The 144179-nt window shown below is 39.5% G+C and overlaps 5 protein-coding genes across 6 annotated transcripts; 2 read left to right on the top strand and 3 right to left on the bottom strand.

Annotated features, from left to right (window-relative positions):
- Positions 1-62774: 62774 nt before the first annotated feature.
- Positions 62775-68297, bottom strand: mrpl22 (mitochondrial ribosomal protein L22). The gene is made up of 7 exons (XM_003453955.2): positions 68062-68297; positions 67917-67959; positions 64632-64767; positions 64486-64551; positions 63943-64020; positions 63658-63727; positions 62775-63081 (listed from the first exon to the last, which is right to left on the bottom strand). The coding sequence occupies exons 1-7, from the start codon at positions 68084-68086 to the stop codon at positions 62873-62875; spliced, it is 627 nt and encodes a 208-aa protein (XP_003454003.1). The 5' UTR covers positions 68087-68297; the 3' UTR covers positions 62775-62872.
- A 36-nt stretch (positions 68298-68333) lies between these two features.
- On the top strand, positions 68334-88581 carry gemin5 (gem (nuclear organelle) associated protein 5). The gene is made up of 28 exons (XM_005472307.3): positions 68334-68610; positions 70406-70560; positions 71258-71439; positions 71770-71921; positions 72121-72213; positions 72588-72720; positions 73290-73455; positions 73900-74112; positions 74560-74645; positions 75982-76064; positions 77019-77155; positions 78510-78583; positions 79413-79594; positions 79761-79900; positions 80054-80225; positions 80302-80520; positions 80605-80661; positions 80736-80861; positions 81044-81139; positions 81286-81423; positions 82958-83105; positions 83247-83366; positions 83469-83679; positions 83772-84026; positions 84238-84400; positions 85263-85767; positions 86006-86093; positions 87589-88581. Exons 1-28 carry the CDS (start codon positions 68469-68471, stop codon positions 87751-87753), a joined length of 4401 nt encoding a protein of 1466 aa, XP_005472364.1. The 5' UTR covers positions 68334-68468; the 3' UTR covers positions 87754-88581.
- Positions 88582-88997: 416 nt separating this feature from the next.
- Positions 88998-95409, bottom strand: cnot8 (CCR4-NOT transcription complex, subunit 8). The gene is made up of 7 exons (XM_003453956.5): positions 95306-95409; positions 92567-92795; positions 91973-92166; positions 91196-91357; positions 90439-90583; positions 90180-90290; positions 88998-89818 (listed from the first exon to the last, which is right to left on the bottom strand). Exons 2-7 carry the CDS (start codon positions 92681-92683, stop codon positions 89690-89692), a joined length of 858 nt encoding a protein of 285 aa, XP_003454004.1. The 5' UTR covers positions 92684-92795; positions 95306-95409; the 3' UTR covers positions 88998-89689.
- A 543-nt stretch (positions 95410-95952) lies between these two features.
- Positions 95953-104924, bottom strand: fam114a2 (family with sequence similarity 114 member A2). Of its 2 annotated transcripts, none has more exons than XM_005472305.4 (14): positions 104651-104924; positions 102567-102809; positions 101813-101912; positions 101541-101642; positions 100903-101018; positions 100645-100779; positions 100305-100469; positions 100040-100163; positions 99872-99957; positions 99532-99627; positions 99275-99399; positions 99104-99176; positions 98611-98664; positions 95953-97650 (listed from the first exon to the last, which is right to left on the bottom strand). In XM_005472305.4, the coding sequence occupies exons 2-14, from the start codon at positions 102783-102785 to the stop codon at positions 97549-97551; spliced, it is 1497 nt and encodes a 498-aa protein (XP_005472362.1). In that variant the 5' UTR covers positions 102786-102809; positions 104651-104924; the 3' UTR covers positions 95953-97548. The 2 variants fall into 2 exon arrangements, with proteins under 2 accessions (XP_005472362.1, XP_019219266.1); XM_019363721.2 differs by having other exon boundaries at positions 100903-101003.
- A 574-nt stretch (positions 104925-105498) lies between these two features.
- On the top strand, positions 105499-110016 carry LOC100693639 (microfibril associated protein 3). Its single transcript, XM_005472306.3, has 3 exons — positions 105499-105598; positions 106439-106724; positions 108250-110016. The coding sequence occupies exons 2-3, from the start codon at positions 106484-106486 to the stop codon at positions 108969-108971; spliced, it is 963 nt and encodes a 320-aa protein (XP_005472363.1). The 5' UTR covers positions 105499-105598; positions 106439-106483; the 3' UTR covers positions 108972-110016.
- Positions 110017-144179: the final 34163 nt, after the last annotated feature.

Genomic DNA, 144179 nt, shown 5'->3' with positions numbered 1-144179 from the left:
CAGCAATGATCAAATGTAACTACTTAAAAAATAAAGACAACATCAAAACAATTTGTTCCCCCACGCCAGTTAATATTGAATCAGTGTTACCTGTAAAAAAAAAACAGATGGCCTCGTGTGCAAAAAGAAAATATATAGCTCCATTCAAAATGCATCTTTTGTTTCAATAAAAAAAAATCCACTTTTAACCAGATGAAGTACAAAACAGCAGTATCAGTCATCATTTTCCTGGAAATCAATTGCTGGTATTTTCTTCACAGTAAACTACATAAAAGCCATCATACATGACCAATCAGGGACCAGCAAGTAGGCAATTATACAGTCTGGCATCAACAAAAACTATTAGGTTAAGGTTAGAGATGAATCAGTTCATGCATGGCTAACTCTTGTTTTAGCCTCTTTCTTTTTTGAAAATGTGTTGACCAAGAGGGCAAGCAGAAAAACACGAATGAGTCAAGTCACCACAGACCAAAGACCTGCCATGAACCTGTGGCCACCACAGCCACAAACACACTCACTTAATGGAAGAAGTTAGAGGGAAAAGCCAAAGAGAAGAGAAGGCTTTGGATAACTGAAGGGAAATAATTGTGCTCGGTTCCAGTATAATTATTCTTGAACTTTATTAGAATGACTTTGCATTACACTGTATTTAAAAACATCCTTAATAATTTTGTACTGGGCAACCAGTATAAAAAATCATTTACCTTCTTTCACTTTGCCTTCAAGCCAAAGTATGCATATATATATTCATATAAAATTCGTAGGACTGCGCTCTTCTGGACAGAGATCTCCGATGTTGTTCCCGGCTCTGCTGGAGCCACTTGCCTAGCTTAAGGGTCACCGAGTGCTCTGATTACCACTGGTACCACTGTTACCTTCACCCTCCATCTTCTCGAGCTGTTCTCTGAGCCCTTGGTACTTCTGCAGCTTCCCGTGTTTCTTCTTCCTGATGTTGGTGTCATTCGGTATAGCAACATTTATCACTACAGCCGTCTTCCTTCTGCTTGTCCATCACTACTCTGGTTGGTTAGCCATCACCAGTTTGTCTGTTTGTATCTGGAAGTCCCACAGGATCTTTGCACAGCCTGCACCTGGGGTCTTGCCTGGTCCAGTATAAGGCACTTCTTCTACCTGCTGGTGGTACATGTCATGCCTGTCCTTCCATGATGGTTCCTCTTCTTGTTCCTCTTCTTTCTTGGGTTTCTGCTGCATGAGGTAGTCACTAAGTACATGATCGGTTTTGTGATGTACTCATGAATGTTTGTTGTGTCATCCTGGACAGTGGTTCTGACACAGAACAGCCTCGGGGTTCTAGATTTGGGGTGAAACCCAGCATGCATGGTAAGAAGTTTTCTTGTCTTGATGTCAGTGGCTTCTGTCTGCGCCCTTGCCTAGCTTATTATCCCAGCAGAGTATCTGATGAGAAAAAACAACAATAGCCTCTTTTAAGGACTGTACTCAAATAAATGGTCTCTGAGTTTTTCTTCTCCTGGGACACTCCTGGGATCATTTTGAATTTCAGTGTTCTGTGAAAATGTCACTGCAAATAATTTAAGTACAGCTCCTCACCAAGGTAAAAACATCCAAGTACAAGGCATTTAACTCCTAACTCTTTAAGTCAAGCTCCTTAGCAGCTGCACGCTGGCATCTGGGGATTTACTCATCTGAAATAGTGGAAACACGGATGTGAAGCAGGAAGAGGAGCTGACATTCCCTGGATAAACAAAAGTTGATAAAAAGTGTGTGTGCATCCTTGACATTGTGTGATACATTGTGTTTGCAGTGCTGGTGATGGGTGGAATACAGAAGGCATGTGAGCAGGCTGTCTGCGCTGCCTCTCAGACTGCCAGGTCTGTCAGGACGAATGAGGGGTCTGTCTGCGAGAAGCCCCAGTGTTAGTTTCTGCTGAGCTCTCTGGTGCCTGATCCACCTTCATCTGTTCTGCACTTACAGACAGAAAGGAAGAGAGTGGCAAGGACCAGTGAGACCATGATTTACAGCCGAGTTTGGAATGAGATAAAGGAAGGAAATATTTCAGTGTTTATCTCTCTCTCTCTCTCTCTCTCTCTCTCTCTCTCTCTCTCTACATAGATATATATATATATATATATATATATATAAATATGTATGGGATTTTTGTTTTGTTTCTTTGTTTTGGAGTTACAGAGAAGTATGTCATTATCTTTTTATTTTCTTTCTCCTTTAGCTTGTTACAGTGACCGGCAACATCGACCTGCCAATTATTTTATTGTTTCTCAATGATCATCTGCTCTGGTCTCATTTGGTCGGTCATCGTTAGTCTGGTTCAGCCAGAATGTTTCTATTTGCACTGTCACCAAGTGGGACGTATATAACCCTCTCTATTGGAAACCCTGTTATCTTTACATTTAATGCCCTCAGGATAGAACATCAACACTTCTAATAAATGAGCTGTAACTGTATTCTTCTTTCAAACCATATGAGGCATGTATGATATCTAGGCTAAAAAGTCTCTGGGTGTCTGTCATCAACTACACACATTTCACATCCTGATGGTTGGATAACAGACATGAAATGAGACAGCAGTATTATATTGTCTTACATCATAAGCCAGTGATGTGAGAATGTAATCAAACTATTTATAAGAGAAAAAGTGTGACGTGTAGAACACTCGAGCGTAACATTAGCTGCTATAATGTTAGCTTATAATCAGCTGCTGTAGTTGTTTAGTCAGCTCTTGTGAGCTGTCTAGAGGTGGGAGGGTTGCATGTCTAATCTGCTAACAATAAGTACATGCAACAATATTGGTAATAGATAAACATTTTTATGCATGTTTTTCTGTATTAGAGGCCAGACTTCAGTTTAATGATGCTGCTAAGGTGAAGAGAGAGTATCACATTTTATTTTGATGCCGGTCGTGTTGTTTTCACTTCTCTGTTGAGCTGACCCCTTCTCAGATGATAAAACAGAAGTATGATCCTTCATATCTTGAGTCTGAAGATGCAGACACAAATTGAGATTTACCTCCACGACATGTGAATGAGCTCGTGTTCTTTGTCCTCCGACTTTGGCTACTACATACGTGGTCGCTCTGTAGCTACATACATGAAATGCAATTAGGAGCAATGGTGATGTCCATCTCGGCCACTGTATACAAGATGGCGGGGCAATATGGCAGCTTCCACAAACCAGCTCCCATGTATTTTTACTGGATTAATTCTAAGTTAATGAGAATGCATCAAGTTATTGGAAGACGTAATTACACACTTATTAATGTATATTTATGAGCACAACACAGCACAATTTAGTTTTTCTATTAAATACACTTAAAAAATGACTTTACCTTTTAAATCGAGAAGCAGCTTCTCTGAACTTTTTTCCACAAGTGGAGCATAAAGTTTATCCTGTGGGTCACGCTGAGGTGAAAGCTGTGCTGCCTTCTGTGTCACAGTTCATATATAAATGCACAGCTGAGGTTGAAAAACACTCAGTCATTAGTTCTAGATGTGTCGTGTTTTGAGGAAGGATTGTGGGCATTAATAGATTTAACATGCATAATCTTAAAGATATATTTCAGGATGTTAAAACTCGATGGTGGAAGGAAAATGCAGTTTCTTTGAGAGATGCTGCCAGGGTTGGTGTGATCTGTGCTTAAGGTCAAATGGAAGAGACAAGGAATCAGCAGGGGCAGCAGTCAGAGCAAACACTGAGAAGCTGTGAGTCCTGCACTTTGTGTGGAGCAATAGGTAGGACCCACCACAACTGGCAGCAAATACACACACACACACTTACAAGCAACATAAGGGTTGCTTTGTGTATGCAACTCGTCACAAACAAGCTGAATTGTTAGGATTGATCCAGATACTCTGAGTAAAAAGTGCTGGAGGCAAACCTAATCCTTAGTGGGTGGGTTAAAAGAGTCAGTATAATTTCCTGGTGAAAACTCCACACAGGAAGCAGATTGATTAAGAATCCTGCATGTTAAAGCTACTTAACAAAACCCTTCTATATTAAAACACACTGATCAAAATGCAGATATGCTTATTCAATACACAAGTAATGAACTCTACTAAATGGCTCACGGTTTTCCTTCAATTAATAATGAAGCAACTTGATGTGTATAATGGGTAATTAATTAGCACATTCATCACTACATGAATGCAGAGCAGATTGACACAGCTGTGATAAACAGAACATTATTGAAGCTCAGACACATTTTTACATTTTCATGATTTCAAATCAATCGTCCTTCCTGAGTTCTTCTAAAATGACACTTATCAATCAGAAAACTAAACATGTCATGTCATATGTTGCGGCCGAGGCGGTCTGGTGGATAAGGCAGGAGAAATGCAGCTCTATTTTTCTAGAGAGAGCGATGGAGATCTATTTAGGTCAGCTAATTAACAGATGGGTTTGAAGTAAAGATGTACTTGAAGTGGACGAGCAAGCCAATGAGGAATAACAAAGGGAGAACAAAAAGGCTGAAGGGAAGACAGACGGAGTAGAAGAACCGCCGGGGCTGAAGAAGAGAATAATAGGCTGAGATCCGAGGAAAAATAAGAAAACCTTACTTAACCTTAACTGACCTTCAACCTTATTAAGGTTCAACGTTGCATTTTATCAAAACCATTAGCGCAGTAATTAATCTCACTCAAATGTTTGTGGTCACAATTAAAGGCTTCCGTTACCCTGGGAAATCATATTGCCAGACAAGATTTATTTTTTCTTATCCCCACTGGACAATTTTGCAATTTCCTGTACAGGTCTTCTCGCTACTGAGCTATTATTCAACACATCATCATCTATTATCATCACTGTACAGTGCGTACTTTGCACACAGCAGAGCTGTGGTTTATTTGTTATTATTTAATTGTTATGTCCTTTATTCTGATTTATGTGGGTTTAATTCTTTTTTTTATTTCTTATTGTTTTGTGTGGAAAGACTTTTATTCCTGACATTTCACCAAAGCATATAGTTGTAAAAGATATAACATTTTGTTGCATTGCTGTCTGATATACTGAAGGGAAACATTCTCTATATGACATAAACTTTCTTTTAGAAAATATAACACAAACTAAGAAAAACATTCAGATAATATGATGAAAAAAATAAAATATAGAGTGAGTGAGTGACAGGGTGTCGGAACAACCCAGATGGCCATGCAAGACCATCCATGGTGAATGAGGGAGAGTGATGAAGATCAGACAGACATCCAAAGTAATTTCTTAAGTCATTCTGAAAATCACAGAAAAACACTTGAAGGTTGGCTGAGGTGGATTTCTTTTGTTCCTGTTTGAAATATCTGTCCTTTTTTGTCTTTTCTTCCTTTAGAGTCTATAAACTTTAAATATCAGTCCAACGGGCATCAATTGTTTCAAGTTTGAAGTACAAGCAATCATCTAAAATTTATGTAAAAGAATTTTAGGTATAGATTGGGATCAAATAACCTAGGGAACAGCTGAAAGAAGGACTTTGGGTCTATGGTTACGAATAAATGACTGTTTCTAAATATTTTTTTGTGATATGTTTAAATCCTTCAAGAGCAGATCATTTGTTAAAGTACAAACATAAAACAATGAATGGTAAAACAGCATCATTAAGTTTAAACAATGCTTGTCTTGTTTAAATGTGGCCTTGTTTCCATGGCAATGCTAGGTTTCTAATGCCATACAGCAAAGTATCCTGATGTAGAAAACAGTAGATGCTTCTGCTTAGTCTTTTCTGAGACATGTTGACTGGATCAGTTACTGTAGTCCAGCTCAGCACTGTCAAAAAAATGCATTTTTTCTACACTAGTAAACAAATCTTGGGTTTATAATCTACACACCAGCTTCGTCAGGATGTTTGGGTTGGTTGGAAGGTGGACAAAGCTAAAGATCTTCCAAGGTCAAGATCTGGACAAAGACCTCAGGTTGAGGTATCAGAATAATCCTGGTTTTAGTGAAATAGTTGAAAAAAAATCCATCTTGATCATCCAATAAATTTTGAGTCTGTTCTTAACAAATAAAGGCTTCTATCTTTCTGTATTCCCAGACGTGCACTGTAATAAATATTTATCCAAGCTGATATAGAATTGCAACAACAGAAGAAAGGCTTCTCTGCTTTCATTATATTAGCCCCTCTGACTAATGAATAAAGCCCTCAAGATTACTGCTTTGACTCACATCTGGAGTATGTGGTAAATTGGTGCATTGGAGATGTACAACGCTTAACAAAAGTCTTTTTTCCAGAGTGGCTGAAGCTCAGGAGGTCGACTGCATCACTCATCCTGTGGAAGGTCGGTGGTTCAGCCAAGTCATGTCATTTGACAGCCATTGTTGCAAAACCTCTCAGCAGTAATTTAGGTACATTTAAGTTTCCTGTCTAAGGGGAAGGAGAGAGATCTGTGTCTAGATTTCAGTATTCACTGGGACTGCATGCATAGGATCACCAGTCAAAAACACTCAAAAAGACTGGATTCAACAGTTCATACCAGAGTGGCTCATTCCACCAGCACAATGAACAAATGGCATGCTCACCTGTACAAAATGAGGATGCCTGAAACCAAAGTCAGAATTTTTGTGAACCTCATCTGTCCTCAAGCATCTGTACAACTACACGACTGACTCCTGTGTTTCTCTGTTTGGCTGTCGGTTTGGCTCTTTGACAGCAGGGTCAAAATGATGTTAGTGGTACACAATGTAACCACGGATTTCTAGTGCTCACTGCGTGCTGTGTTTTGTCCTTGTAGCATCAGAGGTTTGAGGCCCAACCTCCCAGTATCTTTCCATCCCAGTGGTGCTTTGAGTGATAACGTTAAAAAGAACATTCTATGATTGATTGAACAACAGCACTTGGTTTTATAATATCAGGCTGCAAATTGGTATCTATGCTCCTAGATGTATGATGCAGCCCAGAAAACAATTTCAATACTTATTAGATTTTTTTGTGTTAACTAATTAAAATTGTGTGATCTCTGAACTGCTCTTCTTATCAGACAGTTGTTGCATTTTGTTGTTCATTTAACTCAAGTAAGTTTTGTGGTAATATGATTTTATCCTGAAGGAAAAGTATTTTAAGAAGCAAACTAACTTCATCATGGCTTCTTTTTTTTTTGGCTCTTTTTTCTGCCACTGCAAAATATGAGTTTTTTTCCCAAGATAATAGCTGAATATCACTTTAAAGTAATTTTTTTTACAAAGGATAACCTTGGCTGCTCTTCAGTTTTAGGGGAATGACACCAAAAACTGGCACGGTTGTTTGTGTTTTAGGTTGATGAAAAGGTGTTCTTGGGCACTGGCTGCGCCATTGTGGATTTCTCTGTGATATTCCAGCTCACAACCAACCGAGACAATGAGTCATGAGTCATCAGAGGTGAGCAAGCAATTCAAAGTGGACCTTGACAACGCTTTTCTGTACAGGCAGTCTTTGATGTCTTTCAGTGTTTGCCTCGTTCGGTGCTCTGCAGAGAGGCTGCCTGGAAACCAACAGTCTTTGTGCCATTATTTTGTTCTCTGGGTCAAAGAGCCAATAATGGAGCCATGTAGCCACCTGCTGCTTGCCGGTGCTTTCCGTCCATCACGTTGTACAATAACAGCAGGACAGTGAAAGGACGGAGCCATTTATCTTAAAAAGTGTCTGTAAACAGGCTGAGAGGTGACAGACACAACACACAGCATTAACGTGACAAAGAGCAACTAAGTTAATTACATTACAACACATTAACAATTAGTGCAGCTGATTCTTATTTTCATGACTGATTGATGCCATTATTGTTTTCCCATTATACTAATTAAATGCAATGTCAGGAAAGTTTTTAGTATCAATTTAAAACCTTGAAGTTTATAATATCAGCTGCTTGAAATGGAGCTGATAGATTAGTGTCTGTTACAGTGTGGTTTTGTGATACTACCATAATAGGGATTTAGGGTCTGGTCTCAGTATTATATATGTCAGTAACATTGCAAATGGTATCTGTAAATAAATTCAGTTTCTCACCACAACTACCTACATTTAACCTTTATTAGAGCACAATTTAATGCATCTAAAAATGAGAAAAATTAAAAATCAGGCTTAGCAATGTTTATTTTGAACTTTTGTCACAGCTGTCATGTGTGTTTTTAACTTAATGATGATTTTTTTCATGCAAATTGTTTTCATTAAATGTATACTGTTAACCATCTTCCAATACTTTTGAATTTCTTTATTGGAACCATAAAGATCCACAAAGCCATAAAACCTGATATTAATTTGACCAATTTGTCATGATGTGTGCTGTGTGGCAGGCAGGATGAGGGACCCAAACGCAGGACTCAAGAAGGAGGAATAAACTCAAAACGGCAGCTTTTATTGCTGGAAAAAATAAATACAAAACTAAACTAAAAACAGGAAACAAGGAACTTCAACTAGAAAACAAACCAGAACCTGTAAAATTGGCTCTGGCTGGAAACACGGAGGGAAACATACAGCATAATGAGAGTATGAGACACAGGAGGAGAGCACAGCTGGGAGTAATCAAACATGACGAGATGAAGAGGAAGGAAAACTGAAAAAATTAACATACGACAAGGACTACCAAAGTAAAACAGGAAACACGAGACAGTTCACAAAGACGCAGACTAGACACTAAGACGTGGAAACAGAGGAAACATTATGCACAGAGACAGGAGTAACAAACTGCAACATGAGACATGACTGACTGCGGAGCAAGAAAATGAACATGACAGAACTGACCCTACACTAAACATGAGGGCGACAGGAAACCCAAACCTACGAACTAGAAATCACAAAACAAAGAAGGGCTAAAGAGCTAGAAATATAAAACAGAAACCAAAACACTGGCAGTCATAAACCATGATAAAATCAAAGATCAATAATAGTACAAACTCAAAACACTGTGTCGCAGTCCGAGGACCATGACACAATTTCCCCTTCAAGGTTATCTTCCTATGCATCACCAGACGATGCAGCTGTTCTTTTCAGAGTCATCTGTGGCGTGTACTGCGTCTCCTCCAGTCTGTCAGAACAGTCACCCTTTAACCTGAATTTAGTTCCAGGGAAGCAGAACAATAAATAATAAATGTTCTGGCGAAGGGCAGCACGGTGGCACGGTGGTTAGCACTGTTGCCGCACAGCAAGAAGGTCCTGAGTTCAATTCCACCATCAGGCCGGGGTCTTTCTGTTCAGTTTGCATGTTCTCCCCGTGTTTGCGTGGGTTCCCTCCGGGTACTCCGGCTTCCTCCCACCGTCCAAAGACATGCAACTTGTGGGGATAGGTTAATTGGATAATTCAAATTGCCACTAGGTGTGAATGTGCGAGTGAATGTGAGTGCGAATGGTTGTCTGTCCCTGTGTGTTGGCCCTGTGACAGACTGGCAACCTGTCCAGGGTGTACCCCGCCTCTCGCCCCAACACAGCTAGGATAGGCTCCAGCGCCCCCCGCGACCCTGGTAAGCGGAAGCGAATGGATGGATGTTCTGGCGAACACTCTAAGTGAGAATCAATAAATCTGTTGTGTTCAGCTCTTCGTTTTCCTTGATTGTTCTCACATTTGCTTGACATTTGAACTCAGTGTTGACACCTGTCCATTTAGCACTGAGGACGACTTCATCATGCACAACAGAACCAAAATAAAATCAAAATAAAATAGTAAGTGTGGTCACAGTCATCGCTACAGTTGTGCTTGAACAGTTTAGACGCTTTCACCGTCTGTGTTGTAGCTGAAAACTCAGCTTTCATAACCAGCGATGCTCCGTAAATATCAGGTCAGTTTGACACAAAAGTTAATATCTGCACTCTGTACAACTTTGCAGTCTGTTATGAAATCTCAAATTTACAAGTGTGTGGGATCATAATGAGAAACAAAAATGTAGGCAGTGGAGAGCTGCACAAAAAACACAATTTTGAAGTGGAAATGAGCCAATTTTAAATCAGGCATGCACCTAATACTGTGATAGAATATTTGAAAATACAGCAGGATGGGTAAAAGTCACAGTGTTGTTAAAATTTAATTCCCCAAGTGTAATATTTTCTGTTAATGACACATTTGGTCATGGCTTTTGCTTCAAACTTATTGCTTTTACTTATAAGGATATTGTTTTCCAAACTCAAAGCCAGTATTTGCATTTTAATGACAATTATTTGTGCTTTCTGAAGCATGCTAAAGTTGTATTATATATTTGTTATTTGTACTCAGTACTTTAATAAGTTTTTCGTGCTTTTTTTAAAATCAGATCTCTCTTAGTGAGACTTTTATATAAGGAAGTTAAATAAAGGAACTAAGACCAAGATTAAAAGACAACCATAGCAAGAAAAATAAACAATTAAAAGTAATAGCAAGTAGCAAAAGTTAATAGAGGGAAAGCATTGATATTTAGTTGAGAATATTCCATAATAAGTTTTTTTTCCTGTCAGTCAGACAGTTACCTGATGCACTGTAATGTTTTACTGATGCTACGCTGCTTTACTACAGTTTCCCTCGTATTTTCTTAAACATACAACATTTAAAAATATACTAAAATATGCTAATACTTTACTGTGCACACAGAAAAGCGTGTTATTAACTTTGTTATTAATTTTTAACTTGTTCATGCAATCTTTGCTGCCAAACAGACATGCGAAGACAAACTCCACAGGCCTTTTGTCTTCATGTTTATTAATCCAGCTGTTGTGACAAGCCTTGCATGTAATTTCTGCCTCACTATGTTCCCGCTCTTCATCGTCAAATGCAATTAGCCGCGACCTACTTTATGAGAAGGAGAAATACTGTTCTTTAATTGCCTCGCATCCTGGAGAGCAGCGAGTGGGGTACGTTTCATATAATACTGCCAGTCAAACTGCGGGAAAAGAACTGGGAGAAATGTTAATGACGCACGTTCGGGAACACTTATCAGGAGGTTAATGAGTAATTACTAACTTTCATTTGAAAAAAAATGAGAAAAGATCCCATTTCACTCACATTATGGTTAATCACGGGAAAATTTATGGGAGAAACATTAATTGAGCAGATATATGGTAGTTGCAAATAGAAACACAGCTCCCCAGTACGTCAGCTATTTATGGCTGTCCAGAGTTTCTCTTCTTTACGCCAAACTCTGTGATATTTCTATGATTACTGAAAAAATTATTCTGCATTTCTACAAACTTTGTTATGGTTTAAATGTGCCAAAACAAGGATATCTACAGATTATTATATTCTACATGACATCTTTACATTTTATATTAAAAGGAAACAACGGTGATCCGTAACAGAAAAGCTACTGAAATATCTGGATCAAGAATGCAATCTATGCAATAGCTGGACTCTCATTTTAAATGATGTATCAGCTGATGATGGCACCTCTAAAGCCAATCTCTGTGAGTCAAAGCTTAGCACTCTGTGAGTGAGAAGGCATATTTTTAACATGACTCAGGCACAAAACTCTGGCTGTGAGCACAGAAGCCCCACTCATCTGCTGAGGGGCAGCCAATCAGAAGAAGGTTGGTTAAAGGGACGGAACTGGAAGCTAAAAGATGAAAAATGCAAACGTTTGCTTTAGACAACATGAACTGAGTGGCTTAATGAAAGCCCAGCACTGAGGTTTTGCAGACATGTGACCACTAACTTGACGCTAATTTGTCCACCATTCTGGACATTAATAAGGTTTCAGCACAAAAACTGGAAGAAGGTTTAAAGTGAAATATGCTGTGTGTGGCTTTTACTTTGAGTAAAAGTTGTATTTGCATCACACTTTTCCAAGTCATAGTACCGCTGAGCTAGCAGAACATCAGATAAGGGACAGCAATAAAATAAATATGGATTATTTTGTGACTTGTGACGCAAAGCTACTCAGCTCTAAGAATAAAAATACTGAGGTGGAAATGACCAAACAGATCCCCTTTCATTGATAATCAAAGAGTAAGTCAACTCCTTACGTCCAAGAAGGAACTCTTGATGAATCTGTAGGTGGAAGCTACTGCAGGGCCTATCAGGATAGATTGATATCTCTAAAGACAAAAATACTGTATTTACTTTGGAAACTGCAGTAGCCTGAGTCATTAGGGCAAAAGCAGTTATGATGAGGAGGTCGGTAAATAGTATTATTAGATGTTGTGTGTGCATGTGAACACCAGATAATTAATCATAATTGCTGCTCCCTTTTTCTGCCCATTACTTTCACTTTTCTGCTCACTAATTGCTCAAAGTAAGAGCAAGTCAGGAGGAAATATAAACCTACACTCTTAACTTCACTTTTCAGTCATTACTTTGGAAAACTGCAGAAGGGAAATTTTTGGCAACCAAAATAACAGGCCGTACAAACCAACTGTGTTACATGTAAAGAAGGTGAAGTGAAGAATGGGGCTGAAATTAAAACTAAAACTGCAGAGATTTTTTTATGAGCACCTCTACATCCACCCCAGAGGTGTTTGACAATATCAAGTAAATAATGTCTCAAAATGGACAAAGGTGAGCTGCACCTTTCACTGCAAGGTGGATTAGAGCCAAATGAATCAATCAGAAGTTAATACCTTCCTGGCTAGTCCTAACCCTGTTTCTGACACACACACACAGAGACACACACAAACACACACTATTGCCTACACTACTGCCAGATAACCCTGGAGTGGAGACTGATTCATGAGGCGAGTGTCAAGTACAAACCAAGGACACCTGAGCACCTGCTTACAGCCAGTACAGTTGAAGAGGGTGACACACACACACACACACACACACACACACACACACACACACACACACACACAGAAACCTAAGGTTATAATATAAACTTATATAAAACACACCTGGCCAGATATGTGCCTTTGGGCTCTGGAGTAACAAACTAACAGGCACTCACACAAACGCACACATACAAACATTTAATGAGAAGTAATGAGCAGGTCCTGAGGCACTGATCTCGTACAACAGAGGCAACCTTGTGTGAAAAGCTCTGCCTTGATAATCTTAATCTGTTGATTGGAAGCAGACAACACAACACATTGATTAAAAGGTTGATCGTGTTATTGAAAAGTGGTGATATTGACGTACTACTAACATATTTCTGTTTTACAGCTACAGACAAAAATATATTAAAAATCCACTTTTGTATACAGGTTACACAAATTTACCCCCAGGACTAATTATTAGATGTTTTTATATATTTTAAGTGCAGTAAAAGGAGAAAGTCTGTGTTCAGGAATTATATCAAATGTTAACTTCATACTAACAAATTAGCATTTATTTAACTGTGACAAGGTTAGCAGAGGTTGCAGAGGTTCGCAATGCCACTTAACAATAAGAAGGTTCTGGATTTAAACCTTTCGTGTGTTTTGGTCGTTGTCTTGTAATTAAGATTTGAGATAAATAAATCTTTGAGTCCTGAGTAAGTGTTGTAAATGAATAATAAAAGAAAGAGTCTAACACATTTGTGTCATTATACTGAGGAACAAATTTGTCAGAAGAGCTGTAAGAGCTGTGTCCATGAGGTACAAACCACAACGGTCCAAACAAGTCCCCTTTCACGGGTATGCAGTACTTCAGAGAGTGCCACTGCTGTACTCTTACAGGTACAACATGGCATTGTTTTAAAATATGAAGTATAAACAATAGTATATTTCTAAAACTGTCTGGTTCGTTCACAAGTTGGTAGAAACCAAAGAGAGCTAAAAGGAAACACAAAACCTGACGACGTAATTGAACAATGACTCACAATTAACACCATAGTTACGCTGTAGCTTCTGAATTTTAGGAAACTGCTCGAGCTTATACACAGTGCATTAGGAACCTGATATAACTGATCCCAAATAACAAAGCACAGCATAGCATAGCATATACAACCTCAGCCTGAGAATGGCCAATAGAGAGTCAAATGAATAAGAATGCAACTTCCACATGTGGAGCAGCTTTGACAAGCACACACAAACACACACATACGCACACACACGCACACAGATTATCAGGGCAGCTGCCAGCTGACACTGGTGGATGAAATCCAGAACTGGCCCAGAATTGATTGCTTTCTGGGGTCCAAGTAACCAGATTTGCCACTGAGTTTTTTTTTTTTCCATAAAAATATTTACTAATAAATAATAATAATAATAATGTTAAAACTAGTTGAAATCTGTAGTGAGTTGCAGTAACTCCTTTATTTTGTTAATATCAGAAGACCAAATCCCTTTATTTCAGCAATGGCTGGGTCACAATAAAATCTTCAGAATCATCCGTTTTTAATTTTTTCAGGTGCCTGGTACCTGCTTACCCACTTTATCTGGGTGCCTGCATCTGTTTACTTGGTAACACTGTACAGAAACTGTAGAGAACTCTTGCTGGTGAGATTCTTAGTGTGCATTCAGAGTCTAAACATGATTTACAGTCAGTGGATTGACTCGTGATCCAGACACAGTCACAACCAATATCACTCACACATGCACAATGCTTATCACACTGTTATCACTAACACATGCACACACAAAAGTAAGTAAAAGTGAGAGTGTGAAACAGGTTCTCTGCTGTCTCCCTGGTAGGATACGAGAGGTCAGAAGTTGGCACTGCATCAAATTCATGACTGTCTCCTTCCTCACTGGAAACAGAGAGAGCGTCCGATGGCTTCACGGTGAGGAGATGATGCCTATATAGCAGCTTAGTACTGTCATCCGGATTAGCGTGTCATCAAATAGCATTAAGGTCGTTGATCGTCGTGTGACAGTCGGGAAGGGCAAGCCAATTATGTGAGGTTGGAGACTGGAGCACTGAGAACAGCACATTCACCAGGTTCTGTACTGCAGGACAACTTCAATATCTCCACCAGCACTGTCACAGCTGTTCTCTTCAGTTGTCCTTAAATAATGTTGGATTTGTTTCTGTTCATTCATCATCAACACATGCAAGGTTCTGCAGAAATCTCCTTTTTGTGCTCTCGGACAGGTTAGTACGGTCCAAGACTGAGAGCGTACTGTAACGCCCCTGTCATTCAATGGAATTTTAATGTAAGTAAAAATAAATAAAATAGAATAAATAAAGATGTAAAATGTGCAGTGTATCTTAATTAAGGAAATTACAAGAAAATTACTCAATTCTTTATATTACTTATAGTATTATTAGTCTCCTTTAATGTAAAATAGCTATAGCTTTCTTCTTTGTTTCGTGTAAAACCCAGACTTGTTCTAGTGTACTCTACTTTAAGTATGTGTAGATAGATATAATTACAAAGTAATTTAACATGAAATTACACTTCATTACATGGGAATAATGCCCTTATTTGTGGGCTGTATTATAAAGCGTTGCCAACCTCTGTCTCCATTTTTCAACAGAGCCCAACACAGTTTGTCTATTTCAAAAAAGACAATCTTCATCACTGCACACACAGACAAACAAACACAGTATTTAGAGGACATGCAAATAACAAACATTAAAGAAGCAAAGTGATAGTTTAGATAAATAAATAAATAACACAGCTATAACATTAGTTAGCGAGGCAGCAGTTCGTCTTCGTGGGGTCTCTTTTTTTTTTCTACTCCCAAAATATAAACAGGAATTATGGTTTCATAACACCATAAATCTTTTGTGGTAGACTTATGAGACCTTAAAATGATCCCGCTGCACAAGCACACACACACACACACACACACAGTGTTGTGTTCTCAGGTCAGCAGCATCACAGCATCTCCTCCTTACCTGCAGGCAGGGAGGCTGTGGACAAGCCAGGAGGGAAACAAAGGATGCTTTGTTTTTTTCTCAAAAACTAAATTGTAAGACACTTCCTAAAACTCCATTTGGGTCCAGACTCCCAGAGGTTTGGACCCAAATGAAGGATGCCAGGACCTATCTATCTGGACTTACAAAGAGTACTGACACTGTTGAGCATGGCAGGATGGAGAAAACTGAAAAAGCCATCACTAGGAAATCTAATGTAGGCACTTTTCTAGTCATAAAAGCACTTTAGACCTATAACTATAGTGTATATTCACCTAGCAGTTTATTCTCTAGATTTCATCTACCTCACATCCACGGTCAATTTGCAATGTATGTATTTAGACTGTGTCAGGAGGCCCATACAGGCACATGGAGAACTCTACATAGAAACACTCGAGCCAGGATTCAACCCAGGAACTTTTTTCCAGTGACAGTGCAGCGCTACCCACTGCAGCAACATGCTGACACATGCAGAAACTTAAAAGAATTTAAAATTGGAGAAAAAGACCTGAATCGAGGACATTAACTGAATTAGTATGTGTTCTCACATTGAACTTCACAGCCAGGAGTTTACAAGACAACAGTCTGCTCCTAAAATGGAGCAAACAAAGCATAAAGGGAAAAGAAACACAAAGAGAAAAGATGGAAAGACAGACGTGCCGAACAAAGAAAGGGCATGGGCTTGGAATCTGAGGAGAAACATTGAATGAGTCAAGGAGTATCCACAGGACAAGAAGTTCAGACTGAAAAAAAGAGTCAAAATCTTCATCACTGCAAACAAACAAACAAAAAATCACGACAAAAACAATATTGTGCTGCACTGGATCACATTTCACATGCTGGAATCATTGTTGCCACAGGCAAGCCAAGTTTCTAGCTGAGGTGGAAGTGAGTGGCTGCCTTGGGCCATGAGTAGATATTTTCCTGACTATTAATGAAGAGTGGACTCTCAGAGGCCCAGAGGTCACAGTTCCTCACTGCCAGTCTCCACTGGGATTAAACCAGTTCATCTGACTCATTGGTTTTCATGTGAAATCCTTGAGGATGTCATTAGAGGATTCCCTGAACTTTCCTTAAACCTGAAGAAAGAGAGAATGTAGCTTTGTTCAGTTTCATCGTAGTACATTAAATATGTGTGGATATACAAAATATTGAATATTAAGTATTTTCATGCTGGTGTAACCACAACCTCCACATTACTGGTCTAATCTGTGTTACATAAGAGGACCTGTAACATTAAGAATGATCTGAATGACCTCTCAGGATACTTGCAGCACACCTGCAGTAATACTGTGGTAGTGATGTTATTCAGTACCACCTGTTGGGCAAATTTCAAAGTAAAATGAATTGCTGAGATCAGGTTCAGTTCTAATGCACACCTGCTTTCACCCTGAGGGCTCCAACGATGACATGGACACAGACTGTGCCGTTCAACATTTTGTTTTGCTTGAATATAGGATTTGGTTTCTGCAACACAGGCAAATATGGAACAGGAAGGAAATATAGTCAATAAGGTGATAGTGCATGTAAAGTGTGCTGTGGACAAACATTACTGTCAACCTACGGTCACTGTAGTATGTGCAAAGGAATCCTGTGCTCACTACTACAAATACTTGAAATTAATCTATGGGTAATATATACAGACAAAAACGGTACACTGAAAAAAAGCATCTGACATCACTAAGATGGTGCACAATTTAGCTAAACATATAATCTAGTTTTCTGCTAGCTTAATTAGCACAGACTATCTTAATGTCTTCAACCATCATGCAAAAATTATTTGCAATAAAATTGCACAATATGAAGTCTTCGCTCTAAGACTGCAGAGCCTTCAGCCTTCAGGATCCTCTTCTGTGGAACCAGCTCCCAGTTTGGATTTGGGAGACAGAGACCCTCTCTGTGCTTAAGATTAGGGTTAAAGGGCTGGATCCAGTGATCCTGAATCCTTCCTTAGTTACGCTATAATAGGTCTTAGCTGCTGAGGGCTTCCCATGATGCACTGTGTTTCTCCTTCAGTCATCTTTTTCACTCACTATCTGTTTATACAGCTCTCTGCATTTAATCATTGGTTGTTATTCATCCCTGCTTCTCTTCCACAGCAGTCTTTGTCCTGTCTTCCTCCCCTGCTGATCGTGGCAGATGGCCACCCCTCCCTGAACCGGGTGCTTCTACCTTCTTCCTGTTAAAAGAGAGTTTTTCCTTCCCACTGTCACCAAAGCCTTTACCTTACAATATAAAGTTTCCCTGGCACGTGTGATGTGTTAGAAGAATGCAAGGATCTTTTTTTTGTTTCCTTCTGACAACAGATAGACAGGAAATGATGCACAATGATCTGAATTGATGCATGCAGTGCACATCCTCTGTACACTGATTTTAGGTTTGTCACACTGCTGCTGGAATTTACAGTAAAAGCATTCATAGTTTATTCCATCCACCAGTGTCGCACTGTTGTATAACAAACACTGCAGTCTGTAAGGGTCACCGGCAGGGATTAGACTTCCAGTGTTATTTCAGTGGTCAGCCTCCAGATGAGCCCACAGTCTCCAGAGCACCAGGAGGGTGATGAGATTCAGCTGAATATATATGAGCTCATCTGAAATTCAGGTTTGAGTTCAGGGAATGGTCAGGGAAAAGGTCAGTGTTGTCAAACCTGGACTGGACACATTTTGTTCTTAGACCTTTTGTCAGTGACAGCTGAGGGAAGGAGAAGTCTGTGATTCTGGCTCAGAAGCAACGTCCATGGCTTTGTGTGAAATACAGAGGCGTCTGTAATTTTCACAATATGCTATTTTTTGACATTCGTTTCTGTTTTCCTTATATTCAGCATGTTGTGCAACATTAGGCTATTATTGGTATGTGATTCATGCCTATGTGATTCATCATTAATTCACTTTAGTAAAGATGCATGCTATTTTTTCCAAGCAGCTTCTTTTTTTTCTTTTGTTGTTGGTTTTTGCTTTTGTGAAAACAAAATTAAAATAGATTAAAATAGATACTCACTAATGTGTGAAGCATAGCTTCCACCGCCTCTGTGCTGCTGACAGATTCACACCAGCAGCTACTTTAAATTTCTTTTCATATTCTTATTATTTGCATTCACTGACAAATTAAAACTGATTCATAAACATAATTGCTGTTTCTGACCACATTTTCAGGAGAGAATTAAAGTAATAGTGATTTGATATCTGTTTCATAACGCATAAAAATTATTTTTTATTGTTTTCCTGGTCATAAACAGAAAGTGCAACATTTATGGAAGATTTTGTTTTATCTTCAGAATTTTGTATCAGCAGTGATGTGAATTTTTATTGCTAAGAGGCAGTCTCTCCCTCTCTCTCTCTCATTGGATCTCTTCATGCCTTAATTTTTCTTAAAGATGCACAGTGGGCAGCAGTTTTCAGATTTTTATTCCTCATATTTCCACCCACAGGAAGAGTTATTAATAGGACCTAAATGAAGTGCTAATTAAAAACACTTTCTTAAAATGTTTGGGCATGGGTTGGGCATCGAGTAAGCAACCCCACCCTGGAAAAACCTCAACCGCTACAGAAACGCTAAGAAGAAAAACAGGGACTAGAAATCTCTGGAGAGCTCCCTGGCGGCCCATACCCTGAGAGGGGTGACGGGCAGTAGTAGTAGTGATTTAATCAACCAGTGTCAAGTGTGCGCTGGTGCCACATTTTGATTGGCACCAGCGCTGCACCTTGGCAGGAAATGTCATGCAGCATTGACCCTTCTCACGTTTTATCTTTCTATAAAAGCCTTTGGATTTGATAATGGCTCACACAACAAATTTCTTGGCAAAGCACACACGAGGAGAACAAGACAACAAGTGAAAACAGTCAGGAAATCAAGGGAGGAAAGACAGGAAGTGAAACTAACACAGAACTCAAAAGGAAACTAACCTTCAAAGTAAAACAGGAAAAGAAAGAGACAGACATGGATGTGAGCCAGAGGGAGGTACGAACAGTTACCAAAGGCATGGCAACAACAATAATGACAGACATAAATTAAACACAAACAGTAAATATATGAATAAATAAGAGCTGTGGGCCACTGCTTGCACTGTCATCTCATGTGAGGGCCACTTTAACGTTCAAGTACAAAAAAAACCAAACAAACAAACGAGAAAACACCCACAAATATTTCTGAAAATGTTTTGTTTAGTGTGTGTGTTTTTTTTTTCAAATATTGTATAACAAGACAAAGCTGCAAACGTGAACGCAGTTTTTGTTTTTCTCACTTTTAACTAACTGAAGCCTTTCATTGAACTACCAAATAAACACATTTGTCCTCTCTTTCTGACACGTGGCAGCACTTCTGCTACAATTTTGTTCATATTTAACAAGATAATAATGCAGACATGAGTGTACACATTAGTTTTTGAGTATCTCATTGAACTAACACAGCCAATCCCTCACCATGTTTGTCCTCTCTGCTCATATTGCCTTCATATTAAATCATTTTTTGCTTTTTAAAGAACTTATTTTAACATTGCACTCAACAACAAACAAATCCTCCCTAACAAGAAAAGTATCTTCAAGGGTCAAATTGTATTATATTTCTTCACTACAACATACGTAGGGGTGACTTGGGTGGCAAGTGGCCCCCGGGCTGCGAGTTTGAGACCCCCGGTATAAATAAAGTAGACAGGGGAACCTACAACTTCACATCAATCTGACAACCAGAGGTGCTGGTGTTACACAGACTCACATCAGAACAGGAAATAACACAAAATGTAACTAAGATTCAAATATGTTAGTTAAGAATTAGAAACCGGAATCTAACATTTCAGAGACCAAAACCAGGGACTAGCACTCAAGTTCCAGTCAGTGTATTCATTTGGTTCTGACAGAGGGGTAAATGGGGTAAGCTGAGTCAGTGGTTCTGCTGACTGACCTTTATCTGTTATATGCTTTTTTAGTTTGGATGAGCTCGGAAAGAAGATGAATGCAGAAAACTGTGTTTGTCCTTCAGCTCTTTTTTGGCCAAACAGTTTAATTTTTTTAATCACATTGAACTGAATGTGTTTAAAATATGTGAGTTACTTTGAGCCCCCAAATTTGTTCTGTTTACATAACAACAACAACAAAAAAGATTCTTTTCAAAATTGTGGCCTTTAGAATAAACCACTGATTAAATTTTTGTCTTCTTTAAACTAAACCACAACCAGTGTTTGGTCACTAAATTAATTTCAAACTGATATCCTGTCTATAAATGTCAAGAAAAATTAACTTAATAATTAATAAGACTGTTCAGCTTTTAAATTTGATGAATGGGAGGAGTTGAGACTTTTTCTTTGCAAAAATATATTTTAAAAATTCCATGAGATTATTTTTTTTCTTAACACCGCCGTAACACTCCTGTCACTTAATAACCGAAGAAAAAGAGACAGTAAAATCTACTGTTTTCTTACTTCGAGCCCTGCATGCAGTTGCAGTGCAGATGTGTATGCACCATGTTTATTTCCTCACAAAGAACATGTTAGTGTTTCTTTGCCAGCTTGTTAGAAATAATTATCTCTTCCATGAATCTGACTGTGTATATATCTATCTCATTAACAATTTTGGAAGTTTTGGAAATGAAAATTATCACTTTTATGGAAAAATGCCTTGTTAGCTGATTCAAATATTAATCCAAGACTGATATAACAGAGTATTTGTGAGGCAGTCTCAACTGTCAACATGGTTTGGTTGCCATTGTAAGGAACAGAAGCACATACTATAGCAGGGGCCGAATTTAATTTCCTTTCCTCTGCGATTCTGTCTAAATAAATGATGATAAAGATCATTGTTAGCAAGAGCATGAAACTGGTAGCAAACCAGGAGCATACAGGGTGCAAATGTCACTCAGATAACACTGTATCCTGGAAGGGACCACTGCCCTTTAATGACGGATTAATGTGAGCTTTATTATGATCTGTCGTGGCTGTGAGGAAGCATTCTTTCCGTGGATTCATTTTCCTGCAGGAAGACAAATAAATGAGAATCGCATAAAGGAGGGAAAATAAGTAACACAAAAGCTGGATTAGGAAAATTGCAACCGACTCCTGCCATACTGTATAAAACGGGGTTGGAAATTTGTTAAGGGCTGGTATTGAATTAAAATTGTTATTCCTTCAAAGTGATATAAGAGCCCTTGACAGTGTGTAATTGCAATCAGTTAAATTGCTTAATTGAAATGGAGAACCGTGGGGAGCTGCAATTTCCAGGCAGAGAGAGCAGAAACGGGTAAAGGGGCGAGAGAGAGAGAGAGAGAGAGAGAGAGAGACAGAAAGTTTTATTTATTTTATCCTAACCACTTCTAACTTTTTTTGCATCCATCTATTCAATTAATTAATATTGCATATTATGTTGTTTTTCATTGTGAGCAATGTGTCAGAGTGACTTATGAAACTGCCATAAAATCAGCTGTTATAATTACAATTAATTATTTCCACCTCACCTTTAGTAATTTTAATAAGCGTTCAGTAATATGCTTCCCGAACGAACACAAAGGTACGTTTTTATGCTTAAAAAGCAATAGGTTCTTTAGGAAATAACAGTCCCACTGACCTGGGCATGCACTGTGTCGATGATGCAGTATGCAACAGTCTGAGGAACTCGGAAAGAAAAGCGTCTGGACTTCTTTCAGTTTCTTGAAGACGTTTCACCTCTCATCCAACAAGCTTCTTCAGTTCTAAGAGCAATTGGTGGAGAGTCCCAGACTTTAGACCCTATTGGGAGTGTCCCTAAGAGGGTCGTTGACTAACTATTAATCATGTGCCTCATGACATGAGCCAAGGTGTGAAAAAGTGCGTGGGTCATTATCAGCAGAGGTTTTGGGTGAACCCATTGTGAGTCCTTGTCTCAACCTATTTTGTGACCTGTTGAACTGACGCAAGATGTGAGTGAGTGTTAATGTGTCTGGGAAGAGATCTCAAAACTGGATTGTAAATGGTAGACAGCTGGTGTTGTAAGCCACCCCCTCTGTTCAAGGATGGTTGTTCACAGTGCACATAGATGGCTTCTTTCTTCTTCCTTGTCTTCTCTGTCCAGTATGTAAACACTGGCATCTTCGAAAGAGTGACCTTTGTCCTTTAGATGCAGATGTACAGCTGAGTCTTCATGGGCTTATGGAGTGGCTCTTTGGTTTCTTCAATGAAGAAGAAACTCCTCGCTGCACTGCACAGCACTATGCTGTTTAATTTGTGTTTGGGAGTTTTGTCTTTGGGATGAACCAGTGTTTGTCTGAGTGTATGGCTGGGTCTGAAGTACACTGGCATGTCGTGCTTGGAGGAGACTCTCCTGAGTTTCTCTGATATACCTGCTACATAGGGGATGACAATGTTGTTCCATTTGTCCTTCTGATTCTCCCTAGTTGATGTCTGATCTTCTTTACTGTCCATCTTTGCTGATTTGATGAAATCCCAGTAGGGATGACCACATGTTTAGCTTTCTTTACATGTGTGAAGAACTAAACAAGGTCTTAGAACTAAAGCTTCTCGGGTGAGAGGTGAAATGTCTTCAAGAAACTTAAAGAAGTCCAGTCACTTTTCTTTCCAAGCTCCTTAGAGTACCATGGCCTGGAGAAACATAGAGAAAAGACAAGGAGAACAAAACGAAATTTACTGACTTTTGAACTCCCATTGTGAAGTCTTGAATTTAGCATTTAGCACATATTGCTATTTTTGTTTGTTTTTTTAGGAATAAAAGTGACCATATTGTTGTGAGAGACTGTGTTATCACCTAATGCTAGAAGGAGATATAGGTTAACTAGCAGCATTGGGAACATCAGACCATCCTTCTGCTAAATAATTTTTCTTGCCCCTGGCAATGAACCAGCCTGCTGACTGCAACATCCTACAGAAATTACAGAGTCGCCTCCCACACTATATGGAGATTTGCAGATGTGGATTTGCAAAAAAAGGTGACCCGCTGCAAATGACACAGTAAAAACCATCCTCATCACTGTTGTCTAAGTTTGATATGAAGGCATCTTTAACATTTCATATTAAAAATCGAAGCACAGTTAGCCAAATAGCACTTGAATAGCAAATGGAAGGGGGATTTAAATCTTGTGTTAAATATTTATCATATGTGAGTTACATTAAGCTCTCAATTAGATTCTGTATAAGTACCATTTACCATTGAGATAAAAAAAATGTAGGCTACCTGGTGTGAGCAAAGTTTGCTGATTACTTCTTACAAAATGAAATAGTGTTAATGTCCATATCAAATGTTACTGATTGCACTCCATTTTCCCCTCATCTTCTACATGAGGTCAAGTGATTGTGGCAGAAAGAGCTACAGAAAACACTTATAGTTCAGGAAATCGAACACTCGCAAAAAACCAAAAACCAAAAAACAGCCATATTATTTGTTAGTATTGTAAATTCTCAGAAATGTACCACCACAAACATTGTTGAGAAGTCTACATGTATTTGCACTAATGTAATCTACTCCACTCTATAATCTACTCTCCTGACAGATGTTACAGGAACCTGGCTGTTGCATATGTTTCTTCTACTTGATTGTGAACACATATATTTTTTCTCTCAAGTTTAACTTTTTAACATACATTTTAAGGGTTGGGTTTTTTTTAGCATTATGTTGGTAATACAGCGGAGAAAAGTCAGGAATGCTGGGAGGCATAGCAGGGGAAAGCCATGCAGTACATGACCCCAGGGCAGACTCAAACCTGGGCCTCTACTTTAACCTTATGGCATTTGTCTCGCCTGCTCAACTCAGTGAACTAAACCAGGATCCCAAGTTGAACTTTTTAACACGAGGGTATGTGGGCGCTGACACGCATTTGAAGCCAGACTCAAGTAAGAAAATGTAGTTTTGGCACTTCATTGTTTTCTGAATCCTGAAGGTTGCTGCTTGGTTTACATATGATTAAATCATTTTATCGAATTTGTTTGCCGCTACGCTGATTCAGAAATAAACATGGGATTCAGTGGAAAAAAACCTTTAATGTATTTTATAGCAAAAAAGCTGCATTAAGGAGGTTGTTTTTGTTCCCCTCGACTAGATGTTTCTCTAAACTCATCAAGCATTTGAATAAAAATCTGCACTTTTACTGTATTGTTATTATTCAGGTAGCCTCACTGAAGGAGAAACAAAAAGATGTTGAAGGGGTTGAGTTTCGCTATATGCGCAATAGTATATAATCAGGCTTTAAAACAGAGTGAGTTATGACATTTCACAGGCCACAAAGAGGCCTGTGAAAGTGAGTGTTAATGTAATAAGTAGATAAAGGCAGCGAATGGAAATCTGAAATAAGAGAAAGAAGAAACGTAGGAAAAGAAAAGCAAGAGTTTCATCATAGTCTTGGGGAAACCAGTAAAAGAATAAATGGAGAAAATGAGGGAGGAGGAACAAAAAGAATAGCTCCCTTCTATTAGTTCATCCAGTTTCCAGTTAGGAGAGAGTCCTCTGATTGAAATAATACATTTGGAGTGTTAGTAATGCCACCTTAAGTGCTGCTTGAGGAGCAGGGTGAATTAATCGCCTCCCTGACTCGATCTCAGCCAATTACATTATCCCCTGATTTATGAAACAACAGGCCTGTATGCCACCATAACCTTGAGAGGAATAGACACTGAATAAAACAGTTTTTTTCCCAAAGGGATTCCAGAAGGAGAATAAAAGAAATGTTGAACATTAATTGTTAATGAAATTTTATGTTAATAATCTAGCAGTGGCTCCGTGTTGTTTTTGAAGGTCCTGTTTTAAATTCTTGTCCTTGGTTTGGTGTTATGCAGGCATGATGTGAAAGCATATGCACAGGGCCACTGTTATGTATATTGATAAACAAAAGAGCGAATGCATTTGCCAAATGTAACAGTGGTATCCTACGCAATGAAATTGATCAATTGAAATCATTCCTTTAAGGTCAAAATGGAAATGATCTAGAATATAGTGCGTTTATAGTCTTACTGACTATAAAAACTACTAAAAGTGCTTTAGGTTACAAGCTACCATTCATTCACTCATTCATACATTCTACAAACTCTATAAACTTAAAACATGTTAACTGCCTCACATCCATTGCTAACCTTGTTGTTGTGAGGTGACGGTGTTCACCACCTCACCACCATGCCACCCAAATGTGGATATACAGGGTGGGCCATTTATATGGATACACCGTAATAAAATGGGAATGGTTGGTGATATTAAAGTCCTGTTTGTGGCACATTAGTATATGTGAGGGGGAAAACTCTTCAAGATGGGTGGTGACCATGGTGGCCATTTAGAAGTCGGCCATCTTGGATAAAACTTTTGTTTTTTCAATAGGAAGTGGGCCATGTGACACATCAAACTTATTGGTAATGTCACAAGAAAAACAATGGTGTGCTTGGTTTCAACGTAACTTTATTCTTTCATGAGTTATTTACAAGTTTCTCTTTGTTCACAGCCTTTGACATGTCGAAGAGGTTAACACGTGAGGAGCGGATTGAAATTGTGTTGATATCTGGTGAACGCAGTAACCGGCTCATTGCAGCAGATTTCAATGCAAGACACCCTACGAGAGCACCCATCTCCCATGCTACAGTTAGCAAACTGCTTGCTAAGTTTCGTGAAACTGGTTCAGTGTTGGATTTGCCAAAATGTGGACGCAAGAAAACTGTCACTAATGAAGAAACATCAGTGGCTGTCCTAGCTTCATTCAGCAAGAGCCCACAGCGTAGCACTCGCCGCATGTCACTGGAGAGTGGCATTAGTCGAACATCCCTTCGGCGGATATTAGCTACTCACAAATGGCACCCTTACAAACTCCAGCTACTGCAGCATCTCAACGAGGTTGACCCAGATCAGCGCACAGAATTTGCAGAATGGGCAAAAAAAAAATTGGAACAGGACCCTCAGTTCACGCAGAAGATTTTGTTCAGTGATGAGGCAAACTTTTATGTGAATGGTGAAGTTGGTGTGGTATATGGGGTACAACGATAGTGGGTCCTTTCTTCATCAATGGAAACCTCAAGGCCACTGGATATTTGGAAATTGCTACATGATGACGTGTTTCCCTCTTTGTGCACTGAAGCTGGCACGTTCCCTGAGTTTTTCCAGCAAGATGGTGCACCACCACATTATGGGTGCCAGGTCCGAGCATTCCTAGATGAACAGTTTCCTGGAAAGTGGATTGGTCGTCGTGGGCCAGTTGAATGGCCCCCAAGGTCTCCCGATCTGACCCCCCTTAGACTTTGTCTATGGTGTGAAGATACGAGATGTGCAGCACCTGAAACTACGGATACTGGATGCCTGTGCTGGCATTTCTCCTGGGGTGTTGCTCTCAGTGTGTGAAGAGTGGGAGAGGAGGGTTGCATTGACAATCCAACACAATGGGCAGCACATTGAACACATGTTATAAGTGGTCAGAAACTTGTAAATAACTCATGAAAGAATAAAGTTACGTTGAAACCAAGCACACCATTGTTTTTCTTGTGACATTACCAATAAGTTTGATGTGTCACATGGCCCTCTTCCTATTGAAAAAACAAAAGTTTTATCCAAGATGGCCGACTTCTAAATGGCCACTATGGTCACCACCCATCTTGAGGAGTTTTCCCCCTCACATATACTAATGTTCCACAAACAGGACTTTAATATCACCGACCATTCCCATTTTATTACGGTGTATCCATATAAATGGCCCACCCTGTACTTTTACATTATGTGAGAGAGAGACAGGAATCTGGAAATAAATTAAAAGAGCGGGCATAGAAAAACAACTAGAGTGATATAACAGGTGGATATACCAGAGAAAAATATCAGAAACTAAAACCCAGTAAGCAAGTATGTCCTATGACTAAATACCTTGTTAAACCGCATTTAGCAGCAATACATCACTGTGGAGTAATATCACGATATTGTGATACTGCGTCATATCGTTCAGGTTTGCAGGTATTTGTTAATGCACAGCTGCCTTAAGGTCCCACTGAGGTCTGGATGTCGACTGCATCTTCCCAACGTCTTGATTCTTTTCTTTTTCAGCCGTTCCATCGGATATTTGTTGGTGTGCATGGGATCATTGTCCTCTTGCATTGAATTTTGGCCAAGCTTTAGCTGCTGGACAGATGGCCTCACATGGACAACTCAGTGACTGTAAGGTGCCCAAACCATCACCAGCACTGTGCTCGACAGTTGTGCTTTCTCCATATATGCCATTTTGTATAATAGCCAAACATCTCCACTTTGATCTTGTCCCATATGTACCTGAAGAACAATTTCATTGCCAAACCAACAACAACATATTGTTTACAAGCCCTTTTGTTGTCAGCTGTAACTTTATTTAAAATGAATAAAAAATGCATGCAATTTTTTATACTTTTGAAAGTAACTGGAAACATTACAAGACTAGCTATTATTAAATAAATTCATCAAAGCATGGCACAACATGGTAGTTCTGTCATGGTCTCTAGTCTGTTCTTGGGTTTTTGTTTCTATTAGACTTTTTTTCCTTGTTTGGTTTTAGCTTGGTGATTGTCTGTGTTTGATGTTCATCATAGTTCCAGTTTATGATTGTGTTAGAGTTTGTTCCCCATTGTTTCTTGTCTCCCTGCTTAGTTATTGTTTCTCACTGTCTCCTAAGAGCTGTGTCTATTTACCTCCTCCACCTGTCTTGCTGTCTCGATAGGATTCAGCTGTGTCTTGTTAGCTTTCAGTTTTTCTCTGGTTACCCTCATGTGTATAAATAGTCCTGCCTGCCCCTTAGTCTTTATCATAGTGTCTTGTTTAGCTTCCTTCATGTTTCCTTCCCTTTTTCAAGAGGCTTTTTAGACTTTTTCTTGCTTTCACCATTTGGACTTTATATTTTAGACTTTTAAAACAATTTTAATGAAAGGTTTGTTTTTTTTCTGTATATTGGCCAAATTACCCAAAAGCAGGACTTTGTGCTTTTTTATAAATTGCAAGGTTCCCAGTTTCAACTCATACCTTACAGTAGATTAAATTCAGGGTCAGGACCTTCTGTGTGGTCTTGGTGCGGGTTTTTATCTGCTAATTTTTGGGGGCCTGAAAAACAAATGAGATTCTTATTCAAGAATTGAATAAGTTAGACTCTTGAATAAGAATAAAGTTACACTCCTTCCCATGCCCGTGTTGCCCTAACGCCTAGGTCATTGCATATTTGTAGTATTTGGTAGTATTTCCTCCAGCACGTAAGTTTAGATTTAACTCAACTACACCTCAGCCCTTACGGTTTCTGGGCTATAAATCTGGGAGTGTTAGCCTCTAAGGGATACCGTATCAAGCTAATGTAAGATTACTTGCGTTTGCATTTTGATAAGGATGACAAAGTGGCACAAAAAGTAGCACATTCAAGGTTTTTTGTTTTGTTGAGGTTTGTTTGTTTTTTGTTTTGTTTTTCTCACTAAAAGCAACATAAACTGCACCATGGCTGCTGCTGCTGCTCTTCCACATGTTACAATGACCTGTGATGCACTTAATGCTCTGTATTTCATGCATCACACAAATTGTTAACACCCTGCACAGAAAAAAATGATGTTTTCTAAATGAATCCATGCATGCTGATGAAGTGTAGCTGACTTCATCAGCTCAATCTGTATATACCTCATTTTCTTGAGACAGGAAGCAAGTTCGTCTGTATATATTTTTCTCTTAATTAAAACTTTGGCTCCAACACATACTGACATTTGGCCACTCACACCTTCTCTGAAGCACATTTGAACATTTTTCCCATCAGCACTTGGCTCGTTCTCCTCCAAATGTGTTTAAAACAAAGGGTGGTAACTGCACGCACAGAATTTTGATATATTTTGATAAGCTGGTAGTTTTAAAATGCTCAGTGAAAACCAAAGAAAGGGTAAAACTGGTTTTGAGTCTTAGTATCACTTTTGAATGAGACAAGATTTTCTTGAAAATCAATAAGATGGTAAATTTTCTCTAATTTGGTTTCAAAAGTATTTCCCAATGCACAGGTTATATGTGGTTATATACAAATAAAAACACATGCCACATAATGGTTCTGCTGGGTCTATAGGCAGTTCCCTAAGGTTCCCTCTGTGCTTGTGTGGATTTCTGTTCTTGTCTGCCATCGAAAACATACTTGGTTAACTCTCATCACTGCATTTTTAAACTAGTCCTCTAGATGCTTAATTGTTTGAGTGCACAAAAACTTCTATTACATCAGCATTATGTTATGAAATGCAGCCCTGATGTTCACAATCTTGACTTCACCAAGTGGTATTTGAGGAAAAGGCTATTTTTCTTTGTGCTTTTCTTTTTTCCAGTAGCACTGTGATTTGTATAGATTTATTGCACTTTTAAACTTTTTTGGTGAAACTTTTTCTCATATCTTTAATTGTCCAATTTTTCCAACCGTTGCTTGCGTTTAATTGGTTTTGACCATGTGGTATTTAAAGCTGCTTTTTTCATTGATTTTAAGCTTTTTCTCTTGATTGCTGAACTTCTCAGTGCACTCTTCGGGTCATCCATTAAAGCCATCATGACTTTGTAACTTCTATAAAGTCAAACTGGGGCAGGGGGATCTGACTTTCAACCTCACTGTTGGAACTTCAAACATCCAACTCATACCCAACACATATGTATGTAGACAAATGTGTCAAACATTTCCTTCAGCTCCAGATTTCACTTGTAACAGCACGAGGGTTCCACATGGAGACCTTCTGTGGGGAGTTTTGACGAATTACAGAGCTCTTTTTTTTAAAAGCATTTCTATACAGAAAGTTGAAAGAGATGTATGTAAAGGGATGATGCTCTTTAAACCTTTTAGTTTTCTTCACTGTTATCATCCATTGGTTCTGCTATCATCACCACAACTTTATTTATGGTGCGTCTAAAGAAGAAAACCAGAAAAGCCCACGATGGCACCAGCACTTTGTCTTTTGATGGGCATTATGGGTGATTGGATTGTCTGTATCAGCGTGTTGGCGGCTGAGGCAATGGAGACCCTGAAGCTGATTAAAGGTTGGCGCCATCCGCCACCTCCTAAACAGCTTGTGACAGGCTGGAGTCCAGCAGGCTCCACAGAGGCTCCTGCTGCAGCGAGGCGGAGGTGCCATCACTACTTAGACTGCGTGTGACAGGAGCAGCTTCACAGAAGGATGAACAAAACCCCCAGAAATCAATGGGCGCAGGTTTGCTGCAGTCTGAGAGCTGATCTGATTACTGTTGCTTGTGGATTCATGAGAAAGAATAAAAGCTAGCTCCCCAGAACGTCCTTTTCAACCACTGAAGACGAGGCTATCTGGGTTTTTGAATGGCAGACCCACAAACAGCCACCTAAACGGCTGCACGCAACAGTAAACACACAGCATGGAGCGAACATAATGGCTCGCTACAACACAAAGTCCCTCTGAAAACAAGTTAATGGCTGCTAAAGGCATACAGAGATGGAAAGGCCAGGTGTCCTCACAGAATCGGGGAGAAAAGACCTGTTAACAATAAGTCTTTAATTGTTTGACCTTTTTGTTGGGTTCTTTAGGCTCTAATGACATTGATTATTCCTATAGATATCCAAGTGAAGCCACACAGCATTTTACATTCTTCGGCCACATTAAATGAAAGAAAAATATTAAAATAAAAAAGTTCCTTGTCTTTCCTTTCTGTTCTGTCTTCACGATGCTTGTTTTGAGCTGACAGCTTTACATGAGCCAGTTTTGTTGTTTCATAAAAAAAACGTTTTAATAATAAAACATAATAAAATATTAAATGCTTTGTCTTTTAATGACTCTTAGCATTATTTATCACATGAATGCTGGACAATGGGAGAATCTACAAAAAGCAAGGGCGTAGATTTGGCATGGATGGAAGGGACATGTCCCCACCAATATCCAGTGATTATTGAATCGCTGGATATTGAATTGTAATTTTAAATGGTTTAAAAGCATGTAGAATAGCATATGTAGGCAAGTATATGTGTCCCCTTTTATCAAGAAGCAAAGACAAAAAGGAAAAAGAAAAGAAACAGGGCAGGGTTCGGTGGTTGAATCATCCGTCCCCACCAATGCCAAAACCAAATCTACGCCCTTGACAAAAAGTATATTAAAGATGCATGCTGCCAATTTAAAAGTGAAGCAAACGTTGAAACTATGAAAGACTTCTTTACACCTCACATTAACTGCCTCAGTTTGAACCATGGTAAAAATCAGTAAAGTATGAGACACTCATGAGCTCTTCTGTCAAGTTGAAAGAACACACCGTTGCCCAAAAATCAGTGCTAACTGTCCACTTGTTTTTACAGCTTTACAGTTAACTGAACGTGCTCACAATGAAGAGCATGTAGAGTATATATGTTAGGTCTGAAGAACACGAAAAATGTGCCGATACTAAAGTGTGTACTGTATTTAGCATAGCTGTTTCATTCTGTCTGCAATGCCAAAGGGAGCACTGAGACATAACTTACAGAGATGATTTTTTGAAGTGGAAATAGGAAATGTAGGAAATGGAAATAGGAAATAGCAATTTGAAATTTATAAGGTAGAGAAAATAGGGTGGCCCTGCTATAACCCCAACCTAGCAAACATACACTAATGCTGCAAACACACATCGCCTGTGCTGACTCCTCTCACACAGTGAATCATTAGCAAAGACAAAAGCTTGCAGTCCAGACAGTATATGTCCAAATGAACTAATAGCTTCAGTGTTTCCAACTAGTACTCTGCAGATACGCAGGTGAATCAGCTCAGTGTGAGACTTTAACAATGGCTGCGCCTGTACAGGGACTCCTTGCATTCCCCCCTGCTAAGAATGGCTGAGTTGACAGTGCAGGCCACATCAGGCAAACGACCGTTTTCACATACACAGAGACTTACACTCAGGGTCAAGTGTTGGAGTCCATTATCGAGATCAGCCTGTAGAGGATCCAGGTGTCTAGACACAGAGTGCATTACATGATTAAGGGGAGTTAAGCTGCCGCGCAGGTCGAGTGTGTATGCGCAGACCTGTTTGTGTGTACTGTGCGAGTGTGGCGAAGATGAGAAGTTAAATTTTGTCCAGCTGCATAGAGCTCTCTTTGGACCAATCCCTCGTCATCCAATTTAGGTAGTTTCCAAAAAGACTGACAACAGCTACTGCAGCATATTTTACATATGCAAAATATATATATATATAAAAAAATCTTACATGGTTATTAAATCCAGAAAAAAACAGGAGTGGAAGCAAATAAGCACAAATTGACTCTAGGCTGCACAGTCTGCTGCAAAGATGCACCTGTGCAAGATGGAAATATTTCAGTTCTAGTGAAAAATTAATACTTTTCCTGAGGCTGTATGACTACACTGCAGGAATGTACAGTGACAAGACGAAATGAGAGAGAAATTTTTTGGGAAATGGCACACCAAAGTGCAATTTACTTAGGTATATGTGTTTTGTCTTAACTCTTTCTCATGCACACATAAAGCTTGCTTGCTCTTCTCCACATAAGATGAAACATTTCAATACATTAATCCATGCAAGTTCAAACAAAATGTACTTTTATATTAAAGTGAATCAAATTAATTTCAACCTGAGGCAGCTCATTTTCATGAGGCATTGGGGAGACTAAGAAATTACTCTGTACCTGTTTAGACCAGTAGAGGGCAATATCTATAAAAAGTCTTGGCTGGTAGATGGCAGAAGATAACCTTCAGCAATAAAAATATACTCCCAGTGTATCATAAGGAGTAATGCAGTACTGTGACAACAACCATTGTTTTAAAAGATATGACTTCATATTTTGGCTCTAGCAATCTGGGCCTGTTGATGCCAGAAGCTAGCATGCTAAATAATCAGCAAATGCTAGGAAATCTGATTAGCTTCAAAGTGAATGCAATAATTGATGAAACAGGTGTACTTCCAAATTCTTCAACTTCACTTCAAACAGCTTTATAGTTAAAACTAAGACAGAGCTGATGTTCCAACAGGACAGTGATCCCAAATACACATCAAAACTGGTTTTGGAATAGATAAAGCAGGCTAGCATTTAGCTTCTCATGTCTTTGTCTTTCCAACTTTCTAAGGGACATTTAACCAAATTTTAGTATTTATACATTTATACATGTATATTTAAGCCTGTCTGTGTAATTAGACCCTGCGTGCATTAGAGAATGTCCGAAATGAAGTAAATCTTGTGGATTAGTTCTTGTTTTTTAAAGTTATTATGGATCCATGTTGTACAATCATTCCACCCCCAGGAAAAAGATTAGTGCAAAGAAATCATTAAAAGCTCAAACTTAATGACATTCATGGTCATGATGGGATTATGCAAACTTCTGCACAACTGTATATTTCTTTTCATCTTCCATCCTGGACACCTGAAGCATTTTCCACTGCGAGTGCAGTGCAGATAGTTGGAGCATTTTAACATCCAAGACCCGAACTCTTTCATGCCATGCAATTTTAATTTCTCTTTGTTTTTACATTCATCAGGTCCCAATCAGCCCAAATAGCAAAGATTTACCAGATTTTTTTTAACCTGATTTTTGTTTCTGAGAAAAAAGGGGATCCACATATGAGCACATTCGTTTTAAATGTTGATAGAACAGTGCCAGTATAATGTCCTCGTAAGTGGACATCAGGCCCTTGTAGAGCAAAATGTAGTATTTTGGTCTAGACAACCCAAAATGTGATGCCCACATATGTGGACCTCAGGTCCTAGGAGGATAATCTAAACACTACATGAACCCTAGTGCTAAGGCGCTAGTTGACCCAAGTGGCCTCATAGATGCATAAAGCATAATCAAGCCTTCACAACTACCTGCACAATAGTGCAAACCTTAAGCCTCAATAAAATTTAAGCAGGCGATTTGTTAAAAATTATAATAATTTTAAAACATTACTGTTACCCTTAGGTTTTTATGAATTAAATTAGCTTTAGAGACCAACACAGGCTACAACAAATTAGGAGGGACTGACTCTCTTTTTCAAGTCAACCTCAAGTAGCCATTTGAAGAACAGCAGCTTTTGATACCATACATTTATCAGACTTGAAGGCTGAATTTCACTGCTTATGCCCAAGAACCAGTGTAGCTGCAATCTTTTTATTTGTACATTTTATTTTGCAACTAACTGGAAAAATTGAGAATGACGAATCTGCACTATTGTGCTTTGTAGTTGTGCAGATAATCATGGTTTTGTCTGCTGATTTCTGCTACTGTCCCAGGGCCAATAACAGTTAAATGGATTTGTTTATGTTCTGTTAAACACCAAAAGGTCCCTCCCACAGGCAATTACAAGATCATGCTTGACTTACTGGATGTGATACGTATCACATTAGGTTTTCGCTCAATGAATCACTTTAAGAATGTAGTCACATGCTTGTTTGGCAACTCGGATGATGGGTTAAAGAGGAGATGAGATGCAACCGTAAAGAGAGAAGTAAAACCAATGAAATTTAGAGGAAACTTGTAGGGGAGAGAAGCAGAAGGACAAAGGGAAGTAAAGGAGAACAGACAGATACCTGTAAACAGATTTGAATGACCCAACCTTCCTTGTTGAGATGCTCCACATGCCTAGACAAATAATGGAACATCAAAATTCTCCCTGGCTATGAAATCACACATAAACCTTTATCACTCTCAAGCTCTGACATTTAAAAACACCTCAGAGTAAACAGTCCCTCATATAACCAATACAGCCAAAGCTCTGTTTACGAGTATAACCAGTATAAGCAAGCCTCCATTTACGAGCCTGTCGGTTGTCGTGCATCTGACATGCTCATCGTTGTCAAGACTGTGTCTGAAAAATCAATCTCAATCTGAGCCTCCTGAAGTCACCTGAATTTACTCGAAGTCATTGGTCCATTTTACACTCACCAGCAAAAGGTCTGGACCATCGATCACGTCCATCTGTGGATTTACTGTGTGTATGACAACAAGCCTGAGTGACCATCGTCTGTCTGATGATTTTTGTTCCACTAGACTAACTGCAGGAAGGAATGGTGTGAACTCTGCCAGGTCACATTTAAGCACTGCTGCTGTTATTGCAGCAACTTGTAGTTTATCCCACCAGACAGAATGATTTCTGAAAGAGTCCCTTCAGCCGAACCACTAAAAAAATAAATTCCCCTAACAGTGTTTAGACTTTTGGGGGATATAGAAAACAAAATCGGCCTTTAATCTCATAACCCTTGGACAACACTCCTTTGGGAATGACTTTCTTCAGATTTACTAAAGAACACAGCAGGGAAAATAAAACACCAGTAAGAACACCAGTCATGTAATTACCAGTTACAACACGAAGGTGCCCTCACGTATCCTTGTGATCATTGGTTTGACTCCAGGATGTTTGCTTTAACATCAAAGATGAAATTATGCTAACAACACAGCTTAACATGATTTTTACCATAATAAGAAATGGGTAAGGGCTGTGATCCTGTTTATCCTTGTATGTACGACTCATGTAGACTTTGTGAAATTTCAGGTTTCATCACCTCACTTGCTAGTTTGTTTGACTTTGGTTTTTTTATAATGCTTCTTCTAGTCCCCACCCAACGTCCAGCCCGGTCTCACGGCTGTTTTTGAAATAGTTTCGTGATTATTTCACAAACTGCTGTGAGACAGGGAACATGGACAGAAATCGTTCTCTTTTTTTCATGTTCAAAAGCACAGGGAGTTAAAGTTTAATAAAGTTGGCAACTGTGATATTTTAACTCAAACCATGTTGGGTTTATTTTTAAAACCAAAACCATTTTTTTTTTTCAATTTCTAACCTTAAACAAGCAACATATTTGTGAATAATAACATATTTAAAATTCAGAAGAAGAACTGAGTCAACTTGGGCATGAAAGGTAAAGTAGCTCTCTACTGTAGCACTCATCCAATGTTCAAATGCTATCTTTTGCTGGCCTTTTAATGATTACATATGAGGATGGACTGATGAAAAGTACAAAATAAATGTTCTGTTCAGGAACTCAACTCAAGTCCAGCAACATGAATCAGTAGATTAAAGATCTGACCACATCAAAATCACTGTCACTGTGCTCTGAGTAATTCTGTCAGGCAAAGTCAATGGAAACTGTGCAGAAAGGGCTCAAAAAGGGCTGATTAGCAGAAGCACACCTCAGCATCTGTGAGTCTCTGAGTGTGGATGTTGGTAATGGGTCAGTGTTTGCTCTGCATTTGCTAATTTTATCTGTGTTTCTTCTAGTTGTTCTACTTTTCTCTTTTTGAATTTACCCTAATTATTGTGTGGCCTTATTTTCTTGTTTTTCTCCCTTTGTTTGTTTCACTACGAGCTCTCTTAACACCTTTAGTAACTTTAGACCTTTAGACCTTTAGACCTGTACCGACGGTACAGGTCACATAAAACCAGGACAAACAGATTCAGGGATAGCTTCTTTCCCAGAGCCATCACCATAGTAAATAAGCACAAAAACAATTGAAACTGCTTAGCTACACCATACTGTCACCGTCAATTATTATGCTGCTATTCTTACTGTCATTATATTAATGCTGCTATCCTGTATATATTGTGCTATCCTGTATATATTGTACTTACTATTGTTTGTTTTAATGTACCTTTTATATTTTACATTTATATTTATTATTGTATTTTTGCACCAAGGGAGTGGCACTCCAATTTCGTTGTACCCTGTACAATGACAATAAAGGCTATTCTATTCTATTCTAACTGAAAGACCGAAAGTGTTCAAAGGATTTTATTGCAAATTATATTCACAAGATCTTGATGAATAAAAGCTAAAAGGCTAACAGTACCAAACACAAATATGCTGAGAAGAATATTTAAATTTTCCTAATTTTGTTCAGTATCTTCAGTGTTTCGCACTATCACAGACTTGGCACTAGTGGTGGCAAGTTTCTGCACTGGAACTTTACATTTTGGCATTTGGCAAAGCAACAAGTTTCATGTTTAGCTTTTTAATGCTGATGTAATTTGAATATCAATTACTTAACAGTACAAGCATAGTTTTTTTGGGGTTTTTTTACAGAGAAGCACTGGAACAATCCCACTTCCCACCCTTGGTCATGCCTCTCTGTGCTGCTGTATAGCGTAGAGTTTCCTCAGAGCAGATCTAGGAGAGCTATTCCCATCCGTCCCACTCTACAGCCTACAGAAACTGCCTGCAATTCATCTACAGATGCACCAGTGGGCACTTGTGATGTAATCTTCTATATACAATAATAAAAAAGTTCACTAAATTTATATATTTTTGCACTATTTTGCAAATACATATGTATTTTAGGAGATCTCTGGGGTAGTTGCCATCTAGGCCTCAAACTATGGACAGACAGTAAAATGGATGTAGCTTCTTTGTGTGAATGCCAACAGGTAGGAATGCTGCAAAGGGAGTGGACTGAGACAGTTTTCACAGTTCAGTCTTTATTGTTCACAAAGGAATTACTCGCACAGAGATTTTAACAGGCGTTCACTGAAAGAGGGGGAGAGCGATTAGTCCAGGTGATACATTTGGGGGAGAGTTCAGAATATTGCTCAGGAGGTGGGAGAGCTGCCTTGTGTTCACAGACAGAGTGACTGCAGGGAGGGGCACTGGTTTGCTCACAGTGGGTGCTGGAGGTCACAGGAGGGAGGCTAGGCAGGTAGTGAAGGCAGAGAGTGTACCGTTGAAAGTTTTCGGCAGTGAATTACACCTTGGTTTTGGCAGGTGATATGATCCGTGAAAGGGGGACGCTCCTCGGCCATGCGGAGAACACTCGAATACATCAACATAAAGATGTTAAACTAGCGAACTCAAGGGGATGCAGGAAAAGCATGGAGCCTGATTATGATGCAAGGTGTGCAGACAATCTGAAAGAGACTGGATGCAGGAGCTGGGTCTTAAATACAGCTGAGGGATGAAGTGGATGGGCAACAGGTACAGGCTAAAGAGTGGGAGATCACAGCTCCAACCAGAGGTGGAACCATGCCTGCCCAACCAAGCCTTGACCTCAGTGAGAGAGCAAAACACAAGAGCAAACCAGTGAAGACCACGACATTTAAAAGGGAAACTGGAGCAGAAATGACATAAACATGCTTTCTTTGTAATGGCCAGTGGATGCCAATTCTGGATTTTTTTTTAATCCTGATTGTACAGAAATGTTCCTTCCTTTCCTGTGATCCATACTTTTTCCAAACATACTACTAAGGATATGGTCTCAGTCAGTAGTGTGAAACATTACAGAGTTAAATAGCACATTTGTTTTGTAAATTGTTGCCCTCAAAAAGGATGATAAAGCAGTCAGATCTACCCTCTTCTCAGGTTTTTAAAAAGCTAAGATGGCAAAAATATTCAAGTGCTAGAATCAAGAACAAGACTTTATACTTCAGTGGGTCATCTGACATGGCTATGTCCATTTTTACATACAGTTCATGCTCCAAACATATTACGGTAGGCTGTTCAAACAAACCATTACAATCTCATTGCAAATTTGATGGAGTAGAGCCTACATCTGGAAAACATGTTCAGGTGCTAATTGTACATTAAGTCTTATAAATCACAGGCAGTCATCTTTTGGTATGTTTACACTCAGCAAGCAAAATACCACAAGCCTTACCTGTCAGCTCTTGCTTATACTTAGTACACGCTCTTATTTCCTTTCCTTTTACTGAAGGCTGTTTCCACTGCTTCTCCAGCCACACCAACAACTTGTCGTCCTTGAGTTTCGATCCTCCTGGAATCTTCACCGCAATCTGCTGAAAGATGAGGTTCATTTATCTTAAGTAGCAGAGACACACAAATTGCTCTGTGAGGTTTCGCTGCTCACAACAAACCGCAACCTTCCCCCAAAACAAACTTGCATGCAACATTTCCAAACCAATTACGGGCATAATTAATGAAACCCAGCACCTGTAGTGCCACGACAATCACAAGAGAGGGGACAGTGAAAAATGTAGCAATCAAATTAATCAAGCAAAAGGCACAGACCAATTACTCAGAAATCAGAGAGAGTATGGTGCCTCGCTAGGAGAACAGGTGATAGTTATCATTAAATTAGAGGGAGATCAGCAGCTCGTGTTTCTTCATCATGTGGGACCTTGATGCACCACAGGGCGGGTGCCGCTTTTTTTGTGGCCTCTGTGGCAGACAAGGCAGCCCATATGTTCAATTGTTTAAGAGGAGGGGAGGTGTTGAGATAGTGATTAATGAAAATGTTAGTCACTCTGCAGCAGAGGCAACACAACAACATGTGGTCTTGTATCAAGACCTCGTGTACTTCTGGGCTCAGTGGTGGTCCCGTAAGAAGGGAGTGGGGAAAATACTCGATCATTTCTTAGAAAAAAAGGGTTTTCTGTTTAGCAAATGACTCTGCAGTTTTAGATGATCAGCACACTCAAATGCATCAGCGCTAAATGCAACACTCCGACACGGCCCTGTGTGAGAGATGATTTTATACCAGAATTAAACAAACAAAAGAGAGACAATCACTCTAAAGCTGCCTAACGCACATAATAGACAATGAATCGTATCCTCCTTCTATAAAACGGAAACTTTTTCTTGTGTCTGGGACTTTTAAGGCAGTAGAGGGGAACAGTTTGCGCACTAGTCATGCATTAGATGTAGGAGGCTTCTTTGTCTGGCCTACCCAAGAGACCCACCAAGACTGAGGCCACCAAGGAACATGCTTGCAGTAAATGTACCATTAGTGAGCCATATTCTGAGCTTTAATCATTCCAGATTGTTCTTTGGCACTAGCTACAGTAGGTCCTGGTGTTTTATATGAATGCTAAACCAAACAGTATTTCTTCCAGGCTAAATGAGTTGGTATAGCTCATTAGCTGATAGCCCGGGGCTTGATGTTTACCCCAGAGGTATGTTATACGATTTAGTAGATCAGCCAGTGCTTCATTTATACTTCAGTTTTTACTGTTGAATTTTTCTTGAATAGACTAGTAACAGAACATTTCCTCAGACACAAACCTGCAACTGCTGGGTTTGTAAAATGTATTGAGTATGAACAAGATAAAGATTTAATCATTCTAGATTATGTTATGTTTGAGTTTAATGGTTCATTGCCACTTAAGTGCCAATTACTTTCCACTTGAATTTTATTTTTTTCTAATATTGGTTGTCTATCTAATTTGTTAGGGAGATGATCTTATGTCTTAAGAAAATGTGCTAGTCCACACTCAGGACTGTGGTTTATGGTGGCACCTGGCGTTGTGGTGGTCATGGGCTGTGTTCAGTAAAGATGTGCTGTGTTAAGCACAATTATCCCTTCTTGACCAACCTTCACTGGCTCAGTTAACCATTCATCCCCCAGTTTACCTAGTCAACAGCTCCCTCTCTGTCAAATTCTCTCTCTAAGTGTTAAATTATAAACAGTTGCTCACTCAGTGATGTTGTTTTTCTAACTAGTTGCTTAGCAGAACCACTCGATCCTTTAATCCACTAACTTATTGCCATATTTTTTTTATTAATAGAAGTGCTTGTAACAGCTCTTGTTCTGGACATCTTGGCTTCCTAAATTAAGCATAGTGCTAAAAAGAGTTTGGTGTAAAGTGTTACTTTGTAACATTGCTTTTCAAAGTAATGTATTACAGAAATCATATTACATTTTTGGTAATGCTGTAATGTAACCCACTATTGTACTAAATGTAGCATTACGTTACAATTGCAATTATTACCCTTCATTTCAGGTCAGTATATTGAGAAAAAGTAATGTAATGAGTGGAGTAACAAATTACTTTCTCCATAATGTGTTTTAAAAAGAATGAATAATATTTAATGTATTTAGTATTTAGTTTTTCTGAATGTAGATATGGGTGTATTTATCTGAAAATGGGTTGTTTGCAGCAGATCGCCACTTGCAAGTAAAATCTGGTTTATAGTCCAAATTTTTCAAAGGAACAAAAAACATCATCTTTAACCCAATCTAGAAGAAAAAGCTCTAAAGAAAGTGTCCACTGTGTGAATTTGAATATTAAAATTGGGTTAATAATAACATTATGTAAGTAAATCTGCTTCTGCTGCTGTTCAGAGCTGTAGAAAATACTCACATGTTAAACTTATACTGTTCATACGAACATGTAGAAATCTTTCAAGAGAAAAAAAAAAACACAACTGAAAAAATGCTAATCCTACAGTGGAGTGATCTATATACCCTGAAATGTCATCTAATGGATTATTGGAAGTCATGTGTAAAGTTAAACATGACATTTAATATAGAAAGTTTAAATATAGTAAAAGAAAATCTTACATAAGCAGCGCAGATTTCACAATGATGATAGGATCTACAGTCGCTGACCTCAGGGTGTGTAAAGACTTCTCTTTGATACTTAAAACATGGCATTGTTGAAAACCGTCAGCAGTCCACCTGTGAATGTTTTCTGACTGCAGTGACACGCAGCATTTCTCAGGGTCAAAAACAGCAAAGAAAAAAATTTGTCTGTGTGGTACGAATCTGATTAAAGCTCATATTGCAATGGTTAATAAATGGTGGATGGCTGCTGCAGCACAGAGTGGAAACAAAGGCAGAGCTGAGAACACGGGAGTGTGAATGCGGCTGTGCATTTTAATGGTGTGAAGTGGCGGTTCAGCAGAGTAAAGTGTAAGAGGTGCTGTCCGCGCTGCTGATTAGTCTGGACGCGTGTTACAAGTCGGCTGAGTGGAAATGGCTCTGATGGACTCGGTGTAATAAACCATGATGACCTCCTGCTAATTCACACACTGCAGCACAGACCCGCTAAAGCACCAATGAAATAGATGAAATCCTGTCCAGCAGCTGCTCTCTGCCTACTTTGAACATGTGAAGTTCAAAATTTTTCTAATGGTTGAACAATGAAAATCAGTTTGTGTCAAAGTCACTCACCCAAATTATTGCAGTGCATTTGACAGTTAATCCTCTTGTCATAGGTAATGGAATGATTTAAAGTTGTAAATTTTTAAATTACACAGATCCTTATTTTTATAGAAGTCATATTTTTGGAGATAAAATTAAAATTTTGAGCTGTTTTTATTCAGAACAAAGTAGAAATTGGGTTTAAATGCAGTTTAAACGCACCTTCAGGGTATACTATGAGTCAAATTCCTCATTTTCGCTAAATCTTAACTACTGCAACAATCTTAAATGCTAAAACAACGTTAAACAGGTTTATAGCCCATATTTCTCACAAGAACAAAAAAAAAACTATCATTGTCAACCAATTCTAAGACATAATGGTACAAAGGTGTCCACTGTGTGAGTATGAATATTGACAGAGTTAATAATTATGTAAGTAAATTTGGCTGTAATTAGCCTGCAGTTCTGTATTTAATTTAATTATGCTGTACACAGCTGCAACTCTATTGTTATTAAATGGTCTTGGGAGCAAGGACACAACAGATATTTTAAAAACATTGTTTAATTCAGTCGGTGGTTCACTTGCAAATCATATGAGCTCAACAAATAAAAGGTTTTAGTACATTAATCATTCTCTGTTTTAGTAATATGTTCCTATATTATATTTAAAGATCTAGGATTGCAGTTCCCTGTAGAGGGAATATGCACACTTCATACACAATATACACACTTTATTAGTTACAGCTGGCTAATTCAGGGTTGGACTCCCTTTTACCTTCAGAGCTGCTTTAATTTCTCATGGTATTGATTCAACAAGGTGCTGGAAACATTCCTCACAGATTTCGGTCCATATTGACATGATAGTATAACACAGCTCCACAACATCCCAAAGGTGATCAACTGGATTGAGATCTGGTAACTGTGGAGGCCACTGGAGTAAAGCAGTGGCATGTCATGTCATGTTCAAGACAGGTTCTTCTAATCCAGTCTAAGATGATTTGAGCTTTGTGATATGCTGGAAGCAGCCATGAGAAGGTGGGTGCACTGTGGTCATAGAGGGATGAACATGGTTAGCAACAACACTCAAGTAGGCTGCGTCATTTAAATTATGTTCAATTAGAGCTAAGGGGTGCAAAGTGCACACCATTGCGTGGTGTTTACAGTAAATGCTTACCCTACCATCTAAATGTCACAGCAGAAATTGAGACTCTTCAGACCAGACACATTTCTCTAATCCCCCACTGTCCAGTTTTGGTGACTCCATGAGAACTGTAGCCTCAGTTTGTGTTCTTAGCTGACAGGATTGGTACCAAGTGTGATCTTCTGCTGCTGTAGCCCATCTGCTTAAAGGTTTATCATGTTATATATTCAGAGATGCTCTTCTGCATACCTTGGTTGTAATAACTGGTTATTTGAGTTATTGTTGCCTTCCTGACAGCTCAAAGCAGTCTGGTCATCTGCTGTTGTTCAATTTTCCATTTTCACTTCACCTGTCTTTCTGATTCTGATGTTTAATTTGAACCGATTTTCTTCACCATGTAAACATGTTTAAATGCACTGAGTTGCTGCCATGTCATTGATATGATTGGCTGATTAGACATATCTATTAACAAGTATTTCAACAGATGTAGCTAGCAATGTAGCCAGTGAGTGTATATCTTCATATAACATGGTCATCTAAATGACCAGAAGATATATTCATAACACAGGGGAAAAGACCCAGGGAAACTGAGTTAACGATAAAAACGATAAAAACCCTGAAAACCATAAATTTCACACCGGAGCTTCAACTCTCACTGCCCGGTACCAAACGACTCACGGACCAGTACCAGTCCATGGCCCGGGGGTTGGGGGCCGCTGGGTTAAAGTGTTAAACAGCATGAAACCTCACCCCCCACCCCCATAGTGTTTTACATACAGTATAGATGAGACCAATGCACTAATTTATCAATACAGCCATTTCCAGAGTCTGCCAGTTTGTATTTTCACTTACCTGTTTCACTTGCCTGTATGGAAGATTTCATTAAACTTAGTGAGCACGAGCTCAGTGTGAATCCATTAAAATTTGGAGGTGATCCAAATCATTTTCTTTAAAACTGTTACATACAGGAGGTCTTTGGCCTTGATGAAGCACGCACTTTCTTAGTGCCCTTTTATTCTAATATAATTCGACTGAGTTTTGCTATAAGTGAGATGAGTTTCAACTTATACCATTTAATTGCCCTACAAAAAAATTGTCCACTGAAATCTGTTCAGCCAAAAAGGTATTTTGCTCTTTAATGTTTGTAATGCAAATTTATTTGCATCAGGCAGTATTTCAAAAACCAAATAAAATAAACCCAACAGTGATTAACCCGTCTTCTTGTGACTTGGGTCACTTGTGTTGCAGTGTTTTATACTGCTGAAGTGCAGTCAAAAGCAAATATTCAGGTAAGCTCAGTAAAAAGTTCTGCTGTATTGTGGTGTACATATCAACATATTTTTTTAAGCTTTTGCAGAGAGTTTGATCACTCGGAGTAGTCGGTAGAAGCAAGCATATATTCTCAGCAGTGTACCAGGCAGGAGAGGGATAGAGTTCATCGCTGGTTCTTAAATCAATCCAGGCCACAAGGCAGTTTTAATCTACCAAATATCTGGGTGGATTAAAACATAAATACTTAATCCATGCTTGCAGGTGCTCATCAAGGTAGCTATAAGACTGCTTAGTGCCAGTTGTGCACTGTTTGTGTGATATATCACTGTTTGCTTTGCAAACATGAAGTACAGAAATGTGAAGTAAAAAACCAGTTAGGTCAGTTTAATGGTTTATCATCACCCAATTACACATTTATATATTTTTTAAGCATTTTAGTCATATAGATATTTTGTAGTTTGGTTCAATAAAATCCTTCAGTGTTTGCTTTGGGCTGTTTCTTATTCATGAACAGAACATACAGTAAATATTTTCAGCTTTTATTCATACTGGTAGTTGTTAGTTTTATCTGATACTTTGAGTGTTTGAAATTCACCAAAATTTGCTGCTCAGCACAGATACCAAAATAACCATATTTAAACACCTAGTGGATTCCATTTGGTTGGGATTAGTTTATCTGTACTGTACAGCTGGGTTCAACTGTGTAGACACATTCAATTTTGTGCCAATCTTTGATTCACGCTTCAGAACTGGCCCAGCTTTGACACCAGGGGCACACCATCTCATTATACTGAATCACTGATTGTGAACTACATTTGGAAATGTGACTAATTCTTTATGCTTTTAAAATTTCTCTTTTAACTTATTCTCAACTGGAACAGGAACAAATACATCATTAAATGAGCAGTGTACAAATGTCATCGTCATTATAAAACTCTGTTTGATGACAAGAGCTTTCATTAAAAAAACATGCAGTCATTTGTGGCCCTGCGTTCCCTTGGTACAAAAGTATGACACTAATCACAGACGCGATGCACAGTCAGCCCAGGGAAATCTGCTTTTTGCTTTAGGAGTGTTTTTAAATAATAACATACCATTAAAAAATAATAATTGATGAAATTGGCTCTGTGCAAATGCACCAAGCACTTTAAAAGCTTCTGCCTTATGATAAAACGTCCAAATTAATTTTTTATTAACGTGATAGAGAAGGACAAAAGTGGAATTCAGATGATGTTATGAATGTTAGCTAGTGAGCAGCTCAGGCTGGATGGATGGGTACGCAAAACAGTGGAAGTGATCCTGTTACTGGAGCTCAGCTTTTCCTAGCCATGTTCACTGTCTATGATAGGAAAGATTCGAAGACTTAGATAGATCCTCTTCTAACCCCTCTAGGTTAAACACATGTATTGTCTTGTTAACTGAATCTTTAGTCACATGGGTCTAGAGACTGGTCAGTGAGCCCTGAGGCAACAACCAGGTGCAAAGTCAAACTGTGTATTCCCCAACTGGTTGACAAGTGTCGCTGGGTGAAATCAATCCACCAAACAGGCTGCTGCAAAAAAATCTCCTTGTGATTACTTTGATAAATAGCAGATTGCCACAGTTCAGTTAGTAGTTTGTAGGTTGTATAGAAGCTGGTCAATGCTTGCAGGCAAACTTGCACGTTCTATGCAAAATACAGTCTGCTAGAAAACAAAACTATACAAAGGAGGTTTTCAGTGCAGCGCCTCATTCAAAGAGCAGACGTCAGTAGGTTGTGGTCAAGGTCAAGCATCCAGCTAGCACTGCTGAAGAGTGTACATTGTTAGGGTTGGCTGTGTGGCCCCAAAATGCAAAACTAGAAAGATGAGAAACAAAAATTAAAAGCAGCTTTATTGCTGAGCTCTTACAAAATATACAAAGAAAAGAAGGTTAAGAGCAAATAATCGAACAACTGAGAATCTTCTAGGAAAACATACTATGAGGATGGACACAGCCATGAGGGAGAATGCAACAATATACACACACACACACAAGACAACAAGCGAACAGGCAACAGGTGGGAGGACAGTTGAAACCAATCACAGATAATGAGACAGAGGAAGTGGAATTTAATACAAAGCGCGAGAGACAGGAGACTATCAAAATAAAACAGGAAATTACTAATACTGAGACCAGGATGAGGACATATGCACATGACACAGAGACAGAAGATAAACAAACACAGAGACAAGGTTGGGGGACAGAATAGAAATACAAAAGAGAAAAATAAAACTAGCAATTAAAAGCATCCATGCAACTAAAGGCACAGATAACAGGGACAGAACCATTACACCAGACATCGGAAAACCAAAACCAGAATAAACCTAAAGAACTTCAGAGCAGGAGCACAGAGCAGCATTAAATTACACCGGAGGGAACTTGTATAAGATAAGGAAAAAAACAAGACATGTAAACCCTAAGAAATAACACAAAGACAAATATCAAGAATACAGAATGCAGAACCATAATACAGAAGTCAAAATAAAAATTACCAAGTTAGAGAAAATGTAAACATCCCAAAACTCAAAACCATGGGTCCAGGTTCAGGAACCATGACCTTAACACAGTAATGTTTTTCTTTATTTTTATTTTATTTCTTCTGTTTTGTTTTTTTTTAAGTGGCAGGTAATTTCAAAAGAAACAAAGAAAACTGCTTAACAGATATCAGCAAACCAACTATGTGTCTGCAAGTTAAAGCTGCAGTTGCTCCCAGAGAGAGGAAATAAAGCATTAAAGAGAGGCTGGGAGCCTTAATATTGTTTTTTTTTCTTATATTAATATGGCATGCAGTTCAGTTAGCTTTGCACAAAGATAACTGGTAGTAAAAATCCTCCAAAAAGCTGCTTTTACTTTTGGTACATAGTGCACACTTCAGAGTCTGCACTTTCCCACTTAAAGAAGTTGACTCGGTATTTCTGTTTTTACCAGAATACTTTTTTATCTGTACTTCTTCTATTTAAGTGACGTGCAACCACATGCCAGCCAGTTGGGGGACTAAACATTGTTGCCTAGTGACCAGGCTGTCAGCTGCAGGCCTCTAGTCAGGCTTAAAGTGCAAAGCCTGACTGTAACAGTCAGCCAAACTAAATTTAAGTTCAGGTTTTCTCAAAAATTTATAATCAGCATATCAGAAACTGACTGTGTGCACTTATTAATTATGTTAATGTTATTTTATATGTTGTGGTCACTAACGTCACAAACATAAATACAAATGATTTGTTTTTCCCAATGTAACATTAGTATTTTTTCACTTCTTTTCAGAGATATCTGGCATATATTTCCATCTATTATATTCTGGTTTAGGTCATTTTTTCGGAAGAGATTTGTTTGATATTATTATCTGCGTTCAGTCAAAAGCAGGACAAGTTTATCAGAGCTACCAGAACTCTGTAATTTTACACTTTTATCATGTAAAAGAATTCAGATGTATTGTTGAAATTTCAGCTTCTTTATCTTATATTAACACATCTCAAGTATTAAATGTGTCATTAAATGTCCTTTCACTGATATAAAGTGGAGTTTCACTCATCCGGCCCACTCAAGGTCAAAGTGGGCTGTATGTGGCCCTCGGTGTAAAATGAGTTTGACGTCCCTGCTCTGCCAGGACTTTTGCCTCAACTGCCGTTACGCTCAATTTTGTTCACTCTGAACGTTTTTACTGACTAAAAACTGAACCAGCATTTGTTTTGAGTTGTTTGGTATTCATGTGCACATTTTTATGTATTTTCATCTTTAAAAATAAAAAAATCAATGCTCTGATGCTTTTATCTCACAGTTTGAATTGTAAGGTTCACCAAAGTCAGCTGCTCAACACAGATACCAAAATAACTAAATTCTGGCACCGAGTAGATTCCATTTGGTTTGGATTATTTTGTTATCTGTAATGTACAGATGGATTCAACATTTTTGCCATTTTTTTGATTCGCGAGGTTCGTAAAATTGGCCCAGCTCGGACACCGGGGACACACAATCCCATTAAGCTGAGTCGCTGATTGTGGAAAGCATTTGGAAATGTGACTAATTCCCATCTTTTTTCTTTTTTTTCTTTTAACAGCTTGACTGGAATAGGAACAAACACATCATTAAATCAGCAATGTCCCACTGTCATCGTTATGAAACTCAGTTTGATGCCAACATCTTTCATTAAAAAAACATGCAGCCTTTCAGGGTCCCGTGTTCCCTCTGTATGGAAATATGACGCTAATCATGGACACGGTGCACGCAAAGCCTGGGGAAAACTGCTCTCGTCTTTTGGAGCGTTTTTCAAATAATACCATTAAAAAATAATAATTGATGAAGTTGGCTCAGAGCAAAGGCACTAAGCCCTTTAAAAGCTTTCCGTCGTCTTACAATACAATTTCCAAATCAATATTTCATTAACTGGATAGAGGTGCAATGTTCCTTGTTAATAAAGAAGGTTTGGCTCAGCACAGAGTTAATGTTTAGCTTTAGTGAATTTTAGGAAGGAGGCACTGTAGCTTATGATGTTTCACCTGGCCTCCCACACTTTCAGTATATTTGCTACCCCTCCAGTACACAGTCTCACACATGCCTCATCCTCCCTCTTATGGTTTCTGCTCTTATGGGCCTTTTTATGACTGGTGTCTGATGTCCAGCATCGCCAGGCATCCGGTGACTTTCCTGGTGGCAAGTCAGAAAACAAATAAGAGCTTTTTACTTGTCAAAATGCAACACTGTAGATACAGGGTGACGTTTAGAACGGCATTGGCTTACAGGAAGACACTGCATTTATTGCACTACATTAGCTTACTTAGAATTTTGGTAAAATTAGTCAGATTTATGATCACAGATAATAATCATCTCTAACTGGTAAGAGAGGCTGCATCGCATAAACACACAGCTGTGATAGCTACATCGGCATTCAGATTCATCCTTCTATCCATTTTCTTAACCACCATCAACAGGGCTGCAGTGGGGCTGGAGCCTGTCCCAGCTGACAGTGGGTGAGAGGCGAGAAACACCCAGCACAGGCTGCAAGTCCATTACCAGGATAACACAGAGAGACAGGCCACAGTTCATGCCAACACCCACACCTACTGACAATTTAGAATCACCAGTTTAACCTAATATGCAGCGAAAACCTAAGCAGGCACAGGGAGAATGTGCCTGATGATTTGACAGTGGACTTAATGAAACTGTACGAGTTGGCAAGTTAATCCCATTTAACCTGGCTTCTTTATGAACTATTTGACCGCAGGTTCTGTCTTTAATTTTATGCTTTTAAAAATGTTACTGAGGTGTGTTTAAGGCAGGGGTGGGCAATCTCAGTCCACGAGGGCCGGTGTCCCTGCAGGTTTTAGATGTGTCCTCGAACCAACACAGCTGATTTAAATGGCTAAATTAGCTCCTCAACATGTCCTGAAGTTCTCCAGAGGCCTGGTAACGAACTAATCATGTGATTCAGGTGTGTTGACCCAAGGTGAGATCTAAAACCTGCAGGGACACCGGCCCTCGTGGACTGAGATTGCCCACCCCTGGTTTAAGCTCATATGATGATATGCTTGATCCTCCACCATGTATGTCTGCTGAACGATCCATCCACCCATCTTCTTATCAGGCCTAATGTCAGGGCTGGGTCTCTGGCTCCATCTGCCATTTCCTTCAGCTCTGTTGGGAAATACAGAGGTATTCCCAAATCAGCTGAGAGTCATAATCTCTCCAGCGTGTCCTGTGTCTGCCCTGGGGTCTCTTCCAAATTTTATCTTCCCGAGACCTCATACTCTGGCAGGTTCCATGAGGCATCCTAATAACGAACCACTTCAACTGGCTTCTTTCAGTGTGGAGGAGCAGCTGCTTTGCTCTGAGCCCCTCCCAAATACCTGAGCTCCTCAGCCTATCTTTCACGATAACCACAAATTACCACTTTGGATGAAGCTGAATCTCACTGCTTGTATCTGCTGTCTTAATTGTTTGTTCACTAGGAACAGTTTAAAGCTTAGGTGAGAGAATAAGAACATAGATGGACTTGTAAATCCACAGTTCTGCCTTGATGCTCAGCTTTGTCTTTGCCAGAGCAGATCAGCACAACGTCCACATTACTGCACCAGTTCATCTTTCAAATTCCTGAATTACTCTTGTTATTCTTGTTCCCAAGACCCACAGATACTTCACCTTCTCCACTTTGGAGGGACAGCAACTCATCCATAGCCCAGAGTGGGCACTCCACCCTTTTTCAGCTGAGAACCATGGCCTCAGACTTGAAGGTGCTAATTCTCATTCCTGCCGCTTCAGCTGGTGCTGCACACTATTAAGGTATGAGTTGGAGGATATCACTCAATCAAGCCAGAAATGTGCAGACAACTTCCTTGCACCATCCTCTGATCTTTGGCTGTGCCTTCAAATTCTGTCCTCATAAAAATTATGAGCAGAACTAGTGACAAAGTGCAGCTTTGGTGAAGTTCAAAAACAAGTCTGACTTATTACCAGATGCTCTGAGTACAGTCTGAATAGTACATGGTCTGAATAGCATTTAACAAAAGGCTCAATGCCAAATACCCCATACCCTGAAAGCATCTTCCATTGGACACTGCATGGGTTGATATGAATATTCCAAAACATAAAACACATCATGTAGACGGGTTGGGAAAACTCCCACACATCATGAAGTCTCCTTGAGAGGGTAAAGAATCAGTGCAGTACTCCCAGACCAGGATCTATCCCATAAGAGGAAAAACTGTAGTATAGAAATGGGAAACAGTAGCAGACATGTAAATTTCTCCTTCTGTTTGTGACAGTGTTGATGAATTGCTTGTTGCTGTGGAAATACCGTCTTAGACAAGGGAAGGTTGGAAGAAAAAGTAAACACATTATGACTCACCACCACTTGCGTTTATAGCGTTATTATTTTCCACAAGCATTAATTATAGTTTCTGAGACGTGTTTCCAAAAGCTCTATCACCAAGATTTCAAATAAATACTGTCACGTTCTGGGGGTCTGTAAAAATCAAACCACTGCATTCCTGCTGTCGCCCAGGGACCTCCTGCAAATGACTTGTTTTCATTCCCTTCCATCAGCTATCAAAGAACAGAAAGACAGAAAACACAGCAGATGCACACTTTGACTGTTCTCCTGTAGAGAAAGTCAAACGTTATAAAAACAGCACAACAACTTGTCATCACATTTTTATACCAACATTTGACAGATAATTAACACATTTCACAAGTACAATAGAAAAAGATACAAAAACTGACTGTTGTGCATTAAATGAATCAACAACACTGTGCGTGCATGCCAAGTTGTTGCATGTGGAAATACATGTGAGTTTCTGTTCAGTAAAGGAGAAAAGAATGAACTGTAGAGCATCTGTGTGGACATTTGATTAAGTATTGTGCAGCTGTAATGAAATCTTCCAGTGCACATGCACACTATTTGAATTACCTCAAAGTCAATTTTACTGTAACAGTCTTTAATAGTACGTTTCTCTCTCTCTGCCTGATGCTCATCGTCTCTGTATTATACCACTTTGAGCTGAGAGCTGCAGCACGCGTGACAAATTGAAATATTGAAATTCATCTTGATGAATTGAAAGACATGCGGTGCACACACCCAGTAGGATTCTGTCAGATTGGTTTCTGCGTGTCGCTCGGTGGGTGTGTCATCTGAGATGCGATCGCTCGAAGAAGCCTGAAAACGCACGAAGGGAAGCTGTCCTCTGCCCCATGTGAAGTGTGACTCTCAGGCCTTGAGTTGATGAAGCAATATGCAGGTGAAGTCAGTCATGATGCAACAGTGACACCCAGTGCAAGGAAAATACTGGAGGAAACACATCAAGTATTTACTGGTCATTGTGGATTATGGAAATTATTGATAATGTTAAAGTTATCTCATGTTTTAAATCATACAGTAATTTAAACATCCAATGCCTGAGCACTTTAAGCATGAGGGGGGTGAGTAGATTTTATAATGAAAATAAAAAAGTGGGTCATACCTTTAATCACCATAATGAATCATTGTAGGGTTATTTTAAAGGACCGGCAAGCAGAGGGGTTGCATATGTTGGCCTGACTAGGTTTTTAATGATATTCAAACAGTAGATCACTGACACTGTGGACAAAGTTAGAAATCGATGTGATCACTCCTAAAACACTTAAAGAAAAGAGAAGACTGCAATATAGCTCTCATTTGCTGTTCCTTTGCATCATGTGTAAAAACAAATACCTTTGAATAGCCAGAGTGCTTATGCTGAAGGCAGATATAATATGATTTAAACTGGGATCAGGCTCATAATAATCCAAATGCACATGCTGGCTCACTGGAAGAATAAAGGAGGAAATAGTGACATAGAATAAAACGGGAATGAAGTTTTTGACTGTCCCTGACTCAGGAACACACTGTACTACCACATCTACATTATATACTGCAAAACTGTTAATAATTCAGTTCTTCAAAGCAACAAGTATTGAAGTATTGCAATGACCTCATAACTCATCAGCACAAAATCAATTTATTTAGTACTTTGTAAAAAAGCTGTGAACTCAGGTGAGGCACATTTTCCCTGACGAGTGCAAAGACTGAATATAAATGTGTAAGATGAGAAATGTTATGCTGGTTATTTTGGTTATGGTGCCTTTAGACCATGATTGCTGTGGGTGTGTGATATGGTTTTATACGGTTTGGGCTGTGTGCGCTAAACTTGTATTCTCTCTGATGGTCAGTGGGACGAGACGCAGATATCTGTATAACCAGCAACAGGACTGCTGATTGTACAGATATCTAAAATGCCTTCCCTGCTCTGTGTTAATTGCAATTAGCAATTTTCCTGCTGACATTATGAGCTTATTTGCTAGTTTCAAGTAACATTGAACATAACACATTTATTTTGTAAATCATGGTACATTTGAAATGTACAAAACCAGGATGTGCTCTACTGTGCAACTGACAAGTCGCTAGCTTTTGACTGTGCATGCTAGCCTTTCACTATTTCACATCTGCCATGTGGCTGTGATCTCTCTCACTGCCATCATTTACATACAGTCTATGGTACTTATTAAGTCAACCTACTCACCGTTTATCTCCCACATGGCTGTAAAATGACAAAGTTAGAGGCATCACCAATATTATTTTTGTGGATGCAGATTTATTGTATTTAATGTGTTTTAGAGTAAAAAAGTCTACAGGAACATTAAAAAAAACTACAAGTAGAAAAAAATGATGGCAGTATACTGTAAAGTATATATTCTTTACAGTATATATTTAAAAGACAGCAGATACACTATAAATCTAAAAGTTGAGATATTTAGCTGGCAGCACTTTACTCTTAAAGTTTGGAGTACCCAACAATGACTGGGAATCTATTATACATCTGTGTCTGACAATTATTATTTCATGAACAGAAACAGTTTTAAATGACGAGACAAAGCAGCCGCCTGACAGAGAATCATCTGCCAGAAATTATTCTTATTGTTATGCTGTTTTTATACTGCTGTAACAAATTTTTACAAACATGGGACAAATAAAGCATTTCGCATTCATTTCCTATTCATTCTCATTTTAGTGACAACACCACAAATGCCTCTGAGGAGGGATTGCCCAAAAATCTGTGCTGCTATTTCAGTTTGAGCAACTCATTAGATTTTTTTTCCAGTCACAGCAGAACAGAAATCTTTAAATGGTCTTTACAGCAGACCAAATAAGAGGGGAAAAGACGATGGATGAATGTATAGATGGACAGGGGAAGTGGATTACGGTCCTATAAAAGTGTGAGAGCCTCCATTTTTCAACGGTGGAAAACACCGGAGTGTGCTCTAGCTGACAAAAATTCAAGGTGACCACACTCACTGTGCAGTTTTTCAGCCCGTCCCGAGCCTGCGGGGAATATTTAATGTTCAAAAGATCATAAGATTGTAAGTGGAGTATCCCTCATGTTGAAGAGTGGAGACTGTGGAGGAGGCTTCCTATTCATTCCAAAAACAAATAAGCTGTAACAACAGAACAGATGAGGACTTAAGTACTTCACTTTCTGCTTCCTCTCTTTACTCTAAGAACAGATGCGTCCCTGTCACAGAATCTCAGAGATAAAGACTATAAGGTAAGGATGTTGTTGCTGTTTTTTTCTTCTTCTTCTAGGGGAAAAGAGGTGAACGCCGTTTCATTGGAGGCTGTCCAGAGAGCTAACAAAGTGTTCCATGTCTGGATTTGTTTCTCAAGGGCAAAGCATCCAGCGCCGGCCAGCAGGCAGCCTGCTCTGCCGCTTTTATGCCGAAGATTTCATTTGGGAGCTAACACTATTTTGCGGCTGTCGTTCTCTGCACACTGCCACCGCAGAGAGGCTGGGAGAAAAAAACATAAAATGGAAAAGTTAAAAGGAAATGAATAACACCCTCAGGCACTCCCCACACAACTGGCTTCTGATTTCTATTTGTTTCTCAATCTGAGCCTCTGCTGAGCCGCCCAGCACACTGACCGACAACAGACATTAAAAACAAATGAAAGAAAGCATCATGGCATCCCATTCTTTCATCAAGGTGTGTGTGTGTGTGAGGTGGTCTGGGTTGTGTGGCGCCTGCGTACAGAAGTGTTTTCAATGCACAATTTCACCTGTCATGAATAATAAACTCCAGACAACTTAAATCTCTCCTCAACTTAATTCCCAGTGCTGGCAGCACGTTTGCTTGTCTTGTTGCAGGATGAGTTCATGCTTGGAAAGAGATGATACATAATTCACTCCATGTAACCACCGAACTCCAACATGGCATCCCTGTGGAGGGGCGACGGGAGGGGTGTTGCTGTATAGAATCATAGTTCCTCATTTTTGATCATTTATTTATGTGACGTGTGAAAACCACAGCACACAAAAAAAACATAAATATTTCACCACATCAGTCACTTTGGACAAAAGGTATTAGGATTCTGGAAACCGTGCATAACTTTTGCATTGACTTACCCTGCGTGCTGTGGTGGTTAGTCTGAACTAATTCACATGCAGTTTAGTTTAAACATTATTTAAATCATCAAACCAAGCAGAGCCCACTCACTGTGAGAAGTGGATTTCTCTGTCTGTGCTGTTACTGATGAGCCTGGTATGCTACGTAATCCTGCACCACCACCTTTCCACACGTTAGTCTTCACGATCATAAATACTTATTAGAAGTTTATTTCTGGGAGCTTGGGGAAGAAATTCTGTCATGCTCGTGGGAAATCAGAAAACTATCAGGAATGAAAAAAAAAACCCAAAAGAAAGATAAACAAGAAAGACAAACTAAGACAAACTTCCTGGTTCAATAAAAAAATCATTTTTGTATCTTAGCATTTCCTTAATCTTAATCCTACTTGCACATCGACATCAGTAAGATGAAGCAGATGATGATTGACTATATTTATTTATTTTTTACTTTTTATTTGTAATTTTTGATGACCCTCGCAGTAACATGTGCATTTCCCCAGCGTGGGATTACAAGTCTTTGTCTGTTGGTTTATTTACCCATAGTCTAAATCGAATGTATGTATGGAAGTGTGTATGTTGGAATGAATGTAAGACTGTATGTGTGGATCATGTGTTTTAAAATCCACCCCAGCAATGCAGGGGCCACATTGAAGCTCAAGATTTAACAGTGAGGTAATGAGCAGATAAAAAATGGTCTGGTTAGAGCATTAAATGTGTTTTGTTTTACTGGTAGAAGCAAATAGCAGTGCCTCACAAATCCTTAAAGAAGTCCACGGCAGTGGACCAAAGCACTGTGAGGTACATGAGAGGAGTGCGGTGCCACCCCAGCTGCACTTTTAGCTCCACCCCTGCAAAGATTTAGCTTTTTATAAGGTTTTATAAACGGATCTACATTTATATACTATGACTTTGGCATAGTGGAAGAAGTATCGTCCCCAGCATCCATTTCGAGAATGTTTAACAGTAACAGAAACAGGATCAGCTGATTCAATTCAGGTTCACAGGGACCCCAGACAGGTCGCCAGTCTGCTCCAAGGCCAACACACAGAGACAAAGGTTCATACTCATATAATTATTATAAGTGATGATATTGCTAAATCCACTTGTTTGTCATACAAATGAAAGTCACCGAGTGTTACCTGTAAAATCCCAAAGTAAGAACTATTCTAGAAACTTACCTCTAATGAGGGATTTATGGTCTCCTGTTTGTGTCTGTTTAACTAAGCAAACAGAGGAATTGTGGGAATTCAACAAATCTCCACAGCCCCCTGTGACAGCAAACAGCTACAGTATGCAGATCTGGCCAAGGCCCTACCACACCAGGACCTCAATGCTGTTCACGGTCTCTCTCACCCACACACTAATTACACTTCTAATCAAACATCTATTAATCAGCAGGACTGCAGTCTAACCAGCACAGCTTACCAAAAGTCTTAGAGAGCTCAGAAGAACCAGATGATTTTCTCCGGGTCACCAGTCAAAATCTTATCAAATATTTTTTACTCCTGAAGCGACACTAATGGATCGCTGCTTAATTAACTGACTGTGTGGATAAATTCAATAACCGAACTTTCCTCAGTGTATTTAAAACATAAATAATCATTAAAACAACTCCTTGCTTAGATGGTACTTCTGTATTGACTCTTTACATCCATGCACTGTTTCTAGGAGCAGCTTCTCCAGAGACTGTGATCTCCACGCTCTGCATCATCCTTCTGGGTCATTAAAGCCCTCACGTCTCTTCCTCAAATGAAACAGCTTAGCCTCTTTTATGTATCGCTGACCTGGGATGTAGAACACCTCGCTGGCCTCCTACTTGCAAATGATTGATTGATTGATTGATTGAATCTTTATTTTGAACATGTTGAAAAAGTACAACAAAATAGAATTAAAAGAGACAAATGAACAAAGCAAAACAAAAGGAAAACGAGCAACCACAACTCCAAATAACTTTCATGTTCAAAAAGGAGCAGGAAGAAGCATAAGCTTATTTAATCCCACCCCTTTTCCACTATCTAGTATCAATAGACTACAGAAATACCTCCTTGCAATTACATTATATGTCATGTGTATTTTTTTTTTTTTTTTTTTTTTTTTAATATATACATATATGTTTCTATCTATCCATACATACGTATATACACATACGCACATATACACATTTTCAATAACCCCATTAACACCTCAAGGATACACAACCTACAAATATATATATATACCCATACCAATATACCCGTGCACCCGCACACACATGAAAATATTAGACAAGAACACCCTATCAAATCTCTACCTCTTCCCTGTACCCTGTAAAAACCATATCCTTAAACCGCTTTTTAAACTGCGCCATGCTCGGACATTGCTTCATATCTTTACTTAGTCTGTTCCACAGCTTCACTCCACACACAGAGATGCAAAAACTTTTTGATGTTGTACGGATACGAGGATGTTTTAAATTTAATTCCCCCCTCAAATTGTATCCCCGTTCCCTTTTAGAAAACATTTTTAGAATATTGTCAGGAAGCAGGTTATTTATTGCTTTATATATAATTTGTGCGGTAAGAAAATGAACCAGATCTGTGAATTTTAGAATTTTTGATTTTAAGAACAGTGGATTTGTATGATCTCTGTAACCAGTTTTATGGATTATCCTTATGGCCCTTTTTTGTAATATAAAGATTGATGATAGCGAACATTTGTAAGTATTGCCCCAAACCTCAGCACAGTAATTCAAATACGGTGCAATCAGGGAACAATAGAGAATGTGGAGTGATTTGTGGTCCAGAATGTGTTTTACTTTACTCAAGATTGAGACACTTCTTGAAATTTTGTTATGAATATGTTTTATATGAGACTTCCAGTTTAATTTATCATCTACAATCACACCAAGAAACTTATGTTCAAGTACTCTTTCAATTTCCACACCATCTAAATGAATCTGCACTTGTGCATTTCTAAGGGAATTCCCAAATAAGATTATTTTAGTTTTACTTAGATTTAGCGATAGTTTGTTCCTGTTAAGCCATTTTTTAATTTTGCACATTTCTGAAGTAATTGTATCCTGCAGCTCCTTTAGATTCCCCCCAGAACAAAAAATATTTGTGTCATCTGCAAATAATACAAATTTTAATATATCAGATGACTTACAAATATCATTTATATAAATAATAAATAATTTTGGACCCAGTACAGAGCCTTGTGGAACACCACAAGCAATGTCCAAGCATGATGAGGAATGGACACCCAGCTTCACAAATTGTTTCCTGTTACTTAAATAATTTTTCACCCAGTGCAGTACAACCCCCCTGATCCCGTACCGTTCCAGTTTATTAATTAATATGTCATGATTGATTGTGTCGAATGCTTTCTTGAGATCCAGAAATACTCCAGCTGCATACTGTTTCTGATCTATAGCATTCGTAATCTCCTCAATTGATTCGATTAATGCCAGAGATGTTGATCTTTTTGATCTGAATCCATATTGACTGTCAGAGAGTAATTTATATTTATCTAAGAATTTGTCTAATCGTTTATTAAACAGGTTTTCTAGGATTTTGGAGAATTGTGGTAGTAAAGAAACAGGCCTGTAATTTGTGAAGTGGCGTCTATCCCCAGTTTTATACAGCGGCACAACTTTAGCTATTTTCATTTTGTTTGGAACTTTTCCAGTCTGAAATGATAAGTTGCAAATATATGTTAGAGGTCCTACAATTCCTTCAATGACCTTCTTGACGATTTTCATGTCAATATCATTACAATCAGTAGATGTTTTATATTTACACATGTGTACAATGTCAATTATTTCTTTTTCCTCCACTGATGTGAGGAACATTGAGTTAGGGTTCCTATCAATCAGGTTTTCACTACAGTCTACTGATGGCAGTGACTCAGGAATTTGTTCTGCCAGTTTTGGTCCAATATTTACAAAATAATGATTAAAGCTGTTGACCTTATCAGCAGTGTTTTCCATAATATTGCCATTGTCGATAAAGTATTGAGGATAACTTTGTTGTCCAGAATTATTTTTAATGATACCATTTAAAACATCCCATATTCCCTTCATATTATGTTTATTATTGTTCAATATTTTACTATAATACTCCTTTCTACATACACGTATAATATTGGTCAACTTATTTTTGTATTTTTTATATTTATTTTCAGCATCTTTTGTTCTTTGTTTTAGGAATTCCCCATAGAGTGTATTTTTCTTTTTACATGCATTTTGTAAACCCTTAGTGATCCATGGTCTATCTGAATATTTGGACAAATGGACAGGTGAATGAGAGCTGCTGATACTGGGAGGTGCTGAAAGGTCTCTGTGGGGCAGTAAATGATAAACAATGTATTTATCAGCTTATCTAAGAAATGCTAATTTGATTATAACATGTTTAGATGCATTGATGCTGTCTGGGTGTATGTCACCACCTGGAATAGGCTCCTGTAACCTTTCATAAGATGCATCAGCAGTTAGCTTTATTGATGGATGGATAGCGTCATTGATTAGTGTCAAAAATGAATATTGTCTGGTGCAAAATTAGCAGATATTGTAAAAATCAAAGATGAATGTTTGTTTCCATCACAAAAACTCAGTATGACTTTATTGATAGACTTAAACTAGATGCCTACTTATTCTAAACTGTAAATAAAATCCAAACATGTATCTCTTGTCTGTGTGTGTGTGTGTGTGTGTGTGTGTGTGTGTGTGTGTGTGTGTGTTGGTACACTGTAAAAAAAGAACATTCAGGTTGTAACCTCAGCTGAGAGAGAATGAAGAGAAAAAAAAGAGGAGATGAAGCCTGTTGCTGCTTTCTGAAGTCAGTGTTTTTTTTGTGTGTGTGTGTGTGTGTGTGTGTGTGTGCTGTGGGACCAAGTCAGCCTCCAACCTGAGATTGAGGGCACTTGTCTGCTGAAATTGGGGCCAGCAAATGGCATTTTATTTGAAAATGCACTCAGAGCTGCTCAGACCTGATGTGGGCTTTGGAGGGACGGTGACAGACAAATACACAAACTCACATCACGGACAGGAACATAAAAGCCAATTAGGAACAGCAGAGACCAAGGCTCTGGGCTTCAACAAAACACTGCGACCTTTCGAAAGTACAAATTCCCAATGAGGAAACACTTTGATGTCTCCTCCTGAGCGTCATTTCCTACGCATTCAATTCAATTTATTTCGGAGAATAACAGTCATTAATGACGAGCGTGCGGCTGAGAAATCCAAAAGAAAAATGCAAGCAATAAACAGATGAACACATGAAAGACAGCGCATTAAGCAAACATAATTGCATTCCTCAGGAGCTTTAGATAAGAAAGCAACGGCAGCGGAGAAGTGGAATCAAGTAGCAAATTGAGGTTGAACAGTTAACAACAAGGCCGAGCTTTATAAAGACGCCTGTTGCTACCTGTGAAATCTCATTGTAAACGCTGAATATTTTTCCTCCGTTCTTCAGACGAGGCTTCCCAGCCAAGCCACTCACTTTCAGCTTATGGATTCCTGCAGCTCTGAGAGTGTCTGTGAGTCAGACTCTCACAGAGCTGGGATTGAAGTGAAGGGATGAAGACCAGCGATGCTGGCAAAATTGCTTCAGGTGAGGAGCTGTAGCAACTGCTGTCGCCCTAACATGCTTACCAGATACAGAGGAGGAAGGCTGTGACAGGGTGACACTTGGAGTCTGTTTTCACCTGGGCATGCACTGCAGGGACTATGAGATTTTCTTGAGGTGCTGTAGGATGCTTTTTCCACACATGCAGCTATTTCGTGGCTCACTGTGCGCAGCAGTGGGATGAAAGGCACAGCTGAGGGAGTGTCACTGCTAAATCAGAGGCAAATTGCAGTGTTCATGTCAGACTTTGCTGTGGTGTGTGCAAAGCTGTTAAAAGTGAAAAATCTTTTTTTTTCTTACATCTACTCACAAACTTCTAGGAATGTGCAAGAGCTTTTAAATTGGCTGCGCAGCTGGTTTTCATCTCTAGATGGCTACAACACCAACAGATTACTTTCTAACAGATGCTGTGGCACAACACTACCCCCAACAAACACTCTGAAATCTAAAGCAATATATTTGATGTAGAGCTAACTGCTTCATTATAACTTTATTATTGGAATATTTAATTTATCCTGTTCAGGGTTGTGGGGCTGGTGAGACCTAAGTACGCTCTGATCAGGTGACCAGCCCAGGGTTAACACACACACACATTTACACCTAAAGATAAGTTTAGAGTCAGCAGTTAATGTAACATGCATGTCTTTGGACTGTGGGAGGAACCCACAAAGAGAACCCATTCAGACACAGAGAGGACATGCAAACCCCAAACTGAAAGGCAATTTCTATAAAATAATAGAAAATAATTCTTTAAAAATGATCATATGTCCATCGCTGACAAGCTTCTGATATTTTGTTTTTAAATGTTATTGTGACATCTTGAATGCTGCATGCAAAAAGTGCATGTCTCCCAGCAGCAAACTTTTAATTGTAAAACAGAATATTTATTATAAGGTTGTAGGTGTGGACAAAAAGAAGTTCAGTCAAAAATGCACAAACTTAGTTTGAAATGTGCGTTCAGCTCAGCACAGCTGAATTACCATCCAATACGAGCACTGGAGGTGGTACTAGCCTACAAAACTGATGTTGATCTGAATTAGCATTTTAATACAGGATATACATTAAAATATATTATTTGGGATGCATATTTGTCAGTCAGAACGAGACACAAAAATATTTTTATTTATATAAAATATTTGGGGTTAATCAGGTGTTTTAGTTATTCAAACCCTACTGGAATATATCATCAATATGTTTGATGTTATTTTGAAACTTCTGACTGTACCAGCCTGCATTTCACTGAACTCTTTGACTTTATAAGCAGATGTTGGAGATTTGGGAATTCTTAATGTATAATAGCAGGAATTGAAATTTACTCTCCTTCAGTTATATTAATCATATATTTACTCAATAATACACATCTCACTTCTATAAATTCAACCCTTTCTTTCTATAAAATAAAAGCTTGTTTTTCTGAAAATACACTTAATTTATTTTTTATTGTGCTAATCTGCCTGAAGTAATCAAGTCTTTTCTTATTTCTGCACGATAATTGTATTTTTCATAAAAATATTGTTGTAAAAATAAGGCTCAGAAATTCTCATGTATTTATTTACAGGAAAAAATGATACATACACATAAAAATGGTTACAGTGAGACTGAAATGGTGTCAGATGTCTGCTCTACAGACTGTGGATGATGGTTCGGTTCTTCAGGGACTGGACGTACTCTTTGGCCTGGTCAAAGTTTGTCTTCTTCTCAATTTTGGGTGGTGCGCCCTCCATCAGCTTGACAAAGTAGTGACAATAAACTTTGTCCATTATGCCAAACATCCCCCTGCCGTGGTAACGGATCCGTTTCAAGTACTTCCCTTTGCCCGAATACGACTCAGCTGCAGGAGCGAAGAAAGGACCGGAACAGCGTGAAGTTGAAAGAGGGCGAAAGATTAAGAGGAAGAGAAAGAAAAGGGATAAGTTTTAATTTGGAAGAGTGCCCAGCGACAAAAACAGGCCAAAGTAATGAAGGCTGTGCCGGTGGACTTCAGGCTTATCTGTAATAATGTTTGCAACTCCACATGAATTACTCTGCACAGCATCTCATCTTAAACTAGGCAATGAACTACCTGCTTTCCATTACTAAAGGACATTTGCTCACTTTTAAAGGCATCTTCTTGCCTTTAGTGAGAGTGTGTGAATTGATTTGACATTTTCAAGTAGTTTCAGATAAAAAACTAAAAAACAATCTTTGAAAAATGTTCCAAAAAGTTTAAATATTTAAACAATATTGCATCCTCAGCTTAAAAGCATGCATATTTAGACAGATATCATTTTAAAAGTAATGTTTTTATTCTCGACTACTTTATGTTAAGACACAAGAGCCTCATAGAGGTCAGCACACTGCATTTACACAGCAGACCATCTACCTTGAGGCTTTGCTCTGGTACTAACGTGCAGACGTTCACACTCACCTACATACAGGTTGGATTTGTACTCTACATTGTGATTCTTCACTGCCATCTCCTGAGCTTCAAGAAGGACCTGAAACACACAGGCAAACATGTATTCATAAACTTCAAGCTCATAAAGGATGATCTTAGAATGATGTGTGAACACAGCTCTAACATCTGTAGCATAAGCAATGAAACCAGGAACACTTAAATCAAATTCCTGTTAGATTAATCTTCACTCTGGGATTGTGCGCACACAAACAAACGGTAACAACCAGTTAAAAGGGTGAACAGGCAGCTCCAAACCTCTTTCATGATTTTTGCTCCTTTCTTGTCATTAAACTCCAGCTGTGCAATGGCCTCATCGATGCTCATCCCTCTGATCTGGAAAAAAAATTAAAAAATATGTGGACCAAATAATCAAATAAAAGTTTCTGCACAGCTGTTAGGACAGCAGGATGCTGGACTGCTTTTTAACTCCGGCACTGAGCTTAAGCCTACAAACCAAAGCGAGTCTATGAGCAGATGTGCCACAAACACAGTGGAATGTGTGCACATACACAGTCTAGCGTTTTGAGATAGGAACATATTTAAAAGAATCTGATTGTCTAGGACTAATGTGAAGTATGAAGAACATACTGAATATATGATGATCATTACACAAAAGTGATTATTTTTTTTTTTACAGTGTTTTAAATAAAGAAGCTGAAATAGTTCCTTGAGCATTTCTGATCAGATGACAACTTTTTAAAATGTGATGCTAACTCTCAGTTCACTTCATTACTTATGCCTGTACACTACAGAGCAGGATGGAGCTGTTGAATGATTTGAATATATAGTACGTCTTACCATTTTGGCCAAATACCACATTTTGTCTTTGCTGTACTTAATCTGCCTCCTACTGTGGTGAATCTCCTGTGGGAAGAAAACACTTCTATCAGCTCCTGTTCAGGACATCTTTTCACTCAGCATCATACACTGGCAGGAAGACTCACTGCTGGTCTGCGAGGCTCATCAGGCAGCTGAGGCGGATACACTTTCAGGTTCCTCCTCTCCCAAGTTTTAGATTCCAGGGATGCGCTGGTGTGGAGACATGAGAGCTGCTGGGAGCCACCACCTAGAATCTGTAACCTGGGAACATGGAGAAAATGTTTCTGAGGTGGGTTCAGTCCAGTAGTGTGAGGCAGGTGTACACCACATCTGTCCATCTGTTATTTTCCACTTATTTAAAGTCAAGTCATTGTGGCAGCAGGCCAAGCAGGGTAGTCCTGACATCGTTCTCCCCAGGAAGAGAGATGAGGAGGATAGGAGAGGGGGAAGGAACACTCCACTTATCAGTTACTCCCCCTGGAGGAACTAGAGAGTGATGCTTTGTAATAAAGAGTTTCTGGTGTTGTTAATATTGTTTCCACTATTGAGCCAGTAAGAGATGGATCTTTGGTGCTTTGGGGTTTTCTTTTATTAAACTTATGTATGCTATTTACTTTTCTCCCCCCCCCTTTCCTTCCCTTTGGTAACTGCACTCAACTTCACTCAGATCAAATCCCAGTCAGACAGTCATGGGAGGCTTAAGAATGTTGGGGTTTTTTTGTTTGTTTTTTAAAATAGCCTGCAGTTTATTAGCCTTCACAGTAATTTTTTAACCTCTCCCCGTCTAAGTGCATTATTCTGACATGCTTCAGAAAGACAATAATAGTCCCTGTTCCTAAGAAACCCCAGCCCAGCTGCTTAAATGACTTTCGCCCCATAGCACTGACGTCTGTGATCATGAAAGGTGCTGAAAAACTGATCATAACTTTCATCGCTTCCTCCCTGGCTGCCACTCTGGACTCTCTAAAATATGCGCAGATCTGATGTCAAAGAATGACAAATCTGACTGCCAGGATGAGATTAACCACCTGTTGACTGCTGTAAGGAGAACAACCTCAAGATTAATGCCTGTAAGACCAATGAGATGATAGTGGACATTAACATGAAACAGCAGAAAAGTTTCCACCCTCTAAGCATTAAAGGAGCCCTGGTGGATAACTGGAATAACTTCAAATACCTTGATCCTTACATCATCCTAGACACCCCACTGGTAAAGAAAGCCCATCAATGCTTCTACCAACTCAGATGATTAAAGAACTTCAAACTTCCACCCAGGAAAAACCTCAACAGAGTGCATCATTCCCCAGATAGGGAGGTGCACCCGACGGGACATATACATCAAATGCTGCAGATCTGAGCCAATAGGATCTCACCAGATCCCAGCCACCCTAAAAGTCTGTCCTCCAAACTTCCATTGATGAGATGCTGCTGCCAGGACAGAAGAAATTGAGGAGGTGCTTTAACCCTGAAGCTGAACCATGTTGGGGTTTTTTACCACTATGCAATCCAAAAAATGCAATAATTTATCTATGACTATCAAATATACAATAAACAACACGAAATATAAAATATTAGAAAATATCAAAAGAAAGTAACGTTCCCCTGGAGTTGTGTCACTGGTGTTACAGTGTAAGAATTTCCTTAAATTCTATAAGGAATTGCTCGTGGGAAGACCAGAGTCTCTTCATTCATCGGAATTCTTCTCTGTTCTTTCATAACTTCATATGAAGGTTTTAGCTGAACTCGATGGTGTTGTTGTGTGTGTGTGTGTTTGCCATATTCAGCTTGTTAATAATTTTACATCCATCAAATTTCCAACAAATATTTTAACTGTTAAGCAAATAAATTGTTGCACAAATATCATACAATCACAATTACACCAAACCTGACTGAAAATAATACGTCATAATGAATCATAATAAAAGATCCTTATTTGTTGCATTATTATTATTATTATTATTGTTACTGATAATAATAATAGTATGGTATGGTATGAATTTCAAAATCCTACATCACCTTGCTCTTGATATATCACATTCATGCGATTTTGAGAAAACTTGACCTTGAGACGAAGGTCACTGACATTATAACTTTTGAGATTTTGAATAGTTACACTTATCGTATCAATTTTAGAATCCTACGTGACTTTGTTCTCAACTTATTGCATTCACAAACTTGTGTGTCCACGCTGCCTTTACGGCTGAGAAGTAACACTAATAATACTACTAGTTCAGTTCAGTTCATTTTATTTCAAACATGTCCCTTCACAATCATTACAAAATATCATTCCATTATTTGTTTGAAAAGGAGTAGGCAGAAGTATCTACTTATTTGTCCCTACCCCCTCAAGTTTTACCTCTCATGTATTTAATTTTCTTTTAGTCTTAAATTAAACAAACAACATATGAAGAAAAAGTAAAAAGTGTTTAATAATAACAATAATAATAATGTGATCACTATATGTGCTATAGCAATTAAGGAAATAAATTATTTAATAAAATACCAAAGGAGTAAGGTAACACCTGTGACAGAAAGTCAGCAAAATGTTTTACAAATCATTAAGCTGACATTTTTGTGAACACATAAATTCAATAAGCTAAATAAAGGTTTAAAGGTTATTAAGATTTTTGTTTTCCATATCCTATAAATCAGACATTTCAGTTTAATGACCCTGTTACACATTAGCGTGCAATAAAATGCAGTTACAGTTGACTGGGTAAGGGTGTTGCTGGTTCTGAAGTGCACCGGGATGTCCTATTTGTAGAAAATATCCGTGACTTTCTCTGAGACAAAAACTGGTTTAGCTCAAGGACAAAACTGTCACACAAGCTAAGCCACATAGTGCATGCAGTTCAGCAAGGAGTGCTCAGATCTGCACACAGGAGAAACCCAACAGTCGGTTCACAACAGGACAAAACTCAACTGTACATGTGCACCAAAAGCATAAAGGTCACTTTTTCAGTGATGGCAGTGTTCACATGATAGTCATGGTCTCATGATGGGTGATCAAAAGTGGATCAACGACCCTCAGGACTACCTTCAAAGGATATAACCCCAACTAGAAAATTAAATAAGCGGGACTATACATCACCATTTTTCTTTCTTTTTTAAATAAACTGAAGCAACATCTTGGATGAGAGGTGAAACGTCTTTACAAACCTAAAGAAGTCCAGTAGCCTTCTTTTTCCCCCCAAGACTAACTATGCTGAGTTTCTTGGTTACCTAAACTTGAAGAAATAGCGGCTGTAAAATTAAGATAACCTCCTACACTGTCTTCAAATGATACCCGGAATTCCCACTCTAATGATGCAGGAGTAGGTAGGTAACATAAACAGCCGATCTGAGCTGGATTTGTCCTGCAGAGAGCGTTAGCGGTAAAGCTAACCTGCCACTAGTATTGATGCACTTACCGTGAGAGTAACACCGAAGGTACACTCCTAATAAAAGAGATACCTGAAAAGAAGAAGAGATCGCTTTACTTAAACTGTAGACGAGGTTTATTATAAATACAACGAAACTGTTAACTATTGGCTAATATATCTGCATTGCTCTCACCACGTCCTGTCATTGCAGCCGCCATGTTGGTTTTTTACGACATTTATACCTTCGCTTTATGGCAGTGTCAATATTAGTCTATTGCGTTTTCACAACGCATGTAATTCCTTTACTTTAGTTATTTATCGTCATTTAAACATCGTATTAAAAGGGAAATTAATATATAGCTTTTGTTTTTGTTCAAAATAAATGTCGGAAATTATTGCTTTTAACCCAACAACCTCGGATTTTAGATTGTCCCAGCTAGGCTTCCGTACCAGGCACCGGTAGGATTTACGACACCATGCTGTGTGTACGGCCATAAGTGTTGTAGCTACGATAGTGCAGGTAACATGTGAGAAGTTTGGATTAGGTTTCTAGGACTTAATTAAAGAAAAAAAAACTATTTTTAAAGTATCCAGGTCGTCATGCGGGAACGGTCGCTTCCCGCCTCTCCCAACTGGTACTGCTCGCGCTGCAGTGATGTCAGCAGCAGCGGTTTGCTGGGCGTCGGGGCCAAAAACATCATCTACTTGATAGATGTGTCTGCATCTTCGTGCAGAGTGGCAGGTAAGTGAGCGGTCACCGCTGGACACCACACATAGCACAGGCTTGACCGTGCCATTCATGTTCAAGTCCCTGCAGCCAGAAACAGCGCGTTAAACTCAGGTACAACTTATCTGCCTGACCAAATCGGAGAGATTAGAGGATCTCGGGCTGTGATGAGCTGCAGTGACCAGTGAAAGGATTTTACAACATTCGATGGAAATAAAAATGATGAACTTACCAAAAACACCCCAAAAGTCAATGTGAAAAAATGCAGTGGCAGGCTAATCCATTGTGGTAGTTTGTATGGCCCTCATGTGCTTGTATTAATTTCTGAGAATGTCAGGGCATGCTCCTAATGAGACGATGGATATCCTTTGGGATCTTTTCCATGATCTGTACCAGGAGCTTGTCCTGGTGCTAGTCTGTACACCCAGGTAGCATCAGGTTGAAGAAAACATAATGGCCCAGATGTGTTTTATTGGATTTAGGTGCGGGCCAGTCAGTGTCGTTTCTTCATTCTCCAGGAACTGCCTGCATACTCTTATCACAAGAGGCCGGGCGTTGTCATGCCGTTACCTAACCTGGAGAGGTCTGTGCGTGCCTACAGGGATAGGCCTCCCGAGACCATCACTGGCCCGCCACCACATTCGTCATGTTGAATGATGTTACTGGCAGCATAACGTTCTCCACAGCTTCTCCAGACCCTTTTATGTCTGTCACATGTGCTCATCTGTGAAGACCATAGAGCACCAGTGGTGGATTTCCTGATTCTGCGATTCTCTGGCAAATGCCAGTCAGGGTCCATTAAGTAGAAGGCCCTGTAGAGGACATTGGCAGTGTCCAGCTCTCCTACAGTATCTTTGTGTGTCCTAGAATCTCCTCCATGTTCTTGAGACTGTGCTGGGAGACACTACAAACCTTCTGGCAGTGAAACTTAGTGATGTGCCATCCTGGAGAAGTTGGACTACTTGTCCATGTTCTATAGGGTCCACTATTTTCTACTGGTACTGACACTGACGCTAGCCAAATGCAATGCTAGTAAAAAAAACCAAAAAAGCAGTCAAAAAAGATGAAGCGGGAAAAATATAATTGGCCTCGACTTGTAAAACCACTCCTGTTTTGGGTTTGTCTCATTGTTTCCTCACCTTTTGTTGTCGTTAAATGAGGGTGTGCAGGATGTTGAAGGACACAGGGTGGTCAGGCAGGCTCAGAATAGTGGCTGTTTTTCACCACAAAGCCCTCACTAAAGAGGGTAAAATAGACATATTGTAGATTTTATTTTCTTATTGAAATACCAATAAAAGTCCTTCATCAAACCATCTGTTTGGATCACTTAAATGTGAAAAAAATAAATCTTTTCCACTTTCCCCACTCACCACTGATTTAAGAAAGTGCCAGCACAACTAAATTAAGAAGAAGCCAAAAATAAAGGCATGTGTATGCAGATGGACTGTTTATTTAGATTGGCACTTTAAATCTGGCACAAATCTGTGCTCTCTTTCTAGCAGTGATACTTTTAGCATGCAGGGGTGAGTCTAAAGGGGGCACAGAGGGCATTAAGTTCAGAGCTTTAGTAGCTGTTTACAGTATTTTATAAATTTATAATGAAAAGTTTGTATCTACTAAAACCTCATGATTTACTATTATAGATTAAGTTAGAAGCTGAAAGCAAAAAAAAAGTCATTATTATTATTATTATATTTTCTCCAGTTTATCTTGGGTTTATAACTGTTGGAAGCTAAAATCATGATTGAAATTAAACCGATTAATCCTCCAGTCGCAGTGAAATCAGTGTCCTTTTCTGTGTGTTTTTCAGGTGAGCTCGTGGGCCATAAGGACTTGGTGTCCGGCTTTTCGTTTTGCCAGCATGCAGGGCAGAGTCACATCTGTGTCAGCTCCTCTAGCGATGGCAGTATCCGTTTCTGGGACTCGAGCAGCAAGACTCTTATTAGGGATCACGCAGCTCATCAGGTGAGTGTCCTGTTCTGCCGGTCCACTAACACAGAAAGGGGTTTTGTGTTGTGCTTGCGCCCCCTACAGGATGTTGTGTGCTCTACACCAGCAGCAGAGGGAACTTGGAAGCAGCTTGTATGTGCGTTGTGCTGTCTCACATTGTTTGTTTTTTTTTTCACATTTATTTGAAATGGTCCAGTCTCCTTGATGAGACTGGACCCCTGACCAGGTCTGGAGATAGAAAGTTAAGCATCAGAGCTCGACAGGACTCAGTGGGATGCGCAGCAAAAACATCGTCTGCAGCAGCTCTGTGATTCTCTCTCGAGGGCATTTTTAAAACAGTTGTCAAGGTTACTGAGGGCATTGCATATTTATTTTCCATTATTTGCTTGAGCAGATGCCTTAAAGCAGTATTTTGTCTGTGGATTAATCTGAATAATAAACGGCATGTAATGACATGTTGGTTAAATATCATTGGGAAGATGTTTAAACCAAGAAAGGATATTTATTTGAAAAATCTTGAAACGCATAAAAAAACATTAGTATATTGATTCATCATGCCAAAATGTTAACAAAGGGTTTTACATTTAGATAATAATATCTGGTGTTTAGTATTTGCTATAAATGTCTTTGGAAACAGCTCACTGCCCGTCAGCACCCACCTGACTAAGAAGAAGTTGTGACATGCACTCACTCCTTGTCTTTGTGTGCACAGAGCTCCGTATCAGCGCTGCACTGGTCCCCTGTGGATAAAAACCTGGTGGTGTCCGGGGATGAGAAAGGCGTGGTGGTCTGTCACTGGTACCACACGGGTGACACGACCAGCTTCTTCCCTGAGCCCAGAACCATCTTCTGCCTCACCTGCTCTCCTCATACCTGGAACTATGTGGCTGTTGGGTAAGGATACCAAGAAAGATGACCGCTGGACAGATTAGTCTGCTGGATCATAAACATTAAAGCACTTTGCATGAACGAGGGTAGTTTTTCTGCATTTTACCAAACTGACTGTCAAAGGTTATATTAACATTATAAAGTGGGTGAAGTGGGTCTGCTACTAAGTGTTTCAAAGTAGTTTTTATCCATAAAAGAGAGAACTCGCTTTAAATCTTACTCGTGTGAAGGGCAACTTTCTGAGCTCAGGTTTGTTTGAGGAAAAAAATGTCTGAAGAAACATTTTTAACCCGTCGAGCATCTAGGATTTCGGTAACTGTGACAATGCTGTCGTAGGTACAAAGATGGGATGATCGTGCTGATTGATGTGAGTAAGAAAGGCGAGGTGATTCACCGCCTCCGTGGACACGATGATGAGATCCACGCGCTGGCGTGGTCACCTGTGGCCCGTGAAGATGCCCTCTACACCAGACCTGAAGACGGTGAAGGTAACGTTGTGTTTCTTTGTTTTATTGTCGGGTCTTTAGCTTACAATATAAAGCACCTTGAGGCAACTGCTGTTGTGATCTGGGCAGTCCTTAGTTTATCCTCTTTTATTTTTCTTTTTAAAATATGTTCGTTTTGCAGTAAGAAGCCAATTCAACACAAGTATATGAGACTTTTTTTTTTTTTCCTCCCATGTAATAGCAACCAATGGAGTGTCTGGAGGAGAGGGCTGCTATCTTGCATCTGGGAGCAAAGACCAGACTGTAAGGCTCTGGAGTACAGCCAAGGGAAAAGGTGGATTTATGTTCATTTTTATGTTGTTGTTTTTTTTCCTCAATTGATGGTGCAGAAATCAGTAACATTGGCCTTGAAGAAGAAAGTGTTTCATTCACTTTGAGCGTTAAATATTTCACTTAAACATGAGGGTTAAAGTTTAGGAAAAAAAGCACAATATATACAAATTCTGAACACCTCTGAAGCTCGTGTTAGATTTTATTTCCCTCCCCACACGCAGCATAAAAAGCTTAATACAGATTGATTCACATTCAGCTCTTTTTTTTTTTTTTTTTTTTGATAACTCCATGATATGACAAAGGTTTACTGCAGGTGAATGGCTTAGACCTGATGTAAGATATGATCCTTTTAGCATCTTCTCCTTTGCCTTGTAGGTGTCATGACTCTGAAGCTGCCCTACCTGAAGAGGAGAGGCACCGCAGTCGACCCTGGGGTGAAAGAGCGGCTCTGGCTCAGCGTTCATTGGCCGAAGGGACGGCCGACGCAGCTCGTGTCCAGTTGCTTCAGGTACGGTGTGCGTGCTATCAGTCAAACGGTTTAAAGAGGGTTTTTTGGTTGTTGATTGAGTAACAAAATGATCACGACAAGAAATGATTGTAAAACTGTGGCCCGTTTTGATCACTTTAACATTTACATAACTTGCCTGCTTTAATATTTTTCCCTTCAGTATAAAAAACACATTTTGGAGAATTTAAAAATGACTGTTTTTCCCTCAGTGTCATTACACTGAAACTGTGATGTAGCTGCAAGCAGCAGAAATTGAAGATTGTTATTTCAGGGTTGTAACAAATGGGAGCAAAATCACTTGTAATTGCTTTTTAGACCTTTTTATTTGGCCTCTAATTTTCAGGATATTGTCTGGAGGTGTGTTTGTCGAAAGTCTCTTGGCAAAATGTCAGGAACAAATTGAGCAAAATGGAACATAAAACAGACCCATTAAAATGTAAAACGGTAAAGTGCTTTGTCAATGCCGGATTTAGTACTCACGTAGGTTTCTTTTTTGGGCTTCTTCATTTGCTGAATCCAAGCGCTTGGCTGATAATTGGGTTGATAGGCTTATGTTGGTGTCTCCCCAGTGGCGAGTTGGTCATGTGGGACTTAACCAAGTCAGGGAAGCAGAGGTGGACCCTGTTCGGCACATCCTCAGAGGGTCAGAACCACAGCAGGATCGTCTTTAACATGAGTTCAGTTCACCTGCAGGATGGCAGAGAGCTGCTCATCAGCACCTCCATGGACAGAGAGGTGAGTGACCTTTGAACTTGACAGCACATGGCCCATGCCGGTATGGCATTTGGTACAGGCCAGTGGGTGTTTTTTAACTGTAAAGCTCTTGCGAGGACAGCTGCTGCTGCCAGCCCGTATCCTTCTCTGTGGCAAGTAATTAAGCAACAAAACCCAATTGGCAGTGGGCTCACACGACTCAGGAGACCTCCTTGTTGGCCAGAGGGAGAATGAAAGCCAAAGGCAGCAAGCGTCTGACACCGCAGTCTGATTAATCTCCCAACACTAGTTAAGATTCACTCGAAGCAGCATTTTCAGCCATGAGTGCACTGCTGTGTTCCCGCGTTCATCTTGCCTGTTTTTCAAAGTGGGAATTTTGCATAAAAGCAAATAAGGATTTCTGACATTTATTATTAATCTGCCTTTAAAGAGGAAAGTTCATTGAAAGCTGGTTCATTCTTCCAGGTTAAGTGCTGGGACCTGGCCTCTCTGGAGTGCTGCTGGACTCTGCCCACCCTGGGCGGTTTCGTCTACGCCCTGACCTTCTCACCCGTGGGTACTGGATGTCTGGCGCTCGGTGTCGGTGACAACATGATCCGGGTGTGGAACACGCTGACCACTCAGAACAAGTACGACGTCAGGTCCTTCTGGCAGGGGATCAAGTCCAAAGTCACAGCGGTAAGGAGTTTCTTTTTGCAAAGCCCAGCTGATTTATGGTTAACCATTAGTGACAATAAGGGACATGATCAGTTTATACCCAGAAGGAATATAAATGGTTTACGTCACTTTAAAGTCTGTGTGTGTGTGTGTGAGGAAGTTTTCTGAAAGACGTTAAAGGATGAGATCTCAGATTAGTGAAGAAACAACTTCTCGGCTGAGAAAACAATTTGTCGGCTGTCCAAGTGTCTGCTTTAAAAATGATCCAGCGGAGCTGCTGATGAGACTTTGAGAGGACATTAAAGTCAGACTTATGTTATCAGCTGTAAGCATCCTTTAAATTTTACTTTGCTCTTCAAGCTTCCATCATGTCTGAGGTTGATGATAGTGGCTAAATTATTACAGGCTTGTTGCTGTTCGCTGACACAAAAGATGAAGTGCATAAAAAAAGTGTTTCATTTATTGTAGCTGGCATGGCATCCGACAAAAGAGGGATCTTTGTCTTTTGGAACAGATGATGGGAAAGTTGGTATCTATGACGTCTTCTCCAACAAGTAAGGTTCATTTCTCTAAGATTAGCTGTCTGACCCCGCCCCCATGCTTATCGTGTTTATTGCTTGTTTCATGCTGTTGCCTTGATAGACGATTGGTGACAGCACATACAGAGGCATAAATCAGTGTTTGTCGGTGGTATTCAAAACACTTTCATTGTTTATGAAGAAGCATATGTATTAAACTTCGGTGATACATGCTGTGTTTTTCCACAGAGGATCATTTATGTTCATTTGTAAAAGATGATCTTTGCTTGATTCCCTTTTCAAAACATCATTATGTGTCTCACTTTCTATAATTGGCTGCCCCTCATCTGGCTTCCACAACCGGAACTGTGGGCTTGTATGGAACACCACCTCCCCTTTCTTTTCCCGAGATTCCCAAAACAAACTTCAAGCCTTTCCTTTGAAAGCAAAACAAAACAAACTGCATTAGGCTGTTAGACTTGCCTAATTGTTAATCAAATTTGCACATATGAAAGAGCTTGCAGGCATTAGTATTTGCTAAATACTAATGCTTTGGAATACTCCTAAGAAGTAATTTCAGAAGTGTTTTGATTTTGGCACTGGTACCAATCTTTGGGGCATCAGTGAGTGGATTACAGTGCTTTGCCAGTGTCTGAAATGACCATATAGTGAAATCCCATCAACCAAAGCACCCAAAGCATAAGGAAACCCCCCATTTAAAATGTGGCAGCTGTAGCTCAGGAGGTACAGTGTTGTCTGCTGATCCGAAGGTCGGCGTGGCTCCTCCAACCTGCATGTCAGAGTGTCTGTGAGCAAAAAGCCGAACTCCAAATGCTTCCTCTGATGCATCTGTCCGAGAGCAAGCGCGTGAATGTTAGTTTAAGTGCTCAGGCATAGAAAAAAGCACCTGTAAAAATGAGTTTGAATGAGGCTGGTGGTAAGAAAGTGCTTTGAGTGCTCAAACTGATTTAAAAAAACTAAAAAATCACTGTATACATGCAAGTCGATTTGCTTTAAAATGACTTTTTTCATGCACTGATCTTGCTAACTTTAATTCACCAGTTTTATAACAGCATTTGACAGAAAAATAGGGAAGCTCAGAATAAATCAACTGAAAAAACAAACAGAACTTTAAATAATTTGTAAGAAAATTGCTTTCTTATTCATTTTTATGCAAAACGTCATAACTGTTGTGATTTCAGTTGGAGTTTGACTTTGAAAAGTTTTCTGAAAGTCACAAAGTCCATCTTTTGCTTGTTTTCTGGTGCGAGTCTTGTGGTTTCTTCTTATACTCCCTTGAGGCCTGTTTTCCTGCAGCTATACACATCACATGTCCCTAACCGAGCGTTTGTTCTGCTTCATCTCCTCCCAGGCCTCCTCAGATATCGAGCTCCTATCACAGAAAAACGGTGTATACGTTGGCCTGGGGGCCCCCAGTCCCCCCAATGTCATTTGGTAAGTTCTTAATGAACTCTTAGTAACTGCTGTTGTTTGCTCTGAACGCTCTGACCCAGCAAAAAGCCTGGCAGTGGGACACCAAAAAAGCAGAGAGTCAGCGAAAAAGTCCAACCATCTCTGCACGCCTTTTCGTAATCGACCCTGTAATTGAGTGAGCTGAGAAAACACTTACTCCTCACCTCCTTCCTTTTGAGCCGCTCGTGGGGAAATCAAGACGTAGGAAGTTAATTTTACCAGCTGTCGGCAGATGACATTTTGATTAGCGTATCAGTCACTCGGCTTCAAAGCCATAAATGTAATTGTTGCACTGCCAAAAATTCTGCTGATGGCTCCTAAACAAACAAAAGTAGCTGCTAATTAGTTTACCCGCAGCATTGGCACCAGTTCAGCTCCATTCATGGACTTGTGATTGGTTCAGATTGTCAGGATGACTTACAATAGGTGTGCAGAGTAAATCAGGACCAGCTGCTTCTCAGGGCTGTCAGCCGCCATGCTTCTTTTGCTCTTTACATTAAGGCTTCTACATACCTGGTGTTCACAGATTAGTCTATCTTATCTATATTACCTATAATAATGGCTGTGTATATATTGAATGGGTAGTTATAGTAACCAAGTCTTTAATTCATTTATATATTTGAGAGTTTTGGTCCTTAAAATGTTTAAGTTTGGCTCTCCTGTGTGAAGATTTCAGCCTTGAAGTCATTTCAAGTTAAAGATGCCAATACAAGTTTACGATTTGCTCGAATTAATGAGGTGTCCAATTAACTAATCATTTAAGTTCTAGTTAAACACTAAAAGTATTTACTGTAATGCAGTAAAATGTCTTTATTGGCTTTAACACACTGTTATGTAGCGGTAAACCCTATCAAAAAACACTTGAAACCCACAGTTTGTCCACAGTAGACCCTCCGTCATGAAGACACTGAGTTTTATGTTCTGTGTGGCGTTCAGGGACAGCAGGAGGAAAGCCTTCCTTTAGTCTGTACAGCTGTGCCGGCGAGGGCGTCATACTCCAGCACGATCCATACAAGCTGAACGGAGAGGCGTCGGACATCGACAAGCTCATCAGAGATACTAACGACATCAAGGTGGGAGGGGCTTCGATATGATGATGATGATGATGATGATGATGTAATTATTCAGGCCCTTTATCCTCAGATAAATAACTCAGATTTGGAAGAAGTATTACTCACTGATCCTTTTTGATCCTAATGATTCTTTCTTTAACACGTTACCCATAATGAAGTGGTGAAAACCACTGTCACGCACATGAACAGGTCATATTTTTTTAGGGGTGGGGTAAAAAAAATCGATATAGGATTATGTGTTGATATTGTATGGATCCAGGATTGCCAAATACCAATATTTTATTAATTAAATAAAATACTCTGGAAATATTACAAACATTAGGGCTCATCTCATTCACCACCTCCCTGAGATAACGTTAGCTTATAACATTGGTTAACACTGGACACACTTAGAGCTAATTGCAGGATCATAGCACATTCCTGGTTCTACAAACTTGTGTAATCTGTTTTTATATGCACAACATTGCTCACCTCTCTCTTCTCCACTGTGTGTCGTGTGCTCCCAATACGATGAAATCCTTCACTGACAAACGTGCACGCCCCGTGAAACAAAAACTAGCGCCGTTAATTTAACCTCTAGTTCTCCAAAAGTTGAATCCGTTCATCTGGACGTAGCGTTACTACCCTAACCCCTAAACCTAACCCCTAACGCTACGTCCAGGTGAACAGATTCAACTTTTGGAGATTTACTTTCCTGGATGATTGAGAATGCATCAAGACGTTAACCTCTAGTTCTAAATCAAGACGATTTAAAACTAGAATTTCCCTCTTTTTTTTTTTTCTTTTTTTTTTGGTCATGTTTCGAGAGGATGGTGGATAAGCGCTGCTGAGATTAAAATATAATAAAGCAAATCTTCAGCAATCTATTGCTAATCACTTTGGTGGTCATTGATTCCTGATGTCATTCCCAACAGCCTAACTTTGTACTGAAATAAGATCAGTTATCAAACAGGACTCTAGAAATAAAAGCCTCTGTTATAAGCTGTATTGCAGATAAAGGCACAAATAACCCAGCCTGACACCCTCCTCACCATCATCTCACTTCCAGCACCAAGCAAAGAGAGCTTTGTGTGCAGCTGGTAAGATGGACAGTAAAGCAGTCACATGTATAGAGACATGTTTTTGCAGCTTTGTAGTCTGGTAGCAGGACTTTTATCTGTGCAGAGATTTCATTAAGCCCTCAGTGAACCAGCAACATGTCAGACAAAATAAGACCTGACACACTAAGAAAGCTGACAGTACAAGTTCAGTCTTCAGGTCCTTCGTGCCTGCAACAGTTTGTTTCATGTCTGCTGCTGAATGTAAATAAAGGAGATTTGAATAAGTTACAAAGGTAAAATTTGCTTCCCAACAGCACAAGCTGTCTCCACACACCGACCTCAGCTGGAAGCCAGATGGGAAAGTTGTTGCCATCGGCAACGAGGATGGGTGAGTGAACGGTCGGGCGTGACCCATCTTGTAACACACCATCAGCAGCCTGCGGGAGTCCTCTGAGGGACCAACTGTCTGCTGACAGTGTCTGGACTCGAGGCTACAGAATAATGAATTTTGTTCTGTTTGAACTGTTGCCCCCTCTTATCTAGGTCGCTTTCAGGGATTATGATTGGGTGCCACACTGACAGATGTAAATGTCTACACTTCCTGAACCAGCCAGGTTCAAAGCAAACCATATCTGATTTATTAGATGCAATAGAAAATGGCTCGCAGCTTGTTTGTTTCACTTTGTGGATCGTCATACGTCTTCACAAGCAACTGGATTCATGAACCTACAGAGTTATTACACAACTCTGCACAAAGTTCTCACAGGTCATTAAAAAGTCCCAAGGATGAGGTCATAAAATGTGTTCTCTGTAGGTGTTAGAATGTATGGATGGTGTGTTTAAGATAATAAAACTTCAGGTTCTCCTGAAGTAAAGAGATGCACTTTAGCATCTTTTCATTAGCTGTAATGTGACTAATAATGGTCAATATTCAACTGTAAAAATTTAATTTTTCGCAGATATCTTAGCTACGTTGAGGTAGCTGATATCTAAAAAAACATATCAACAGCTGGTAAACCCAACCTGCCAATAGATGAAAAGCACAGCTGGTAGCTGGTTGGTGAACAAAGTCAGATATTTCTTCTGTAATCTCATATGTTGCATCCCATTCTGCCTTCTTTGTTTGCTTGTCGTCTCGGGACTACAGTTGCTTTTCATTTGTGCTTGAAGTGTTTTTGTGCTCTTGCGCTCGTCTGACCAGCTGCTCTGTGCTGCAGGTGTATCGACGTATATCAGGCTCCCAGTCTGAAGTTGCTGTGCAGCATCCAGCAGCACCACAAGATCATTAACACGTTACGGTGGCATCACGACCACAGCTCTGCACCCGAGCTGCACTGCCTCCTGGCCTCGGGCTCCAGCAACGCCATCGTCTACGTGCATGATCTCCGCTCTGTTATAGGTGGGCAGGGTCCTCTTTAACATGTAGTATGTCAAACGAACTGTACTGCAATCCTCATTATGTCAGTTTGGAAGAAACTGTCAGTAAATAGCTAGTAAAAAGGTAAATGACATATTTAAGGCTTTAATGGCTGTGTTTGTATTTACATCAGTGTTTTGTTTTTTAGAAAATCCTCCAGAAAGCCCCGTGGTGCTGACAGAGCCCTATCGGAGGTTGTGTGGCCATACAGCTAAAATCACCGGTATGGCCTGGAGTCCGCACCACAACGCTCAGCTCGTCACTGTCTCATATGATGGCACAGCGCAGGTCAGTGCATGGGTGTAAACCTGTAAAAGATGGTGGTAGATGCATAAGAATCTCTACCTCAAAACGTTGGCTTTTCAGTTGGTAGACGTGTTTTTATGTTGCTCTCAGCATGTTGACACATCCTTTTTATTGTTGAATATTCTTGTTCTTTAGGTGTGGGATGTTCTGGAGGAAGCAGCTGTCTCTAACTACAGAGGACACGTTGGTTATCTGCTGTGTGTGGACTGGTCCCCTGTGGATCCAGACGTGATCTGGACTGGAGGGAAGGACTTCACCTTGCAGGAGTGGAACGTCTCCAAACAACAGTTCACAAAGCCGCCTAAAGGTAACGCCAGAACCGTAACCAGCACAAAACGACCTTTCTGTCTGACCAGCAGGCTGTGACACGCGTATGCTTTCAGGGAAAAAGATGGTCGACCTGAAAGAGAAGATGAAGGCCAATACGAAGCAGAAGAAGAAGAACAAGAAGGCTGGGCCATCGGGGGCCGAGGGAGCTGCACAGCCGGAGGTCAACGGACCGCCGGTGACAATCGGAGAGAGGGCGGTGATGGGACAGGGGGTGTCAGGTGAAGATGATGAAGATGAAGCCAGCTCAACAAGCAGCCCAGCACCTTCACCAGGTAGCAGTTCAGAAAACAGCAGTTGCCATTTGAAGATATTCTGCTACTTTTGCATTGAAGCTCAAAATATTTTTTGTCTTTCAGCCACGTTTGAGATGCAGAGAAAATCCTCGGCTGCTGTAAAGAGTAAAGACAAGCCAGGTATGCACAGATGTCCTTCTGAAACTGGTGTTTGGCACATTTCTCTATGTAACTGTGTGTGTGTCTATCTTAAGACTTAACTGGGCTGAAGAAGAAAAAGCCTCGCTCCATGTTGCCTCTCAGTACATCCATGGACCATCGGCCCAAAGACGAGCTGCTGCAGGACTGCATCACTCTGGCTTCTGTCAGACATGACAACAGTAAGACCACCATGCTGCTTATTGTTTTAGACAGTGATTACTGTAAAGACCATACTTTTAATACAGTTTTATTTAAAAATGTAACCCATTTAACCTTTTTTTCTGCTTATATGAAAGCAAAATGAGGCTGATAAGCAAATATCATCTGGACTGTTCAATGAGCATGTGCATTTATATTCCAGCACCTCCCACAGGCTGTGTCCCAGGCCAAGGAGATCATATCCATCTGGGCCTGTTTGCCGACAGACAGGCTTTGTACCGCATGTTTGATGCAGAAGGTACGCTTTTAGCTTTTCATCTGAGTCATTAAAGTTAAAGTGGTGAATGCGTGTTCAGCTCTCGGAACAAGCTTTAAATGGAGAGGAGTTCTTTTACATGATGTGTTGGATGACTCATCCGTTCTGACGTTGATGTTGCCCTTCAGAGGAGGGCCACGTGGAGGCGGGTCACTTCGACTCCGTAGTGTACCTGCGGCTGTGGAGCGGGGACCTGGAGGGGGCGCTGCAGCTCGCCACGGAGAAAGGAGAGCTGAACGACCACCTTCTCTCCATCGCTCCTATGGGTAAATGCAAGAATAATGACTTAACCTGAGACTGAGCCTTTGCAGAGTGCATGACACTGGCACAGGTGTAGGCAGAGAAAGAAATTGTATTGGTCCTCAGGTGTATCATCAAAGTGTTTATATTATATCTGGCACCCATAACGTCGTAACAAAAGGACTAACATATTTTATTATTTTATGTTTATTCTTTTATATTTTTTTACCTTCTCTTCTCTATATCAACTGTGACCTCTTCCACAGTGTCAGTGACTTTGATCAACAGAAGCCCACTAAAAGACAAATGTTAAAAATGGAGAGTGTCCTCTTCGTGCCACCTGCAGCTGGGCCCTCTCTCTGCTGTTTTTTTTTTTTTTTTTTTTTTTTTTTTTTTTTAAATAAATTTTCTTATTTTAGACTCTGAGGAAAGGCAGATGTCTTCATTCACACCATCGTTTGTTTGCTTTCTTGACTCTGGTAGTTGTTCCCTGGTTCCTCCTTCCCACTGAAGGCTCAGTGACTCATATTTAGTCTCAGTTATACAACAGCCAAAACTGACCCTAATATTTATTTCAGTCTTATTTTTCTTTTGTTTTTATTTTTCTGAAGAAACTAAGAAAAAAATTCATTTCAAGTCTGTTTTATTTATATAGCGCCAGTTCACAACAATAGTCACCTCAAGGCGATATAGTATAATACAATAATACAGAGCAAACCCAACAATCCGATAACTCTTTATGAGCAAGAACTTGGTGGCAATAGGAAGGAAAAACTCCCTTTTAGCAGGAGAGAAACATGAATAATAACTAAAGATTAAAAGCAGAGCGGGGTATAAACACAGAATGAGTGAAAAGGGTGAGTGCAGAATAAACAGTGCATTATGGGATGCCCCCAGCAGCCTAGACCTATTGCAGCGTAACAAAGGAGGATTCTGGGTCACCTGATCCAACCTTAACTATATACTATATAAAAAGGGAAAGTTTTAAGCCTAATTTTAAAAGTAGGGATGGTGTCTGTCTCCTGAGTCCCAGCTGGGAGCTGGTTTCACAGACAAGGGGCCTGAAAGCTGAAGGCTCTGCCTCCCATTCTACTTTTAAATACTCTGGGAACCACAAGTAAACCTGCAGTCTGAGAGTGAAGTGTTCTGTTAGGATAGTACGGTACTATGAGGTCTTTCATATATGACACGGTTTGATTATAAGATTTTGTATGTGAGGACAAGCATTTTAAATTTGATTGTGACGTTCAGAGGGAGGAAGAGAAGCCAGTGTGGGGGAAATATGCTCTCTCTTTGTTGTCCCTGTTAACGCACCCGCTGCGGCGTTCTGTATCAACTGAAGGGTTCATTTTTGAACATTTAGCCAGTGCAAACTTTATGTGAGCCAAGGGATAAATATCAGCCACTGACAGGGTAAATGTCATCTTATGCCCATGTCAACAAATGGGGTCGATATTTGCTAAAAATATAAACGGCTCTGTTTCTTTACTCAGCTCTCGATCCACTTTCCTCTGGTCTCTGCTTTTGGTTTAATGGGAAGTGTTTTATTTGCTCCTCCAGCTGGGTTTGTGGTGTGGAGCCGGACAGTGGAGGCCTTCGTCAAGCAGCTGTGTCTGCAGGAGCAGTACCTGAAAGCGGCGTCCCACCTGCTGTCCATCAACAAACTCTACGAGGCAGTCGACTTGCTGCGCTCCCACAAGCTTTACAGGTTTGCCTTTATTTACTGTTGCTTTGTTTTGTTCCTCTAAATAAAAAATTCTGTTCCAGGTTTGTTTGCTACAAAAATACAGCAAAAGTAAAAGTTTTCCGGCCATATTCTGGTGATGTTTTGTTCATCTGTTATTGTCAGGGAGGCCATAGCGCTGGTTAAAGCCCGGCTGCCAGCAGACGAACCTCTCCTGAAGGAGCTGTACACTTGTTGGGCTGCAGTGTTGGAGAAAGATGGGCATTTTTCTGCAGCAGCAAAGTGGTGAGAACCGGAAAGTTTAAAGTTGCTCTTAATGATTATTTAAATTGCTTTGCAAACATTGTTCAATGGGTCCTCTCTCATTCGTTTGACATCATCTCCCAGCTACCTTGCTGCCGATGCCAGCTTTGACGCAGCCAAGGTCATCGCCAGGAAGAATGACATCTTGTCACTGAGGACCGCGGCCAGTCTAGCAAGAATCTCAGGGGAGGCCTCTCTGGCTCAGTCTCTGTCCATGAGATGTGCCAAAGACCTGGCAGCCGCTAGAGATTGGGTCGGAGCACAGGAGGTCCTGAGTTTGCAAGACAGCCTCCTGGTTAGTAGTCCGAGTGTGAATTTGGGTTTAGAAGACGAACTGAATGTCTGTGAAGTCATCACTGAAATAAAACCTGTTCCAACCTTCTGCAGGTCCACAGGCTGCATCTCTGTGTGGCTGAGCTGCTCTCTGAGATGCTGGGAGACTCTGAAGTTAGCCCTGCAGCATCCTGCGTCTCCAGTCACCCGTGGGCGTCACCGGGTGAGCGTCACATTGGTATCATGGATCGAGTGAGAGATGTGTGGGAGGAGCAGTTTGCTGTTTCACATCAGAGCGTCGGGGCTCTTCTGCAGGAGCTCAAGTCTGCAGAGAGCCCAACACCCACAGCTAACAGTCCCCTCAGACAGGTACAGACACAAACTAGGTACATAATTGATGATACGGCTGGAAACAAATGTATTATGTATAGAAGAACTGAAGCATGCACAACAGAAGATATAAAAAACCAGCTTAAATATGACGTAGAAGCATATTTGAATCAGAGAACTGAAAGAAAACTAAAGGCAGTCTTTAATGAATTTAGACTAAAATCTTGTCCATGTGCCTCTCCATCTGCAGGTCCTGCTCTATTCATCCCTCCACCTGACCCGTGCTGTGCTCAGCTGGTTACTGGCTGATGATGATCAGCTGGTGAAGGAGCTGTGGCACGCAGTGGCTTGGCCGAGAGAGGCCGGACACTTCTGTGTCTCTGCAGAGCTCTGCAGGCTGCTGTTCCCAGATGGTACGTCCTATTAACAGAACAGTGAAGTCATCTGTCCATCAGGGCACATCATATCAATCCTAAATGTGGTGGCTGCACTACTGAGACAGAATAAGGGCAAACAGACATTTTAGCCAGAAGATGAGCATTTCTTAAGTTTTGTTGCAGTCATTTTGGCGACACCTGGTGGTGATAAGTGTTGTAACATCTGAGCTTAGATTCTTGAGTCTTTTATGCATGAATTTAAATGTTAGGACAGTGTAAAATAAATGTGTTTGACAGACATTAGCAGCTTGACCTTGCAGTGTCTCTCACAGGAGTAGACTGTATTTGTGGTGGTAGCAGAGGCAGGAGCGGCATGTCTGTATATATGTGAACAGGGTGACCACACTGAGCTCAGCGGCCTTTCTGGGCATGTAGCAGTGGTAGCCTTTTGCCTTGCTCTGTAGCTGTTGCAGATACTGGTTAAAGTGATCATGGAGATAGCAATGGATTTACAGAGTAGAACCAAAACTACCTTCACCAGTTGGAGTCCAAACAAGAGGCCAGCCATCCTGTAGGGAAACACAACATGGGAAGGGTTGAAAGAGAATGGATCCATGGGTCAAAAATAAAGCTGGAGGGAAACACTCAGTTCAATTTTATTTATATAGCACTAAATCATAGCAGTCACCTCAGGGCACTTAAATATTGTAATGTTAAAAGACCCTGAAAGAATACAGTGAAAACCCCAACAGTCAGACGAGCCCCTGTGAGCAGTGTGTATGTTTTACTCTTTTCTGCTTTTAAATAAATAAATAAATAAATAAAAGGAATAAACAGGTTAATCTGCATTAATAAATGAATACATTTTCTGAAAATTGCTTTTCTCTCTGATGGTCAGGCGATGTCAGTGTTAGTTCTCGGAAACATCCCAAAGCGCTTCATCACACGGAAGAAGCAGCCAAAGCTGCTGCCAGCAGTCTGCAGGCTTTTGTCCTTTACCATCGCCTTTATGAATGCTGGTGGAGGACCTCGGAAGGCAGCTGGGAGATCCAGAACGGGCTCTCCCTGTCGGTGGCTGACTCGTCTCCTGAAGATGAGGTGAAGGATGAGGTGTCAAACGGAGGGCTGTTGGAGTCGGCAGAAAGCCACCGTCCTGTGAATGGGAGTTTTCATAAACTGGGCTTAGATCCGTCACTCCTTCTGTGTGAGCCTCACGCTGCCTGCCAGGCCACCCAGAGAGCTGTGAGAGAGATCCAGCAGCAGCTCGCCGCCGTGGTGCAGCAGCACAGCCAGATCCAGGGAGGGCAGCTCGACTCTGGGGAGAAACAGGATGACGGCCCTGCAGCGATTTCCACCACCAGGGAATCCTCAGACAGTCAGGACTCTGCTGAGGCTGAGCAGGGGTGAGAGCTTTGTGCCAGCTTCTTATGTTTTTATTGTTTGTATGTGATTATCAGACCCATGATCATAGAGCACTATAGCCATGATTATAAAACTACTTTTACTGTGCATCACTTTTTCTTTGAAATCTGGCCATGTCTAAAACTAACCTCATTCCCATCAGTCTCAACCATCTTATGGTCTTATTTTCTTTGCGATTAACTTTGATTGCTGAATCAGGCGGCTGTTTCTTCTCCCCAGTTTTGAGGACCCGGAGACTCTGCTGTCATTGTCCTCCAAGATGTCCAAGCATCAGAAAGAGCTGGCTGAGCTGCCCAACACACTCAAGGTACAACCAAGGACGTTTGTGCTCCCTCTATGATCTCCCACCTACAGGGGGAGATCACAGAGGGAGAGGGGAGCAGTTTCATGTGTCAGTTTTGACCTGTTTCTCTGCTCACAGCTCTACCCTCAGGGTACCTGCTGGCTATCCCATCATGCTCCTTGTAAAGCATTTCCGATTAGCACAACCAGACAGTTTGACATCTTGACAGCAAGAAGTGCTTAGTATGAAGAGTTTAAGTTGCACAAATAATTCGGGACCTTGTGAATCGGAATCAAATCGATTCTAGAAATCCGTGACGATACCCAGCCCTAATCACAATAAAGAGTTCCTGTGACATGTGAAGAGAAATCTGCAACATAGTGAACTGATTCTATCCATGATTCGATTCCATTCCATTTGATTCGATTTGAATCTGGGAAATTTTGCCTCAGACAGTCAGAAATATTATAATTCAGATCATGCATCAGTACATTTCCATCTTTTCATATCTATAAAAAGAAAGCTGACACTTGCAAGACTTTATCAAAGGTGTAAGCATCACAGCAGATGCCTTTGTGTCAAAGTAAGTGAGGATAAAACACAGAAAAACATGAAGGTGATTTTCCTGGCCTGGGGTTTTATAAAAATATTCTGCAGTAGATCAAAAACGAAAGAAAACCATCAACATATGAACATGACCTGATGCTGCTGAAGTGAAGCAGAGCAAAGTTACAGAGGTTTTATTACAGACACAACAAAGCGTTTTGCAATTTTGCATAATTTTAAAAAGTTTAAATTTGTTCTGTAGCCTATTGAACAGCAGAAATGAGGCTTTCTTTTCAGAGGTGATTAAAAGGGAAAAAACAGCGGCCGACAGCGCTGTAAACAACGGTAGACTTGTGCGTAACAAGCAAGCGAATAATGCAGAAAACAGATTTTTAGATGGGAAACTGTTCTTGAAGTATACTGAGAGAGATAAAAAGAGAGATAAAAACCTGCAGCTTCAGAATCTAGCGCAAAAAGGGCGTAAACACAAAGCACAGACCCGCTGAAACATCAGAATCAGCGAGCTGTCGCCTTTCAGCCCTGACCGTGTCCGTGCCGTCGGGTGAGAAAGGCGACATCTCACTGATTCTGATCTGTTGGCGGGCCCGTGCTTTGTGTTTTCGTCTTTGTGCAGAATCCGTGTACCTGCTCTCATTTACTGTTTTAGCTGTTTGGTGGTTGTTGAAATTTTGTGAGGTTTCACCTGAGATTCTGGCATTTCGGGCAAAATAAATTTATATTAAAAAATCGATTCAGGATTTTAATGAATCGATATCACGTTATCCAAGCCAGAATCGATTTTAACTGATAAATCGATAATCAAAACCCACCCCTAATTGTGATGTAAGATGCTCTTCAGTTTTTAGATATGTTTTATTATATTTGTAATTTAATACATTATTAGGATGAAACACTGAAGTGGATGTCCACCCCAGATCCCCAGGGCTACAGAATGAATGTTTTTGTCTTTCAGGTGTACCCTCACCCAAATGTTGTGGAATGCTGTCTGGTTCTTCTGCATCTCAGCAAATCTTCAATGTCTTTCTCGGACTCGCTCCTACAAGAAGCTAAAGATCTGCTTCGTAAATATGGAACAAGTCCCTCTGTCCTGAAAGCCTCGCAGCGATTCCTCATCTGATTCATTTGCTGGCAGTTTGGGACCCGCCTGATGGTCTGACTTCATGTCTCCGCTGCTACACTGACTGTTTACCTGCATCCACACGAAGCATGCTCAGATGTGTTCGGTCAGAGACCTCAAAAAGCACATGGTTCCAAACTGTGGACTTTACACACTCAGATATGTTTCTTTGAGTTGTTTTCTGATACACTCAAAGCAGCATTTCTGCATTTTTTTTCTACAATAAAAACAAACTTAATAAAAAGTCCTGAGTCAGCTTGATTCCGCATTTAAAAGTGCCTGAAGGAGTCTCACGGATTCTGGAGCCGGACAAGGTGAAGGGTCTTAAGCCAAACAAGGTCAAATTATTTCTAAAATAGTTACAATCACAGACTGATGGATCTACTGTATATTGATAAGAACTGGGCTGGATGGAGTAATATTATCTTTGAAAGCATAAGAACATAAATGTCCAGCTGGACTGAACGACAGCCCCGAGTTTAAACCCAATGGAGAATTCACCAAAAGAAATGATGGCAGAAGTGACTGTGTGGGGAAAGTTTGAGCAAAATGACCAAATACTCAGAGCGTTTTCAGTTTCACTGGTGTTTCTACATATTTAGTCCTAACTGTAAAAACCAACGCATAAAATATCTGCTGCTTCTAGAGACTGAAGTCTTAAAAGTATTTAAAATGACTGTAGATGGATTTTTAAAAAACACTTTTCACATGGAAAGCCTTCTAGGAGTAATCTTATAGAACTGAGTGTGCATCAGAAGGTCGTGAAGGTGGTCTCTCACTACGCAGCTTCCCTTGGAAAAACTCAAAATACTAATGGTCGCCTTAGCACAGCTTTGATATACACACTGACGTGTCAAATTTTTTTCAATGAACATCTTCAAAAAACATGATCATAGAAGTCTTTGTATTGTACAGGCCGCTTGGACTCATTTTGTAATTTTGCCTGTAAAATTAAAGTTCACCTTTCAAGAACCACCAGAATTTTCTCTGTAGCACCGGATGGTTTAGGAGTTGAAGCAACAATAGTAAAATCTAGGAGGAGATGATTTTCCTGTGTTCAGAAAGCTGTACCTTTGTGCTAAATCCTCATCTTCTCTCTCCAAAATCATCAGAATTTTCTCTATGAGCACAAACTGTGATGGAGTTACCGTCTATCTATATATATCATTAACCCTTCTGCACGCAGACACACTGTTTCTGTACATCTACTTAATAAAGAAAAGAGCAAATGCTTTCTGCTTGCATTGAAAATACAAAACAATTTAATGTACAACTGTTTAAAACAATGAAGAATGTAAAAAAGAAAAGTGACCACAACACCTGCACAAGTGACCGTGGACAGTTTGATTTGAGGGTGAATGTACAGAACGACAGCAGTTTGGCCAGTGAAGCATGTGAGTACCCAAGCACAATTATACACTCCAACTCCCACTGTTAAAAGTTTCTCAAAGTGGAAAAGAGCTAAAACATTTATTTGCATCAAAATTATACATTTTAATTTACAGGCCCTTCCAGCATTAACTTAAAAAGAAAGAAGGAAAGAAAAAAAAAAAAATCCCTGCAACAAGCGAAGAGTCCGGCTGATGAAAAAGACCCGACCTTTCATGTCAATGTTTGGTCTAAAAATCACAGTATGATCGAGTAGCTGGTCCCATGCTGTAAAGAAAGATGTCACTGATGCTGTGAGAGATAAGAAAAAAAAAAAAGAAGCTTTTTTTTTTAAAAAAGTCTTATGAATATATGGCCATATACTCAAAAGTGACTAAAAAGAAAGCAGTGAAGGAGCCACTGTCACCGAGTCACTCGGGAGGGGGACGCTCAAACAAATATGCATTTAGTAAAGTCTTGTCGAGGGACGTCTGAGAGCATGTGGTGGGGGTCTGCTGGTTGGGTTTTAAAACAAGTGCATGTTCCACTTGGAGGGTCGAGCGCTCGGTCAGTGCTTGTTGTTGGTCTCCTCCTGGCCCGAGCTGGAGATGGCGTTCTGGGGTTGGGTGGAGCCCGAGCCCAGGCCGTACAATCTCCCACAATACTTTGCGTCGTCGATGTTGTCTTCGAAGAAAAGCTGCAGACAAAATAAAGTTTCACTGACATGACTCAAACACTGTATCAGGTGTGCTAACACAATGTTGTTTGATCAAAACTTTACACTGGCTTAATTTTTAAACTAATGGAAATTGGATACATTTATACTTATTTTCAAAGAAAGGATGTTTGGATTCAAACATACTAAGTAAGTCCAGTGTAGTGAATAACATATTAAATATTTAAAGTGGTAAATTACATTAAACTACTGTAATATCTGATCTTTTGACTCAGGTTAGGTCTCCAAAGTAACCCAAAGTTCGGATAAAAAGCAAACAGCATTTAATAATGCTGCAGATGCCATAGTGAGTTCTACCAGAGATCAATCTGTGAGAGCATACCTCCTTCATCCTGAAGAACGCCATGCCTGTGAGCAGTGAGTCAGACCCAGCCTGATGTTGCCGTCCAATCCTCTTCAGCTCCAGTTGGTCTGCCACTTCCTGTAGCCCTCCCTGCAGACACACCACGGTCAGATGTCTGTCAAAACTCATCCTGATCTGATGTGACAGATGTCTTCTATTTAAAAGCGAAGCCATTAACAGCTTCAAGTCTAGCCGAAGCACCAACTCAGATGCAGCGACTCAATTATCCAGGCTTTACCTTCAGGTTCTTGCAGCTTTTCATCAAGTACTTGACGTCATAGATCGCTGGGAAAAACAAGTTGAGGATCTGAAAGAAGTCGTGCTCCTCCTCGGGAAGCCGTGCATCCGTCAGGAGCTTCACCAGGTAGCCAAAGTCATACCCACTGAGGAACAAAGGACAAGAGGACAGCTGGGTTACACTGATGAAGTCCAAAGAATCCGTTACAGTGTTCTCTGCAGGAACGAGACTGTTCTTTAAAATTATTTCCCGAAATGAAATTGAGAAATTAGGTGGACTGTGTCTTGGAGAATGTAACAGATGTCTAAACTTTATCAGGTTCAGCCTTTTCATTTCTACCAGTATCCACAACTTTTAGTCCCAGGACCTTTCTTTAAAGGAAGTCAAATGTTCCCTTCTTTCAGCTTATTGCTTCTTTGGAACACTAAAATTTTTTAGAGTTTAATTTAGATCCCGGTGGCCATGGAACCCATTTCCTTCAGCCCTCCTGCTCTTTGGTTAAAGTTCCTGGGATAGAAATAACGCTAAAAGAAACAGAGATTCAGAAACTTGATGAAGACCTCACAGATGCTGAACTATCACAGAAATACCTCTAAGAAAACAGTTCAGTTTGCTTTAACATTACACATGCTGATCTTCATTCATGGTTTTAGAAAGGTCTGCAGAGAGTAACGTTACACCATTTATTTATTGCTAAAATCAATTTTTTTATTGTATACAACTAAAAGGTGGTGTAGAGTCCAAACACACGGCTGACCTGTGGAAGGAGAGCCACTTGACGTTTTCACACAGCACCAGGCCGGACGTCATGAGGAGCTCAGCAAAGTAGAGCGTGTCGATCCCCTCCTCTTCGTGTTTTTTAAACTGGAGGCCAGAGTTCTGAAGCAGGTCTATGGAGTCTTGCGAGTACATGTCTTCTCTGGAAGGAGAACCGGAAAAAAACAAAAAACAAAAAAAAAACAACACACATTTAGACAGTAAATCCACACTGTTTAAAAAAGCTTGAGGTTTTGAAAAGTGCCTTTCTAACGGCCAGCAGAGGGCGAATCCCGCAGCTGCAAAAAGACCTCCGGTTGTATAGACATGTATGGAAAAACAACCCTTTGGCTTTTTTGATCTCATCAGGAAGTCACAGAGCAAGTGTCAGTTACTATTTCAAAACTTACTAAATATGACATAATGCTCATTTTGTAACGTCAAAGAGGGCAGCGAAGCAGGGTACGTCTGAAACGGTCAGCCTGCAGTTTGACCCTTAACTACAGGACTTTCTTAACCAGAAGGTGCTGTAAAAGCCAGCTATGTCCATCTTTTACATACAGTCTATGAGTGCAACAATCAATTTACAATTGCTCTAACATGATTTCAACTTAGTTCCAAAGACATATGTAGACATATGGTGGAGATCAAATTATATAATGCAGCAGGTGATTAAGTCAGCCTTTCTTCTCTACATTCAGTCACAGTCAGTACACTAAAACGTTCAGATGGCTGCAACACAATGAAAACAACGAGGATTTAAAGAGAGTCCACTCACGTGAGGTTAAACTTGAAGTTAAACTGCCATGTTGTTGTGCCAGGGGGATAATCCCCTTCCTCATTCATGAACGTGAGCCCGAGCTGGATGATCTTCAGGAGGTCGACATTGCACCTCAGCAGCTGGTACTGGTAATCCACTGTGCTCCGAAACTCTCCGATCGGTCTAACGACAACTCCGGGGAACTCTGTGTCCTGATGAACAATATCAACAAGTGTTTGTTTACAGTTTTTCTTCACTCAGAAATCTGTCATTACTCGTTGAAATAAGAGTCTGGGAGCAGTGAAAGCTTAGGAAATCAGTAGTCATGAGTCCTTTAAGGACATTTAGGTAAATTTTACGATTAAATATGAAAATAATATTTGAGATAAACTGCCCCCCCACAGAGAACATCAATAAACAGAGATTTTGAAAATAAATAAATAAATGGAAGCAGGAAAAAATATACCAACAGGGAAGGTTTCAAGCTCAGAGACATAAATGTCGTTTGTAAAACCACATCTACTACATTACAAAAGACTATATCACAAAATTCACCTCAAATTCAACTGTGTAAAAAGATTGGACAAAGAAAATAGGCCTCCAGAGACTCACCATTGCAATGTAATTGTAGCTTTGAATAATCTGCCGAATCTTCCTCATTTCGTCCTCAACATTGCTCGCCCAGACCTCACAGATTATCTGACTGGAATCTGTAAGTGCGGCTGGCATGTTGGCAGGTCAGGTGAAAAAAGCCCAACAAAAGCACTCGTTACCGAGGCGGCGGGCGGCAGTACACCGAAAAAGGAAAAAAAAAAAAGAAAAAAGAAAAAAAAACACAACTCTGGGGGAAGATGAAAAGAAAACTGGTATCAGAAGAGAAGGCAAATTAATGCTTGTAACACAAGAAAAGAATGCACACATATGGGAATACTTTTCATTTTCACATGAATAGAGAGGTTTGTAGTCAAGTCACTTAATTATCTGTATTCTGGTAAATTTTATTCATCAATTTCTACATCAGTTCATGATCGTAAGGTTGCCAGACAGTCAGACACCTGAGGTTGGTCTTATAAAGCAGGACTGGGGCTTATTAACACAACTTCAGGGTTAACTCCTTTCAGTGTTCTGAAGCTAGTCCAGTGCTAAAGAACCCACAGCTAATGCAGACCTAATCTGTTCAACAGGGTATGTTTGAGATATGAAATCCATGCCTACTGACAGTTCAATCAATTCAATCAGTTCTCTGGGAAAATCTTTGGGAAAACCAAAATAAACAAAAAGAAAAGAAAAAAAAAAAGGTTGTAAAGATCCACCACACGTAAGTGTATGAAGAGTAAAGTTTTTGTCTTTCCGTGATGAGAAATTTAGGTTCTCTTGATTTTTCCTTGACAGCTATGCAAAATTTGACACAACTTTATTGCACATTACAAATTTGCCCATAGGTTTAAGTCTACATCTGAACTCTGTTTTCATAAATATCATTTACCTTTAAAAACCAGAAGTGAAACAATGAAACTGTCGCTTTCAGCTTGTTGTAAGTTTTTACGGTGTTCACATTTTCTAATAGTATAGTTATGACCTCCATTGGAAAATTAGTTCTCCTGCTTATTCATCAGTATGATTGGTTATATGCTGTCTCCACCAGCTTTTTTATGTAAACAAGACTGCTTATATTAGATAAATTAATCTAGACAACAGAAATAAACTGGGTACAAGGGTTATACCATATCATATCATATCCGATGAAGCCAGTATAAATTTTTGTGTGATAAAAACATTGTGACATCAAGCATAGGATGATCCCATGCGTTTAGTGCACATACGCTGTTGTATACAATCAGGCTATGAAGGCACATGAGAGAAACTAGCAGCTGGAAATGTGTGACCCAAAAATAAACAAATGACTTCTTCATCAAGCATAGCTTGAGCTGTCCATAGTAACAATCCATATGACAGGAAGAGCAAACAGTGGATGGAAATTAGTGATGCGGTTACATGGTGACAGAGGAGCACGTATTCCTCTATTTTTCAAGTTGCAGGTGGATCTCTAAAAACATTGTGCAACTCCTGAAGAAATATGGTTACTTTAGTTGTAAAAAACTTAAGTGTTGAGCAGTTACACTTCCTCTTACAATTTTAATAGTAAAATAAAGACTATAAATAGGGCTTCGGCTAGTCATATGTCATCACAAGCTTCATTTTGAGGCAATCTAGATATATATGTGCGAAGTGTCCAACACCTATGCACACAGGTGTGATTGCACGCACAATCATGACTGGTCTGCATTTAGTTAAGGCAAAAAAAAAACAAAAAAAACAAACATCTGTGTGATTTTATGTGCCACAAATCTTATGCCTTTCCATAAATATGTAAAATGTTAGTAAATTATACCCACTTTTTTTTTTTTTTAAATGTTTAAAATCAGTGTTTTTTTTTTTGTTTGGTTTTTTTTAGCAAATTCCTGGTCAAAATCTCATTGGTGGACCCAAAGAGAATAAATAAATACATACACAGATAAATAAGTAAATATAATCCTGAACTTTACTACAAAGGCTACGATATATAACGTAACGTAAAAATTTAAATATAACCACTAAAAACAATAATACTGAAGTCATATGGGTGTGAAACACGAAAAATCAACCGAGGAATGTGCCGTTTAAACATGCAGCACTAAGAACAAATCAAAGATATTTTAAGTAAAGGCTCTTTCAGCCTTCTACCCGTTTTAAGTGTAGGTTATTCTACACATGCAGTTTTTAGAAGTATAGAGCTCATAAACTTAGACAATGCTCCAAAATAACTACCCAAATAAGTACCCTGTGCTGACCACCGAGCGGCGACACTTTCTTCTTCCAGAACTTTAACCTGTTACTGAAAGGTGTCCCGTTATAGTGATGCCTGCTGTTACAGTGACAGGTGTAAAGCACCTTTGTGTTACCATGACATCATGAAGAACTCACATTGGCTTTTGTTTACCATACTAGACTAGCTAACCCAAATGCTAAAAAGAGGAATGAATATGAAAAAAAGCATAAGGGTCTTTTTTGGGGGGGGGAAATTATCGCTAAAAGTTCGAGAGCTTTTAATAACGTGCAGTTTAATTATTTTTTTTAAATAAAACTGACGACGCTGCAAAAAAAAAAAAAAAAACGAAGCTAGCACGGCGTTTAGCACGAATGGCTAACGTTTACGAGCTAAGCCTCGAGTTGTCGGGAAAGCTACCATCAAGGAAACGGAGATTACATAAAAGCAGCTCTGCTTTTCTACATTTCATAGTCTCACTATAGTTGCACACACTTCAAATACACCACAGCGCTGCTGAATAAAGAATAAAGACAGTCATTTACCTGAGAATTTCTTCAACGTACCCTTCCAAGCTAGGTGATAGCACCCCTATCTTCTTCTTCGCTTTCTTTCTGCTGTTGCTGCTCCTTCCTCTTTGCGTTTATTAGGTGAGAACCTTCAAGTGGGCACAGCGCCACCCATCGAACCGGAGAATATAAAGTGATAAAATGACATGCCTGGGTACATTTGTTTCCATTTTTGGATATTTTCATCTTTATTTTTTGCTTTCAAATATATTTTTACTTTGAATTTCCTAAAGTCGAGATGGTTTCACTTCAGACACTTCATGATTACCTTTTTTAATTTTTGTTGTGCTTTAACTTAAGATATTCATATATCTACTTCCTATAACATATACAATAATACATTTCATTAGTAATCTAATTGTAATGTTGTAAACTGTGAAAGAGCTGCTTTTACAAGGATCTGGATAATCCCTGCATCATAGGAACTATTTTCTACCAAAGAAACAACCACAGTGAAAAACTGAAATTATAATTTCTATAAAGGATTAACAAAAAACATGTCTGGTTACTCACCAGACCCAGGATTGTGGTAATTTAGTCACGAGAAGCTAAAGAAAGTATGTACACACAAAAAGTCAAACACCACTGACAACAAGTAAACCTGCAATTTAAACACAAAAAGCTTGAAGGAAGCACATTTATTTGAATCTCATCTCAGTAATATACCATAGCGTACAGTATATTGCTCCATATTACTCCGAAACCATAAATTTACATGCCCACAACACTCAGCTGTTAGCAGTCCTCTATCTTCTTGGCAGACAGAAGCTTTCGTGTTGGATAGATGACAAAAGGGGAAAGCAGGCTTATAACACTGACACTTACAATCATGTTGTTTGTATACCTCACTAGTGAGTTTTATTCTGCTGTGCACTGCTTTTTATTTCATTGATTGAAAAATGGATGAAACAATGGTTTTCTACATGGTACCTACAGGCTTTGGGGATGGACAGTAAAGACAAAGCAAACATGGAGTAAATTATAAGCTGTGGCAGGACAGGATGTTCAAACTTTTTTGATCATCAACATTTGAGCTTGTACATTTTTGTACAAGAGGTAACCAATCAATATAAAGTTGGTTGAAAGGGAGTTTCAAGTTAAATGATAAACTGTACAGTATAAGATAAATGAGGTTCATTTTGAATTTGTGAACAAAGCTGCTTAAAAAGAGACCAAAAATATAGAGCAGGAAATGAAAATAATACGTCTCTTTCAAGATCAATTATTCCATTTCTCCTAAACAAACTGCAACTCTGAATCTCAACTCAGCGTTGCTTAAACATTTAGACGATTTCTTAAAGGTTTATTTAAAATGCTCTTACAGAATGCAAGGGCATTAATGTAAAATATTCAAGCTATTTGACCAGCTTGCTGGTCTTTTTTTTTTTTTAAATGCTCCACGATTTTTATATTAAATCTAGTAAAAGTGGTGCAGTCGTAAAAGAAACGCTGGCTCAAAGTCTTCTTTAAATCTGAGGCCGTCTATAGAGAAAAGGAGACGTTGGCTAGAACGAGTGCTGACATGCGATGATGCACAATTTAAAATTGATATTGGATGTAAATCTAGAAGGATGTGGGTTTAAAACAAAGGGAAACAAAACTCCAATTATCATCCTTCAGTTGGCCACAGAGCAACAGAACTGTAGGCTTATCACAGTCTGTCTCCCCCTGATTTAAGGACAAGTTGCCAAAAACTAAAATTATTGTGTGTCTTGAAGATTTTAGCAAACACACTTAGAGTCCAGCTGCTCCAGCACCAGCAATGATTTGCTTTGCAGTAAGAGTGAAGCCTCGTGTCTACATCTTACCATTTATTTTGTTAAGATGTTCTTTTGGAAACAAGTTATCACTGGTGTTTGGTATCCTGTATGAGATGCCTGAACTAAGTGAATGAATAACACCCAAGAAAAAAAGGTAGTGTAGTTTGTGCAATGAAACTAAAAATTGTTCTGAGTTCATTATAAATCCACATTGTTCTTCTTCTTCTGTACGCCAATGACTTCATATAACATACAGTCCAAATAAACCAGCAATGCGCAGAAAGGTAACACTGTTTGACAAGAAAACATTTTCTCTCCCAAGCTCAAAGTAGATTTTGTCTTGAGCAGAAAAACCAGACAACTTAAACATTTTAAAGATATGTCAGTTCTCTGCTGAGACTCTGAGCCCCAGCTTAGTGGCTGTAGTGGAGGGCAGAGGTCAGAGGTCAGGTCAGCGGGTCACTGCTCCGTAAGCTGAACTCTCCTTTCGATGTGAGATATCTCCAGTATCGGCATAAGGAGCTGGAAGGCATCCTGGATGTAAGATGCACTGTTGGATGCCTGTGTGGGATTTGAAAAAAACAAACAAAAAAAACACGTTAGTATGAAATATCAATCTCCAAATGTCCATACTAATGTCTGTTAATCTATACGGGTTGCAATCATAAAGTTTTAGAACTCAAAAAAAGAACTCTTCTACAAGCAGAGATCCTGATGAAGCAGGATGAAGTGGTGTGGAGGAACTAGCCAACCAGTTTTAAATCAGCTTTTGCTTTTTATATGCAGAACTTGGTCACACTTTGTATAAAACACCATAAAAATCAAGTCTCATCACAGTTTTCTCTGACTATTAGAACGTAGCTTTCGTGTTGAATAGCTGTCAGTCTTCTCCTGACATCTAGTCATGTTTCAGTCATGAGCTGAAATAACTTTTCTTGGACAAAAGTCTTAATTTACTCTAATATCATTGTAGTACAGTCCTTGTCAAGACAACCAAAGTTTAAAGTGCTCTGAGCAGCAGATACATAAATTATTTTATTTTAGCTAGAGTAAATATTTTTGATATACTTTTCTTACAATTAAGTAACAACGACAGTCAGATAACTGATTCTGTTCTGTTCTTTTGCTGAAGCAATGAGCTGATACGACTTCTTAGTTTTACATGACAGCAAATGATTATATTGAGGTTTCTTCATAACCCTGCTGTCCATCTAAAATAAGTCATCAGGAATTTTACAGACAATACAACTAAGGAAATACAGACTAAACTGAGAGGTTTCAAGAATTGACCCCTGTGGGACACCGTATCAAATTTAAAAGGAAAGACGAGAACACTTCTTGTTTTACATGAATGGACCTTTAACTGACATACTGAACTGCAAAGAATCCCAAAAGATGAGGATTTCTATAAAGTAGACAGTGCCAGAACCCCTGGCCTGTTGTATGTATTTGAAAAACAAAAACATCTTGGACAATTCATTAATCCATGTATGTCAGTGGGGCTGCAGTAATATAACAAACCTCTAAAAATACTCCTGTTATCAAGGGGTTGAGGACTTCTCCCTTCTCGTTTGACTGTAAAACAGAAAAAAATTAAATTAAAATGATCTCTCTGTGGAACGAAGAATTAGTGGTTTGGAAGACAAAGTGATTTGGTAAAGAAAACACGGCAAAGAGAAGCATAAATTACAGAAACAAAATGATGAAGTTTGTGGCTAATGCAGATCTCCTTCTAAAATGATATTTATAATATAATAACCATGAGACATTATCAGCTGAACTGCTTACTATGATTCCTTATCAACAGTGTGATAATATGAAGAAATAATAAACACGTGGAGGTCAGATTAACAATAAATGACATCAGTCAAAAATAAAACATCTGTTACTTTTAAGACTTTAAATTTACATAGTAAATATGAAAATCTAAGTGTGGTGGGGCAAATGCTTTACAAGCATCAGATATCAGTGATGCACTGACGTTAAAACAGATGGATAGGATCTTGAAACTTACCCCTGCTGCTGTCAGGCAGGAAGTAAACTTCTTGGACAGCAGTGAGATTTCTTTACACAGGACAACAGTTAACCTGAGAACAGACAGGATGACAAAGGTATACATTTAATTAATGTGCACAGAGAATGGTAAATATCCCCACCCCTGAGTCCCTTGCTTATGCCGTCTTACTGTGACAGGACGCTGGCCTCTGTGCTGCCATTGGAGAAAAGGATCATCTCAGCCAGTTTGTGGAAAAGCTCGATGGATCTGGCCGTCAGCTCGGCCAGACTCCTGATAGCTGCAGCGTGAACCTCCTGACAAGATTCAACACACACACACGATTGCTACTTGGTCAAATCCTGCAGTCAAGTATTACCCTCAAACGTCCAATACTTGCAATGTCGGACACTGAAAAAATATATTTTGATGATGCCAGTAAGACCTACCTCCACACTATGCTTCTTCACATCCTCCTCATTTACATCTGTTTCCACATGTTGTTTGGTCAGCTCATTAATCAGGCTGGAGGAGCTCTTACAGGCCTGTTGGATGTTAGCGATCATACTTTAACAGGAAATTGGTGAGTTGAGAATTAGCAGTTACTGTAAAGCAGGAAGTGCCCAGTCTAACAGATTTAAAAGCTGTGACTGTATCTGACATTTTTCTGTTACTTTTCCCATCAAATTAACAACAAGGGAGACAAGTTAAGATCCTTGTAACATTTCGAATAATAACTCAGAAACTGGCAGGAATGTGATTCTGAGCAGTGAATTGTTTGAGCTGTACCTTGCTGAGTTTGTCTGCAGTTGCAGAAACACTGAGGCCCTCCATGGCCTCCTTTAACTCCCTCTCAAACTCTGATCCATCTTCATCTGCAATTAGAAATGCACCATCGTTTATTTCAGGTTCTTCTTGCAGCTGCGAAACATTTGTAGCTGATTTAAAAGACATTACCTTTATTCTCATCAACTTCCTCATCATCGAACTCCACCAGGGAGAAGGAGCCTTTGATTTGGTCAAGCTCATCTCTGAGCTGAACCAGCTCGTCTCCTGATAGAGTCAAGAGCACCGACTTCACCTACAGCACACACAAGAGACAAAATACACACAGTGACGCCTTTACCAGATTACCCAGAAACGTAAAGCATAGAAACAGTGTCTTTGTATGTGTTTTTAGCTACAGCAGAAGTGATATTTTTGGCAGAGACTTTCATTGTACCTTTGACTCACTCTCTCGAGACAGAATCTCCAGAGCTTCAAGGTGTGACAGACCCTGAAATTCATCAAACAGCATCCCGTAGTGAGCGACCACCTTCTTGTCTGAATTTGCAGAGTCTTTGTCTGCTGACTGCAGCTCCTCTCGCTCCTTCGCCTCCCTCAGCACCTGAGAGACAAAGAGTGACAGAGTTGAGAGAGAGTGGCACATGAAAGGGACACGGCTCCAGAAATCTAGGTCAGCCACTAACCTTTAAAGTCTTCATATACATGTTGTTCCCTCTCGTCCATTAAGTTTGAGTGAGATTTTAGGATTTTAGCTTGTTTTTGTATTTACTACCTACCTGAGAGAGAGTGGCGTTCCGTCTCATCAGTCCTTTGGTCTTTTTAAAGCCGGGATCACCTTCTGCTATCACATCCATCGTCTTCTTCCCAATGAACTCAAGAGCATCTAGACCTCCTGTTATCACGGTCTTACCCTGTGAGGAAGCCCAATTTAAACTTTTCTTTAAAATGTGAGCTAAAATAATTTACTAACTTTTGTCAAGTGTGAACAGTCGCACCAACACACAGGTGCTCTCTGGTTTTAAGCATCAGCTTACCGTGTTCTGGACGACGCTACTGAGTGATGACAACATTCCCATTGCACTTCCCACTGCTGACGATTCATCTACTGCTTTGTCGGGCTCCGTGCTGGCGCCATCTACAGGAGAAGACACTAACGAAATAAAAATCATTGTACAAGGATTACATGAGAGAAAAAAAAAGATACTTAAAATGGGTCAATTCAATTAATTTCATTTTCATTTGGACAAATCTTTCCTTCACAAAGCTATGGGACTTGAAGGAACTCAGTAGCCCAAAGATGTTTAAATCGAAATGAAAGTAAAACTCTATTAATTTACTGCTGTAACATCAGAAACGGAGTACTAAAGCAAACAATCCACAGGACCAACAATTTTCTGCCACACTCTGCCAGCTCTCGTCTTATCTGAAGTACCGGTGTTGCATTTTGTTTTTATATTAATTTTGCGTTCTTGGCAGATCTCCATCAGCCACTCCTCGCTGGCTGAAGGGATCAACATCTGATTGGTTCATTAGCTGCAGATGAAAAGTCAAATCAAATGTGCCCATTAAAGTGTTTTGATACATCTTGATCATCTTGACTGGAGAGCCTGGCTCTATTGTTCCTCCAGGTTATAGCAAACGTTTTTTTATATTCCCAGTTATGTGGCCTTACCCTTCTGTTTCTCTTCTTCCTCCACCTGAGCTGACAGTTCGGTTGGACTGGGGATTCCCAGTGATGTCTCAGCCTTCTCGATCACCTGAGTGAGACCTTGGCCTGAACAGACAGAAGACATCAGTACATATAGCAGAGAAGCTTTAACAGTAACAGACTGAAAAAGGCCAAAGCAAGACTACATTTAAACAACAAATGACTTGGTGTTGTACTATTTTTCAGAGGAGCCAACTGTGTACTTGTAAAGACTGAGTGATGTGTTGGATACTCACCCACAGTGGCCACAGTAGCTGTTGCTGTGGATAAGATGGATTTGCCCCAGCTGCCCCAGTAACCCCAGCCACCCTGAGACACGGTCGACTGATTGGATGTCTGAGAATGAGGACAGAAGGAGAAAGAAGAAAAGACACGAAACAGATGTTGTGAATGAGTTAAACAGAAAGACGACTTCAACAAGTGCCTTTTAGTGGTTTAGCAGAAAAATCCACTGACACATTAAAGATTATGACAAACGCAGCTTGTTTAAAACTCACATTTCACACAAGAATAACTATCCAACACATCAGACCATTTAGTCTAAGCCCATTAGGTTGTTAAATGATCCAATAGATAATTTGATGACATTGCACATCAGCAGGGTCTTTAAGAATCTCTCATGTGAAAGTGTAATTGCACCCACTCTCATCAGGTATCACACTTCCCTGTGAGATAGCTTTACAGTGTCAACGACCAAACACACATAAAACACACAAGCTTTTTGAAGATGTTTATGTGACATGATATGTTCTGGGAGGCAGAAAGATACTTTTATTAAAGTCGGAAATTTCAGTGTGTTTGTGTTTTTTTAAGTGCACGTTAATGAGTAAGGTGAGATTTGTTGATGTCTGCACAAAATCTTATCACAAATGTCAGGCTATTGACATGCAGGAGAAAAAAAAGTCATGATGGAAATTATGGCTTCAGCTCTTCTCTTTTTGCAATCATCTTTAGTTCTTCGAGTATGAACAGTACTTCTAATTCTACTACCTTTGCTGGCTGCTCATCCTCTTTTGGAGTATCCTGAACTTTGGCTGCAGGCTGGGTTTCTGGCCTCCTCCTGGCTTTTCTCGTCAGAGCTACATCAATGGAGAAGTCAGGTGTGGATGGAGAGGAGCTGTCAGGAGTTCCAGCAGGAGAGGGATTCTGCTTTCCCAGCGCTGCCTCTGAACCCTCGGCTGCTGCACAAGAAGCTTCACTGTCTGACATGTTATCAAATGTCTCAGTGCATACCTGGAAAGAAAGAGGAGGAAAAAAGCCATTGCATAAACTCTGGCAATAAACAAAATGATTTGCTTGTTGCTTTGGATAGTAGCGGAAATGCCAGGTACTGGTTTGTAGTTAACTCTCTTGTGCACTTCTCACGTGTCAGTCAACTTCACGTGTCAGTTTAATTTTTTTGTTTAAGTATTATTATTATTATCATTATCATTATTATTATTGTTCAGTTTCAATCATGAGTAAATTTTGTTCACTTCCCACTGTTTCATTTGCTGAGTACCACTAAGAGGAGTCCAGGTTCCTTTTTTTTTGCACACTAACTTAAGTACATTAAAAAAGTACTGACAATTTTACCTTCATATTATGAATATTTCAAATTAAAAGTCTGTTGATGTACATGGGCTGGGATTTCAATTTGTGTTACTTTTTTCCAGAATTTTCAAACCTTCATAACTTCATAACTACATTATTTTTTAAAAGTTAAAAAGAAAAAACAAAATAAAAAACCTAACGACACTTAAACTCGGATAAGATCTGCAATTGAAACATTTCAACAAAATCACAGCTTCAAAATCAGGATTTTATCAAAATGTATGTACAAAGAAATGAAAAAGAAAAGAAAGGTAGGAAAAAAAGAGACCTTTCATATGAAATAAACTGTTTTAAGCAACCATCTATCCCACATAGTTATACAACTCTGATCATTTCACCCAAAATGCAGTTCTACTAACTTTTACCCAAATGATAAGATAATGAGAAAACATTTCAAACGTCCAGGATGCCAATAACATTTCAATTTCTCTATGTCACAGACAATAAATTAGATTTGGTACTGTGACTATGATATATATCATGATATTAGTGCCCAAAATCATGATGAATAAAAACAATATTTTTGATTTTATCTTTAAAATTGATCTGGTTGCAGTTTTCAAACACGTCTTAAATGTGTTTTTAAGCCTGGAAATGTCACATGAATGCCTACTGCACTTAACGAAATATTAGAGAAAAAAATAATGACAGATTCTAATGTCAGGAAGATAATCACTAATTTCCAAAAGACTTACTCTTAAAACAGTGACTCCAATAAATAAAACTTGTGAGGGAATCTATATATAGTCTGCGTCTTTTCATAAAAACAGAAATATTTGCACCAGGGTATCACAAGAGGAAGAAACACTACATACTGTTCTGTTCATATGCTGTTCTACTCATAAAAACGAGGTGCACTAAATGTTTCTTTAGCTAGGCCCTTAACCTAAGGCTTTAACCAAGTTTAAAGAGGTGTATTTTCTTATGGGTTTGAAGCAGAAGCATTTCACATCTCCAAACGTTAAATCGTGGAGCAAAGCCAAAGCCAGTTTGTGATGCCAGAAGTATAACTGTCAGGACAAATCTAAGTATTCTTACAATATGAGATTAATGCTTTAATCCGACTTTGCATTGCTTTTAGCTATCCACGGGAGCTAGAGGTAGTGATGCTGAATCATACACAAGTACATAAAAAGTCCAAAGTGGCAAAGAAAACAATCATCACACAAAAGAAAAAGTAGGAGTTTGTACAAATATAAAGATAATCCATAAAATGTGTATGTGACGTTTTCTAGTAGTCCGTGGTAATATTTTAGCGCTGGGATATCAATACGTACTGGATGTTTACTGGATTCACTGTTAAATTCACCCTTTCAAAACGCTTGCTAACAGTTTAGGAGAGCATCTAGTTCGTGTCTTGTAAGTATCGTTTACAAGAGCGTCAGCTGTTTTTTTAGCATCGACTGCTGGTTCAACTATAATAAACTAATAATTAAATGAGAAAAAACAAGCTAAACTTAAGTTCCTTGCTATTGACTCACCTTTTCTCCTGCTCAGCTGTCAAAGTCCTGATGTTAGCAGGTGACGTTAGCTCAATCAGCTAATAATTCTAGTAGTTTCCGCTTCCAAATTAAAAATAAGAACCGCCTTTTATTGTTTCGGTTTGCACTTCAGCATCTACACTTTTAGCAACTTCTAATTTTCTAACAAACACTTTAATGGCTCAGGTTTTCGTGCTGTGGTTTTTTCCTCCAGGATTAGCCACGTCATATTTTGTTTTCAAAGTCTAGCTGTTAGCCATAATGAGAAACACGAATTCCTGTTATTCTCTTCAAAATAAAAGTATGTGGCTCATTAATGCTCACAAATTTACTGTAAAATCGAGAATAAGTTCACGTATTAATCTTTATAGAAGGGAAAAAAACAAATGTGCTCTAAGTTTAATTTACAAAAAGTACAAACTCCCGAAAAGTTAGGTTAATAGTTTAGGGTTCAGTTTTTGCAATTTTATGTTGAAAGGTACCAGTGCCATTAGGGGAGTCTGTCGTCCTGGATTAAAAAAAGAAAACAAGACTTCCGGAAACGTCAAAATAAAATGCGCTTAGTTAATGTATTGCTACTATAATAATAATAATTATAATAATAATAAAATAATAATGATGTTCAATTATAACAACAATATACAAATACAAATGACTATTATATCACTTGTTATTACTTATTGAAAAAAATATAGAAACACAATTAAAGATAAAAACTGCTAATGAGTCATTGAATAAATAACACAACGTTCAGTACATAAACTGTTTGACTTTTCTTTCTTATAAATCGTCTAAAATGTAAAAAAAAAAAAATAATTAGGCGACATTGACGTGAAGTCACCTACCTGCATGGAAGAGTTGACAGCAAACCACGCCCATTCACTCATACCTGTACTAGGAAGTGAATGGGTCGGATGGATTGTGCTTGCTTGGCTGGCACACTTCAAGGTAAATTACTAAAATAATTTTAAAACTTCTCTTATTTTTGCCACTTGCTGATGGTGGATTTGGTTGCCTTGGTTTCTGTGGGCAACAGGTGGGAATTTGAATGGTAATGTATGGACTACTTCGAAAACCATTATCGTGCCGGGGACGCTGGTGCGGTAATTATTTAAAGAGCCAGTTTGTTATTTAAGCAAGCTGTGTCTGACCTATATTTCTTGTGTTATATTTCTGTTTAAAACCCAGTGTATTATATCACCACAGTACCTTTTATTACTACAGATACTTTCAATCTGTAAACGAATTAAGAAATTGCACACTTTTCTGACAATTTGTTCTGAATTGTTAGTTTAGCGCATTCATTAAGCGTCACTGTAAATGTGCCTCACGCCTATCCCGTTCGCCCTATACTTAATGTAATAACCGAGATTTTTTTCAGTACACTTACACAGGGTTTCGAAAAGATAAATAAAAAAATTAGCTAAAAATCAGTGACGTCAGAACAAAATAAGAATGTTATTCAGATAAAAGGGTGATGATTTTGTAATTTAAATGTTAGGACATGGAGAAAAATGAGATCAAGAATTCAACAAAGTGCTCTGACAAAAAGATTAAAAACAAACAAGCAAAAAAAACCTCACTGGAAGAAGAGCTTAAACACAACATTTAAACTCAAATGATTTTCTTTTAATTAAAATTGTTCTGTAAAGGTTTTATGTCCTGATGATTACTGCATAAAATACTAATATACTAAACATTCAAATTTATGAAATGCAGACATACATATTATAAAGACACGTCATGTGACGTGATCAGATTTGACCGTTGACTTTTCCTGTTTTGCAGGTTTGTCTCGTCCCCATGTGAGCTGTACCTGTGGCTCTTTTCAACATGTTATCGCCTCATAATCCTCACCTGTCTCACTGGCTCGCCACATTCTTACTGCTCAATTGCTGGAAAGCAGGTGGAGCTCACAATGGGTCAGACATGGTGACCTCAATGCAGCGGGCCAGCATTCCCTCCATCGTGGTGAAGGAGGGATCGAGCGTGCTGATTACGTGTAATGTGACCGGGGCCCATGATAACATCAGCTGGTACAACTCTAAAGGCCCCCTGCTGGGGGACGAAGCAGGTATGACGAGGAAATGAAGCGCCGAGATTTTGATCAGCTTCGAGTTCTTTTCGTCCTGCATGGCTTTTTTATCTGAAAGCAATCAAATGAACTTAAAAACATACTTTCAGAGTTAGTGCTTGTGCTGATATTTCAGTGGCATTTAATTCTGAAAGTGAAAAAAAGGTTTTATGTAACGTAAAACTTCAATAAAGACACATAAGCACTGCCTTTCAACCAGCATATCAATCACTTAGTCAATCATTGTTACTGTTTTTACACTGAATAATACTTTAGTCACAAACAGTATGTGGAAAAAAGAAGTATGCTTCATTTCATATATAACATTTTGTGTGTTCAGACATAGAAACCCCCCCGCTGGCCCTCACCATGTGACACACTGTATCATTATTTATTTAACACAAACTGCAGAAGCAGTGTGTGATGAATTAAGTACATCTCACGATTCAGTAGTTTGCTGAATCACCTTTAGCAGAAATAAATTGAAGGTCTGTTCATAGCAGTTCAGTCCGGTTGAGGTCCAGACTTTGGCCGGGCCGTTGCAACTTGTGGATTTGCTGCTGTGCTTAGGATCATTGTCCTGTTGCATGAGTCAGTTTTAACCTAGTTTTAGCTGTCAAACAGATGGCCTTTAGCAAACAGTTAGTGTGAGGTGTTTAACAAAAATCAAATACAGCTTATCAGCACAAACATGATGCTGGGTATTATTGCCAAACACCTCCACGTTGGCCTTGTCTGTCTAAAGGACATTGTTCCTGAAGTCTTTCAGTCTGTTCACATGTAACTTTGCAAACCTAACCCATGCTGCCATTTTAATAATTGGACTTCCATGAATTTTAACATAATAATCTGAGGCCTGGAGAGTCTGAGACTTAAGGTTGGATTTGTCTCACACTACTTCTGCATTTTGGCTAAATTTTTGTTTAATAAATCACGATGTGCTGTAATGTGTTACATGATGTTCTCTTTAAATAATTGTAGAACCAGGACACTGATATTGAATAAAACCACCTTCTGTATTTGTACACTTGTTACCATGTCACCAAAAGGTCTCTGTAAGTATTTTAATTTGAAAATACTCCAGAAATTGTTATTCTGGTTGACCTGCTGAACTGTTTGTCAGCAGGTGACAGAGATGTGTACTGATTAGAGTTTGGAGAAGAAGAATGGCTGCCTTCTCTTTCTTGTCTTTGACAAATTGCCTTAGGTAATGCTAGCATTCAGTAAATACTTGCAGCTAAATACTGAGCAGATCTTTCCTTTTTTAAAACATTTTGACACGATTGACTAATTTTAATCTGGTTTTGAGTTTTTTTCAGGTTACAAGTATCAGAAATGCTGCCGATTCTCTCTCTTTTTTTTTTTTGACTCCCAGAGAATTTTTAGAAACGAAGTATTGAAATTTCATAACTACCATCAACTAAATCATTCAGATGCTGCTGATTAAGGAGATGCAGGAGATTTGAAAGTTTTAATGAGAAACTTTGTGGTAAAAGTAAAAATGTGTTGTGCATTATTGCTGCAGGTGGAAGGTGGCAGATTCAAGAGGAAGGCATCCTGAACATCACAGAGGTCTTGTTTGAGGACCGTGGCAGCTACACCTGCGTTGCCTCGAGCGTCAGCGGTGGCACCCAAAACTACACGGTGACTCTTCGCGTTGCCTACTCTGACAGCGGCTTGGGGCTGCATTTCGTTATCGTGTGCCTGGTGGCCTTCACCATCACCATGATCCTCAATGTGGCCCGCCTGTGCATGGTCAACAGCCACCTCAAGGAGATGGAGAGGGTCATAAATGAGTTCTTCCGGACAGAGGGCGCAGAGAAGCTGCAGAAGGCATTCGAGGTCGCCAAGAGCATCCCCATTGTCACTTCAGCCAAGACGGTGGAGCTTGCCAAGGTCACGCAGTTCAAAACTATGGAGTTTGCCCGTCACATCGAGGAGCTGGCCCGCAGCGTGCCTTTGCCGCCACTCATCCTAAACTGCCGGGTGGTGGTAGAGGAGACGGGGGAGACTGGGAGCCCTGCATCAGAACACGTAGATTCAGTGGGGAGTGTGGCGAAAGGGAACAGACAGATTACTGCCCCCCCCAGCCCCAACAAGGATGGAGAGGAGCAGGCACTGCTTTCAAGCAAAGGGCAAAGAAATGATGGAGGTGGTGACTACGTCAAAGTGTCTGTCCATACAGCTTCTGAGAAGACCGTCAGTGAGGATAGAGGACCCGCTGATGTGCTCCCACCAGGCACATGAACAGCTGTGTGTTATGAGAGTAACATATGACAAGTAATGTGAATCCCATCAAAAACTCATTTCTGATTGCAAATTAGTGATCAAGAAATTGTTAAATTGTGCAGCTGATTATTAGATAACATTCTTATCTCCTCCCTTTCTTATTTAATTGTGTCACCAAGTCTTGTGTTGAAACATCTTGTTCGTGATAAGTTATGAATTCATCTGTGGACATTAAAATACTGTTTTCCTTCCTGCTTAAAACTGAATTTCCTTCAGTTTCCTTCAGTTTGCACATCTATTCCTATGTTATGCTTGCAGTAATCTCCCTTTTTGCACACACACACACACACACACACACACACACACACACACACACACACACACACACACACACACACTAACGTTTGTTTAATTAGTGATGATGAGGAAAGTGCAAAAGGTCCAGCTTTGTTCTCAAGAATCAAAAGCTGTTTCCTAACAGTTCCTCAGTCTCATTTTGCCTCAGTTTGATACAGCACAGAATAGTAATTTTTATCTCCTTTACCCTCCTGAATATATTGTATTCTTATTTTTTTCAACCCTGGGTGTTGGCTCACCTTTAACTTTGCCTTCTTTGAGTTTTTCTGCACACAGCCGATGAAGCAGCAAGCGCTCATTATCCTCTTTCAGATATCATTTGCTGCTCTTCACTTGCGTTCACTTTGACAGTCAGTGAGCTTCCACAGAGCAAAATGCTGCAATGAAATGTTCTCATATCGCCGTGTCGATTGTTTTCATGTCAGCGCTTCCTGTCACTCACTTGAAACTCGAAGGCAGATGTAAAAGCCGGAAAAATAATCATCCCAAGACTTGATTCCTGTGTCACATATGTGTAGTTATTTGTGAGTAAGGATAGCGGCTAATTATAGGTTGCTGTTTTTTTTCTCAAAATTGAATAAGTAATATAAAGCATTAAAGGGGAAGTAGCATAAATTATTCTTTATTTTTTTGTACAATAAGATGCAAATCTAGGATGCAATCACCTTGGCTGTGATGAAAAATTCCTGATTGTTTAATGGTCAAATATGTATATCATTTCCCAATCTCTCTATGCCAGCAAAAACCTTTTTATTATGAAGTCACTTTATATTTATCATAACATGCTGTGGCACAGTGACATTCAGCATCTGCAGAGTCATTTATTTCATTGTGAAACTTCAGATTAATCAAGTATGGGAGGGAAGTACTGATACGTCTGGTACGAGACATTCACTGACGTTTTAAACAAGCCCATGTAGGTGTAAATATGTATATCTGCAAAAGTGTCTTTTCCATAGAATCTGTAAAGACCTTTATAGTTCTGAGGTTTCACACCCTGAAACTAAATCAGCTGTTAAGAAAATGTTGAAAACCCTTCAGATAGAGCTTCTTACATGTCTGTAACACGTCTGTATAGTGTGAGTAATTAGTGAGTCATAGTGGCAGTTAATGGCACCCATACTTATTTTAAGGAGTGTGACATGTGAGATTGACAGATTAATGAAGTACGAAAGGTAAATAATGACTCCTGGCACAATTCATTGTTTTCATTAAAGCTTTATTCACAGCACATAAATGTGTTTGGCAGTGTGCCTCCAACACCAGAGTATTTGTTTCCATGGAATCTGTGAAAATATTTACAGCTTTGCAGGCTTCTTTACTGCGTATGTTTAACAAAAACAAAAACCTCTATTATATAGTATGAATCAGCAGTGAGTCAGTGGCAGAACCTGAATTGTATTTGAGCATACTACTGCAGTTCATAAAGGGAAAGCAAAAGCCTGTAATTCACAATTAAAATATGTAAATATTTGGTAGTTATTTATGTCCATACAGGCAATGCTCCAAATGAGCCACACAGTGGAGCTGTTGGGTTAAGCATCTCCAACGCTGCTACTTTCACAAGCTGTAACACTCCCGAAGGCGGCTTGTGCACGCTAACAGATGTCAATGAAGACTTGATACCAGCAGGGAGGGATTTAGTGCTGGTAGCTGAACTGTCACATCTCAGGGGCAAAGTGTTGATTTGAGGCTCATATGTCAGCGTCTTGCTTGGATTAAACACTGGATCCAGTTTAGAAAGCTGTTGTTCTTGTTGCAGACATGGCCATTTTGCAGGAACTTTAGGTGAAAGTCTTTACATCTGGGTGAAGCTGGAAGATTCGGTGAAATCATCCTGACACATGTAAATTAATAAGGCTGGATTGTTATCCATTTTTATTTAAATGGAGCTGATCTGGTGTTTTAGCTTGACTTAAGGCCTTGAATTCAAATGTTCCCCAGGCAGTGATGCCTACTTTAATCTCACTATTTTAAAATATTCATAATAACTGGGATATCCTCAGACTTTAAAATAAATGAGGCTGTACAGGGGTGTGCAGGTTAACAAGGGAAGACGTATAAACATTTATCCATGCTTGTTTTTGTGATATCACCACTTTTAAGGAACCAAATCCACCCAGATACATAATGGACAGATTCGTGGATCTGTAAAACACAGTGGAGGCCCTGTCATCAGCTGCATTTCAGCCAGTGGTGTTGGGGATCTTGTCAAAATTATAATAATTCTGAATACAGAAAAAGTACCATCATTTTTTTATGAACCATCTGGAAAGCATCTGATTGGCAACAGCTTCATTTTTCAGCATCAAAATGATCCCAAACACACTCTCAATGCAGTAAAATGATACCTGAATGGACGTGCTATCAGCCATGGACTGGCCTCTCCAGAGCCCACACCTCAACATTACTGAGGCGATGTGGGATTATTGTTACAGAGAACGGAAGAAAAGGCAGCAAAGATCCAAAGAAGAGCTTTAAATGTCCTTCAAGAAGCCCAGAGAATTATTCCTGAAGACTACTGAAAGAAATGAAAAGAAAGCTTGTCAAAGAGAATTCGGACTGTGTTGAAAAATAAAGATAGTCACACCAAATACTGACTTTCAAGCTCACTAGAACTACACAAACTCTGTTTTTTGCTTCATATACTGTATTTCCATGTTTCATGTTCCTAGCAACATATAAAGAAATAAAGGATGGCTCAAAACTTTTGCATTGAACTCTATATTTTGTGGAGGTGCACAGTCAAGTACAGTTTTAAAGCAATTATCACAGCTTATATAAAAGATTAATATATGTGTGGGTAAAGGTGAAGAAATACGTTTTTCATCATAGAAAGTATTTTTGAAAATTATTTAAATAAACTTTATTCTTTTAAGAACAAATGTGCATACAGATAAAGGTGTAGGTGTTCTCAGGTCACATAAAAAACATAATGACACCCCTATGTTACTCAAATCTTCACAAACACAGAATTAGAATGGGTCTGGTAATGACAATTTTTCCAGGACAGATGGGTCACTGAATTCAGAGAGTGGCCTGAAAACAAAAAAGCCATCAGAGGATCTGCAGGTTCTTCAGGTACAAAGAGATTTCACGTACATTTGACCTGCATGAGCTGCAGGTCCAGGAAAAAGCTTTAGAATTCCAGAGAGAACATTTAAAGAAAACTAAGGTTTGCCAATTTTGTGACAGAGTTGTTTGACCACAATAACAGCGGGCATATTTGGCACCTACCAAAGACAGCTTTTCGGAAAATGAACCTCACACCAGCCATGAAGCATGACAGGGGAAATGCTGCCTGAGGGACTGGGCAGCTTGCAGTCACTGATTCAGCTATGAATTCTGTCTCATATCAAAACCCTGATTGAAGGAAATGCGAGGCCATCTGTCCAAAGGTTGCATTTGAACCATAGATTTGTGTTTTCAATAGTAAAATGATGATGATGATGAAGCATATCCAGCAATGAATGGCTCAGGAAAAAAATTTGCAGGAAAACCTTCTAACTTTTTGCAGTAACTTCGGAAAAGTGGTTAAAGGTTTGGGAAAGCCATCACCAGAGTGGACAGTTGTGAAAATTACAGATTAATAAGACAAAGACGACAAAAAAATCACAGAAAAGCGAACGCCATTTTTCTGCACCTCGATCATCTTTGTGAGACTCCTCAAGCTCGTACAGTTACCAAGTCTGCCCTACCTGTGAAATATCAGTTTGGCGGACATCCCAAATAACAATAACCTTGGGCCTCCGTGTTGAATAACTCAAAAAAATCCATCCTTCTTCCTTTTCCTGTCCTCTCTGGAGGCGAGCTTATCTAAATAGAATTGATTGGCCCGAGCGATCATTCATCATGTCGAGCCAAAGCAGACGTTTAAGGAGGGGGGAAGGAAGATTTTAAGGATAGGATATTTCCAGCAGGCTCCGGTGTCATTGAGGTAAAGTAAATGAATCGATTGGACCAAAAAAGATGGCACATTCTGCGTGTGCGCGCGCGTGTGTGAGGGAAAGACAAAAGAAAAAAAAAACCCCATTCCTCCACATACTTGAACATGTGTGTTTGATTATGTATACATACTTAAATGAATGAAGCCGGTGCATGCAGTAAATTTGGGTCTCTTGAAATTAAATTGCTCATTAAAAGGTGTTAGAAGAAAATGATTGCTAATTCTATTTTATTTACAATCAGCCTGAAGGAGCTTGACAGAAAAAAGGAGCGCAGGACAATAGCTGATAAATTAGATGACACAATGAGAGAAGTGCTTGTTATAGCTGTTCATTAGATGCAGCAGGCATGATTATCTCTACTATTTGCTCTGTGTATGTGTGCTTTCCCTTCATCTTGCATCCTCTCAGATTTGAGCTGCTTGAACACTGAAGGACAAAGGATACTCAAAACTTTTTTTCCGCTCTGCTGTACTTTTATAACAGCATGTTGAGGATATCTGCCATTCCAAATCTGCCTCAATCAAAGCTTCACTCTACATTTACCTGCATTACACTCGTTAATGCTAATGGATGGTGAGATAAGGGTTCTGTGCATGCCAGTCAAGTTAATTGTTACCAACATGGAGAAAAAATATTTGTAATGCTTCGTGCTGTGAGGACATCGCCGTGTTTAAAAGCTCTGTTCACTAAAATGTCACCGTGTGCTTTTGCATTAGTGTTGTTCAACAGATTAAATGGACTAGAACAGAGCATTAAAAGCAAAATAATAACCAAATTTGTGTGGTCTATCATCTTTTTTGGTCATGTGGTGCCAGTTTATAGTAGCTAATATAAATGATCTATTACATATCTGTATATTATTTTAGAAAGATTTCACCTCATTGACCTGAAAATGAGAGTGTAAAGAAAAATCCAGAGATTTTGTTTGTTACATTTTTTAAAACGTCATCAGCAGATGATCTTTGTAGATGATCTACAGTATAATGGTACACTGTTGGGATTTTCTAATAAACATAGCCAAAGTTTTAAATTATGAGGTAAACATATGAAAAAGTGATCCTTGTGTACCAAAGACCGGGCTTCAGAGTGTTCTGAATGTAAGACAGAAACAGTTTTTCGGATGGATGGATGGATGGATGGATGGATGGATGGATGGATGGATGGATGGATGGATGGATAATGAACACAGCAGGATGCTGGGCTGGAAAGACAGAGAAATGTCAGCCAGGAACACTGTTGGAGTCTCTCTCCAGTTTGCACATTTGGTAAATACTGCACATTTGTGGAAATAAATGTGGCTTCCCTATTGTTACTAAGGTGACGCTACCACGGTGTAATTAATTCTTGTGGCAGAGATTCAACAAGGTGCTTGAAACATTCCTCACAGTTTTTGGTGCATATTGACATGACAGCATCACATAGTTGGAGATTTACTGGCTGCACATCCATGATGTAACTCACATGTTCTATCACATCCCAAAAGTGAACTCCTTGCCATGTTGAAGAAACCAACTTTGAGATGCTTTGAGCTTTGAGACACGGTGCGTTCTCCATCATTCTGCACTGTGCTCATTAAGAGATGGACAACAGTACTAGAGTAGGCTGTGGTGTTTGAACGATACCCAGTTGGTACTAAAGGAGCCCAAAGTGTGCCAAGAAACATCCCCTACATGATCACACCCCCACCAACTATCGTCACAAGGCAGGACGGATCCATGTTTTCATGTTGTTTACACCAAGTCCTAGGCAACGTTTTTCTAGTCTTCTGTTTTCCAATTTTAGCTGCCTGGAGTGGCACCATGTGTAGTATTCTGCTGCTGTAGCCTATCTGCTTCAAGCCTTGACATGCTGTGTGTTTAGAGATGCTCTTGTGCATATCTTGGTTGTATTGAGTGGTTATTTCAGTTACAGTTGAATTCCTATCAGCTCGAAGAAGTCTGGCTATTCTCTTCTGACCTCTGGCATCAACAAAGCCTTTTCTCCCAGAGAACAGCTGCTCATTGGATGTTTTTCTTTTGCTTTTTTGGCCCATCCTTTGTAAACCCTAGAGATGTGTGGGAAAGTCCCAGTAGACCAGCAGTTTAAAATACTCAGAATAGCCTACTGCTAAAAAAAACATACCATGTTAAAAGTGACTAAAATCACCTTTATTCTCCTTTCTGATGCTTGGCTTGAATTTCAGCAGGTCATCCTGACCTTCTCTAAGTGCCTAAATCCAACAAACACCCTGCCACGTGATTGGCTGATTAAATATTTGAACAGGTGCAATTACGTGTATAAAGTTTTACTGTGTAAATTTTGATGCCAATTAATGAACATTTGCAGTTTATTGAATTTCTGACCACAACGATTCAAGATAATTCAACAGACATGAATGGCAACAAAACTATATAATACCCCAACATATCATGTCAATGCCGAAATCAATCAAACAAACAACACTGTCAGCTAGCTAACTAACATTGGTATTTGAAATCATGATGTTTTAGGGAGAAAGACATTTAAGTTTGGTAATTTGGTGAGTTTCCAAATAACCAAACATGCCAGGAGAGTATTATTCAAGCACTATTCCAATTCCAGTCCATTTACCTCCTACCACTGCTTTGGTGGCACCTCCCATGACCAATGAGGGTGAGAAGTGTGCATCACTCCACACTCAGACTGTTTTGCACCATGGAGAAAGCAACTTCTTGTACTTCCTGTCAGTCCTGCTTTTTTATTTATTTATTTTAACAAAGGGCTGCATTTAAAGGGCTGCATAAAGGAAGCTTTTATACTTAGGCTACTTTTAAACTGTATTCTTGTTTTTGCATTTACACAAAGCATCCCGAATGCAGGTCAGACATCCTTATTTTCACATAATAAAAAAAAAAAAAAAAAAAAAAAAAGCCAGCGTGTCAAAGCCTGGCAATGGAGCCCAGCAAATGTGGTAACAAAGGGAAGGGGGACCGATATCTGACCCGAATCTCTGCAGGGTCTCACTGCGACAAACCACACAGCTGTCAAGGACTAATGGGAAATAATGGCCGAAGCAACATCATAGCAGCTCACTGGGGACTGGGGTGAAGGTATTGGGGTCACGTCTTCCAATGTCTCCTTGTATTCTTTGACAGATACAATCTGCACAGAGTGAAAACATCTCGAGGGAATATATGAAAGTGGCAAGTGATGACGTTGGCCAAATGAAGGTCGCGCTGAGAGAAGTCAGTGGGAATGATTGTGTGCCCATGAAACTTTTAGGGAGTTGTAGGTCAGTCTCCTGTCGGGCTATGCACCACTGTGCCATAAGACTGTCACAGTACAAACTTCTGGGTTTGTCCGAGAGGTCATTTCTCTGACATTTTTCCTTCCTTGATACAAAACTAAATGTCCCAAGGGATGGATAGAAAGTAGCGTACCTTTATTTGATCTATAATTTCCAAAGCATTTTCTAGAAACTTGCAAAAAGAATGAAAGAAACAAATACAATCACCCAGTTTTGTAATGAGGGGTTCCACATAAGTATCCTTGCTAAACATTTTATCCATTTTCTCTGCATGAAGTACAAAACTTTATCAAATGGTTGGCGCATAAGGAAACCATGCAAAAAGAAAACCAAACATATATTCTGACCTCACTCATGCTTTTTAGGTATTATTAATGACACATACTGTAACATGAAAAAGAGCAATGCAAAAACAAAACAGAACAAAAGCCAAGATATTTGCTTGTTTTTTTCCCCTCCTTTTGCACTGAGAGCAATTTGATTCCCAAAAGTAGCAAACATGGCTGCTAGCAGGCTATAATTTCTTGCATTATGTGAGTCTTACCAAGTCAATACTTAAGAGCATTAAATCACAGCTCTGGGTGGTGTAGAAATCACCACAGAGGCCCGTTCCTTTCCATTATCATTCTTCAAATCAGCAAAGGTAATTTTAGTAATTTTTGTGACGTCTGTTCAAGCCTACAATTTAAAAGCAGCCAACAGCGTTACTTTATGGGTTATGGCTATTTTTGCATTCATCCAGCAGCAAAAATCAACAGGCTTCATGTCCACAAAGTTTCAGTTTTAAGTGTATTCATATTTCACACTTATTCGATCTTTGCTTCCATTCATGTTGCCATTATTTTTCTTTTTTGAATGAAAAAAATATCCCAATAAAATTCCAGATTGTTTAGAAATGCAAAGTCGTTGCTTCAGCACAAATACATTTTATTGTAGTAAAGTGATTGTAGAGTTACACTAAAGCCCTCAGTGAGCTGTCACTGTTGGAGAATACATGTTTGTTATATATTTTTTTCTTTTTGAGTACTTTTGACCCAAAACAAAAATGACCTGGATTAGGTTTAGTCTGTCACGGACCACTCCTTCATTTCCTGGAAAATCACCCACCAAATGGGCTTCTATGTTGTTTTCAAGCTTTTCTCATCACACACACAAATATATATATGTTTGAACGATGTCTGATATATGACCTGAATTTAACAGGGCATTTTGACATTTTCACACAGATGTTACATAGCCTTTTTAAAATTCTTTAGTAGTAATTGAATTTTAGTTTTTGAACAACTTTGTACTGATACATGTGTGACGAACTGAGACAAACCATTGTCCTCCAAGTGATAGCTGTGATGTTAATGGCTAGTTTTTTATTTTAGTTTCATTTAGCAAACCTCCTCTGGCGTGTAATTTGGAATTTAGACAGTCGGTTTTATGTTGCAGCTTTTGTTGTTGCTTTTGCACATATTGTGCTCTCACATACAAACTTCACACCACACGAGCTCAGCTAACAACATTCTGGCCTTGTAGTTATCAGGCCTGGAGTGACGACTCTCTGGGCTTCACTTGGCAGGGCAGGTAAATTAGATGACTCGGCCTTCCTCGGTCCGCACGTCTCGACTATGTGGCTGTTGGGCTAAAGATCGTTCCTCGGCACAGACTCAGGCAGATTTACTGAGTGGCACACACCCTATAAATATGCAATAATGAAACTTATGAAATATTTATTGACCATCTTTTTGTCAGACAGGTGGGATATGCTCCTCTGTGAAATAAGACTCTGGAATCTACTGGATAACATTACTGTAATGACTGCGAGTTACTATTCAAGCCACTGTTCAAATGGAGGGTTTTAGCTTGGGTTATATTAGCATAAATCAGCCTAAACCAAGCCTTCAGAGGCAGTCTCAGGCTGCAGTGTTCATTCAGGGCTTGCCAACATGGGCTCCATATGAGCTGCATGGCAATATCATTCTGTCATATTTAGGTCATAATAAATGGCAAGTCAATTACACAGCCTGTGCTCAGTCTTCAAAGACATCACACATTACTATCATACTATACGGTGTGATGTTTCACGATTTAAGAAGGCTTTAAGGGAGTGATGGAGAAGTAAAGTCAGTAAAGTTTTGTTTCATTTCTGTAATGTATGGAGGACCGAAGCTGCCAAAAACACAAGTGAATGAATAAATAGAGAAGTCTATTATATATTATTACACCATTTAAACTGACCAAAATAATGAAAAAACAAATGCATTTATGCTCTTTATTTGCCTTTATTTTAGTTACATTACATATTATAGTTACTCTTTCTCTTTTACTCTCTTTAGTTACTTTCTCCCTCTATTCTTTTTTAATTTAGTCCCTTTGCATTTTCCCCCTGTGATCTTTCATTAAACTTTTCTTTATGCATCTCTATTTTATGCAGTCTGTCATTCACAGTGTGTCAGGGTCAAATTATTGTGGATAAAGACAAAGACAAAATGATTTGAATTAATTTATTTCTCCCTTTTTAAAAAAAATAAATAAATTGTATTTTTTTCTTGTACTTTCAGTGCTCCACAGTACCGCAGCATATTGCAGTTGAAAATAAACAATAGTTTTGGGATTAAAGGGAGTGATTTTCGTGTTTTGATTTGCTTTGATTTAGATAAACTGTGTGGAGCTTACAGACTTACACACAGTGTATAAAAAATATCCTAAACATAATGAGTAGGCAAATAGTGGGACTTAGTTTCCTGGCCAAATGAGTCACATGATTGTAATCACATCGCGTGTTTCATGGCAACAGACCAAACTGAAGGCGGAGCCACTGAAACAAGTACAACACATGAATATGGCTGTTACAACAAGCCTGATGGAGCAACAGCAGGGAAGATATTCTGTGTCTGCTGATATGTGAGTGTCACATGTTGCCTACAAAAGATCTCACACTGAAGGTTTGAATTTAAAACTTCATCGGCAACTGTTTTTTCTTTGTCCCTTATGCTTTGGTCCCCTGTGGTTGTTTACTACATTTCTACTCAGGTCAGATTTGCTCGGGTACATCTCAGCTGAACATAAACAAATAAATTACAGCTAATGGTCAACACATAATTAGTTTCATTTTGTTGTAATCTGAAGGGCTGTGGGGGCTGAAATGAGACAAAAATGTCAAAAAAAAATTACTGCTATAATTACTACCACATGTGTGAAATTAAATCATACTTAGGTTAAGAAATCTTGAGTTATGGCAAAAAAACCAAATTTTGTGAAGCTTTTAACATCTAAAGTCGAATCAGTCCATCATGTACTTCTATCCTTGGCTTTTGCTTCCTGGCTCATCAATCTTTGAAATCTTTGCTCTGAAGGGTTTAAGCCATTTCTGACGTTTGTAGTCTTTATGCTTTCTTTTTATAAATCCTTTTTTCTCCAGTTTCCTTCTTTGTTGTTTATTTGGCCTTGGATTTTCAGACAGACAGCAAACAGAAACATGGAGAGTTTACTTCCTGTCTGAAAAGCCAGGCTTCACTGACTGACCGGTCAGGCTGATAATGAAAGTGGTTGATTTCTCCTGGATATAGCAGTTTTGTCCCTTTCCTCTCTGTACCACGACAATGAGATGCACAAGAGAAAGACTGCTGATACTAAGGCCACCTTGTGTTTTGTACTTTGACGATGAGAAACAGCCATGTCTTTTGTTTTGTAAAAAAATGCAAAGAGAGGGGTATCTGATCAATTTCATTGTATCTAAACACTGGATCTAAGGGACCGGCACTACTCTAGTCCATTTTCATTAAACATAAAAGTTGGAATATGCCATTTCTCCCCAAACTTTGCGCTGCAGAAATCTCTCAAAGAAATCTCTTTCTTTATAAAGGAAAGGCTTTCTGTAGAGTTGCAGGACTGTTAGAGTGGATTCATGCAGTGAAGATGGCTGCAGATGAGGAGGAAACGAAGGTTGAGTTTTTAGGATTAAAGGAGCGTGCCCTTGTGTCATTCAGCGAGCACAAAGAAAGCCGTCTTGTCCTCGTCATACCCACGAGAAATCCTATCGCTTTAATGGCCCATTTCTCCACCATCCACAGCCTCGTGCTCATTTCTCTGATGTTCTTGTTAAGCTCCCCTGAGTGGCTGCTCTTGTATGACACTGACAATTTATGTAACGTCTTATTTCATGTCCATCTGCAAACCTAGGAGGCCACTGTCTGTTAGTGTCAATTAATTTATGTGGCAGAAGTCAGAACTGATTCACATGAATCGTGCTGAAAAGACCAGAACCGCTCGCTTGTGCAGAAAAATATCAGCCCATTTTTCTTTCACACGGCGTGTCGGATTTCTAGCAGTTAGGACGTCATTTTTTTTCTCGAGGTTTTTGTGTGACTCAGAGCTCCATTGACTCCCTGAATGAGGAAAAATCATACCCTCAAAACTCAAATGGATCTTGGCAAGGATGGAACGACCATCTCATCTGCCGTAATGGCTTTATTTTATCGTTTTGCGTCTCGCAGCTGAATGGTGCCGCAGACAAATGCTGTCAGTGTGTGTTTGTTCATTTGGCAGCACTTTTAACACACTGAGTTTTTCAGGAAGCTTTTATACAAGAAGAAACGCCACATGGGAGCAACAGCTTGTGTAAACAAAATCTTAAGCAAAACTACCCACCCGTAAACAACAGACAGCCTCAAACTCATTCACACACACACACACACACACACAAACCCATGCATATTCCCAACACAAACACATCTCCTTTGCCCTCCACCTCCCACGGCGCTTCACAAGAAAAGCACTTTCTTAAAAAAAACCTCCTACAGGAGGTCTCTTGCATCTTCACACCACAGGTTTCGATATCATTAACAGACGACTAAGCTGCTGAGACAGTAAAACCAATTAGGAGTCTGGATATGCCAGTGTAATGGAGAGACAAGACAAGTTACTTCAAGCTGTGAAAGCCTGGTGATAGTAGAGTGGAGTAATTTCAACAGTAACACCTAGAGAAATCTGCCACCATAAAATGTGCACAGAGATACTGACGTATCTTAATGCTGTAGACATCCAAGACAACTTTGTGTAGTTAGTTGAGGAAGATTTGACGCTTGAAAAACGACATAAAAGCTGCACTTTAAGTGTAAATGTTAGGTATTTTACAAGCTGATAAAAAGGCGGCTGATGGGCGTGTGAGGCTGCCCTTAAAAATGAATTCATCCCTACAGATGAGTTGTTAAACTGTCCAACTACAAACAAAAAGCTGTCATTGTCACTTTGTCATTTTCTTTATTTGTGAAAACTGTTCAAGGTTGATTTTTTTCTTTAATAACCAGCATATTTAAATTTGTATTAAGACTTAAAGTAATTTTTAGGGTGTGCCAGGTGTTTAAAACTGCCAGCTGTTCCTAAAAAAAAGGTCCATCTTTGATTACCGACACTCTTGCATTTTATTTGTATGTTACTTGGCACTGATTGTTAAGTATCTGTCTCTGCTGGATCAGCTGATAACTTGGCTGCCCCCTGAATACGGTCACTTCTGACACCAGGTAAACGCTTTACGACAGCAGTCCTCAAAAGAATGTCATTGCAGTGGCTAGATCCATCTTTTTAATATCCTCTATGATATTTTAGTATATTTTCCACTGAAAAAGCTTTGTTTCAACTGAATGCAGCACCTGCGCTCACAGGAAGACACTTTTGTCTGTATAACACATGCTGAAAAGATTGGTTTGGTGGTCAAAAGTTTAAACAGTGAAACTGATCCAGGTTCATTGTTTTCTCTGTCAGCCTGTCCTCTGTGCTTCTGCCTCACTTCCATTCATCCAATCACAGCATGCAACTCCTCGCCGAGGCAGGCTCAGACGCTCGCCTGCAGAGTTCTCGGCTCCTGCGTCATTCATGTGTCCATGGGCTCTAAAGCAAAACTTTCTGAAAAGACTGAGTCATATCATATTCATGGACTAAAACCTCTTCTGACCTTCTCTGTGTTAAATAAGCAGGCATGAGAGTGGTGTTAACACACAGTTGAAGTTGGATTAATGTTTTTAAATCAGACTGCTCTCTGGTGGCCTCCGTTTTAACCATATATATCATAGACAATAACAAGCAGTTTAGTTTGTTTACCTTATTTCTTCACAAGCTTCAGATCAGAGAAATTCAGGGAAAACTATAGACTGTATAAGAAAGATGGACATAACCACCACACCGCATTTTTAATTCTGATAACCATGCTGGTTGCTTGTCGAAAATGGCCATCTTTTGCCAAGCTATCAGCTAAGCTATCAGCTAATGCTAGCTAGCTTGTTTAGCAAGCAGCATGTCAGCAACTTGTCCATAAAACGTACAGATGCAATGCAAAAAACCCCAAAGATGCTTATTAATTAGTACTAAAACAGTGCTAAAAACAGACATTTTAAAATGATTCACCAACAAATAAAGAACAATTGTCTTGCATAGTCACACACAGCAGATATAATTATTTTTCAAATAACTCCGAAAAGGAACCAGCAGGGCAAAACAGTACAGGTACAAATATAATACAGATACAGCCTAAACAAAAGACACAGTAGGAAAAGTCTTTTTCCTATAGGGGTTTGTTAATTTGCCCCAACTCATTGTGCTCTCTTGTAGGAATCTTAATGAAAAATAATAAGTTAGTCTCATCATTTAGTATAGAGTACTACATCTGTCATGTCCTGTATTTATACTACAATTGTTGACTGCAAGATTCAAAACACAAGGAAAAAACTTTAAATTAGCTCCACTTGTATCTTTGAGGTCTTTGTCAAGGAGAAGCACAAAAGCAGCTTGTCTGCTCACCTACAGCACTGAAGCCTCTGTTGTCTTTGCACTTTGTGGCGACATGTAGTCAAACTTGTTTTAGTACAACCACCTACAAGTATGTTCCAGTGTATTTGTTGCACACTGTGTTTAAACTGATCCTAATATGCCAAAGACCTCTTCTTCGCTTCTCACTGACTTCCATACTGATGTGTTTTACATTGATTTCCTGACTAACCGGGTTTCCTTCTCTTCTCAGTCTGTGAGCATCCTGTGAGTCAGTTAATGGTGCGTTACTAACTCCGGCCCAGTCATCCTTTACATGCTGCTCTCACAAGAACCCCTTCACCCTGAATATCCATCACTGCTGGACTGTATAGTAGCGGCAGGCCTGCTCATAACATATTTATGAATGCGGCCCGAGGGAGGCCCGTGCTCTGAATAACAATATGACGTTCAGATGTCGCATTTTTATCCGTTTATCACGTTTTCTTCCTCCTCCTTTTAGCTGTAGTTTTGATATGGATTAAAACACGTCCATAAAATTTCCTACTGACAGCTGCTAGTGAGGTACAAGTTATAATATTTTTCTAAAAAGTTGACCTCAGGAGTACAGAAGTAAAAAAAAAAACCTTAAAACAAGCATCCCCACGAAAAAAACCTCCACTGTGTGCTGATTATTTAAAAAAAGGTTTACAGTAAAGTGACTCTGAATTATATGAAGGTTAACTTTGCACTCTATAAAGCATCAAAGCAACAAAGTAGGGTTAGTCTAATTTTTACAGAGCTCCTGTACTCCTGTAAATGAATGATTTTTAGTACTGGAAGCTTTTTGGTTTTTGTTTGTACTCTGTTTGTAGCTCCAAGTAGTGTTAACTAATCATGTTTGAGCAGGCTCTGGTTGCACGCAGGGAAACAGTCTGTGCTGAGGGCAAAGGAGGCAACGCATTTGCCAGTATGCCATCCCATAAACATAGCAATTGTCTGCATTCATAAAGAGAACAGGCCGGAATATCTGTTCTCCACTATCCAGATATCCGCTGGCTACACCAGAAGCACTAAAATATAGGCCGTAGTCTGCAGACTGTAGCTGGTGGGTTCCCAGATTTAGTTAAGGCAGAAATTCTGCAATTTTAGCAACTGTTACCATAATGCTGTGCAAGAACATGATATTTTTACAGCTTCTGACTGTAAAATATCTAAGGGAGAAAATTAAACACTATGAACATCACAAATTTCTGATGAAGCTGATTTTCTTTGTCCAAAAGTTGGTTTTTCAGTATTTGGAGTCAGCCAGTAAATGACCAAAGCTACATTTTTGAATGTTTTATAGCAACTATCATTTTCTTTTTTTTTCATTCTTTCTTTGCTAAAACCATTGAGCTGATGTGATTTGCAACCAGATAAGAAGATGTGTTCCACTAGTTGCATCTGTGAAGTCCATGAAAGTAAACGGAAACTGACCTCAAATAACTGTTTAGTGAATTTAAATTCCAATGTGCTTTACTGACATGATATTCCCTAAAAACAATACTGTTGAAATATCAAAATACAATTTAGTGAAGTTAGTGTAACAATTTTTCAATAGTTTTTCAACAGTTTTTCAATAGCCTATGGTGATACCAGCCAACCACATCCATTCTTGGACTCTACCAGAGCAGCTTTGCTTGACTCACAGTCCAAAATAATCCTTATTTATCTGATACTGAGCCCTGATCCATTGCCCAAAACAAGCTGTTTTAGCGCCACTCCTTTTTCAGTTTTCTTGGTTGTCCCTCATAAACACATAGAAGGAGGTGGGTGGGGTTAATGTGGTCACACCTAAGTGCTTGAAATGACCACAAGAAGGATATCCCCCTCACTGACATCATACAGATCAAAGAGTAGAAAAAACAAACTGCCTTACAGTCTGAAAACAGCTTTTTTCTAATAATGATTTCAAACCTCACCCCTTTCAAAATATAGCATCTTTTGACAGAGAAACTGTCCCTCAACTTAATGTTGAGCTCACTTGAGTATTTGAAAGAAGTTTGTTTACGTAGTCTATGACAGCTCATTAGTACATTACAACAATCACTGTCTTCCAATGGAATACGCATAAAAAAGAAATAAGAAGAAAAGTGCATTAGCTCCAAAGTTTACTGAAAAACTTCAGCTGTGTACATCTCAGTGTGAAATTAAAATGCAGAAAACACAAATGATATTGTTACACAGGAGCCACATTGCTGTGACCTGGAGAACATTAACCAGATGCACAGTGTGCATCTGTTCCAAAGTCAGATATACAATATCATTATTTCTGTTTGAAGGCTGAATGAATCTTACTACTGTGTGGTGTAATCCCTCTTTACTTTGGATGGGCCTTCAAAACTAGCAGATACGAGAAGTTACGGTGAACTACTACACTCCAGCTATGTATGTATGGTGCTCAGAACTTGAACGCATAAGGAAAAAACAAACTGATGGAAAACAACCAGAGACAGGACTACAGAGGACTGCAAATCTATTCTGCCACATCAGTTTTTGCTCTGTATTACTTCTCTCTCTAGGAAAGTGAATCTGTTCATCACTATGTTGGAATTAAATTGTTCCTCAAGGAGCCTTTACCCTTTCCAGTTTTACGTAGATGTCAGCTGGATTAAAAATGGCACTAATGAGGCTTGGTGCCCTAAATAGATTTAGGGTAAAGTCCTGAGTAGAGCTTGTGTTTAAAAAGGCTGTAGGTTACCTGTGGATTAAGGGACTGCAGGTCCGTCTTTGCGTGGCTCTGACTTAATCAGAATGGGTGAACCTTGCTTTGATCGGGTCATGTGGCATTTCTTTTTAGATCCACATCAGATGTGTCAGTTTAAACAGCGATACAGCTGTGATGAACAAAAGCGCACTCTGAGCAAAGACAAAATCTTTTGATCTTACAATTTGCTTTTTTCATAGTCGTGGACATGACAAGCTTTTGCATGTGGAAAATTCCAGCTGACAGGGCCTGTGACAAGACTAGAGATGGCACGATACCACTTTTTTATGTCCGATACCGATATCATAAATTTGGATATCTGCCGATACCGATATGAATCCGATATAGTGTGTTTTTTAATCAATAAAACTGTTTTTTTAATATCTTGCTGCATTTTGTATAAGTTCATACTCAAGTTTAAATAAACAACAACACTAAAGCTATTCTGTTATACCTGTATGTAAAAAATACACTACACCCAAAATATTTCATAGTTCAGCAACACTGATCAATCTAATAAACTTAAACCTACTTCATCCTCCCTATTCTGGTATTTTAAAGAGTACTTAGCAGAAATATTAAGCAACCTAATTAATAGGGTTGCAAACTCCCAGCAAAAGAAAATAGGGAACCACCCCCCACCCTCCACCTCATGATGCATCAACTTTAATTTGATGCAGGGTGAAAAAAATTGCACAGAAATAAATTATTTTTCAAGAATAATTAAATAGATTCAACATCTTTCTTCAACAGAATTGCAGACTGCACAGATGGTACTTTCCCAAAGGAAAAAGTACTATAGCTTACTAGGGTATATTAGACTTAATAGTTACTATATACAGTAATGGACTTCTATACATTTTACAACAGATTAAAACTTTGGGTGTAAGATTCGGATAATTATTTATTAAAAGCTAGACATTTTAAATGAGAATAAGAAAGAAAAATATGTCTTTGTGCCCCCCTTTTCCCTGTTCATGCCCTATCGGCCCCCCTGGCTAAACTTTGCTAGATCCGCCCCTGCACAGTTACCAGCCGTCAGCTGCGTAGAAAAGGATCCTGGTGTAGAAAGTAATATTAAATAAATTCTAACAACAGCTTATCAAGTTTAAACGTGCTGCTGTTGTTCAGCCGCTGGTTTCCTCTTTCTGGTGCAAAGTGGGCCAAAAACAAAGAAGAGAGACGGACTCGCGACAGAAAAGCCGATCAGCTGATCATTAAGCAGTTTCACTGAAGTAGCAGCAGGAGAGGGAGAGAGAGGCAGTCACTCCATATATCGGTTGTTAAGCTTAACATGGGAATGCTTTACAAACATTCAGAGATGAACTTACACACTTGCTTTACTTCTCTCTGGGATAACTGCTGAAATGCTGGTTTGGTAGGGAAGCTCCAAATACACACAGCCGCTCTATCACGTGAGCACACTGCTCCGACGTGCTACGGTTATGAGCCGAGTTACGCCATGTCGCAAGTTTTGTGAGGCGCTTTTTTGATATTTAATGGATCGGATTACATTTTTTATTTCTCGCCGATATCCGATCCAGTAATTTAGGTCAGTATCGGACCAATACCAATACGTAATATCGGATCGGTCCATCTCTAGACAAGACTACCTATTCTTTAAAAGGTGAGGCAAGTGCTCACGGTGCAGCCATTATCCCCCTACAAATGTTTAATTATGCATGAGCTACAGTGCACCACTAGCTTCCAGTGATTAAAAACAACAACAAAACAGAACTGTAACTGCACAAAAGATAAAAATAAAGAGTTTGTGAGTGATTGCATGTGTAAGCGGACTGTATTCACATCAGTTACTGCACCACGGTTTACAATGGCAAAACAGAACAAAACAGAAAAGTATTACAAAGTCCAATGTTCAGTTCTTTAAATGAAAAATTGAGTACTTGGGTATTCAACAAATCAGACAGCTTGAGCAGGTATATCCTTTTTTGTAAATATACATAATTCAGAAACATATACCTGTCAGCTCGAATGACTAATATCCCTCACTGTTGCGACTTTGCTGCCAGACTGCAGCTTTGCATTCCCAACACAAACTGATTTGTGAAAAAGGGTGTGGTAACGACAGTGTTAGCCTTGTGTCAGATTGGCGACCTGTCCAGGGTGTACCCCGCCTCTCCCCCTTGAGTACCTGGGATAGCCTCCAATCCAATGGATGGATGGTCTGACAGAAATTCTGTGGAGTCTTGCTCGATTGCTGTGGACACAAATCTCACACTTTGTAATTAAACAGGAAACAGCACACCGGCTGAACACTGTAAGAGATAAAAGAAGACAGGACATTCAGTTCTTACTCTGACCAACTTTACATCCAAAAATTGCAGAAAATAGCTACTTGTGATGTTTATGGTTTAGAGTTGGATAAGAGCAGTGTTTCCTAAAGACAACTACATAAATCCACCTGAAGAAAGCGGTCAAACAAAAGCTAGCTGTCTTAAAGTCAGATGGACCAGAGATGTCAATGACTCTCAGCCTGATTGGTTAGCTTGTCCTAACCAATGAACAATAGATTCGCATAGAAGTGAAACATTACTTCCAAGTGAAACTAGAGCACAGGATCTAACCAGAAGCAGCAAGATTGTGTCTAACAAGGTGATGGATGCAAGTTATATGCTTAAGGTGCTTATTGCAAAGTAAAGGGGTCATGCTCAAAAGTGCCTTCATCTGACATTACATTAAAAAGACCTGAAATTATTTCAGATGACAAAGAAATGTAGACATGGGTAGAGATGAGCTGTGAAATTTGGCTTGTCCTTTGTCCACTGGGCACAAAAAGTTTGAAAACCTCTGGGAGAGACAAGCTCCGAAGCCCCCAATTTAGTATTTGGAACAGTGCAAGAAGTGGCCCAAACCTTCATGTTTGGACCACATACATGATAAGTCTGACCTCACCAGAAATAATACTACAATAGTGTTATGTTCTTAAAATAGTATGTTTGTTGGTTGTGTCTGGAGTCATTGGTGATGATTTTGGAATGTGGAAATCTTAATCTTGGAACACGGTATCCATGTTTATGGAGAGATTGGTTTAGGTAGAAGAACCACATGATCCTGTGGAAAGACCTGACCTGAGAGAGAAGTGAAGGCTAATCCTGTCACGGCCCAGCGGCACTAAGTAACTGAGATGGACACAAGTGCAGAAACCAAACCGGAAGCGAGACGGTAAGTGAACAAAGGATTTATTTCCACCCACAAGTAAACATAAGCGAAAGCAAACCGACGCCACCACACTAGTGGCGCGCAGGAAAAACCTAAGGTAACTAAGAGTGACCTAGACAACTCTAGGATGTAGCTGAATTACAGAGGCAGTGGGGAGGTGGAAACTGGACTTGGAAGTGGCCGGGGCATTGGTTACAGGTGGAGGGGTCAGATAGGGCGGAAGGCCCGGATGCGGTCGTGACGTGGGGAGGCAGGCAAGCGAGTAGTGGACCAGTTGGCAACGTCGTATCAGCAGCTGGTGGCCCAGGTCCAGGAAAGCGGGAATGAAGGAGGCGAGACCTCCACTCCAGAAGCTACCTATGGGATAACAGATACTCAGGCGATGAACGGTTGAGAGCGCAGGTCTAATATGCTGCCGGAATAATTGCCCACAGGTGGTCAGCCAGGGAGGCGCAATCGATCTCCGCCTAAAGGGGGAGGAGCCGCCGTTGGAGGCCTGCAGGTACCCACCCAGATCATGACAAATCCAGTCATAAATATGGATAATTTCATCTGAATCCAGTAAAAGATATCTATTGTTACACAACTTTTGAAAATGATATGTTGAAAACTTTAGACAAAACCAACAAACAAGCAGACAAGCAAAAAGAACCAACCAGCCTTTTGGGGAAGTGGGGGGTGAGCAGGTTGACTAAACTTGTTCCAAAGCCTTGCAGCTAGTTTGATGAAAAACTCTTTAGCCTCTTTAGCACTTGTATGTACGCTGGTTATTTTCAACAGGGACTCGACCTCGACTTACCGGATTGCTTGAGATGCAAGTCTGCATGACAGGTTGCCGTGATTTGTCTGGTCTGCTGCCCAACACTCCTTGAAGCATCTTTAATGTGCAGTAACACCCCGTCTCTCTGTTGATTCGTCAAGACATTTATGTGTACCTTCAGAGAAACAGCATTCCAGTGTTAAGTTTAAGTACTCCATCCTAGTGCTGTCACAGCAACTTTAGAACAAATATCAACAGCAGTGAAATGACATCTGGAGGATTTCAGGCACTTCAGCTCCCAGCAGCACCTGCACAAAGTCACACGGCCTGCTAGCTTTTGTTTACTTCAGGGCCATATGCTGAGAAATACATGTAACTTTAAGCATTCGCATTTAGACAGGCACACAATCACCTCTCCCTGATGCATATGCACACACAGTAAATACATTCACCGTGCATCTGCGCGCATTCCTTATAAAGCAAAGGAGGACAGTTATGTTTTCATCATCAGCACCCAAATCCACAGGAGAGGAAAACAAAGCCAGATGAACACATGGTGCTAAGAGCAGTGATGGATGGCAGAGAGTGGAGTGCAATACAGAAGCAAAGAGACTCCAGAGATCACGATGACAAGGCTGCAGGTTTTTCCCTCACTGTTTGTTTTCCTCCAGATGCTGCATGACAGACAGCCCCTTCCTTTTACAGAAATGCCTTTCATCATTAATTAAACATTATCCACCTCAGCCCCCGAACATAAGAGAGTAAGTCTTGGAAGGTTTTTTTTTTTACGGCAGATGTTTGTGATGTGCCACTGTGCTCGGATGTCACCAGAGGAGAGTGAACCAGGTGGCGAACTGTAAGAACGCAAGGAGAAAATTTGGATGTCTGTGAGATCACATTTTGAATAGAGAGCAACAGGAAAAAATTCACATATAAGTAAGATTCCTCTTCTTTGCAAAAAAAGAAAAAAGAGAAGGAGCTACTTTCAGTGATTCAAAGTTTCTTTTCATCTCACTAAAGGCATTAAAGATCAAAACGTGTTGCCTGCAACTGTAGACCACAACATGAAGGCTATCAAAGCTTCTCAGAATGCCAATGATCAATCACACCACGGCCCGAGTTGCCCTTTTTTTTTTTATTGTGCGCACGATGCTGCTTTTATCCTGGCCCCGTATGGCACCATAGGAAAACATATCAATTTAATACATTAATGTGGAAGACTTCTGCTTAGTGTCAGAAGATAAAAGCAGAAGGAAAGGAAAGCATGACAAAGGAAGTGAAAAGAAATCGAGCAGAATTGAAGGAATATGTACCCAGAGCTATTCACAGAATGCAAAAGTAATGGCTACTTTCTTAGCTAAACCTTGGGAGCTTTTAAGTCTAATTGCTGCGTTATGGTATTGAATCAGTCAGCATAAAAATAGCCAAACATAACCGAGGTTCATGAGAGCAACTCTCTTTGTTTGAGCAACAGCAGATTTTTATGATATGAAAAATGAAGGGGATGAAAAGCTCTTACCAAAAGCAACCACAAAAGAAATGAAAAAACATTTCTTGTGCATTTCAGCATTTCTCTGATAGTGAACGCGCACACAATGTCTATGGGTGTTGTCTGTGTTTGATCTTCAGCGTTTACATGACCTGTGTAAAACCAAAACAAACACATAACAATTCTAAGTTATGATTAACAAAACCAAACTCTTTTGATTTGAATATCTAAATTAAAGGCACAGTCCCAGTCTTAATAGCATCATAAACATTAGTTACAATCACACAGGCTTCTTATTACTTAGCTGCACTTTTACTAACATTTTAATGTTCAAACAGGGCGTTCTACATGCTAAATGTATGCACTTTATATTTCCCCTGCAACACAAAATAAGATCAGTAAGTGAAGAAAAGTACAAATGTCCTTTAGGAATTCATCCCTTTATCAATTTTTCCTTAATGAGGTAGCAAAGAGAATATATATTCACCATGATGGAATACAGACGGATGTGGTTAAAAATACCCACTGAAATGACTTCTGGCAGTTAAAGACATTTATTGCTGGAGCTGCTCATCATTTTAGCGGCCGCATGGATTTGACCTGGACCTGATGAGCTTGTTAAGTTGGACCTGGAGCTCTATCATATTCTGAAGGCTGGCGATTGGAGCTACTGAAGACGGAATAACAACTGTACTGCAGTTATAATAAGCTATTTTTATTTTTACATTCGACAATCAACAGTGTTGAAAGAACAAAAATGGGAGGACCTGACTATTACAAGTTCACAGAAGTGAAGTTGACACCTGAAAACTTTTCATTATAATTATAAGACTTAGATTTAAGACTGTTGTTGAAATGCTCCCTTTAGTTACTCTAAGAACCGCATGTGTTAATTGCAAACACACTTCATTAAAGGTAGGATTGAATGACAGCAAATATAAAGGATACATTACAAAGCAAATGAACTAAATATTAACTGCAACAATCAAGGACTTGAAATTAGAGAAAGCATCTGGCTCTTGGACGTTAGCATCTGTGGGTTACAAAGTGCCTGTGAGGGGCTTGTTCCATGAATGTTTGATTGGACATATCTGGGGAGTTGGGTGGGGTGGGGGGAGTCATCACCTTGGAATCTTTTTCATATTCCTACTACTGTTACTGAGAAATACTTGCAGTGTGGGTGGTATATGTAAAGGTAAAGAATAAGAACCAGGATTCAAGGATTCTCAGCAATATATTGTCTTGTTATGACATGCTTACTCTGCCAGGGGTTTTAATGTTGTGGATGACTGGTTGAAACTGCAACCAACAGACAGTAGACTGTATATAAACCAGTTTATGACACCAGAGATCACCTGTATGCCAACCATAGGTCTCTGGGCTCAACATTAGTGTTCGGGTTGCTGCCATGTTGGCTGTTTTGGAGCCAGAAATATTTCTGGATATAATCCTGTGAAGAACCAAGTACACCCCAGTTTTACCAACCATAACCTAAAGTAATCAGTTTCTGAATGATTTTTATCAGTCTCACACATCGTTCATTCTTTGCAAAATTGCTTTTATTCATTGAGGTTTGTGGACATTTGTTTATGCACAGCTCTCCCACAGGTCCTGCTCTGCTGATGGCTGGACTTTTGGGCAACACCCTGATTCTTTTCTTTTTCTGCTGTTTAGCTGTTGACATCATATTTGCTTTATTTCCCACTCAGTGCAATCCAGTTTGGTCATGTCTGTCCAAAGGACATTGTTCTAGAAGTCTTGCGGTTTGTTCAGAGGCAACTCTGCAAACATAATTTGTGCAGCGATGTTCTTTTTACGGGAAAAGAGGATTTTTCCTCACAACCTTTCTGAACAAACCATAGATTTTTAGTCTTTTTCTAATTGTGCTGTCGTGATCTTTAACATTAAACACTCTAACCGATGCTGACACTAACTTGCTTTTTTTGCAGTTTGAGCACTGAGTTGTTGTGAATTTGCTCCTGTGAAGATTGCTAACTGTGCTTGCTTTGTTTTCCAAATGTTATTAATCTCTCACTGTAGAATTATGAACTTTAAATTGACTGAAAAAACAACATTTTCCAAATTGATGGGCAGCAACCTTTGTTGATGTCTTTCCTACTTGACATTGTTTTAAAACACTGAATCCTCCTTACCAGCAAATACCACAACTCTGTGATTTCACAGAGGACATCTGTACAACAGAGCAGACCAAATTATTTGTCAGATAATCCCGGTAAAAATGCTCCAGTAGACACCCGGAGCACAAACACAGTCAAGAGGTCCAGTTCAGTGACTTGAATTATTGGAAGTGAGGCCCAGCAGACAGCTATCGCCTACAGCTGCCCGTGTCAGCTCATCTGTCAAAGCACTAAATTTTTTCAGCCCCTGCGGTTACTGCGCGTGTTAAACCAGACTCACAATCAACTACAGGACCTTACCTTGGCTTGACCCAGAGTCTACGATCATGGAGTCTGACAATTTCAAGACAACACCATGTTTCTCTGAACTTAACTTTGTTTATATCATATCTTTATCATTACGATTCATCAGTGAACTAATAAATAGCTATGACCAATTATTTGTGAAAAAGTTCAACTTCAGTTAACAGTCCACAGCCAGACGACAGGATGTTACATCCAAGTGTGTCCAGAGATTGAAAACACACAAACTGGAGGCTAAGGTCAAGGTGAAATAATAACCTGATGTCAGGAATATAATGTGTCAGCAGTGAGGGCAGAGTATTAGGATTCAAGTCAGTTTAGGCCAGTTTCACGTCTCATCAGTGTGCAAAGGCAGAAATATATTTTGTCCTGCAGAGGTCAGGACTCAAAAGGTGAGTGGTCCTAATTGGTAGTGAAGTGGAGAGCAAAGTGCTCTGACTTATAATAAAACATGCCAGAGTCAATCACCTCAGCTTCACTGCAACCAGGGACACTTATCACTATTACTTGAAAGGTTTTGATTGATGACTCACACACACACACACACACACACACACACACACACACACACACACACACACACACACAATCCTTGTGTCTTGACTGCGCACTCACCTTGTGAATACACTGAGAGTCAGAGACACTATCCACCACTGCCACCACCAGTCCAAGCCACTGTTAACAAGATTAAAAGGAGGGGAAGGAACTACCTGCAGGATTCACAGTGAGAGAACAAAACATTTTACTGGTGTAAAGTAAAAATATATATTAAAATATATATATTTTTCACTATACATAAATTCAACTTTTATAACAACTGGCAGGCAAGCAGGTAAGGACGAGAGACAGATATTTCCAGAGAGGAGGAATGAGAGCTCAACTCCAGGTGAGTCCAATCTGCGGGAAGCGATGCCCTCGCCAGAGAGCACACAACGAACTGGCAAGGAGTGGGAGGTTGCCCTGGTTTAACAAGCCCTCCTGCTGATTGCTTGTAGATGAGGCCTAGGTGAGACGCAGGAAGCTCACCCCAAAGGGGAGGAAAAACCCCAGACACTCCCACGGACCATGACAGATTTCTTTGCCCCTATCTGTTATATATGGAGTTGCCATGAACTCATGCACTCACCGTACACGCTCATCCTTAGAACACTTACAGTCATCAACAGGTTACCAATGATTTGTGGCTCAGCTACGAGTCACACTGGAAGTTCACAAAATGACTGTAATTAATGCACAAATGTGCTCTCACAAAGACCAACTCATGAATCATTGTTACTTAGATTTGACTATTGTTCTGACCTTTAATGTATTGATGATTGCTAATAGGATGAATGGCTCCTTGAAGTACTTCTGTTTGACACATTATTCACTAACCATGAGCTAACCAGTTTGGAAAAAAAAAAAACACTTCAAGATCGATCACCACCCCTTGTAGTTTGAAAACTAGTTTCAAGTTCAGTGATTAGACAGATGTTGTAATGTTAAAGTGTTTTTCTTCCTTCCAGCAGTGGCACTGATTATGCAGAGGAGAGCCATGAGCCTTGCTGCCGATACAACTCATTTAATAGCACACTCTGTGCTTTCATGGCCCCATTTAGATGATTGATTCTGGGCATCTCAACCGGCTCAGCTATGTATTAGTGATGAATGGCACAGTGATTTAATGTTCTCTTGTGGAGGCCCTTGGCAATCAGCTTGTTCTGTAAACAACACAACACCTGTATTCTAATGGTCCTTCCATCAAGACAAAAGAATAGTGAATGTCAAAATAAACATAATTTCATAGAGAAGCATTGTCTGTTTATGAATACTCCAAATCAATTCTCATGTTGTTTTCATATGTCTTCGCTTGCTGAAATATGCTTCCTACTTAAGTATTTTAGCCATGGAATATAACATTCCTACTTATAGTATGTTACGCAACATTACCTTTTATCTTTAATGTAACACAATTTATGAGATTTATGACAGGATTTTGCATTAATTATCCTTAATTAAGTATCTCCTAATGTCAGGTATTTGTGGGTTAAATCTGCACGCTTGAAGGAGATTACTATAATCTTATCTGATCCAAATGTGACGCAAGATAAAACACAAAACCCTGAGGGTACCGTGACATAAAAGCTCTGTTCTCTTAGGCGCAGTGCACAGTTGTGGGATTTATTGTTGAAGCATCACATTGGTCATTGCATTGCATGGGCTGTTAACAACATTTTTTGCATCATAACACATTCCTAAATGTAAAGGACAAAATAATTTGTCCTCTTTTCTCTGGCTTCTGCGCAGGCAGATGGATAAAATCCTCCGAGCAGAAATTCTGATGCAACAGTGCCGGGTGAGAGCTTAACACGGTGTTTGAAACCGTGGCTCATCTGCTGTCTGATTAGGAAAAGACAAAATCTCTCATTCTCTGTCTTTCTCTCTTACTGAATGTAATTAATAGCACTGTGAGTGAGTGCTCCTTGTTAACTGACTGGAGAAGTCAGCCAGTAGTCACTGTAGCAAATTTTTACAATATACCGTATGAATTTAATGTCAATCTGGATGGGACTACAAAGAGATGATAGGTTTTTAGCCACGATGCTGTCTTTAATATATTTTTTTAAGGTGCAAAACTTCACCTCTTTATGCCTGCAAGACCCACTGCGACCAAGCATTGCTGCCTGCCGTTTTGACCCCTTCACAACCCCAGCATCCACCTATATGGTCATCACTCCCTAATTTATAAATGTCTAAAAATAAATATTCCTTGACCAGCTGGAAGTGGCTGCTGGCAGACGCTGAAACCAACTACTTAAATCTCACTCAGCTAGGCTTAAAGACCAATATGTGACTGCATAGTAACCACTCGTCGCTAGGGAAAAGTTTGTATTCCTCAACCACTTTGGTGTCAGTGGTGCCACTTTTACTTTACTTTCGCACTGTTGCTTTTTAAAAATTTCATTACTGCTCTATGGTTAGTTGGCAAGTATTTGCAGACTAGTTAACATCCTCAGTGAAAACCTTGGCAATCTTCTAGCGACTGAGGCGAACACAGGGAGGTCTTTGGTGGAGCTTTATCTTTGAACTGATTTCACTCAATGGCAGCCAGAAACCTCAAGCAAACACTTCCCAACTGGTCTGGCAACACGCTTTTTTTCCGAGCAGTTAGAGTTTGCCTTGGGGTTGATGACTGGTCTCTGGGCCTCTTCAAGTCCTAACCAGTTAATAAATTGATGTCAAATATTACTTTACTGTGACTTACTGTTGATTGTTACTCGATCTTATTCTTAAGATTTTAAATGCATTCGCTCTTTTGAGATTAAAGTATTTCCAGGGCATTCACTTCAAATGGCATCAAGTACATTTCTGTGCACTTCGTTTGTTTGGTATTTAGATCAAATAAAATGAGAAATAAGCCTAATAAAATCGCATGTTTACATTTGGCTGAGGTGCAAAAGCTCACCTAATAAAGCTGAAAAAAATAATGAAAAAAAATGTCAGTAAATCATGACTAATAACGACATTTTGATTCACTCTGTCTGTGTTTTCTGGCAACATGAAAGCATTACTACAGTCCCCTGGAAATTTAGGACAGCATTTTGCGTTATGATTCAGTGAACGAACAAAGAGTCTGCTGATTTTGCTTAATCATACGTATGTTTCCTCCAGCATCACCATCAGACCTGCTTGCACAGAAGCATCAGACCCATTAACACATTTCTGAGAAATTTACCAAACACAATAATTCCAAGAAGATAAACATTTGCATTTTGAAAGGTTGAACTGCCAACCTAGCTGAATGCTCTGATTTTATAAAAGAAATGCACGATTATCCAAAGCTACTGTCCACACTCTTGTGATGTATGTTTTTCATCACCTCTGCTTGATGCTTTAATAACTGAATTAATAATACCCTTATACCTGAACTGGTACGCAATCAGATAACATGTTGAAATCAATGATGCTTCTGAGACAAAGAGAAAGAGCAAGGTCATTATCAAAGTTAAGAGCCAGATTTATTGCTGTTAATTAATGCGACTTTTCTAGCAATCTTTGCTAAGAACACACAAGGCTCAGTCTATTATCCCAGGGCATTTTGGGAATATATCAGCATATTAAGTGGTTGACATTACAATTTATCATCAACACTGATTAGTGCCAGCATCTCATAATACATTTGGAAGTCATGAGAGAAGTCATTTAGCTACAATTTGAATAAAGAGGCAAAAGAAAAAAATGGACCAGAGAGAATGAAACATTAAAATAGACCTCTTTCAGCAAATTACCTCTTCTTTTTTTTGTTCTAAAAGCCACATTAGTCACACATGAACTTCAGATGAAGGTACCTGTGTAGATGTAGATCTGACCTTTGCTCTGCTCAGATGCCTCCAGACGGAGCTGCATTTAGTTTATTTGAAAATACTTTTGCACACATCCTGAAAACAAGGCTGTAAATTGCTATCAAGCTGTCTTTTTGAATAATTTGATGCATCAATGAAGCAAAGATGGATTTAAGCAAGAAACATTTCTGCGCCTGAAGTGTGGTGAGGGGGTGGGATATTCACAAGATAAAGAAAGGAATTAACATTCAACTACAGTAGAATATTTATTCTCCTGAGCCATGATGTACACATGATGTACTTTGTCTTCGGCTGTGCCTTGCTTGGGGAAGAAACCTCTTCAAATATGTATGCATGACCTTTTCATTTTAATGATTTATTAATTCACTCTAATAGCTCAGATGGTTTTCAAAACATACCTCTGCACAACCAATGTGCAGCGATGCATACGATGTCTGCTTTGGGTTGATTTTCAGGAATCATGCTCATTTTAATGGAGTAAAACCAAAAAGAGCATGCATCATTATCCTAACATGAGCAGTTGAGCAAACAATTCTGACCTCAATAAACATCAACACATAATTTAAATAGTGGAGGCAAACACAAGAAAAAAAGACCCACACTTGTTGGATGCATTAAAGGGGTTTTTAAAAAAAGAAAGACATTTGCTTCTTTTTTTAGAAGGCGAGACAAATGCACATGTTGAACATACTGAGGGGGCGCATAAGATGCTAGAGACATAGCCTGGGGGTGTAGGCTACAAGCCAGATGGATGATGGCTGTGGCCCAAATAGTGAAATAGTGGCATATTTGAAAAGGACAAGAGCACAATTTAATCAGCATTGGTAATCCTCACATTAAGCTGAACTGTCAGTACAAATAAGAACAACTTTCAAAGCCATTGCCACATAAATGCGCATTTTATTGAAGAAAAAAAACAAAACAAATATAGACAGAGTTTTATTTTCTGCTTAAATTGACAGCCAGGTGGTAAAATACTCCAGTTTGTCAACTTTTAGGGACTGATAATGGCAGCACATGCGGGGCTTGATGATTGGCAATTCTGAAATCATTTTTCTGTTTTCGTAATGTGGAAAACTCAGCAACAGGTGTTTTAATACCTATAATCAAACTGAAACTGCACTCTACAGTTACAAATGTAATTGTACTCTGTACCCAAGCACTTTCAGTAGCCACGTGACATGTTTCACTGTAAAATAGTGTGCATAACACTGACAGTAAGTTTATAAAAACTTTGAGAATCACCAACAAAATCAGAAAAAGAAAGAAGACTGTTGACTTGAGCATCTGTAGCATACAATTTTCAAGCACAATCACAAGCTAGAGAAATAAAAGCAAGATAAGGCAATGATGGAGGGAGTAGAAAAAATGGTGGAGAACACGTTGGGAATGTTGTTATGGCGTAGAAGCTGTTTTAAAGCACCTAAATGGATCTTCAGTGTCTGCATGGCTGAGGAGACTGTTTACACAATTTGCTTATGGATGGATATTGTAATATAACACAGCAAATACGCAGCTTGAATCAACACTATCATTTCTCGCATGTGGGGAATTTGCTGAGATTAAAGCCTTTTCCAATAACAAATGGCTTCCGTTTTATATAAATCAATAACTTGTGCGACATATGCTGATTTTGTTGGGTTTTTTTCATCTAAATTATCAACCAAGATTACCATCTGTGTTTCATTAGGCTCTATGAAACCGCTTTGATTGCAATATGTGAAAAGATGAAAGAGAGTTAAATCAACACATGGTCATGTGACGTGTAGAATAGAAAGCAGCTATTTTCACAGCGCCTCTTGTTCAGTGTGGCGTGGAAATTGATTGGATTTGCCTTGCAGCATGTTGCTGAAACAAAGCTACCAGTTGCTTTGGGGACCCACTCTGCCTTCTAACATCAGTCAGTGATATACATACAGAAACACTTTGATCTGACGAACTCCAGCAATGACACAAACCTAGTTACATTTAAAATATAGAGATTATCAAACTACATTTCAAAGAGAAACAAATATAATAGATACAAATTGAGCTGGAAGCTAATGCTCTTACATGATCTACACACTGCACAAGGATTGGCTTTACCTCAGAACAATGACATATATTTGGGGCTAGTTTGGGGTACTTTGGACATTTATGCTTCAGTTGAAATACTGTAAGTGCAGACCATCTATCCATTTTCTTAATCTCTCATCCAAGTTGGGGTTGTAGGAGCTGGAGAGGACAAAAAGCAGGGTGCACTCTGGACAGGTTGCCAGCCCATCACTGTATAATTCAGGGACACAGACTCACATCCACAGCTATGGAGACCACAAAAAATTCCACACAATACAAGCCACACGCAGGCAATTAAGATATCTTTTCAAAGTGAGCCGATGGATTTTTTGTTGCATTATAGCAATTGCTCCATAATTAATACAAAACGGTACAATTATTGGGACTCAAAAAGAGTATTTCATTAACTGGCATACAGACAAAAAAGCATCTGCAATGTGGACATTTATGCACATGATGCAGTTATTATGTAACTTCAGTACATGGATGGGTCATGGTCTGACGGTAAATGACATTTTGTGTTCTTATGTGCATCCTTTAGGACAACTATAATACACATATCCGGTTTACTCAGTGGAATAGTTTGTAATAAGCAACTCTGCTCTGGATGAATCCTGCACTCCACCTGACAGGCATTTCTGTAACTCTGACATTAAAGCGAGAGACTTCACTAGAGAATTGTGAGGGTGAGAGATGGTCTCAAAGTTAGAGAGAGAGCTGGTCAGAGATGACTTCTTATGTTGTTAAATCTAACATTTGACACCTTTCCTCAGTTATAGTTGGATAATGTATGTAAAATTACCCCAGAGGTGAAACTGCCTTAGAAACAAATAATGACTTAAACATATGTGTGTGTGCATACTTAAACAAATAGCACTACACCTCTGGTCAAAACCATGAGTCAAGGCCAAATGCGGTCTGTGTTGTCGTGTTATAGCCTATACAGGAGTGTAAACTACATTACTTGAGGCCCAGTAGAATGCGGTGGAAAGGTTTAAAGCACTTAAGATGTTTATATAGTTATCCATCATTCAATACCATTAAGGGCTATCTGATCTGTTATCTGATCCACAACACACCAAACAGCTAGTTCTGCAGCAGACTGCATCTGATCTCAGCAGCACTTATTTTGTATGTGATGAGACAGAAGACATTGAGACAGTCCACAGAACATGTGAATGTGTGTGTAAAGTGTGTAAACTGTGTTGTGTTAGTCCCCGAAGGGAAATTACTCCTCTGCATTTAACCCATTCACCCAGTGAAGCAGTGGGCAGCCACCAATGCAGCGCCCGGGGAGCAGTGTGTAGGGACGGTACCTTGCTCAGGGGTGCCTCAGGGTAGCCGTTCAGTGGAGTCGAACCCCCGACCTTCCGATCATGGGGCAGACACTCTACCTACTGAGCTATCCCTGCCCGAAAAGTAAAGCTCTCCAAAATGGTTCAGTCGACTTGGGAGAACTGGTGCCGTTTTAGAACTCTCTTGCATGACCCAATGTGTAACACACTGCTCTCGTGGATTTGGAGATTAATTCTCATGGAATTGTGGTGGCATTTCTTTCCACAAACTGTCTGTCTTTCCTCAGTCGAGATAACAGTCAGTGGACACGTCACACACACAAGTTTCTGCTGCTACACTTTTGCTTTTTCTTTTGTTGGCTGATTAGCAAATTAAGTCCTCAGCAGAAATCACAACCTATATTTCTGACACTATATTTCTGAGCTATTTTCAGTTGTCTTAAGGCTGTTACAATGGCCAACTTTGGAACTCCCCTTTATCGCAACGTAAAACCAACAAAAATATCACCAAGATTATTTATCCAGAAGGTCAAAAGCAAAGGTTGGTCACAGCAAATACTGATTTGAGTTATGTTTTCACATTTCATTGCACTTAAAAAACAAACAGGAACCAAGGCATTGAGAATGAAGGGATGCATACAACGGCAAAAAGCAAAAGTAACCAAAACACACAAGGAAAGTGACCAACAAAATAACAATGTGAAGACTTAAGCAGACACAAGAAGAGCACACGAGGAGACAAAGAAACACACTAGCTACTTGGAAATGGTCAGGCACTAGGAAACATGGAAGGAGAAAAGGTACAAAAATAAACAAGACAAAAACTCTCAGACCAAAACAGCAACCAAATATCAAAACCATAACGTACCCAACAGCACACCATCAGAGATCAAGAACAAAGGCAAAAGTACCAGTATAAAGACACTGAGAGTGGTTGTGGAAGTCATGTGAACTGAGCCAGAGTCTGGGGTTCCTCTACACTGGGAATCAGTAGTATTACCAGTCACAGCAGATGGCTGTGCCAGGTTTGTTCCTGTTAAAAGGGAGTTTTTCCTTCTCACTGTCACCAAGTACTTGCTCATAGGTGGTCATCTAATTGTTGCTTTTCTCTGTATTATTGTATTGTCTTTACCTTCCAATATAAAGCACCTACTACTGTTGATTTGGCGGTGCTATGTAAATAAAACTGTTTCCTGTATCTCATGTCAATTCAGTTCAGTTCAGCACATAAAAGACAGCTCAGACCAACATTGTCACACAAATGAGGAAAAACAATTTTTTTCAAGTTTAGCTTTATGCGCAAAAAATCTCCCAAAGACATTTGGGTGAAGATAATGTCTGTGGATCAGCTTCAAGGTGATTCATAGTTCAGACTTTTGAGGACCAACCCCAGGGTGTATCAAAAAAGAATAATGTTATTTCAAACAGCTATATTTGTTAGCGTAATGGACATAAAAGCTTGTTGCAAATTTTACAAACCATGGCGGAACATTAAGTTTTACATACAAAACTTAGAATGTGTACAAGTGCCCGTTGTGTGTGTACAAGACAAAGGACCATATGACAGTCACTGTTGTTAAGCTACCTACCAGCAACAATGTGAAACTCACGAATCCCTCTTTCTAACAGTATGTGTTTCAACGGTCACTGATGACCAGCTGCAGAATTAAAATCAGATGATTCTTTTGATACATATATATATGTATATATGTAAAAGGATGCCGTATGGAGCAGAATCCAGCAGTAGAGGAATTACTTTCTAAAGAAAGGACACTGCAAAATTAACTGTGGTTGGCTTCACGTATGAGTGTTGAAAGATGCAGTAAAATACTTACATAAAATGGGAAAAAACCCAACTCTACACTTCATCTCAAAGTGACCTTGAATACACACACAACACTATAAATTATATTAATGTCTGACAGAAAACAGTTATTTACATTGGCAGCTTCAATTTGACTTCAGTCAAATGTTACAAACATTGTGTCTCTGCTGCTTCAGAATGATCTTTACTTACTTTAAAAAAAAATGCACATAAAGGCCCACTTTTAGCACCTGCACTCTTACAGTGAGAGTCACACTCCACTGCAATCACAGCTCACATCTCTGCCAATTTTCACTACTTCTCTTTTCACTTTCCTCCCCCACATGAACTGTCTGTCTGTCTACCTGAAAGCAGCGTCATCATGAGTGCTGACTTCCTCTAAACCCATTGTGAAGGAGCATCCCACACACACTAATGTTGGCAGAAAGAGCTAGACGGGGACCAATTAGAATCTCTGCGCTAGACTTAAACCCCTGAGAGACACGCGGTGTCTCGGGGTTTTCATTTACGGTGAAGAACTTGCTTTAGCCCAGTGCAAGAAAACTCAGAAAGTTCCTTGAAGAAAAAAGAAATAAAAAGGAAACTAATCCTAATGGAGTATATATTTCTTTTCATATGGGGAAAAACCCAACCTGTCAATCAATGCCAAGCGCTTCTGCAACAAAATCAGAGCTTGCAGCTAATTTATTGGATTTTTTTCTTATATTGTGCCAATTAAAATATTTTTTTTTACTTTTCCATATGGTGCCTTATAAGCTCAAAGATGTACATTGGGTGAATATTTCACCCTG

This window comes from Oreochromis niloticus, linkage group LG10, assembly GCF_001858045.2.
Source record: "Oreochromis niloticus isolate F11D_XX linkage group LG10, O_niloticus_UMD_NMBU, whole genome shotgun sequence".
Taxonomy (NCBI): domain Eukaryota; kingdom Metazoa; phylum Chordata; class Actinopteri; order Cichliformes; family Cichlidae; genus Oreochromis; species Oreochromis niloticus.
The sequence above is the reverse complement of the archived record's forward strand: the minus strand, read 5'-3'. Positions and strand labels throughout refer to the sequence as shown.

Excerpts from the sequence above, each read along its gene's own strand:
- gemin5 (XM_005472307.3), top strand. The coding sequence starts at position 68,469 with ATGCGGGAACGGTCGCTTCCCGCCTCTCCCAACTGGTACTGCTCGCGC. Across the intron at positions 70,561-71,257 it reads GGGATCACGCAGCTCATCAG|AGCTCCGTATCAGCGCTGCA; the intron begins GTGAGTGTCCTG and ends TTGTGTGCACAG. Across the intron at positions 80,862-81,043 it reads TTCTGTCAGACATGACAACA|CACCTCCCACAGGCTGTGTC; the intron begins GTAAGACCACCA and ends TTTATATTCCAG.
- mrpl22 (XM_003453955.2), bottom strand. The coding sequence starts at position 68,086 with ATGGCGGCTGCAATGACAGGACGTG. Across the intron at positions 67,960-68,061 it reads GGCTGCAATGACAGGACGTG|GTATCTCTTTTATTAGGAGT; the intron begins GTGAGAGCAATG and ends TCTTCTTTTCAG. Across the intron at positions 64,021-64,485 it reads TGTGGTATTTGGCCAAAATG|ATCAGAGGGATGAGCATCGA; the intron begins GTAAGACGTACT and ends TTTTTTTTCCAG.
- fam114a2 (XM_005472305.4), bottom strand. The coding sequence starts at position 102,785 with ATGTCAGACAGTGAAGCTTCTTGTGCAGCAGCCGAGGGTTCAGAGGCA. Across the intron at positions 101,019-101,540 it reads GGAAGAAGAGAAACAGAAGG|TGTCTTCTCCTGTAGATGGC; the intron begins GTAAGGCCACAT and ends TTATTTCGTTAG. Across the intron at positions 99,400-99,531 it reads TGAAGAAGCATAGTGTGGAG|GAGGTTCACGCTGCAGCTAT; the intron begins GTAGGTCTTACT and ends GAATCTTGTCAG.
- cnot8 (XM_003453956.5), bottom strand. The coding sequence starts at position 92,683 with ATGCCAGCCGCACTTACAGATTCCAGTCAGATAATCTGTGAGGTCTGG. Across the intron at positions 92,167-92,566 it reads GCTACAATTACATTGCAATG|GACACAGAGTTCCCCGGAGT; the intron begins GTGAGTCTCTGG and ends ATTGTTCATCAG. Across the intron at positions 89,819-90,179 it reads CGTTCTTCAGGATGAAGGAG|CTTTTCTTCGAAGACAACAT; the intron begins GTATGCTCTCAC and ends TTTTGTCTGCAG.
- LOC100693639 (XM_005472306.3), top strand. The coding sequence starts at position 106,484 with ATGTTATCGCCTCATAATCCTCACCTGTCTCACTGGCTCGCCACATTC. Across the intron at positions 106,725-108,249 it reads CCTGCTGGGGGACGAAGCAG|GTGGAAGGTGGCAGATTCAA; the intron begins GTATGACGAGGA and ends TTATTGCTGCAG.